The sequence below is a fragment of the Macrosteles quadrilineatus genome, unplaced genomic scaffold, assembly GCF_028750875.1.
Source record: "Macrosteles quadrilineatus isolate MER2022 unplaced genomic scaffold, UCM_ALF_1.0 Scaffold_36__1_contigs__length_1205136, whole genome shotgun sequence".
Classification (NCBI taxonomy): Eukaryota; Metazoa; Arthropoda; class Insecta; order Hemiptera; family Cicadellidae; genus Macrosteles; species Macrosteles quadrilineatus.
The window spans coordinates 290,625-423,874 of record NW_026542629.1 but is presented as its reverse complement, the minus strand read 5'-3'; the positions used below and the strand labels follow the sequence as shown (position 1 = coordinate 423,874).

Below are 133,250 nucleotides of genomic sequence, written 5' to 3'. Positions count from 1 at the left end.
TTTTTTATTTTTTAAGAGGCTGGCGGCCTCTTTTAACCTTGCATTTGCCCGTCCACATAGACTACAGATCTGTGCGTGGAACGTATCCAGCAAAGCAAGGGGTGAACCGGTACAGTACAAAGGTGAACTGTACTGATAAAAGTTTGTGGCAGTGACCAGGATCCGAACCCACGACACTGCTGCCTTGGGCCCAACTCACCAAATTATTACATGTATAATATAATACAGCTCCCGGTGTTTTTGAATCGTATATTTTGTTAAAGTTCTCATTGTTAAATGTGCTATACTTGTCTTTTAATGTGTTATGTCATTATTACGGTGAGACAAGCCCTCAAGATGAGATTCTGTAAACATTGTATAATTCCTTTTAGTTTTTACTACAAAAGCAATTATTTAAACAGTTGAAATAATTATTAGCTTTAATGGATGACTGCAGCTATACATTCATAAAATGTAATAAAAGCTAAAAAAAACTATACAAATTTTACAAAAGCCACCATATATTATGGTATTAAATTATTGGCTTTACTCCTCTTACCGGTTAAGGCAAAATCTTTCCTTAAAAGTCCCATATTACCTTTAAAACATTAGGTGTGTAGCCTAGGTGTGGAAGGTAAGGGCTAGATACCCGGCATATCCACAAAACGTATGGGTATGGTCCGCTTTACCAAAAACACATTTAAATAAGTCACTCTTTTTCATCTCTTCTGAAAAATTCCACTGGTGCCGCGCGTAGAGATGATGAAAAGTTCCATTCTAATGATTGTATGATGAAGCTGTATTGGTTTATTTAATTAACTGGTCGTAGGTTTAATTTAATGTACATTTTATTGTCCTAAGTATAAATATATGAGGAATGTTGAAGTGTGTTTAAGCTTCAGCTAAATATTAAACTGCTACGTAAAATTTCACAAACTTAACTTGTGCATTATGCTCGTGCATCAGGAAGACGTCTAAATTATTTAATAATTTGTAAACTTTTCCTTGGTCACTATAACCAATGAATACAAAACCTAAACTGTATTTATCTTTACATATTTATGTATAACCTGTTTATTACACACAAAAATAGGTTATTCAGAAAACTAGGATTTCTGATCATGGTTAATTTTCAACTTGAAAAAGTTTCTAAAAGCGTTATTCTTCAGTCATTAAGTGGCAAAAGAGACAAGATACTTACTGTCATTACCATAAAATATTCCAAAGTACAACTATTTACAGTACGTAGAAATAGCGTTCAGGATACAAATTGAAATAGATCACAAACGTGATCCTGTGAGTTTTCCTAACAAACATACATGTTGAGTTATACTTAACAATACATCATATGAGGGTTAACTTTATGTTTGATTGGACAAAAAGCGACTTAAACATTTCGAGGGAATCCGGTAAAACCTTTGCGTGAAACTACTCTGTAAACTTAACGTAACGTGCTCTTGTCGCTAAAGTAATCAAAACCAATGAATCAGCAGAAATTCTACATTTGACTCGTTGATTTATAATTGTTTAAGACTAACACGTAACGACAGATATTTCTGGGTTCTAAATATTTCAAAAGACATGGTATTGGTTTACAGATATGTAATGTATCCTTTAATAATAACATAAATAACTAATAATTTAATATAACAATTTAATAACATAATAAATTAATAAATAAATTTCCTTGATTGATAAATGCTTCAAGAATACTTACTAAAATACTTAAGTTCACAGTGATGCTTCATTAGCTAGCTACCAGAGTGTTGAACCTACCATGCTTACACACCTTCATCGTTTACATATATTATTGGTTTACATATTATAAAAAACTGTATTTATTTTGAACTTGATTGCGGTAATTTCAGGAATATCATCTTAAATTACTTTCCTCAAATGTATATTGTGAAGTCAGAAATGAAATTGAAACATACAAACACCAACATTTTATTATCTGCTTACAAAAAACCGTTAAGTTCTTATTTGTTGTCTTCTTTTATAGATTTGCTGACAAACCAAAGGTCAGGCCTTGCCCTGTTTTTGAACATTGTGCATTATTAAGTAAGACTAAAGGGCTTTTGTCTTTCCACGGATGATGTTTGTACAACTGTTCAAAGGTTTCCAAAACACTCCACTTTGACTCAAATGTTTTCTTCGGTTGTAACAAAGCTCTTACAATATTTACCTTAGCAGTTGTCGTTTTATCATTCATATAGTAAAATAACGAGTTTTCATATAACTTTACTGTAGTTAAAATTTCATGAATTTCCAATCATTCCTTTTATTAATCATGGAATACAATCTAAAACAACAAGAATATTTTTAGAAGGTTCCACGATCTTAAAAGTTTATTTGTCAATCTATAAATATGCCTTATTTAAAACCGTAACGGACGGTCTCCATGAGGCTTCAATATAACCCATACATGTTCCATAATATTGCACAATACTATTGACCGTCTATGGGCTCTCATAATAAGCATTATGATCGTTTGCACAAGTTACTGTCTGGCACCTGAGTTAAAGATTCAGCCGCAATTTCTCCTGCCTGTAACGTTTACTTAGGACAGCTGTTTGTGTTGCAGTTTGGTCCTCCACACACAACGAGCACCTACCAACACAGGCTGCTAGACCAACACAACACTGTTGTTTCATGTTTTTGTTCCAACCTAAATTGTGTCAACATTTTTCCAAAGTGATGCTACAAAAGAGCTGTTACAAAAGAAAATACTCACCGTTATCTATTATCACATAAAACATAGTAGTTTTGAGTTTTATGTTCGTTATTGCCATATTTTAATTCAAATCAATTTATCAATTAAAAATGACTATATAAAAATAAAATCATGGAATAATTTTAACACGAATTTAACAATAGTCATTAGCTGTATTGTTAATAAATTGTTCATTTATAGCTCTGTCTTATTTTACCAGATATTTTACTGTTCGCTTTGCATTTTTGCAGTAGGCCTAAAGTTACAAAAATAAATAGCCACATAAGTAGACCTCAAAGTGTCCACCTACGGCCACCTGCGTCCAAGCCTTCTTTGTGTATTTTTGTTTAGTTCCACTGTAATAAATAAACTTAACGTAGAAAGAAAATATACAATTTCCGATAACTTATTATATTTTGCTCAGGTAATAAAAATGCAATACCCCCACAGCAACAAACCTGCACACTAAGCAACTTTCTCTTGAGGTGACTGGATTTTTACACAATTATCTCCTTTACAATCTATATAATTAATACGCTACACGAAACTTTGTCGGTTGAACTCCTCCGCCATTTCTTAACCGATTTTATCCATTGACGTCTCATTTGAAAGAGCGTGTCGCGTAGATTTGCAAACTGGCCTTACATTTTTGAAAAAGTCCCTTGGGCTCTGCCCCAGTGGCTTTTAAAGTTCCCATGTTATCCTTATGAAGAACATATTTGTTTACATCATGATCAGCTGGATATTTAATTGCTTACGGAAAGTAAATAAAAGAAACGTCTCATAACACTTAAAACATATATTTACGCTTATACTGTCACTCACAAGACGGTAAATATACAAAAAAGATGGTGAGTGGTGATCGATTTCGATTGGACACTCCAATCATCATCAGACCCAATAGGCGAATGTCCCTATTATAGGCGAATTGCTGTTAATATTTAAGGTGAAATTCAAAGAAATGCGTCCTACAAAAATTAAATCATTGAAAGAACCCATTTGCAAATTATGGAAACATAAAAAGGCCACTGAGTAGAAGAAATAGAGATAACATTTTTAAAGAATTTATGATCGTTATTAGCCTATATAATGAAGAACACCTACAAGATGAAGATTCCTACAAACGATGAACGAGGGTATTAGCCGAAGTGCTACAATTATTTATAGTAGGAAACATGGACTTAACTTTTCTAGGAAATGTTGAACATCGTGAGTATCTCCATGAGTTACACACCGGTAATCTTTGAGTTGACTCTTTTAAACTCTTTGTAAATATGGCTGTTTTTCATTTTGAAATAACTTCTGTAATACTTTGCGATTGCTCGAATTCGAGCAACATGTACACTAGTACATATTATTGTATTGTAAATAACATTAGTTGGAAAAGTACTTAACTTAGGTCTGCTGTTAGAGAGATGGTAAGAAAATGGTTTATGCCTAAGTTGTCGAGCTGACGGATATATATACAGGGTGTCCAGCTTTGACTAGGACAAACTTTAGCAGATTATTCGAGAGGTAAAAACATGCAAAAAATGCAATACAACAAGTGTCATATCTCAAACTGTTTATCGTCTGTCTGTCCGTGTGTGCTGTTAACAAAAACATTCATAACTCCTTAACGGTTTGAGCTATAACGTTGAAATTCAGCAAATATGTTTATCGTTTTGTTACCTTTGAGTGAAATATGAGTAAAAAACTTATAGCTGGTTCAAAATAGGGACTGTTTTTTTGTTTGTTTTCAAAGCTAATATATAACAAATTAGCTAATAAATGTATGTAGCTTAATATATATAACAACATATAGCCACCATTATGAAACAGTTATATTTTTGTTATTCATATTTTACACAAAGTAGGTAAAGCGATAAACATATTTGCTGAATTTGAACGCTATAGCTCAAACATTTGTAAAAAGCACATCCAGACAGACAGACGCTAAACGGTTTGAGATAGGACACGTGTTGTATCGAACTTTTTACTTGTTTTGACCTCACGAATACTCTGGTAAAGTTTTTACTAGTCGAAGCTGGACATAGCTGGTATACATAGATCCAAACAATAAGATAAGGCCTCAGGGAATCCCAAACTAAAAAAATAATCGGAGCCGGGCCCAGGTCTCACTATTAGACCTACTGTAATAGCGCTTTGTCCATAATGGAAAATTCGCAAAAAGGGAATTTTTCTACTGAAAATGTAATTTTAAATTGGGATGTTCCTTTTAACATGTAAAGAATTAAATGAAATCAAATTATTACAGCTACATAAAACATTTTTCTGCAATTTGCTTTATATTAAACTAGCAACAGAGCCCGTTGTGGCTAATTAGTCTCTAGGAAAATAACAGCTTTGAAATACATGCACCACTTTGATCACTAATTAATGTACAGATTAAGCACATAACTCTGGAAACAAACACATAACATAAGAAACACACTTTAATTACAAATGCAAATTGTGAACAACATGCAAACAAAGGAAAATTAATGAAATAACAATACAATACAACAATCAGTACAACACATGTTTCAAATATAATATGATGCATACAGGCAAACCCATTACTGCCATAAATCTTTAAACAAATCTAACTTTCATAATTATTTGCAAATCTACATGGATGAAGCTTTCCATTGGCCTATTATTTAATAAAATCTTTCAAGTAGAAGTGTAGATTCAATTCTACAAAGTTTAACAAAAATATCTCTAACTCAGTATTTTCTCCCTACTGTATTAATTCGGAGGTTTGCAAATAACTTTTAAATGGTCGGGAAATCGAGCAAAGTAGAAGGTGATATTCTGAAAGAGAATATAATTTCCTTCAAACTAAGTACTATGTATTTCTTTAAAATACCCAAAAAGGCACACTTAAGTGGCACTAAATAAAAAAAATTTAATAACCTGTATCAATGTATTTGGTATTGAATTGGTATTAGTATTATTGGGTTAGTTGTTTTAAGACTATTTTGGTTGGTACCATTGTAAAGAACAACTCATTAAGTTTCATTTACATAAGTTTGGTTTCATATCAGCTGTTTGTCAAGTCAATTGTTGTAAGTGTTGTGTAATGGCTAAATTTGAAAATAGGAGAGCTTTTTGTGTGTTGGATTGTCACATAAACCAATCTAAAATGGCATTCTTCAGCAATAAGAACAAGATTATGGAAATTTAATTTTGCAATTGGATGGCACACCTCCACATTACCACTTGGATGTTAGGGTTGAACATAACAACGTGCTGCCTGAGAGATGCTAACGAATTAATTGGCCTCTGAGATCTTCGGACATTTCCCTGTGATTTGTTTCTTGTAATTCATCAAAGAGGAGCTTTTTCAACTACACAAGTTGTTTCTATGTTATTCAATAGCTTAAAAGGTTATAAGGTTTGCCAACAGGATGCAGCACTTTTAATTCTTTTTTAATTTATGACAACAGATAATTTGAACCAAGCAGTGACAAAAACTGCAATAAGCATTATATACTTATACGCTTGAAATGATGAATATAATTTTAATAACCCTATTGTAAGTGTATTGATTGATTTCAAAGGTACAATAAAACTTCTATTTGCAATGCATATTCGTGTAATCTGTAAACTCCGTCTGTAGCTAGTAGAGAGGGAGCTTTGCATCTGATCATGGCGAGCCTTTACCAGAATGGAAATTTAACGAACACGAATTCAAGGTTGGATACATACATTGGGTATACATGGTTTCATTTTAATAGAGTAATCTATACATTATTAATCCATACACACACACACACACACACACGCATATATATATATATATAATCCGATGTATGTTAGTTCGTCGTTAGTCGTTTGTCATTTGTGTGTCGTGATGAAACTTTAGGAAGTTGTTCTATTTACTTCCGGGAAGGTTTCTGTCCCATTCTTGAACTCCCTTGGAGCTCTGCACCAGTGGCTCTGGAATTTCCCATGTTTACCTCATGTGAATTCATGTAGAGAATAAATGCATTTTTACAGCCGTTTCATATAATAAACTAATAAATTGGGTTATATGATGTTAAATAACATTAAAAGTTACAAGTTTTAACAACAGAGTGCAGCACTTTATTTTTGTTCTCGTTGCAAATCACGGAAACAGCAGCTAGAAAGAATAAAACCCTTAATTTAATCAAAAACATTGCATATTTCATACTCTAAACCTTTATTTTTCTAGCTGTTACCACTAGCCAACCTTACGTAAAATAGTGATAGTTTTCGCTAAACAAACTAATACAGCGTTAACATAAAGCAAACCTGCTACTCACCCAATTCCCAACAGATTTAGATCAAGAAAGAGATAACATCATGACAGGTAACAGGATGTCATGTTTAAATGTTTCCCACTGTCAAAACAAACTTTTCTAACTACTTATCATTGTAACATCAAGTCGAATTTGATCATATATCAGAGAAAATTATGTCACAAAATTTAAGTTTTTATGTTACTTAATCCTACTTTAAGATACAATCTAACAATGTTCAATAAAGTTATGAGAAAACTAATCTTTACTGAATTTGGTTTAAGGGTACAACTATAAGTAAAAGGAGATAGAATGGGAATAGCATTTGGTAAAAAAACATAATGATTTTGTTCCAAAGAGAGCAGTTCGAAGCTCTTGGTATAAAGGCAGTTAAATTTTAAAATGAAGAATCTCTCACTTTGTGTTGTCCAAAAAGTCCTATATGTCTAATTAGCTTAGTAGATTAGGCTATAATAATAGATTTAACCCTAAATAACTGTTACTATAAGTAAAAATAATGTGAAAGGTCATGTTATCCCGGAGTAAAGTAACAACTTCAGCCGGTTCATAATACAACTGAAAGGCAAGTCGGGCAAAGCCGACGGGTATATTTAATAAAGCGTATATTGTAAGTAGATATTTTTTTATATTTATATTGATGAAGTGTTATACCTATCATCAATAACAACTCTCTATATTGTATAGAGAACTGATACAGGAACTTCCTCAATGTGTTCCTCAAACAGTTTTAATTCGAATTAAAATTTATGCTTGGGTATGAATTCATTAATAATATATTAACTAAATATTAAACTCACAATCTTAGTGGAATTTTTTGTTACAATATATAATAAGCTAAAATCACAGACACTAGATTCGTCATCTTTAAAACCTTTATTCCACTCGTTTTAAAATTAAATTCCACAGACTATATTCATAGATTTAATATGGATAAATACGTCTTTATATAATTGTTACGTATATTCTAACTTGAAAAAAATAAGTTATCAAACATCTAATTTAGTTTACAATCGAATACATTTCAGTTTATGTTCATTAGTATTACAGTTGAACCTCGTTTGTACGAACCTCGATAAACCGAATTCCTCGATAAGACGAATTTTTCTTAATCCCCTTGACACTTTCATATAGGTCAATGCTAAAAACGCCTCTATACAACGTAGTAATTAAGTTAAAAACCTCCATAAGACGAATTTGTTTGTGACATGGACTAGGACTGATTAACCTCTATACAACGAATATTCTTAGCACAAAACCTCTACAAGACGAACGTGACCTCTATAAGACGAATTTATCATAATCTTAACCTCCATAGTACGTAGTTTGTACTCCAAACAGAAGCTTGTCTCAACATGAAACCCCCACCCATCCCTCCTCCTTCCTCAGTCATTGTTTTTGGAGAAACCTTGGAGCGAGGAGAAACCTCTATAAGAAGAATAACAGCAGCATTAAACCTCGATAAAATGACCCTCTTTATTAAGAATACCTCTATAGTACGAATTTTTCCCGTACCCCTTGAAATTCGTCTTATAGAGGTTCAACTGTAATAACCAATTATTCTCCAAAGACCAGCTGTGCCAATGCAAGGAGGTATTAGTTATGAAGTGATTTGTAAACACATTAGTTCCGTAATAAATGTGTGTTTCTGCAGAGCCAAGCTTAAACAGTAATTTCTTGTGTGAATCCAAGCTTAACATATTCTACCTCTGACGTGCACTTTGCCTTGGGTAAGTAAGCAAAATAACGGGAATGGAATAATAATAATAACTAGGTGTACAATGCAGTGGTCTGCTTGCAATATTGAGCGGAGCTAGCATATTAATCCAATACTTTTCTAAAGTCAATGCTTCATTCTATTCCTCTTAAATGAGATTAAATACTCTTAGTATCCAATATCAATGGTATATTTGGTTCACATAAATGTAATGTCACATTACATTTATAATGTCTATTTGCAGTATCCAAAGTCAATGGTAGGGTTTCTTCTGGTTCACTTAAATAAATGGAATGTCTATTTGCAGTATTAAAAGTCAATGATACGTCGGGTTCACATGAACGAATTATTTACTTGCAGTATCCAAACTCAATGGTACATTATTTGCTTCACAAAAATTATGGAATTGTCTACTTTTGCAGGATCCAAAGCAATGGTTCATTTGATTCACATAATGGAGTGCCTATTTGCAGTATCCAAAGTCAATGGTACAACTGGTTCATGTCAATGGAATGTCTACTTTGCAGTATCCAAACTCAATTGTAGGTATATATTGATAATCTGAATAATTTGGTTCACATATATGGAATGGCTAATTGAATTAGTTAAAGTCAATTTTGCATCAGCCTTAATTTAGTTTTTTTTTACCTTACCTGTAAACCAAGTGGTTGTGATTTCATTTCGTAAAATGATTTTGTATTATTAGCTACAGTCTACAGTACATTATTTACAAATTTACTTGCAATCAAGGGTGGTGTGATTTTTGTTGGTATAATTAAGTTTTTAATGACCTCGTTTTATCTTCTCCTTCTCCACACAACATAGGCTTAGGCCTAATTAGTTGACTATTCATTGTTGTTAAAAGGAACAGAACGATTATAAAATTAAATATAAACGGCATGAATTTATTCACTCAATATAGAACTGATTGTTAATCAATTCGTATTACATGCAATAGCCTAAATGCTAATATGCTCTTTAGTATTCATCCGATTTTTTCTTTTGTACTGTATTTATAATGTGGTAGATTTGTTTACTAACATATGTCGAGGCTCTTGTTTACTTTTTAGTGTTGACTCGCAAATAATGTCATGGCGACCAATTAACCCATAAGGCCCATGTTGAATTTCTAAAAGTTTGCATTCATGTAGGGAAAAGTCATATGGTCCGATTTGTACCATTTCAGATTTATACCTTGCCATGGTTGGTTACTATGACTGTGTTTAATTTCGTGCAGATCGCTTCAGCCGTTTAGGAGGAGTATTTGTAAAACAAAAGCAGGAGTGTAGTATAAGAGCTTCGCTCGCTACGCTGGCTCCGCTCAAGTTTTCAACTTATTTTTCAGATAAGTGGGTCTGCTAATGTTGGTGACCCTGTGAACAATAGCCACAGTCTCCAACAAACATTCTGTCTGCACAGGCAACATCCCACTTTGCTTTCTGAAGGAAGATATGTATAGTCAAATTGTCTCAAATCATACACAAATCTTAAAGCATTGTTTTGCAAACGATTGATCAAATTAGTATGTTCAATTGACAGGCTGAAACCAAAGGCAGGCAAAGCATAATTAATGACAGCATAATTAATGACAGGCATTACCAAAGACTTCACTATTTGTAGTTTTACATCTTCTGTCAGTATTTTCCTAAATCTATTGACCAACCTGAGCAAATCCATGACCTTTTGGACGATTGATTTTACATGTTTTGAAAACTTTAACTCCATGTCAATTGTGACACCAAGAACTTAAATTGTCTCAGTAGACTTCGATATCATGTTCTCTATAATTACATTGAAATCGCGTTTGTTACTTAAAGAATGCAGGCTGCGAGAATTAGTGAAATGTAATATAGAGCACTTTTCAACATTCAAAGCCAGCCCATGGTTCTTAGACCACTGAGAACCTTTAATCAAATAATGATTTATCAACTGTTGTGCTTGCAAACTATCTGTGGGCTTGAAAGAGAAGAGAAGTTGCGAATCATCTGCATACGAAAACAGTGAGCAGTGAGATAGTTCTTTATCCATGTCAGCAGTGTAAATAATGAACAACATAGGAGGCCCCTGTACACTTCCTTGAGGCACTCCACATTTCTTTGGGAGTGGTTTCGAAGAGACACCATCCACCTTAGTTATCTGCTTCCCATTTACAAGGTAAGATTGAGACCAGCTTTGAGCTATTTCACCAAACCTATAAAATTTTAACTTGGCCATCAGCAACTCAAAGTCGAACGAATCAAATGCCTGGGAAAAGTCCAAAGCCACCAAAGCACTATCAAGCCTTTCATCCTTTGCTCTGTAAAGTTAGTCCATTATATTTAACAAAGCTGAAGTGGTGCTAAAACCTAGCCTAAAACCGGATTGGTTTTCAGGTACATCATTATCTATAAAAAAATCAATCTGGCTGTCCACTACGTTCTCAAGTTGTTTGGATACAGCCGGAAGAATAGAAATTGGTCTGATTGAGACATAAATTGGGGTTGATTTGTTTTTGGCAGAGGAAAAACCAATGCACTTTTCCAACTCTTTGGAAAGCGCCCAGTCATAATTGACAAGTTAACTAGCTTAGTAATAATCCCCAAACAATGGTTTTGATGTGACGGTTAATAAATTAAATACCCCCACCGCAGCATGTCTGCAGACTAAGCGAATATCCATTTACCTGGCTAGATTTTCACAGCATAATTACTCAGATTTATTCCCAAAATAAAAAAATAGGGATAAAGGGTACTTAGGTTTGCTGCTACTGGGAAGGTCAGGTTGTTATTAATGAAATAATAGTATAGCATGAAATAATAAATTTGCCAAATTCGATCAGTATACAGTATTAATAAACAAGCAAACTACAAGGGCTTAATCCTGTAAACCCATAAGAATTATGGGTAATAAGAATTGTTATTACCAATAAGAACAACATGGTAATTTTTAATGGTTTAGTTTTAAATTTTATTTATGGAATTTTCTCTACAACCGTTTAACGTAAAACAACGCTTTAGTACATTAAATTGTTTGTCGTTTTAAGCTCTACAAAACGATACGGAAAAAATTACAAAATTAAATATTTTTCTGGTAAAAATTTGAGACTTCCAACTTTTACCCCATAACACCTCCCTCCCCACCACAAAAAATCCAATCACAGTCCGATAATGCTTCATTCAATTTAATCAAAATCGGATTTTAAAAGACCAAAACGAAGGTAAATTTCTTGTAAATCCTGTGGAATTGGTGTTAATGTAACGTTAAATGACAGTGGGAGAACGAATATCTACGTTTATATTAAATACAAAGTTTTATCCTTTAAACCTTCAGTTGTTGTTAAAATATCACACACTTAAAGTGACTCATTTTACACTCTATGATGATCTCTTAAGCAAGCTATACAACTCTATTTTTATATGCAAATGACATTTAAATTTGACACACATTGAACTACAAAGCCTCGATGTACCCTATGTTCCTTGTCATGTACCTTGTGTTAGATTATCTCCTCAACCAACGAGGTTTATTCAAATAAGACCAAACGAATTTATTTGAGTTTTGTTTTAGAATTTGTAGAATATTTTAGATTCGAATTATGATAAAGAAATTGATTTTATTAGGTGACACACAGTTCAATTAAATGAGTTTGTGGCGTCGACTTAGCCAGAGCTGTGATGCCTTTGGTGTTTACTTTATTTTTTTATATTTATTATGTAACAACTGTTGCTAGATTGCTAAAATGTTATGTTTTGACAATATTATGATTTAGCACACTTCTTCATTCATTTTTAAATAAAACGTTATCAAAATATTCGTTCATATAGTGGTGCAATTATTTCATACAGATTAAACATCACTATAAGTTCTTAGTAACTTAGCTATTATCGACTCTCGCAGTTTATAATGCAATAGTAGTTTACGCAACGATTGCGTTAAGTGAGTCTTTACGACACGAGTAGAAAATTTAAGGCACGAGCCTTGGCGAGTGCCTTAAAAACTTCTACGAGTGTCGTAAAGACTATTAACGCGAGTTGCGTACACTACTTTACCTACGACCGTTTTTTAATTACTATCAATCTGGATTTAATTACTAACAATCACTACTGATAACTTTTAGAGAGGTTATGTTTTTGTGTATTGTCATTGCCACTGAAAGTGATGCAACGACTTGTTGTATAATCAGCTGATTTCCTGTAATTACGTGTTTGTTAAACTTCGTTAAATATTACATTTCTAGCAGCATTCTTACCATAAATAATATTGTATCAGGTACAATTCGGCAAATATTTCATTTATTTTTGGACTTCCACCAACTTAATTAAGAATACGCGAGTATCAACATGAACAAGTCGGATCAACAATTAAATTGGTCAACTGATCAGCTGATCAGCTGAGTTGACGTTCGAAGCATTACAATTTTAATTCTTTTCTCTCAATACTTGAACCTCATTGGTCCGTTACCTGTGTGGATATGAGAAAACTATGCGGATATGAAATGAAACTATGCGGATATGAAAGTAAACAGCTGTAAAGTGAAACTTTTCAATTCTAAGAACTGGACTGAAATGGCTACTTTAAAAAACGGTCGTAGGTAAAATATATTTCAACATTTAAATTCTTATATTTTACATAAAAAACATACTTATGCCATAGAATGCCGAACTTATCCTATTTATTTACTCTATGCCTATGCTGACGTGTTTAATATTAAATGATTCCTCTACATTCATCTTTAATTGAGAAATTTATAATATACAATTTTCTTGATTGAATTAATTGTCATTACAATTAATTAAAACATGGATTATTTCATCTCGTAATTTTTACTTATAATATTTTGTTTATATTACATCCATATACTTTCTTATATTTTAGGCTTTTAGACATTTTGTATTTCAATAGCACCATTATCAACATGTTATTATATTTATATTATTATACTGTGTACACAGAACCAAGAATGCCTAGTTTATTGTTTTTATTAATCCTTTATTTGTCCATCAACGTTTGTAGCAATTGTTTTATCTTAATTTCTGTTATCAGTATATTGTTGCTGGTTTATATAATTTATTCTTTGTTAAATTATCATATTATTTATTTATAAAATATATTGATTGTTAAATCACATTTCATACTGTTAGGTAATCCGCAGTGATTACACCTCATAAATGAACATATTAGACATGTTATCTGTAATGTCTAGCCTGACTGTAGCCATGCTATGTGCATGTCAATTGTTAATGTATTTTTGTAATTTCCAATGACAAATAAATGATTCTGATTCTGAATTTGACGCATTGTCAAATAATATTAATAATATGTCACTGTGATAAATATTGCAAGAATATAAACCAGAGCAGGATCATAATATTCATGGGCGACCTAGATACACAGACTTGATTATCTGCTGAAGGGTTTCACGTTTTCTGAGTTATAATGCTGATTAATGAATTTAATAAATTCAAAATATTTTAATATAATCGTCATACGAATAAAGATAAACGTACTTGAATAAAATAACTATACTTGACTGTGACCTCTTGGCTTATATATTTAAACCTTACCTTGTGATTGCCAACACGACTTGTCTACTTTATGTCTAGTTGATCTTTCTATTTGTTATACCTCTGTTCAATATTAGCTCTGTACGTAAACGTCATAAGCATTATATACATTGTGCGCAATAGTTTAGACACCCCTTATTAAGGGCTATATCAGGATAATCAAACTCTGCACACATGTTACAAAAGTACACCTTTTTGTTAGTATTTTAATTTTGTCAGGAACACCAAAATGGGGGTATTTTGGGGGTAGCTCAAAAATATTGAATTTACAGCACCATCAAGTGATAGGCCTACCACAATTTAAAGACTACTAGCCCGATAAGTGGTGTTTTACCATGCGAGTACGTTACAGCTTGCCGGGCGAGTAACGTACGATACTTTACATCATAATACACAGAATAATTAGTACATTTTAAACGAATATCACAATTTATTTAGGACATGACATAAATTATAATATTTTTATATTACAGAAAATAAAATAGGCTTTTGTAGTTAGCTGTTTATTTCGTCCGCTGACTAAGCGCACGATAAAAAGTCTTTAACCGTTCAGTGCACGGTAAAAATACATAACGTTACATTTTTGTGTTTAGGCTCGGTAAAGGACAACATTTCCAGCCTATCAATACTACTTATATTGTTAAATATAAGTATATATTTAAATATATAATATACTTATATAGTAAAAATAAGAAAGGTACCTATTTCTGTGTATTATGATATAAAATATTTTATTCAATTTTTTTTTATCAGTTGTCTGAAATTGTGAAATAAGCAATTAGCAGTTGTGACTGTTTACATTAAAATGTCAACGCAAAGGTAAACAAATATTGTAAATTTTCCATCCTACCATGGAAACCATTTAATGTTTACTTTAGAAAACCTCGCCTTAAAACTTTAGAAATCCAAGGGGCGTAGCCCGAGAGGAACTCGGGGAAGTGAATAGGCCTATGAGATTCCTAGATATGTGGACCAACTTTGTGCTTAATTTGAGCTGTATCGGTTTAGTATTTTAGTCGTGGCAGCCGAACAGACAAACAGACGGACAGACGCCACCTCAATTTTATAATATTATGGATTAGTCAAAAAGAATATTGGCGTGAACAACGTCTCTTCTCAACTCAATACAAAAAGACAGGCATTTTTGTTTTCCATCAGCCTGAATAAAAATAAACTTCAAAATCGCCTATTAACTTTTAAATTACTTGTACCAAGAAAAATAATGTCAGTATTACCATGAAACTAAAAAGTTCATTTTTGTTAGCATAACACCATTGTCCGGGACCCCAAAATGTTTTTTAGAAGCTCAAAATTTGTAAACATAATGCCACATCAATTGGTATCTAATTTAAAAGGCCTTAAGATAAAAAGATTATAATCAAAAACTAGAGGTACCTATTACGGCAGTTTTTAGTTTTCATTTGTTTGAAATAAAAAATAACTGCCTCCAAAATGCCCCATTTATGGTTTTCATGTGAAATTGTGATACCAACTAACCTGTACAACACGATAAAATTTTATTAGTGGATATTGATCTCTATTTTTAAGTGAGGCTTCATAGGCTGATGAGAAATAAAAAATGGATGTCATTGGTTGAGACCTCTAGTTTTTTACGATATTATTTTTAACTGATGGTTTTTCAAATGAGGTGTCACTTTATGGGGCTTTGCACATATAACTTTTGGACTACTCCTCAGATATCACATTTTGCGTGGAGCCATGCAGTGCCTGTGTGCAGAGTTTGGTTTCCCTGGATTACGCATTAAAAGTTGATAGGGTGAGCATAAAGTGAGGGGGTTTCCATACTTTTGTCCAACCCTGTATGGGCCTTATTCATTGTAGGTAAGTGCTATTATTATTCTAGCTATTAAATTATTTTCGTGGTTGGGTCTGTTTATGTACGTGCGTGAACTGTTTATTTTGTCCCAACAGGCAACCTAACAAAATTTTATGATTCAAAATACTGATGGGTCAGAAGGTTTTATGAACTTTATTTCAATTAACTTCGTATAAAACCCTAAAGTCAGCGTCTAATAGTAAAAGAGTCAATTAGCCCATTCATCCATGAGAAAAGGCGTTTTTAAAGAATTTTTACCCATATATTTTTGTTAATGGTGTTTAATACAAGATCTTTCTTCTTGAAAGATCTATATATTTTTACTACTCATCTAATTTACTTTATCCACACAGTTTTGTGAATTATAATACTTTTCTCACCTAAAAGTTACCAAAATATATTAAGTACTAAATTCAACACTTATATTGTCTTTACGGAGAGTAAACAGGTGATTGTAAAATGCTTCGTTATAAAAACGTATTCATAAAATTTAGCTAAGTTATTAGGGTAGGGTGCTAAATACAACCAACAAATACATTCAAGTTTTGCTCGTTGAGTCGAACATCAGTATATTGGGTATAATGTTATTTAAGATACAGGGATTAAGACATAAATTCTAGTAGTTTTCAGTTGTTTACTATGAAAATCAGTTATTTCTTTTTGCATTGAGAGAATTTTAACTATAACTTTAACTATTCTATACATTTGAAAGCTTTTTAAAACATATGATTTTAGTGCAGCTTTAATTACAACGCTTTTGGTAGATTTTAAAGTTTATGAATTTATAAAAACCCAACATGAAAGAGTTATTTGAGACGCGACCACAGCTCTGACCAATGCTACATCTGGGATCAACAAAAGACGGAGCAAATCCCACAAATGCAATAACTTTTCAGCTGTTTCATGTACTGTTGTTTATTACTATTGACAAACCAATCCTCTGCACATTCTGTGGAAATAAGTTAAAAGATTATATTAGACGATTGAGAATCTCAGAATGGTCCAGACTTTCAAATTGTAGCTTTATAAGAGTTTAAACTTTGTATACATTTTAACCAGACTTTGCAAAGCTCTAGTACAGTAATTTCTCTGAAAACTGTTGTTTAGATACAGCAGAGTGGCAATAAATTAATGGTCTACATATTGAGGTACTTTAAACTACAGCTGTCCTGTTTATCGTTTTAATTTACTTTTATAAAGAAAATTTATACTAGGTGGCGTTCGCAGAGGCATCCACAAAATTGAGCGGAGTCACCAAGGGTTAATATTATATTGTTTTTGTCATACTGCAGTAAAAACAGTCGTTTTTAATGCATGCGTTGTGGATCTAAAGTAGCATTTTTACTCTTTAGGGAGCAAAAGTCGTTTTTAGCCTCTATGGAGTAAAAATCAGCTGTTGTCAACTCAGTTGTAAATTTCTATTGTAAACAATTGCATTTATCGAAATATGTATCGATTCGTGCTTCGTAATCATTTTAACCTACAGTCTACAGTCTCTTCCCATAGCGTTTTAGCATTGCAGATAATCTATTCCCAAACTCAACACTGCTCACCTTTACTACTTCCTTCACCACCCCCTACGTCGTGGACCTGTTTCCCTCTCTTCTCATAGCATTTTAGGATTCCAAATCCCTTAATCTAATCGTCATAAACAGTTCCCACACTCCGGACTGCTCGCCTTGACTATTTCCTTCACCACTTCCTACGTCGCGGACTCGTTTTCCTCCCTTCCCATAAAATTTTAGGAATGCATATACCTAAATCTAACCGCCATAAACAGTTTCCACACTCCAGACTGCTGAACTTTAGTACTTCCTTCACCACTTCCTACGTCACGGACCTCAAGCTATTGTCGTCCTTTGATTATATTTATGATCCATTCCGTTTCTGTTCTAATATTTGTGGAATAATGCTATCAGCTATTTCTATATCTACTGCATTTAAAAGTCAACAGCTGATCATATGTCTTTGTTTATGTGTCAAATACTGCTTCCATAAGGTTTACATTGAAACTTTGAGACCCAGTGGGGCGGATTCCTGAGAGACATTTTTAACGCCTTATAGATGTTAGCACTCACAGATATGGTCTTTATCACCATGCAAAATTTGAAAACGATTGATTCAGCCGTCTAGGAGGAGTTTGCGTATTACGAAATGCACAAGAGTCAACGTATAAGAGCTTCGCTCGCTTCGCTCGCTCCGCTCAATAATATCGGTTATTTTGTTATATTTTGGAATGTTATTTTTTTTTATTTTCTCAGTTGAGATCTGTTGTTTAATTTCAATAAATCATTATCGTATTTTTACCAATAAGAAATAAACATAATTGATTATTATTCATGTATTTACTATTTTGTCTATGCAGGTAGATTATGAAAATATACTTGTTCGTATACATACATAATGTTACAGTTAATATACATAAAATTAATAAAAACTGCAAATTGAGTATCAATGATTCAATTCGTGATCACATCGCCTGTAATTCAGTTTGGGCTAAGAGTTATTACAACAGTCGGGCGAGGGGATGTTGTGGAACGAACCGATGACCCAGAGTAGACTGATGGGAATACGTTAGTCTTCAAATAGGGCTACTTTAGACCTAGATCTCTGTTCCGTATGCTTTCAACGTGCTGATGCGAGAGTTTTGAAAGTTAGTATCGATTGGTCTCCATGGTAACTTTGGGATAACTCACAAGGTTTACGTTTGCTTCGATATTTAAATGTAAACAAGCAGAGCTGCCTGATTCACTTTAGCTTTATTTCACAACTCCACACAGCTGATTCAAACTACTTAAGTATAATCTTTTGTTCGAGTTTTTTTTAGGCTTATCCTAAGATTGTGTAATTGATTTTAGAAATAAGTAAGATCCTATAACCGTTGCTGTGTCAACCTAGGCTCTGACCCCAATTAAGATCATCAAGTCATGAGTATCCTACTAATATTATAAATGAGAAAGTTTGGATGTATGGATGTATGTATGGATGTATGTTTGTGACAAGTGAACGCATTAACCACTGGACGGATTTTGCTGAAATTTGGCATGATGATAGCTCACATTCCCGATTAACATATAGAAATATTCTTATCTCAAAAACCCTTTCGGGCTCCGCCCCAGTGGCTCTATAGTTCCTCATGTTAACCTTATGAGTATTCATATTAGAAGGGAATTAAATAATTTAGTCAGCTTTTTCAACTAAAAAGTTGATTCTATGATATGCAAAAGCATTAAAAACTTACAAGGATTATTAACAGGGTGCAGCACTATCATTTTTTTTTTATCTATGACAACAGCTATTTTGCAACCAAAAGGTGAGTGAGCGTAGCGAACGAACTTCATCCTGGAGGAGAGTTAGCGTAGCGAACGAGCTAACCTGAAGGCAAGTGAGCGCAGCGAACGAGCTCCAACCTAAAGGTGAGTGAGCGTAGCGAACGAACTTCAACCAGGACGTGATTGAGCCATGCGAACGAGCTCACTTATGAAGTAAAACGGGGCAAAGCCCACGGGTACAGCTGAGTGAGCGTAGCGAACAAACTTCAACCTGGAGGCGAGTTAGCGTAGCGAACGAGCTAACCTGAAGGCAAGTGAGTGCAGCGAACGAGCTCCATCCTAAAGGTGAGTGAGCGTAGCGAACGAACTTCAACCAGGACGTGTTTGAGCCATGCGAACGAGCTCACTTATGAAGTAAAACGGGGCAAAGCCCGCGGGTACAGCTAGTAATTATATAATATGAGTATAATATAATAGTTACTAATACATTACTTATCAATTTAAGTAATGGTTTTGTGAAAATCTAATGCTACAGAACCTAAGACGCTATGGGATCTACAGCAACACTAATTGACACACTTATTTTTCAGTTATTGTGGGTCATTTATAATTTATAACTTCCTTGATTTATTACACTCCAAAAACTAATACACTAAGGTTTTTAATATGTGCATTGCGTTATAAAATTACCAGGAGATATACTGTATCATGCAATGAAAAGAAAACAATAAGATAATCCTTGTTACAGATAAATAATGTTTACACAACTTAAAAGGTGGGGATTTCACATTGGTGATTTAACGTTCTAACTGAACCATTAAACATAAACTAAGTATACCCACTATGATATTTCATGGCCGAAACTAGTATGGAATTCTTTTTAACGAAAGAGGTGATCGTCACCAGAACGATGGTTTGTTGGTCTTATCAACAACAGCTCAACTTGGCTGGTTGTCCACGAACTATTGTTGTCTCCACCACAAACTTCTAACCCCATTGACAAACCGTCGCACCTATTCATAAACGATAACTCTTTACAAACTATGTATAAGTATAACTTAACATATTGACTCTAAACAGGCTATTGTATATCCCATTTCTTATTTGCACGTAACCTAGTCAGGTAATCATATTTTGTAACAAGGTTTTCATCGCAGTTGTTTTGTTTTTTTAGACTAGTTATTTTCAATTTTTATATGGAATTGTTATACTGTCATAATTTTAAAGTACCATATACAGAGACTCAACCAATTAATTGTTTTCAGTTGTTTAGGAAATGACTGAAAATATACTTACCAAAATATAATAAAATAAATCTTGAGATATTATACAGTTTGTGACACTGAGATTGTCAGCTATGAGATGTTCAGACAGTAATATTAGAATGTTTGGATTTTGTTTTGATTGGATCCATATTTTTTATTCTGCTTAGAATATACAACAGAGAGCTATATACACTCTGTGTGGCATATTATGTAAAGTGTAACGAAGTATGGTTTAATCATTATACAAATCTATAAGAAGTATAAAAAAATAAGTTGTGTTTCGAGGTATTAATAAAGGCAATCTAGTAGTGGTTATGTAAACAAATATGCTTTATGGAGAACACTTAATTTTTTAGATTACATAGATTATTATAACATTCTACACACTCGTTAGTTATCAATTCTTAACCGGGAGGGGGGGGGGGGGGGGGTAAAAATATCTTTAAATATTTAACTAACTCAGGACTCTCTCTTCTTGTAGAAGTAAACATTTGTAGGTGACGGCTCGTTTTAGCTTGATTATTGTGTAATTTCAAAATTTGTCTCTTTCAACTGTAAATAGTTTGATATATTTTGTAATAAGAACTGTATGTTTGTGAATGTAGAATGTAGTTCATTATTAATCTGTTAAACAAATAAACTTTTTTTTTTATATTTAAGGACACATTAATAAAAATTAAATTTCATACTTCAAGACATTATATGCCGATTTATAAACACCAATAAATAAAATATTTATTTCTCTAGCATAATTGTAATAGTTTTTTATGTATATTCTTGGTTTATACTGTACTTTTAAACTCAATGTAAATAAATTGATCCTGTCCTGGTAAAGTCAGTTGCCTTTTTATAGTTTTAAACTAGACTTTTCCATCCTTGATCATTGGGTTTTAAAGCATTTTATTAAATTTCTACAAAACATGACTTTGTTTTTCGGTTTCAAAACTGGGTTCTGGTTGACATTTCCCTACCTTGTACAGCTCCAAGCGTATTGTACATTTAAACAGGACCTTTGTCATGTCCTCTTTAAAGCGTTTACGTTGAATCAGTAACATTTCACAGACAATTCTTTACAAAGGGTTTAAGCGCATCATTGCTATCATAACTTTGCCCATTTTAGTAAGAAAAAAGAACACTTAATTATTTTGTTTCTTTTTGTAAATTATCTCTGATAATTTCACTGGTTTACATTCATATGGCAATTGAATTAAATTATTTTAACAGTTTTTTGCCATAATTTCCTAAACTATAAACACTCTCCAATTGAATTGTTAGTATCAAATGATCAATTTAATTTGATCAATAATTTATATCACGTTCAGTAAACTTATTAAATTTAACATTTTATTTTGATAATTATAATATCTCTATGTGGCCGCAATGTAGCAGACGATAATATGAATAAATAATTATAAAAACTAATGCATTATAGTATTAAAACAATGTTCTCGGGTACAGTAACAAATTAATAAAACCAAATTTGAGCCACATATAAAGCAAATTTACATAAATGTAATATAACACACGTACTGGTCCAAATTAAATGTAACTTTTATAAAGATTTCCTTAAAACGTTTTCGAGCAGGTTTACTTGTTTCTGTACCTGACGTAAGTTTTAATTTATTCGTACCCAAAGAAAGAAAAATCCTTGTTGATCTCATGATTGATCTCCTCTATCCTAATGTAAAAAAAGAAAAGCAGGTCCTGCGTGCTATCCCTACCATATGCGCTCACTAGCGGATTTATAAACATTAGGACTTCATAGCTCAAATTAAATAAAATCTATATACTTATTTAATACGCAAGCAGGATTTTTGTGACAATTACTCCTCCAAAACTACTGAACCAATTGACATGTTTTTGGTGTCATTGGAAAGAGCGTAACGTGAAGTTGTGCAGGAAACTTTCTTTTTAGGTAAATAATTAGAGAGTGAGGCCCTGGGGCCCTTTAAAGTTTCGTATTTCTCCATAAGAATAACATGGGAAACAAACATAGTTTTGAAACTCCAGCTGTTGTCAGAAATTAAAGTGATAATTGGTCTCCATGGAAGAATGAAAAAATTCACAATGTTTACATTAGCTTTGACATTTAAATGTAAACAACCAGAACTGCCAAATGCCTATTTCACAATTTCAGACAGCTGGTCCAAAAAAAATTTAACTTTTCATCTTAAACTTTATGGTAGATTATTTTATTATAAATCTATTTCAATGATTATGAAACAGATTTTTACCGCTGCGAAGCAAAAATTGAAAGTGAGAAGAAGAACATATATGCTAATTGCAAGCATGCAATGTGTTAATAATCTCTGTTGTATTAAAAATGTGTATAGTTATGGATGTTGGTTTGTGTTTAATGATATAAGTTATTAATTATAGAATTTTTATTTTAAGGATTTGGCATATGAGTAAGCCATAAATAACACCATTTCAGAGTTCTGCCAGTTTTTGCCTAACCACTGTAGAGTTTAAAGTAGCCTACACCTTATTGTCTACTAAATTGGCTAAATAACTTAGGTACGGTACATTATAAAAGCTGGCAGCCTTTTTACGTTGACTTAAATTGTAAACTTACCTTTTCCCGTCCATGGGCAGTTTGATAGTTAAAAATACCCCCGCCGCAGCAAACCTGCCGACTAAGCGAATTTCCATTTGTCTGAATTGATTTTCAGTCAAATATATTTTAATAACATTAGGTTTAACGATTACCTAGGTTTGCTGCTACAAGGAAACTAATAAAGTGTGTTTTTGAGTAAAATATTGATAGCTTAGTACAAAATAAATAAATTTGCCAAGTTTGATCAAAATATATCCATAATTAAGCAAACTACAACATTTAACAATATTCTCCATAAGAATAACATTGGAATTTAAATTTTCAATTTTTTAAATTTTCTCCGTTACTAATAACTGAACAAAAATACTTTTATATACTAAATTATTTGTTTTTTAAGCTCTTTAAAAAGGTCTAAGAGAAATTGGGAAATTTTGTGTTTTGAGGGTCAAAAGTGAGAAAAACCAATTTTTACCCCATAAAACCCCCCGTAAAGCCCCGTTCCCATGGTCCGATCATGCTGGTTCGCGAACTCATTCAAGTTTATCCCGCTTTACACCTTTAAACCAAATTTCATCAAAATCGGACAAAAATTACTCAAGTTATCGCGTTCACGGACGTATATATATATATATATATATATATATATATATACATATATAAAAATTTGAACGAATGGTGTTTTTGGCCTCTGGGGACATCAAAATGAAAAAGTAAATCGGTCCCGGGTCTAGGTCTTACCGTGCCACCTACGGTAATAGCTACTTCCCTATATAGTCCCTATATATTCCCTACATATCCAGCTTCCGTGGGATTTTTTGTGAAGGGAATGTGTGACTATGTGGAATCTCTTTATTATATGTCACATAATGGTGTAGTACCGGGTGTTTACCCTCAAATTGCGGGGTTTGGTTTTTATGACGTCGTAAATCCAAGATGGCCGCCATGTGTGACATCTATTCATTAAATTAATAATAACTCTTTTCAGAGTAAAATAATCGAATTTTAATTTACACCATTGAATTCAGCTCAAAAAATCAAACAATTTGGTGTTTTGAATCATTGCTCTATGACCATTGGTTACCGAGATATTGAAGGCGGAAAACACAGAACATTGTCCCCATGTTATCCTTATGGGGAAAAAATAAAATTGTATATCTAGCTTATTACTCAGCATATCTTAATAATAATTGGTATGTGGCTTCATTTAGTAGATATCTACTTGATTATGGCCTAAAATCCCCCATTTTTACATTTCCGTGGCAGCAAACCTGCATACTAACTGCCAATGTTATTCTTATGGACAATTTTTTGCATGCTTGTTCATGAACATACTTTGAGAAATGATGATGTGTGGCTCCATTTTAATTATTTATTGAATCATTTGCAATTCGTTGAGTATACAGGTCAGCTGCTACGGGGGTATTGTAGCTATAAAAAATATCACAAATTATTGGTATAAAATAAAATAAAATAGACTATAGTTCTGGGTCATATGTAATTTCGTGTGATTGTATGATTGGTGGTGATAGATAGGTAGTGCCATATAGAATCGTGTACTACCGGGTGTTTTGTCTGAAAGTGTGGCCAAGCTGGTGTTTTTGGCCCGCCGTCTTGGATCCACCATATTTGATATTAATATAATTTTTTAAATGTAATCCTGGTGTTGTGACTCATCATTATAAACTATAAATGTTTACGCTAATTTCAATTCCGAAAACCGTTTGTAAATATCGTCTTTCGTTTCGAAGATATATTGAAATGAAAACTCCCCCCCCCATATATCTTTTACGGACGTTTCGTACTTTGATTATTTTTCTCATATATCCAGTTCTTATTATCGCTTGCAATTCGTTATAGTCTTAAAGTATTCAGTGATGTAAGGGCTTTTATTTAAGCTATCGATCATTAAAATCGGACGAGTTAGAGTTGAGCTATGAACCACAACACAATATTAAATTTAACTTTTTCCAAATCAGTTTTATTAAAAGATTTATATCTCGGTTTGTTAATACGGCAAAGGTTCATTCTAGTCTTAAATTACTCAGTAAATGTCTGGTTTAAAATGTTATTAATCACTAAATGAAATCTGACTAATTGAAAATGAGTCATGGGCCTTTATTTAACATTAATAATTATTTTTATTTAGAAATTTTTCTTTGGTTAAAGCAATTAAAGACATACAGGGCTGGTCATCAGGTTTACAACATTTGTTTGGTGTAAGTACAAAGTAAATGATGTGTGATGAGGCATATAAGACTAAAAGGTTCCACGTCTGAAAATTGTAACACTGATGACTAGCCCTGTATGTCTTTAACCAAAGAAAGTTTTGGACATAAAAAAAATTAATGTTGAATGATGGTTCATGACTCATTTTAAAATAACTTAGTCAGATTTCATTTAGTGATTAATAAAATGGAAAATCAAACATTAACCAAGTAATTTGAGACCAGGAAGAACTTAGTGACGTACTAATAAACCGAGATATACATATTTTAATAACAACAGAACTTTTTTTTTTGCTGAACTCCTGCATCAATCTTTGCATATTTCCAAACTTTCTATTTATTGCATTGTTATTTATTTTTGTTAATATAGTCTATCCTGTTGTTATTGCATTGTTATATCTTGTTCTTGTACAGAGTTTATCATATTGTTATTTTTCTAAATGCTTTATCTGTTTTTCGTTTGTTCTGCCTCTTTACTGAAGTTTCACTCGGCTACTGCATTGCATCATTGTTATTGTTCCTATACTGGTTTTGTTTTTCGAATATCTCGTTTTGTCAACTTGTTCAGATAGTTTGTTATTTATAGTTGTTACTTATAGTTTGTTATTCATAGTTTGTTAATTATAGTTTGTTATTTATTGTTGTTATTTATCTTTTTATGTCTTGTATTGAAGTCTTGTTTTCCAGTTTTTTTTTCACTACTTTTGTACTGGCCTGTGATTTTTTTCTGCTTCTTCCGTATGTAAGATTATTGTATTATTCATGTAAAAATGGTGCAACCGTTAACAAATAAATAAATAAAATAAACAGATTTGTAATAAGTTAAGTTTAATATTGTGTTAGGGTTCGTAGCTCGACTCTAACGCTCTAACTCAACCGAATTTAAAGATCAATAGCTCAAATGAAAGCTCATCACTGAATATCTTTAGACTAGAACGAACTGCAAGCGTTAATAGGAACTGGAGATATAAGAAAAATAATCTTAAAAATGTTCAAAGTACGAAACGTCCGTAAGAAATGTATGGGGGAGAGTTTTTATTTGAATATATCTTCCAAACGAAAAAAATATATTTAAAAACATATTTCAGCATTGAAATCAGCGTGAAAATTTAGTTCATAATGATGGGTCACAACACTAGCATTGTATAAAAAAGTTATTAACATCCAATATGGCGGATCCAAGATGGCGGCCAAAAACACCAGCTTGGCCACACTTTCAGACAAAATACTCGGTAGTACACGGTTCTACATGTCATCACCTATCAATCGCCAACAATCATACAATTGCTTAATTGAAAATCCTACAAAATTACATATGCCTCACAGCTATAGTCTAATTTATTTTATTTTCTAATACCTGTAATTTGTTTACTCGTAGCAGCAGACCTGTATACTCAACGAATTACAAATGCTTCAATAAATAATTAAAATGGAGCCACACATCATCATTTCTCAAAGTATGTTCATGAAAAGCTTGCAAAAAATTGTCCATAAGAATAACATTGGCAGTTAGTATGCAGGTTTGCTGCCACGGAAATGTAAAAATGGGGGACTTTAGGCCATAATCAAGTAGATATCTACTAAATGAAGCCACATACCAATTATTATTAAGATATGCTGAGTAATAAGCTAGATATACAATTTTATTTTTTCCCCATAAGGATAACATGGGGACAATGTTCTGTGTTTTCCGCCTTCAATATCTCGGTAACCAATGGTCATAGAGCAATGATTCAAAACACCAAATTGTTTGATTTTTTGAGCTGAATTCAATGGTGTAAATTAAAATTCGATTATTTTACTCTGAAAAGAGTTATTATTAATTTAATGAATAGATGTCACACATGGCGGCCATCTTGGATTTACGACGTCATAAAAACCAAACCCCGCAATTTGAGGGTAAACACCCTGTACTACACCATTATGTGACATATAATAAAGAGATTCCACATAGTCACACATTCCCTTCACAAAAAATCCCACGGAATACAGTTTGCCCCCCGACTAATAGGGAAATTCGCTAAAATTAACCTTTTTAACTGGAATAGCAATGTTATGTAAATTGTGAGTATTTCCATTAGTTAATAATCTTTCAGTCGACTTTTTTAAAATCATCGGAAATTATGACTGTTGTTAGTTTTAAACAAGTTATTTGTTTATAAATAACTCCTGTACTTCTTTGCTATTGCTCGATTTCGAGCAACATGTACACTAGTCTTATATAAAGATTCCTGTTGAACTTACTTGAGCAGGTTTACTTCTTTATATATACCTGAAGTTTTTGTATATATTCACAAATAAACTAAAAGTAGCAAACGCGTTAGTGAATTAACAAATAGCTAAATCAATCTTGTATGTATTTACATACTAACTGTTATAATATGAAATACCTTTTAATACTAAAATTCCTACGTTTTAGGTATATATTGAAATATATCGAATTTAATACCTTTTCCTATAAAACTAGATTCGTTTTTAAACAAGTCACAGGTTTACCGTTTAACCATCGATGCTCAAGTATGAGCTACATAATATTTTAGAAAAAAAAAGATTGTTTACTTCTCAGCAGCTCCGTAATGCTTTTATTTAGCTCATTTAATATTGAGAAAGTGAAATTGTATCCACAAATAAACCCAGCGATGACATTAAAGAAAGTTCCATTAAATAAGAAGGAAAAAAATGGAAAAAATAAAAATGTTATTGAGTAACAAAGAAAACGAATTTAAATAATCATTCATTATTCACGAGTTTGAATACATTCACAAAATTAAGAATATGTAATTTAGCATTAACTACATCAATGATAAGATTCCTGATCAAAATACAACTTAAAAATTAATATGAAATAGAAACCTCAGTTTTTGAAGCATTGTTTGTAAAGGTGCCATAAATTAATTTGCATTTTATAAATGTTTTCAACCGCGTCATATTAAGGAAACAATAATACCTTGTTTTCGGACATAATGTTTTCACTTGCAAATTGGTCATTGTTTTTGTGAATGCTAAACCTGGAGGTACACAGAGTTCGTTTCAAACGTTTACCATCATAGTTGATTTCCATTTTATTCGTGTTTTATTTTTTTTTTTATTGCTCATGACTTAACTCGGAGTTTTCACTTCAATTTTTGGAAAACGTTAAAACATATATGAATATAGAGTCCAAATTATAATATAATGAATATTAATAGCGATAAGAAATTATTATGTTTTCATTGTGAACGAAGACCAGTTGCATTTAATATGCCTAATTAGTGTTACATCACGACCGACTGTAGATAACCGTCATCTAATGCCAAGTTATGAAAAGTTGAACCGCTGATGGAGTAAGTTAGGATTATACGTCATATTGTTTGAAGACAAATTACTCAACTTTTAAATGCGATATCACTCGTATTGTTCCTGGTTTGTCATTAATACTTAACACATTACCAAACTAAACTTCAGAGATATGGCTGAAAAGGCAGACTAAAACAACGAAAACTTACAAACGTTTATTTGCAAATCACACTTATACTAACCATAACAATGTTTACTCGTCACAACTAGAAATAATTTATACAACGTTTCGTAGTACATATAAAAATCAATGAAAAATATTACTTTTGTACACTTAATAATAAATAGAATATTAAATACAGGTTCCACATATGGATAAATAAAGGTCTAATACGTAGTATTAGCTTTAAATTAAACACTAGATTGGTAATTTTGATTTGTCCACATCACAGATTCAACGAAATAGATAGAGTCTCAGTGTAGCACCCTAGCTAGTAAAGCAGCTCCTAGAGTGACCGTGCTGACGAAGTGAAAAGATGCTGAAGAAGCACCTTGGAACCAAGGATCTGACGGGTGTCTGTAGACAGGTAAACAATATGTTAACATAAACATATGATACATAGAGTATAGAGTCTCCTCTAGCAAGCACCCTAGCTAGTAGAGCAGCTCCTAGAGTGACCGTGCTGACGAAGTGAAAAGATGCCGAAGAAGCGCCTTGGAACCAAGGATCTGACGGGTGTCTGTAGACGGAACAACAATACGTTAACATAAACATATGATACATAGAGTATAGAGTCTCCCCTAGCAAGCACCCTAGCTAGTAGAGCAGCTCCTAGAGTGACCGTGCTGACGAAGTGAAAAGATGCTGAAGAAGCGCCTTGGAACCAAGGATCTGACGGGTGTCTGTAGACAGAACAACAATACGTTAACATAAACATATGATACATAGAGTATATAGTCTCCCCTAGCAAGCACACTCGCTAGTAGAGCAGCTCCTAGAGTGACCGTGCTGACGAAGTGAAAAGATGCTGAAGAAGCGCCTTGGAACCAAGGATCTGACGGGTGTCTGTAGACAGAACAACAATACGTTAACATGAACATATGATATGTGCAGCTGATGAAGTGAAGGTATAGTGAAGAGTACGAATGGAACCAATCATGAATGACTGTAGGCATAAAGATACTATGTTAACATACAATATGATATGTAAACTATAGACAGTATGAGTGTAGGGTCTCAGCTATTGTAGTACCTTGTGTACTTAGTGTTATCGTTCTCACAGAATAACGTGTTGTAAAATATATCAACTACAAACCATTTTCAGGGTACCAAAGTAATCCAACTAGTAACGATTTGTTTCTAATCTAAAGTAAAAATATGTAATAGTTATTTAGAAAACTACGTCTTTAGTTTTTCATTTTTGATTGCCCTATGCTTTATCCAGTTAAGTGTTCGTATATTAGAATTTCAACATTTTGTGAAGGACACAAGATATGAGATCGTATTAAATATTACGATACAAAGCTAATCCGTCTATCGAAAGGTTCAATACGGTCTCTGTGTTACAACAGAGGAACGAAGTTTATTCAAATCAAAATACTGTGGGTGAAAAACTTTGTATGTTCCTATTTCCAAATTGTTTTCAAATTTCAATTCAATGTCCCAATTTTACAGTATTTAAAACTGAGTTACACATGTAGTTTGTATTACAAATTTGTAATACAAATTTTGTAAAATACGTTGTACAAACGTATTTATAAGTTGATATTCTTCTTATGTGAACAATGAAATATACGTTACGACAATTGAATTTTAATATACCTTTAAATGGAATTATTCCTGCAAACTGTAGATAATTATGTTCAATATTTTGATTGTCGTTGATTTATTAAATTTTATTTCTGGTGAGCGTATTATGATGTTGAACTTTAGATTTGTAAGCAAAAAATACATGTAAAGAGGCTTCATTTCAACAAATAGTATGCAAAAGTAATAGAAATGAGGTAAAATAGTACATAATCTGCAGCTTGGTAACAACCAAAACTGTACTTTTTCTGAATCGAGATAACATATTATTTACTTGAAGTTTTCTTTGTCGATTCATTGTCATAGTATTTTCCAATTTCTTTGTGGTCTTACCTTTAGGCATGTTTTGCCTCAATATGAAGATCATAGTGATATACGGATTTACAATTTACATGTGCAAATTTCTTGTAGCACGTTGTAATTTGTACCTTGTCTTGCAATATAAATTACCCGATTAGACTGTATACTGTAGCAAATATAATGAATAATGAAAACAGTCAAATACTCTAATGAAAAGTATTTGAGGAAAATGTTGGAAGATTTCATGATTAAAGAAAGTACTTCTTTGGGTTGAATAACAATGAATAGTTATCAAAAAATATTAACGGTTGGATGAACAATGAATATGAAATAATAAACTGTAATAATGGACTGTATGGTGATTTTTTTTTGTGTTTTGGTGTGAGTGATGTTTGTAATGTCCAGTGAAAATATCACACTATACTTTTTAACTCACGTTTACACCATAACATCGTCATCTGAAGAAGTTTCTTTCAGTATTATTACAATAAACTCGTAAACTTAGTTGCCCGATTCGAAGTCTAAAAATATTAATTAGCAAGGTGATCCCAAAAGCCACAAAACAAAAATACAATACAAACAAACACACAACAACAAGGTCAGGGTATGGGAGATAACTATGTAATATTTGAGGAGCGTTTATTTTTTACAAAACACATTCTTTGAAAATAACAGCAATAACAAAGAAAGCTAGACATACATCAAACAAACAGAATAACACTAAAATGCAAAACAAATGACTAAGACAAGTAACAAACAACACATTACATAATTGATTACATGATGATATGAAAATGAGTGTTATACATAAAATGATGTTTGGAGTGTTATGATGCAGGTATGTATATCTTACACATTGGTCTTTACTATAGGCTCAGAAACAGTTTTGTAATGAAATAGCTTTGTATAGCTTGAAATAGCTCATGTATACGTTTTTAGGATGGTGAAATCAATACAAAATGAAAAGTCCTAATTTACATGAACTTGTGTTAAATAAAACATGAAATTTTTGATCTCGTGCAATAGTGTAAAGAGCATTACTGGATGCCGATGACCCCGCAGGCAACTCTAGTGCCGGCATGTCCAGTGGTCAGACTGTCACTGAAGCCCCCACGGCCCAGATCGTCGGCGTCGCTGTGGACGACCACGGCACGGCCCAGGATGCTGTATTTGCCCACCAGAGAGATGATCTTGTCTGTGATCACCACGTCGGCCACACCGTTGTCCTCAGCGAAGATGTTACCCAGGTCTCCGGCATGACGTACCTCATCGTTCGGGCCTCCGTGGTTTTTCTACAAAAGTGCATATTTATTAGGAAAGGTTCAACGGATTGGTGACAAAAAAGCAGCTAAAATATTTGTCTTATACGAGTTAGGTAGTTTGTGATTCATTTCAGTATTAGGTATGGCGTTTAAACTCTTCTTCTTTATAAGCTCGTAGGAAGTTGGGTAAACGTTTTTTTAGTACTAGTAAAATGTATGTTAGCAATTTTAAAGGTTGTAGTGGGAAACGGGTGGACATTACCAACGATTTATTATATCATACTGGACCCTTGTGTCTTGAATTTTCCTCTAATGAAACATATAGCAGTTTTTTTTTTTTTTTTTTTTTAAATAATGTACTAGGCACGCTATTGAAAATGCTAATATTTTTACTGTACGATGAAAGTTTAGATATTTTCTAATTACTCAACACAATTGGTCATGTGTACCCTTCTACTCACTAATGATAGACGTGGCCAAAGTAATTAAGGTAATGACATACAGATTAATTAAGGTAATGAGATGAGATGCTGACAGGAATGGTACTGTTATATCCAATGATGATTATACTACTGATATTGACTGTTGAGTTAAGACGCTTGGGAGGAGGCAATAGTATTATTGCATTGATCCATGTTTAAAATAAATTAATAGTAAGCAATTCTAATTAGATATATTTTCCACCAAACAGAATAGTGCTTAAATTGCCAGTTCTAACATTTAACATCATCTAACAGTAAATAATAAACAGGTTTAGCTTTTCTCTTCAGAGATAGGTTTACAAGGACAGTATACCTTACCCAAGGCGAGGCTTGGAACACCAGTTGGTAAACGGAACGGGCAGGGATCGTTATCTAAGGGATAAGTGCTCTCCTGTCACCTGTTTCATTTTAATCTAGACCCATCCAGTCAAGTAGTAATGGCTATGGACATTTAACCTCGACATGTGCTGTAGACTTAATACAACATACGCATTCGGACGTTGTGCTCATTCTGTTCATTTTAAGATTCAAATGCGTTGATTTGGAATTTCACGATATACTAAAACATTTTTACCCGTCTAGAACCTACCTATGCATTATTTGTAACGCAGTTCGAATGCATTTTTAAATGGAAAGTTAGGCCTAAGTGTTTGATTAATTTGTCCCGGAAAAGATTCTGGTAAAAAGGCATTCAAATATCTGGTATAGAAATAGTACTTTAAACACAAAATAAACGATAAATGTCATTAATATGCACAATATCTTATGAGATTAGGGCAACAACCTATGTGTTAAAGATAAAAACTTCTGAAATTAGTTAATATGACGCCATTTTGTAGTTTGTCTTGAGGTGATATTAATAGTTCTTGAGACCATAATTAACTTTAAAAACCGGACAATCCACAGTGAATGGCTAGACCATCTAATGGTTTTACTTTCATCGTCAAAGAAACTACGCAGAAAACAATTCTTCCCTTGTTTTGCTCCAGGAATATTAAGTTTATTTGGGTTACTAATAATTGGATTCTATGCACGGATTGACAACAATAAATGAGATAGATGATTTCCCTTTCCAAAGAACACTTTAAACACGATGAATAATTTCAATCAATAAAAGTAAGAGGAAACGCCTAATTGAAAATTGCAACAAATATGGATTGAAAGAAGATGGATGCTATAAACGAAACGGGGTCATCACAGAGATGGTTTATTGGTTTAATCAACAAGAGCACAGTGGTGTCCCCAACACAACTCTCCACCCCTCCATCGAGACAAACCATCGCTTGGTAGACGAAATGTTGGGATACTATGTTTTGTCTCAAGGCAGTTAATTGTTCAAGGTGACGATAATAGGTACTGTAAGTGGATAAAGCACAGTAGCTAGGCCAGTGCATGATTTACTTTTAAAACCTCAATATTGAATTTAAATAAAGTAGGTAGTTTTTAACGTTTATTGCTATCTTGGTCAAGGAGTAGTACAAAGCTCACCCCAACGAAAATAAATGTAATGCGCAGTAGTTAGTTTTGTTAGATTCTGTTCATTTAACAAAAAATTTTAATATTGGTGTACATAAAAGGAATGAGAGATCATTTGTTGACTTAGTAAGCTTATGAATTTAAAATTTTATTTAGAGGCATGCAGTGGAATGTACATGAAGGATTAAATACAACTAATCGTGAACGTATTCATTATTTGTTTTGTCCCACATTTAAGCTTTAGCCGGCTATATTTTTTACTTCTAGTCAGCTCAATCGTTTTCACAAAAATCCTCATTTTAACATATGGTAATCAACCATAATTGGGCCCCTTTGAAGCTCAAAGTAAACCACCAAACTGGCTCAAGACGGGTAGAAGGTCAGTCCAAACCAGTCCGGTCGAAGGTGGACCACAGTTACTACCACATGGTGACTTGTCCACTGGGGTTGTAGATATTTACCTTGTCGGGGTTGAAGTGACCTTCGGTGCTCTTGCACCCTGATGTCAGATCCCCCTTCTCGTGGATGTGGAAGCCATGCTTGCCCTTTGACAGGCCACTGATGGTGCCTCTGATGGTGACAGGACCGTCGTCCTCCATCTGTGAGAAGGTGACATTGCCAGACACACCGGGGTCTCCCTTGAGGATCACGATAGCTCTCCTCTCCTGCACAGTAAATTACAAAATGGACTAATACATGATGTGTAGCTGAGGGCAAATGGTGCATTCAAGGGTGGGTTGCTAGTATAGTGGATAGCGTCTCAGACAATAATTAACATAAAATCCAGTATATGTATTTTTTAAACCTATGTTATGAAAACAGAAGGAAATAATTAACTCTCTATTAGTGAAATGGAATATATCATATTGAAGAAAGAACCACAACCATTTCTCTTTGAAAGAAAAAACATGAGTATGAGGATTAAATAGCTTTTAAAATCTATTTAACTTAAAAACTACAGTAATTAATCAACTACAGTATAACTTTAGGCTTATTATTTTATTAATTAGTAAAGTACGGTGGATGATAAAGTAGTATTGCATTTTCGTTTTTACATTACCATACCCCTTATACAATGGTCTGAAGTGGTCCATCTTTACGTTTAGGTATGCTGATTATAACTTTTGTATCTCTATCGCATCAGAACTAGCTCTATATTTTGATTCTGTAATGTCTATAGTCTGAAGGAAGACTAAAGGGCTTTTGTCTTCCCACGGATGTTGTTTGTACAACTGTTCAAAGGTTTCTAAAACACTCCACTTTGTCGAAAACCTTTTATTTGTCTTTGTCTCGCAATATTTACTTTGCTCGAGGGTTGTCTTTTTAACGGTATGCAGCAAAAGGTCAAACGTAGCAAGGGGTTTTAAAATTAAAACTATGATATTTGTATGGATATAAAGTTCATCGTCTGCAACCTGTCTAATATTCCTATTAATATTATAACAATAACAATTAAACAGCGTGATGAAATTGAATCATCAAACTATAAGACTTATTTATTTGTGGTTGTTAATAAATGTATGTTTTCAGGTGGAGAATTTATTGTTTAATAATCCAGCAAGAGAGTTTGCAATTTTCACAAACACTTCTACCGTAATTTCTATTATAAAAAAGTATATTCGAGTCTTTAATTATGTACAATCAATGCTTGGCCAGGTCAGCAGTGAAAGGAGGATAACTGATAATTATTATCGATTGGTTTTGAATTTAATTTCGATGATTAGTGAACTGGAGTAGATCGCAAATCTTGGCAGGTGTTGCTCTACTAAAACCTGACTTACAAGGAAACTTTGTACATAAATTTTGAACAAGCTTATTCCCTAAATGTATTGCACAACACTGACAGTTCTAATGAATGGAATTTTTGAATACGTCAAATCAATAAATTTACTAATTGGAAAAATTATACAGGTAGTTTGTATAATATGTAATATTACCTTAGAAATTGTGTACGTCTCTGTAAGGAATCGTAATATTTTAGTTAATTGCATGTGGTAGTTGGAAACTCAATGTCCATGAGAGCAAAAAATATTCGTTTTCAATTAACAGATTAAAAACTAGTATTCTAATACAAATGACATAACAAAAGGACAATTGTAATTAATTGTAATTAGAGAAAATATTAGTTTACGAATGCAAATGTGGTGAAGCCTGCCGTAATGTAGGTATACACTGTAGCCTATAGTGTACAATAGTTATGTTATGCTTGTCCGTTGTTTGTTGACGAATGTTATATAAGCTTGCTAGTGGCTAGAGGTGGTGGAAGATGATGCGCTCGCCGGTCGCCGGCACCAAGTCCTATTACGTAACACACAAGGCTTGCATAGCGATGCACTGGCTGTAGTCTACTGTTGTAAATCCAAACAAAATATTTTTTTTAATAGACCACAACAAGCGCATAGTTGTTTTTATTTGCAGTATTGATAATGTGATGTTTTAATAATTCAAGGTTACATTTCCATTGTTAAAACTCTGTTTTACAAAGAAATATTGTTATATAGCCTATTATTAGGAAATATGAATGTAAATTGAGACTGTATTTTCTTTTACACATAAATATAATTTGAACTCACTAGCATTTAATTGATTATATCTAGTTGATGTGTTTTCTGAGTGTTACATGAATACTCTTCAATCATTATTATATGAACTGTTCTTTCACAAAATCTGTCTAAGGATCATCATCGATTTTAAAACTATTGTACCCTAAAATAAGCTACGGGGATTGTAAAGTATTGTTTTGGCCGGAACAAAACTTATCATATCTCTAATTCTTGTTAATAAATATTGACAAATGGATAAAATGTCTTTTACACATAAATAATTGATTAAAAAAGGATTGTGGTATAAGTGTACAGTAGTTGTTTACCTCGGCGCAGACGAGGGAGAGAAGCGCAGGCGCGAGCAGCACGACGACGCAGAACCTGTAGACCATGTTGACTGATCTGCAACAGAGAGACGAATGAAGACAAAGTTGTGAGTGTGTAGTGTGCAGTGTGCAGGTTGGTAGGACTGGTCGTGACGTAGTGGCCTCGGCCTACAGCCACCGGCAAGGTACAAGTACAAGTACAACGACAACGACAAGGTAGTCTTCAGTCACTGAGGACTTCAGTCTGCACACGTACACGCAATGGCCGCAAATTTTCCACCTGATTTTGATCGGATTAAAACAGGTTCAAATGAGACTGAAGACTGGCAAACAATATTGTGAAATGACCGAGTTATATAATTCAATTCATGTTGTCCTGTCTATAATGATGACTGATAGGAAATACAGGATTCCCAAAAACTGTTATAAAGTAAAAGATTTTATATTGTAGTTTACATAATACACTTAAATCATTGAGTACACAACTCATGCAAGACAAATGTATAGACGGACGTGAAGTATACGCGGCGAATAGGAGAAGATGATTGGGTCGACCTGGAAACTATACCAACTATAGTATAATCCACATTTGGCTTATTGCTTCTTAAAATTCCTTATAGTGGATCGTAACAATTTCAACTGTATCGTTGTGATTGACTAAGTTGGTCAACGCTAATTTGTTTTGACATGATATTGTGTGTAGCTTAAATTCGTCTCTAGTAGTTAAAATATACTCTTGCCGCAGCAAACCTACAGACTCCATATCCAAGATTAGATTTTCACTTAAATACTTCCATAGCTATCAGCTTTCTTCCCTATTAAAATAGCATTAAGTTAAACGAGTAGATAGTTTTGGTAGATAGTTTACTGGGAGTCTAGAAAAGTAAGTTTTTTATGATAATAGCTTAGTATAAAATAAATAAATTTGCCGAGCTTAAACAAAATATATCCAATGATATGAGAAAACTACAACAGTTGACTTATTCCTCATTAGAATAACGTAGGAGTTTTTTGTTTAAAACTTTTTGAAATTTCTCCGTAACTAAAGACCATACAAAATCTCTTCAGGATACTTAACTCATTGTTTTTCAAGCTCTACCCAATGGTCTAAAGAGTAATTGGAAAATTCCATGTTATGAGGTTCACATTTCAAGAAAAAACATTTTTAACCTGAAACCCCGTACCCATAGTCCACATGAAAAGTTTACTAATAAAGGTTTTGAGCTTTTAAAAACTATTTTCAACTTTCCTGCCTGTATAATCTTCGCAGAATTTACCCCTATAGTCTACTTGCAACAATCAAATTTCGACAGTTTCAGCTAAAAATAACCATCGATTAAATAAAATTATGATAAAAAAATTTTACCATTGGTACATTTCATGCTTGAAATACAAAGCAGTATTTGTTAGAAAAACAAGAAGATTAATATTGTTCTATGTTACTCAGATAGCTTATGACTGTTATGTTAAATGGTATGTGAACGCTGTTTTGAAAAAAGTTTTACTTTCTTAAAAACGTTAAAACTAATTAATGTTAAGACTTAGACCTATGCTATTTACGACACTGACATTATCTATATCGTTTACACGTTCGTGACAACCTCAGCAGTGAAAGGGTGGCTAACTGCTTGTTGACCTTATATTCAGGTCTGGAAGCCCCACAAAGGTAAACAGATTATTCCCTCCACAAAATCTCTGAAGAGATATGACCAATGAGCATGGCTTCTCAACTGCGGTTATTTATTGCTGATTTGCGTAAACTATTATTTTTATTTTACTCGTAAAATATTTTGCGATAGTTTGAACCATATAATAAACAATAGTGTTTCTTCAACAAGATCATGTGTGTCGGTACTGAATAGAATTGAACAACTGAAAGCTACCTTTATAAAAGGAAGTCAATATTCGTTAAAGATATCTATAAAGTACACACACTTTTAAAAGTTTGTTAAGAAATCCTCAAGTGAAGTTTCTCAGATCAGAATGCGACGAGGGGATACACGCTCGCTTTCTTCATTACTGCTGATCCTGAGAGCAACACGTCCTTTCATTAGCCTCAGGTATAAAAGTACCCCTTAGTGTACTTGATCCCCTACATGAGACAATAGTCGAGGGAGAGCGACTCTGCTATTACACACGAACTGCATACAACTGCCTCTTGAGAGTGAGTAGACAGCCTGCACCACCGTCCTCTAGTACATCAACGTGACGAGCGTCATACATCTAATGTACGTAGAGTGACGCAAATACTACACACGAACTGCATACAACTACCTCTTGAGAGTAAGTAGACAGCCTGCACCTCTAGTACATCAACGTGACGAGCGTCATACATCTAATGTACGTGGAGTGACGCAACTACTACACACGAACTGCATACAACTGCCTCTTGAGAGTGAGTAGACAGCCTGCGACCGTCCTCTAGTACATCAACGTGACGAGCGTCATACATCTAATGTACGGAGAGTGACGCAACTACTACACACGAACTGCATACAACTGCCTCTTGAGAGTGAGTAGACAGGCTGCACCACCGTCCTCTAGTACATCAACGTGACAAGCGTCATACATCTAATGTACGGAGAGTGACGCAACTACTACACACGAACTGCATACAACTGCCTCTTGAGAGTGAGTAGACAGCCTGCACCGTTCTCTAGTATATCAACGTGACGAGCGTCATACATCTAATGTACGGAGAGTGACGCAACTACTACACACGAACTGCATACAACTGCCTCTTGAGAGTGAGTAGACAGCCTGCACCGTTCTCTAGTACATCAACGTGACGAGCGTCATACATCTAATGTACGGAGAGTGACGCAACTACTACACACGAACTGCATACAACTGCCTCTTGAGAGTGAGTAGACAGCCTGCACCGTTCTCTAGTACATCAACATGACGAGCGTCATACATGTAATGTACGGAGAGTGACGTAACTACTACACACGAATTGCATACAACTGCCTCTTGAGAGTAAGTAGACAGCCTGCACCTCTAGTACATCAACGTGACGAGCGTCATACATCTAATCTACGGAGAGTGACGCAACTACTACACACGAACTGTATGCAACTGCCTCTTGAAGTGAGTAGACAGCCTGCACCACCGTCCTCTAGTACAACAACGTGACGAGCGTCATATACATGTAATGTACGGAGAGTGACGCAACTACTACACACGAACTGCCTACAACTGCCTCTTGAGAGTGAGTAGACAGCCTGCACCGTCCTCTAGTACATCAACGTGACGAGCGTCATTCATCTAATGTACGTAGAGTGACGCAACTACTACACACGAACTGCATACAACTACCTCTTGAGAGTGAGTAGACAGCCTGCACCTTAAGTACATCAACGTGACGAGCGTCATACATCTAATATACGTAGAGTGACGCAACTACTACACACGAACTGCATACAACTACCTCTTGAGAGTGAGTAGACAGCCTGCACCTCTAGTACATCAACGTGACGAGCGTCATACATCTAATGTACGGAGAGTGACGCAACTACTACACACGAAATGAATACAACTGCCTCTTGAGAGTGAGTAGACAGCCTGCACCTCTTGTATATTAACGTAACGAGCGTCATACATCTAATGTACGGAGAATGACGCAACTACTACACACGAACTGTATACCACTGCCTCTTGAGAGTGAGTAGACAGCCTGCCCCGTTCTCTAGTACATCAACGTGACAAGCGTCATACATCTAATGTACGGAGAGTGACGCAACTACTACACACGAACTGCATACAACTGCCTCTTGAGAGTAAGTAGACAGCCTGCACCTCTAGTACATCAACGTGACGAGTGTCATACATCTAATCTACGGAGAGTGACGCAACTACTACACACGAACTGTATACAACTGCCTCTTGAAGTGAGTAGACAGCCTGCACCACCGTCCTCTAGTACATCAACGTGACGAGCGTCATACATGTAATGTACAGAGAGTGACGCAACTACTACACACGAACTGTATACAACTGCCTCTTGAAGTGAGTAGACAGCCTGCACCACCGTCCTCTAGTACATCAACGTGACGAGCGTCATATACATGTAATGTACGGAGAGTGACGCAACTACTACACACGAACTGTATTGCCTCTCTCTCTTTGAGAGGGAGTATAAATAATTTAATAACAATTAAATATGAGTAAACAGAGTACAGCTTTAAAATTATGACATTTTTTCTAATGTGTCAAAGTTGTTTGTGTAGGAGTATACTAAAGTCAAGGATGTCTGGCAATAAAATAGAAAGCGCTTATCACACTTTTATAGGATGTGTACATTAGGAATTCTGTTCCATAGTAAAGTAGAATAACTGTCGTTACATAACCAAATGTGTACGTTAATTAATTATGCTTCGATCAACTTATTCATTTTCTTTATTGGATGTAATTTAATTAAACTTATAGATACTTTAAATATTTTACACTTATTAATTTTTTTTAAGAGTCAAAAATGAGAAAAAAACAACTATTTTTAGCCCTATAAAATCCCGTTTTATGGTCCGATCACGCTGGCTCGCAAACTCGTACGAATAAACGTAGGTTTACACGTTTGTTTCTAATTGCATTGTCAACGGCTGTTTAAATTAAAATTATTGACTGTCTCCAAGGTAACTTGTCTAGTATAGTACCTGACTTTACACATGTAGTACTGAGTAATGCCACTTGAATACTAGTGATCTTTTTTAAGACCTAACCGTTGGACAGTAATGAGACAGTAATGCGTTGAACTGAAGCATACATTGTAGGCCTAGTTGTAAAAAATATATTCGGATATTTTAACAAAACCTCAATACCTCGTTATTTTGCAAGTAAAAATGTAGAATACGCATTAGTATTATTTTACGAAATCATGATTAATCATTACTAAATTAGTAGATATTTTCCTAGAACTATTTGAGAAATTATTTTCCTAAAATGTATTTAAAAAGATATAATAAGTACTCGCTATTCAGAAATCATGACACTTGTATTTTCGTGAACATGACATTCAAGTCCCTCGTGTTTTATTCAGTACAATAATAGAGCGAGGTGAACGATAAACTTTTTTTAGAGATGTAGAGACATTTTTTTATTGAATGAAATTGATTCAAAATAAATTTTACTAATCTTCTAAGTAGTATCGAAATCTTATTTCCGTTCTCATAACAGATAAAATTCTAATCAGCTCGTCTCCAAAACCCCTCGACTAAAAGATCGGAAGAGCAATCTGTCCTTCTATCAGCTTCCCCAAGTAACGTCAACGTCAGAGGAAATTGGAACCTGCAATTATCCCAGTGCATGCAATATGTCTGTGTATTTTAAAATGTACAAGATACGAGATATAATTATATGTAATACGCCTGTAATTATCTTATTTTACTGTAATAAGCCAAACTCACACAACATGGCACTATATGCACCTAAGTAAAACTAGAATGAAAAAATACGTTTTTTCTCTTACTCAAGGAAAGCCAATTTTGTGGTACACCTAATGATAATATTAAGGCAATACACATTATGTATACTACTTAAAAAGCTTAAAAGATGATGCCCCAAACATAAAGTGGAAAATCTTTTAATTTTGATTAAGGAACTTTTGTTGTATTGTCGTTTGTTATAACAATGTACAGTTGTTATTATTTTTTTACAGTTTGTGCATTCCTCTCTTCTACACTGTTCCACCGCTTTATATTCAGACCACATAAGATTAATTTATCGTGTGAAATTTGCCTGTTTCGGAAAATGGCATTCATAACGTTTCAACTGCAGAAAGACGTTTTAAAGAGAATAATATTGATGATTAAACTAAGTAAAATATTAATCTTTAACGGTGCGCGATTTATAGGGATTAAAATGCGTTTAAATCACGAGGGAATTCTAAATTGTTTTCTCTCCATTTTACTTTAAATCCTGTTGTAACTTTATTACGCTAATTAACCAACGTTTTCGTTAACAGTATTTTTTTATCTCTAGGTAAGTTAAAATGTACTATACCCGGATTTTTGCACTATAGACTTTGAAATGTTTTGGCCATTTTCCTTTATTAGGTATAATTAAATATAGTTATTAATAAATTAAATATAATTGAGGGTCATTGATGGTTCAAGATAAAAGTCTTCAGTATGTTTCTAAGTCTCGTTTTGAACGCTGCGTTGATCCACCAGAAAGATGATCGTTATCAATATATGTATATAGTTTTATTGCTATTGAAAATTATGAAATACTGATTTTTTGGGATTATACCAGATTTTATACCTCGCCTCAAGTACAGTAATATTGTATCGTGGTCTTTCATACAATACAATCACATATAAAACTAATACTATGCACAATCGGTGGCCGCTACTTGAGAGGAGTTGGAAGAGTTCCAACTATTGACGACTTCCTGAGAGTCTTCACTCGTGACTGTTGCAAATCGCTTCCGTTATTTAATTTTAAAACAAAAATCAAGATAACGATTGTTTTGATACCTCTTGATTAGTGTTAAAATTGTTTATATCACGAAAATTAATAACTTACGAGTTATGTGAGGAAGTTTAACAAACCTATTGATAAGAGTAAACCAAAAGTTTGATAATTATTTCGCTAATAGTCTAGATATGACACGTATAGATTTGTACACAGTTGTTAAAAAAGAATAGAATGATAAATATTTATGTTGTTCACATATAACATTCGCATGTACTTATTACACCACCTATTTGTAATGGTCTTTCATACAAGAACATTTTATACGCAATAATATTTTTAAATAATCTTTTAATACAATTAAAATGGAAAGTCACGGTCAGGAAATAATGCTTGCACTTTTAGATCAAACCAAGCCTTGATGTGCTATCATTACAATTAAAACATTCCTAAGTTTTACAAAGTAGAATTAATTTTGTCCTCTTAGAATACAATAAAATAGTTAAATTTGATAGCTGGAATTCAGCCAAAAAATAGTAATGTTGATCAGTAGCGTGGATCCATAATTATTAATTAAATATAATACTGATGAATGTATCAATAATGCCATTCCTAAACCCTTAATTTACATTTTAGAGCGACAGGGAATTGGGAATATGACTATCGGAACTGACACAGGTTCTCATTAAATATCCATAACAATTAATTAGCAAAACTAAACAAAACAGTTTTGTGTAAAGCTTGACAAGTTTTAGAAATATTGATAAAGTTAGAGGTTATTTTACAAAACAATTCACACGATCATAAAATCTGTGAAATCCCATTATAAGGGAGCATTTTAGTGTCGCATACAATATAAAAATCGATAAGTACTAGTTAAGGAACGTTCATGATCTTTATACAAATCAGTTGTCAGTAACCTTGAATTAAACCACGTAGAACAACAGTTTGATTTTTTTCATTCTCTTAAGTAACTAAAGTGACTATTATATAATTCCATATTTAGAAAATTGCCCCTCTCGAAATAATGTTTAGAAAATGTACAGCATTTCCTCTTTTTACATTTGGAATGTTCCCCTTCGGCTCCACTTATTTATCTGGCCCAGAACGAGCAGCAATAACAATGATAAGGCGGCAGCGGCCCTCGTTATACGGTGCCATTCCTCCCAATATCTTCTGGATCATTCTTGAAACTGAATTAACTGTGTACATTGTTTTATAACGGAAAATATCTGGGGAAACCCACGAAACGGAGTGAAAAACTCGCAGGCTAAAAGCGTAGTATTGTTTCTCAAATGCACTTCTTAAAGTATAGTGCGTAACATACTTTGATGGGGGTTTGGGGATTGGGGAATAATATAAACCTTTGAATGAGCTGAGCAATTCGTTTGTTATGACTGTGTTTTATTTTTTTATTTTACATTAGTTTTTTACTGAAAAGTTACATATTTAAAACACCTGATAAGGAAAGCTATAGGCTAGTAAAGAGGGGAAATGAAGAAAGGTACATGCAACAGTTTTACAATTAATAACATTATCCAATATACGCACTATAATTATAATGCACTATAATGCACTATAATTTCGAATTATAATGCACATTTCCAAAGACTCCTTCGCTGAAATAAGTACAGTAATACCGTTATGTCAAATCATAGGACTAGATACTGAAGTGGACATCCAATGTACATCCAGCTGTAGTCAGTTGTTTATTCAAATAGAAATGCAATCACTGACACAATGCTCAAATTTTGATATTGTCTCTATTTTTATCTCATAATTATTAGACTCACTTATAGAATATTTATTTTTGGGACAAATTGATGTTGTGGTTTAGGTTAAGTGCTTTGCTTGCTTAAAAAGTTGAGGATTTGACATAAATCAATAATTAGCATGATCTCACTCTGACGGTGGCCCAACCCTACTTCACCAATTTACTCCAAGCTGGCCACCTCTGAAATATGGACATCAAATGTCTTGTAATATATCAATAGGTAGTCATTTAAGTAGCATAGTTCAGGATACACAAAGAAGTCGTAAGAAAATAGCTGCTTTGCTCTGTATGAAACATCAGATAGCTACAAGTGGCTACAAGAACATGCCACGCAGCTGACTACATGGGCGAGGCTTACAGTAGTTTTTTGCACTAAACTCCCACCAGATAGAAACCATGATACGAAGGTTTGTACAGTTCGTTAAACATCAATTATCCACAAAAACCACATCGATGGCGAGACGAGACTGACAGACCCGGCGCAGACAGAGAAGCCCCACACTAGCGCTGCAGGTGGCGAGTGGCTGAACAAAGGCAACCTGATCCTGATCCTGTTTCCTGCGTCCAGTGAGCTCATCTCGTGATCTTTCGCCGTTCGTGTTTAATCCTCGTATATCATCGCCGGTCGATGACATGAGTTGTCGTCATAGTTAAATTACGTTAGCTTCAGACACGTCAAAACATGTCTGCGTTGTTGTTTTAAAGCGTATAAAAAACTACGCTTTAAACAGCATGTATTTAAAGTAGCTTTTATAATGAAATAAGGTTGAATTTGATTCTTTGTTAAAAACTCATTACTATATTTAATATTTTAATAATCCTCAAATGAAATAGTTCTAGATCTTTCTTTATTTTTAGACCCACAGTTCCACTTTGACGTTTATACAGTATATTTTACGGTCGGGGCCTGTCCCAGTGTTTTTTGGATGGAATAGTTGAACGCATATAAGGGAGGAGGGTCAGATCCCTCAAAATGTTTGGATATGGTGTGGATCGAACCGGTCTCCTCTCACCGAAGATTGAGACGCTTGAATCTACGCTCTAGCCACCCAAAATTGTATTTAGCCAAATTGACAGTCTTATGCCACAAAAAAATAACATTCTAAATAAAATTCGAGATAGGTTATTAAGAAAAAAAAATTAAACCCCTCAAATTCTATAACAAATAGTAAACTGGTGTAATATACGGATTGGGTGGACACAACTTGTGTTACACAACAGAACCGACGCTGCAATCTCAGTAAACTGTGATGAGAAGCTGGAGACCGTTACAACATGAGATAGAGAACCAAAACATTGTATTGTTGCCACGGAACAGAACCCCAGGGAATAACTGGGATCAAGGGATCAAGCAGCGATCGAGATTTGGAAACATCCCCAGAGCCATGCAGCCCTGCTACATGGCCGCTCATCACACATCATTGTATGTAGCTGCGATGTGTCGACAGCGACATTGTTGTACGTGTGTGGGATGTAGCTCATGATGTTTCTAATACTACTGGATTTGTCAGAGCGTCAAAATGTACGCCTATACACGTTCATGTAAATACATTTAAACAATATAATTACGTTACTGTAAATACTTAAACATACGTTCAGCTAAATTTTTTATGTTTCCACATAGGCCCTATACAGCAAAAATGTTGAATTATCGTAGCTTTAATTGGTTTCATCCTAATTTGGTATTTTGTTTGTTTAAGCTTACTTAACCTCAAAATCTCACAGTCACCTCGTCACTCTTAATTAGTCTTAATTTACGATAAAGTTTAACTTTACAACAGCTCCGAGTGATAAAGTGTGACCTCACTGATAACTGTGTATTCTCACTTCCTTAACAAGCCTTACGATTGTTATTATCCGTCGTAAAAGTGACTTTCACTCGAGTACATGACATTTCTTTGTAAATAAAGATTTGATTTTAAAATTCGATCTTGTGTTGTATATACCGTACATAACATACAACACAAGCACTGTAAGTACAGCTTAGGTAAGTAATGTATACATAAAACAAGTATACACTACTTATTACTGCTGTGGCAAGATATATTGAAGTAAAAAAAATATTTAAAATCAAAGAAAATAACGGTGAACTTAAATAAATAGCATAATGTGTAATAACCGTTTATTTTCCCGAATATGAGTTTGCTAAACAGTAATCTCCAGTTCGTACTGTAACTAAACTGCGGTGATTTTGTCTTGCCTAGAGAGACTTTGTGAAGTTTTTTAATCTATACTAAAATAATTATCAACAGGTATTTGTATAAAAAAGTAAATAGTTTTTCTCCTTTCTTTAATCATACGATTGAATTTAACTCAGTCAAAATACAACGATCACATGACAGCTCGTCTGACTATGCATAGAATAGTATTATAGAGTTACATCCTTGATACATATTTAGCCTAGATGCTTTTAAATAGCTTCAAGATTATTTAACTGTTGTACCATTTGTCTGTTGGATAATGTGTAGCGATAAGTGAACAAGATGAAGCCTCGTTCTGAAGCCCTACAGTAGGCCTACGGCTGTAGTCTGGTGACGTCACTGGTAGAGCACTGCACAGTGCACAGTGCACACCCAGTATATCAGTAGCCCTGCTGCACACCGGCGGGCCATAGCCATCACCAGTGACTATGGATACTGAACTACTAGAGTTCGTCTCCATATGAAGTCAGTCTGAAGTATAACGTCACGTGTTATCAGATTTATCCATTAGAACCCGATTTACATCTAATTTCTGATTAACAAATATTTGAAAGACAAATATTCCATAGACAGTAGCACATTCTTTAAATGAAACATCGCTTCAACTAATCAAGTTCCTCTTTATGCGTATATTTTCCTTGTTTTTTAATTGCAAATGCAAAGTCTAAGTTGTACGGGTAATGGTAGAAGTAATTTCCCACTGAGCTGTTGTTATTAATGTTATCATACTAAAGGTCAAAGATGTGATGAAAGGATTATTTTTAACCATGGTTTGTACAGTTTCTCTTATAGAAAACGTGAAAATAAAAAATCTATCTTCTATCTATATATATAAAATCCAATGTATGTTTGTATATTTGTATGTTTGTCCTTTATGGACTCCAAAACCGCTCGACAGATTGTAATGAAACTTTCAGGCATTATTAAGCATTATTCAAGGATGGTTTGTGTTAAGTTTGGTGCAGATCCGTCAATAGGGCTCCGCCCCAGTGGCTCTGGAGTTTCCCATGTTAACCTTATGAGTACTCATATTTAAATGGAATTAAAGAATCTTAACAGCTGGTGCAACTAAACAATTTGATTCTGTGATGTTCAATAGCATTAAAAAGTTAATAGGTTTACCAACAGGGTGCAGCACTATATTTATTTTTAATTTATGAGAACAGTTAATTTGCAACCAAAAGGTGAGTGAGCGTAGCGAACGAACTTCAACCTGGAGGCGAGTTAGCGTAGCGAACGAGCTAACCTGAAGGCAAGTGAGCGCAGCGAACGAGCTCCAACCTAAAGGTGAGTGAGCGTAGCGAACGAACTTCAACCAGGACGTGATTGAGCCATGCGAACGAGCTCATCTTGAAAATGAACGAGCATGTGACATAAAACCACAATAGGACAGGACGACGTCTGTCGGGCCAGCTAGTAAATATATATAATCCAATGTATGTATGTTTGTTTGTTTGTTTGTTTGTCCTTTATGGACTCCGAAACCGCTCGACAGATTGTAATGAAACTTTCAGGCATTATTAATAATGTTTTGTGTGAAATTTGGTGCAGATCCGTCAAAAGGGCTCTGCCCCAGTGGCTCTGGAGTTTCCCATGTTAATCTTATGAGTACTCACATTTAAATTGAGTTAAAGAATCTTAACAGCTGGTTCAACTAAACAATTTGATTCTGTGATGTTCAATAGCATTCAAAAGTTAATAGGTTTACCAACAGGGTGTAGCACAATTTTTTTTTAAATTTATGACAACAGCTAGTTTGCAACCAAAAGGTGATTGAGCGTAGCGAACGAGCTAACCTGAAGGCAAGTGAGCGCAGCTAACTAGCTCCAACCTAAAGGTGAGTGAGCGTAGCGGACGAACTTCTACCAGGACGTGATTGAGCCATGCGAACGAGCTCATCTTGAAAATGAACGAGCATTGACATAAAACCACATTAGGACAGGACGACGTCTGTCGGGCCGGATAGTAACAAATAAAATATCCGGATTTTAATTTTACTTAATTACACGGGTGGGTAAGTAATGAGTTTCAAGCGTTTAATACAGGTCATAGAACACATTCAGACAAAAGGTGCAGAGTATGCAATAGGCTAATGGTGCCAATCTGTGGATGGATCGCAGCTAATTTTTCGCACACACAATACACTCCCACCCCTACAGTCTGTGTGATCCTAGCTAGGGGTGGTGTACAACTTCAAAGACCACCGACAGGGGCGGTTATACAATACATCTCAACGCCTTTGTCTCAGCTAATAAAGAGACGTGAGTACGTCTGGGTTATAGGGTCAAAAAACGTATGGCTCTAAAGAGGTCACGGGTTCTACTTTGGACAATCATGATTTTTATCGAATTGTAAGTCAGTAACCATACACTGGTGGAGGTCTTAGAAAATTCAACATCAAAATATACTCTGTCATAATTTCATCTATAAAAAAAATTCCGAATGAAAGGTAAAAGATTGCACTTAGAGCATTAAATAAATGAACAGAATACGGTATCTATTAGGCTACTTTATCCTACCTAGACTGTTTTGTTGGTTTCAACGCCTTAGGGATTTTTTGCTAGGTTCGGTTTGCAGTTACGTTTACTTTGAGAACCTATAAGTTATGCCCTTGTGGGAATCATAACTATTTAAAACCAATGCCACCTTCAATTATTTTTCAACGAGAAATAAATTGCCAAGATTACTTAATTTCAACTCCTGCATCTCAGTGGATCCCTTTATTGTTAGTCAACATTCGACGTTTATAACTAATCGATACATACTTAAACATAAAGCAACAAACGACTTTTATAGTAATGATTAATATTTTTCTTAGTAAGACTGTTTAGAATTAGATCAGTAACAAATGATGCCAGTGCTTAATAATTATGCCAAGAACTATTTTATAACTAGTTCACAGTTCCACCACGTGAAGAAAAAGTTGAAGTTCATCGTATTATAGTTTTTATACACACAAGCTACTTCAGAATGATAGTCCTGAACTTTATAATAAACACGTAATAAACCAAATGAAGACACATGGAGAAGCTCGGCCTGGGAGAGATGCGACGCTTGTAGAAACTTTGAAAGCGCAAAGCGCCGCGCCGTTTGAATTCATCACCATATTAGAAACTTTTCACTTGGAAAGAGTTAAAGCATATTCTGGCTTGATATTTATACACAAGATTTACTATTCAAAACCAAAACATCAAACAACTTTGCATAACCGACTATATAGAAACTACAGTATTTAATTATTACTGGAGTAACTCGTTATTAAATCAGTTTTGGAATCCATTAAACATGTTGGTAGTAGCTTTGTATTATAAGACTTTTGATTTATGTAAATATAAAAATGATTTTACAAGAGATAATATTACAATATTATAGTGTAAACATTGGGACAGGATGAATGAATGTTATTGACTTGTATGTCACAAAACTAATGTATCACTTGGATAAGTTATGTCCCGGCATTATTTAGCCTTTACCAGCTCACTACTTCTTGTTATTATCTCTGCTCACTTGTAGAGCTAGGATGTTTAGTAGAGATTATACTTAATAAGAATACTTAGTCTTATGAATCACAACAAAAAAGTAGCAATACTACATACAAAGTAGCAATACTACAACAAAAAGGCAATAAGATGGCAAAAAATATTTAAACTACAAAAAATGGTAAAAATGACTCTACTACTGCACTTTATATAAGAACAAAATGCGCTTTCGGAACACTTAAACTTTTGATTTAAAGCTGGCTCTCTTATCCTGTCCCAGAGTAGGTACCACCCACCATATCCGTGCTTCGCAACGGGAGGAGAACGCTAAAGGAGAAAAATTATGTTCCATAGATCAGCTGCATAAAATAGTTATCAGCAAATAATTTTCTTCAGCTTTCATAAAGCGCCAACCAAATGATTCTCAAACACCCGTTTTAAATCAATTAGGCAATTATAATATTAAGTGTATTAATGAGAAAAAAACATAGACACTTTAGAAGCTATCAGGGCAGAGCCCTAGGAGAGTATTAAAATATAAAATGGGTATGTACATTAGGCCTGAGCTATATTGACTCTTGACTCTTTTCAGAGAAAAAAATCTGCTCAATCGGTTAAGTAGTTACAAAGTAAGTAATATTATAAACTTTCACATCTATATATATAAAATCCAATGTATGTTTGTATATTTGTATGTTTGTCCTTTATGGACTCCAAAACCGCTCGACAGATTGTAATGAAACTTTTAGCCATTATTAAGCATTATTCAAGGATGGTTTGTGTGAAGTTTGGTGCAGATCCGTCAATAGGGCTCCGCCCCAGTGGCTCTGGAGTTTCCCATGTTAACCTTATGAGTACTCATATTTAAATGGAATTAAAGAATCTTAACAGCTGGTGCAGCTAAACAATTTGATTCTGTGATGTTCAATAGCATTAAAAAGTTAATAGGTTTACCAACAGGGTGCAGCACTATATTTTTTTTAATTTATGAGAACAGCTAATTTGCAACCAAAAGGTGAGTGAGCGTAGCGAACGAACTTCAACCTGGAGGCGAGTTAGCGTAGCGAACAAGCTAACCTGAAGGCAAGTGAGCGCAGCGAACGAGCTCCAACCTAAAGGTGAGTGAGCGTAGCGAACGAACTTCAACCAGGACGTGATTGAGCCATGCGAACGAGCTCATCTTGAAAATGAACGAGCATGTGACATAAAACCACAATAGGACAGGACGACGTCTGTCGGGCCAGCTAGTTTATAATATTAGTTCCTTCTATAAAGTCATCGACTTGATCAGTAAAGCACTAAAAATAATAACACGCTACTCCGTCACACGGAAATTATTTTAGGAAAAAAATATCTTACAAACACAATACATTTTAAAACATTATGAAAAAGGAAAGTCATTAAGTTGATACTTGGAAATAAAAACGTCATATTCCCACAATATCGCAAATAATTTTTTTTTTTACTTAAACGTGTAACTGTAAACAATCCTAGGTTGACAGTTCTTATTGTGTAACACGTCTTTTTGTTACTTTTTGAATACAAATAGGTGTTATATAAATTTTTTTAACAAAAATAATAGTGCTGCACTCTGTTGTTTCACGTTGTAACTTTGTAATGCTATTAAACATCAAAGAACCAAATTATTGAAACAGCTGTCAAGATTTTTTGATTGTGATTTTGATTTGATTTTTTGATTTTTTGAAGTACGAACACCGACAATACCAATAAGGTAAACATGGGAAACTCCAGAGCCACTGGGGTGGAGCCCGAAAGGAGGTTTGAGATAAGGATAGGTCTATTACGTTAATAGAGAATATGAGCTATCATCATGCTATATTTCAGCCAAATCCGACTAGAAGTAAATGCATGATAGAGTCCCAAATAAACAAACTTACAAGCTAAAAAACACACACACTTTCAGCTTTTTCATATTTTGCCTATTTTTTATACAGGAGTATTTTATCGTTCTATAATTATAACCCTGGGTTAAGAATTGTATCGGTTAAAAAACAACTACTTCTCTAGGGGTTGATTACCAGGTATTGTATTTCATAGAAATCAAATTGTATTTAGATAGGTATGGTTACCCGTTGTTCTAAGGAAAAAATCCAAAATTTGCAAGAACCTTAATTACGAGATTGCAATTTTAATTTATAAAAACAAAACTAATCCCCAAAGCTCCCAAAACGTACACCAATAGACATGATAAATATGAGTTTCAAAATGAATTCAACAAGGTAAAGCGTGAAATTAATTATGCATGAAAATTACTGTGCAAAACACATTTTCTGTGATTCTACACTTCTCTGTAAAAAGATTTTGCGATTCGCGCGTTGATTTGCATTGCTAAAATGATGCTTTATACCTTGAATAAAGCCATTTTCGCCAGGTCTGGCTGTGCATACTTCTGAGTCATATTTGATCCGTCCAAATTTTTAAACTGGAATTTACATTTTGCCAGTAAAACGTCGAGATTATTTTATTTATCATCCATTAACCTGTAATATTTTCACTTATTCAAAAATTACAAAAGGTATCACGAGCAAGTGTATAAAGTAGTTTGTCCAGAATGTCTTTAGGGTTGAAGATATATAAATCGTTAACTTGTTGTTGTTAACTTGTCGTTGTTAAATGATGAAATATACACATTTTTGCTACATTAAAATTTTATTTTCTGAAAAACTAACCTTAATACTATTACTTTTAAACCTAATTATTTTAAATCACACGAATTCTCTTACATATGATTTTACATCCCTTTGATCCACTTGAGATACTGCAATTCTTTTTTAATTCCATTGAGTACCCGTGGATTTTAAGGAAATTAACTAACCTAATTTCATTAATCCCATAATCTGGATTTAACAAAATTTTAACTAGCTGCAAAATGTCTTTCTACAAAGACGAAATACTGTAATTGTCAAATCAGAAGAAAGGCCGCTATTGCCCAGATAAGGGCAGAAGACAAATAAAGGGTTTTACAGGAGTGGCGTAGCTACACAGGGATGGGAGGTTCAGTAAATATTTTGAGAACTTGGGAAACTTTCCCCTCTGAGTGGAAGGTTTCTAAACGTTTCCAAACAAATTAATGGACTGTGCCTATCAGAAAATAACCTATAAAGGCTTTGGTGGGATATTTAGTTAGTTTTCTACTTAGCTAGAAATAACAGTGGAGATACTGTCTCTATGCTTTAAATTTAATTTTCCTGAGAATTAAGTTTAAGGATTTTGTTTCATAAAGCAAATTAAACGTAAACATTTATCAATTTTTTATCCTTCCGTTTCGTAGTGGATAAATGACAGCTAAAATGTAATATTCACTTCAAAGGTTTATACTGATAGCTGTGGTTTAAACTACATTTCCGTCAACAGAATATGTTTCTCATAAACAACAAACTAACTTTGCGTTCAAAGGAAACTGACTTAAATCTGGGGGGGGGGGGGTTAGTAAATGCCCGTTAGTAAATGTTATATGTGATAAATTGACTAACAAAAAAGATATTAGAATGAGCTTAATGTAACTTTTATAAAATATCAATAAGAAACAAAAACTTATCACAAATTAGTACCGCATTCTTTTAACAACATTAGCACATAGGCCCTATTTTTGTCAATACATCTAATTAGGTCTGATAAGTTGGCACAGACCATATTTGAACGTTAGGGCTTGCTTATGGCCAAACAATTACTGTTAAACATATTTTATGTGATCAGTTAACTTTCGGCTGGTTTTAAACTGCAAACCCACATAATTACTCCTACCAGAAGCAAACACTTTATTTTACTATTGTTTGGACGTTAAAAACCAATCAAACAAAACAAATACTGCAGCGTCAATATTACAGTTTCCCTGAAGCAAATGCTATTACATAACACAATACGTAACATTTTGTAAAAACCCATTCAGAGTATTGCAAAAGCTATTTTGTATGGTTGGAAACCATAAATAGAAATAATTAATACAATAGACTTTATTAACTTTTGTAAAAAAATATAATTTATTTGAAAATTTAAATATGCATTGTAGATACTAATAGATAGGAGGCAAAGATACAATTGTTGGGAATAGTGTTAGGCACAAAAGATTACCATTATGCACTCCTTGGGCTACACATTTATATTTCTCTAGACACCAGTCTCGGAGAATCGTGATTTCCTGTGACTGGTCAAAACAAAGACCGCTAAAAACCTTGTCTCCGCGTCGCGCGTCGGCGGTCTTTGATCTTGTGGTTACTCACAAATTTATGAGATTTAAATAAATTATTATAACTGTGACACATTGCTTCATTCGATTACACGTTTGCTGGTTCATTGCAAGGCCATAGGTGAATAAATGGTAATGGAGTTAATCACTGTGATCATTTAAAACTTCACAACATAGGTACGTTAGACGCGTTGTGTCAATGGTACTCACTTCGTGAATTACCTAGATATGCTTGAACAAACAGTCACGGGTAGCGATATTTTACAGTGCAAATAACTATCCTAACAGGTTGGAATGTCTTTCAGTTTTAAAACTACTATTTAATTAATTACAGTAGTTTAAAGCAACTGTTTCCCCTTAGATTCAAGTAAGGAACTTGAGAAACTTAAGGAATTTTAAGTTTTGTCAGTTTGATACGAATGTTAAACCAACATAGAAAAACTCTCGTTCAAAATTGCACCTTAACTTATATTTAAGTAAGAATTTAACCTTCTAATACGAAATATCTGTCAAACTTTGCATTTTGACAAAGCAACTGAAGTACAGCGGAGCCAGATAAGTATTTCAACAATGCTTTAAGATATATGTTGAACATCTCTTACAAATTGAATAAATGTGATTTTATCCACCTTGTTTTTTAAGATGTGAGATTGCTTTAGTTTATATTCCAACTATTGTCAATGTAAATATAAATTTTTAAAACACAATGTGTGTTATACATCTATTGAGTAAATATTTTAAATTTATTGTTCTGTGACAGAAAGTCATAATGATTCAATTAATAAACATAATATTGTTGTAAACTTTATGTTTTGTGGCTCGAATTATTGTTTCTGTTAAATACTCTACTACTATAATGCTTTCCACAAATTAATTTTCAGTGTCATTAGTTAAATAGTTATGTCTAGGATGTACACATCTATAATGATATACCAGTATTATATTCCTACGTTAGTAAAATCACATTCAACATTGTAGTGAAACTAACATACTCCTATATTTTTGTGATAAACTAAGACTTTACTCGGGTGTGTTTTGTCGTACATTTACTCTGACGCCTAAGCTCTATTGTGCTCATCTGTGTGCCACTGTAGCTAATATTGTCCAATACGTCGACATTTACAACGCTCACAATACTCAAGTGTATTTTGTCGTACATTTACTCTGACGCCTAAGCTCTATTGTGCTCAGCTGTGTGCCACTGTAGCTAATATTGTCCAATACGTCGACATTTACAACGCTCACAATACTCAAGTGTATTTTGTCGTACATTTCCTCTGACGCCTAAGCTCTATTGTGCTCAGCTGTGTGCCACTGTAGCTAATGTTGTCCAATACGTCGACATTTACAACGCTCACAATACTCAAGTGTATTTTGTCGTACATTTACTCTGACGCCTAAGCTCTATTGTGCTCATCTGTGTGCCACTGTAGCTAATGTTGTCCAGTACGTCGACATTTACAACGCTCACAATACTCAAGTGTATTTTGTCGTACATTTACTCTGACGCCTAAGCTCTATTGTGCTCATCTGTGTGCCACTGTAGCTAATGTTGTCCAGTACGTCGACATTTACAACGCTCACAATACTCAAGTGTATTTTGTCGTACATTTACTCTGACGCCTAAGCTCTATTGTGCTCATCTGTGTGCCACTGTAGCTAATATTGTCCAATACGTCGACATTTACAACGCTCACAATACTCAAGTGTATTTTGTCGTACATTTACTCTGACGCCTAAGCTCTATTGTGCTCATCTGTGTGCCACTGTAGCTAATATTGTCCAATACGTCGACATTTACAACGCTCACAATACTCAAGTGTATTTTGTCGTACATTTACTCTGACGCCTAAGCTCTATTGTGCTCAGCTGTGTGCCACTGTAGCTAATATTGTCCAATACGTCGACATTTACAACGCTCACAATACTCAAGTGTATTTTGTCGTACATTTCCTCTGACGCCTAAGCTCTATTGTGCTCAGCTGTGTGCCACTGTAGCTAATGTTGTCCAATACGTCGACATTTACAACGCTCACAATACTCAAGTGTATTTTGTCGTACATTTCCTCTGACGCCTAAGCTCTATTGTGCTCAGCTGTGTGCCGCTGTAGCTAATATTGTCCAATACGTCGACATTTACAACGCTCACAATACTCAAGTGTATTTTGTCGTACATTTACTCTGACGCCTAAGCTCTATTGTGCTCATCTGTGTGCCACTGTAGCTAATGTTGTCCAGTACGTCGACATTTACAACGCTCACAATACTCAAGTGTATTTTGTCGTACATTTACTCTGACGCCTAAGCTCTATTGTGCTCATCTGTGTGCCACTGTAGCTAATGTTGTCCAGTACGTCGACATTTACAACGCTCACAATACTCAAGTGTATTTTATCGTACATTTACTCTGACGCCTAAGCTCTATTGTGCCCAGCTGTGTGCCATTTTAAAGGCGTTGCTGTACGCTTGATGGTTATGGGATATTTTATTGAAATTTGAAATTTCTTATGAAATTCCTATTGGAATTAGTAAATTGTGTACCTAAGTTTACTTGTTTATCCCCCCCCTAAACAATATATATTTTATTCTTGATCAATCAAATTTTCTAATTTATTCATTGCACACCTAGTTATTCACACTTCACTAAAAATAATGATTTTAGGTTCGCCGTTGCAGTAAACCTAAGTACTCGTTAAACCTAATGTTATTTTAAAGCGAATGAATTTAAATAGTTTAAGGAAATATTAAAATAAAAATGGAATCAGGCAAATTTAAATTTTCTCTGTCAGCAGGTTTACTGCGGCAGGGGTTTTATTATTCATACTTTAGATATGATTGCTTATTGCTAGCAATATAGCCACACAGGTACCCAGACAACGGATTATTTGAGTCCTTATGTGAAGGCACAGTTTTTTTTTTTTACACCATTTGGTCATATCACAAATCACAAATGATTATTTTGACGTAATTAGTCTAACATATTTTTCTCTGTCTAATAATTTTTTGTGTTCAGTTTTTTTGTGTCTGCAGAAAGGTTGATTGTGAGGTTTAATGACACCAACATACAATGTTAAATAATTTAAGACAACGTGATTAGGCAATGAACCTTACAGTGCTGCCAATCACATAGAATAAAAGTCCATTGAAAAACTACAATGTATACTATAACAAGTCAGCAGGCCAACACATTCCATTTATAAAAATGTTTCTCAGTGCATTAATTTAAGAAATAATTTATTTTTCCACTTTTACCGTCTCAAAATATAAGGTATCATATATCAAAATGTTCAGAAAGAATCCAGCTATCAAATAAAATTTAAATTTAAAAAATTGATTTTAAAAAAAAATTTACCCTATGGGTTTCCTTTGCATTTTAATGAATTAATAACTATTCATATCCAAACAAATTAAATACTAAATATATTTTTCTCTGATATATTTTGATTGTTTTAATGTGTTAATTAATAGTCCAACGATCAAGCTGTGTACTTCGTAATAGTACATAAACAAAAGGCAATTTATTCTGAAGTGCTTTAATAAAACCCCAAAGTCTGATGAAATGGAGATAATTCCTGACAGGGGAGGTAAAGTAAACAGCAGCAAGGCTGAATTCAGCGTGACGTGCTTTACCTGCCACGCCGGCAGCTGGTATTCAAAACTGTTCAGACCCATCAGAAACACTTGTTACTACTGCACATTCGATAAAACAACATTCATAGCCATCGGTTGGATTTGTATACAAGGTTTTAACTCAATACCGACACACTGGAAACTATCTACTACAATAGTTGAAATTTATATCAATTTAAGCATCAGGTCTGTTTTAGTCCGTGTCGCTTCATGGCTATGTAACACCTGTGCTAGCTACCTAGTTCAGTTCAAAGCTGGATGGATAAAATCAAATCCCAGAAAAGTTACATAAATTAAACTTCTAACATAATGCAGTTTGCGATACAATATTGACAGTAAACATGACCAATTTCTATTAAGATCACAAATATATTTAGCTAAGCTACCATCTCAACTTAGCTCCAACCAAAATACAAAAACCGTGGTACTATTTTTTGTGGTTTGAATCGTGTTATACAAAACTATTGATATAGTCATCATTTTTAGGCCTACTAGCTTTTTATGTATGTTTTTCGTTTCATGGACAATGTAAAAAGTAGGAGTGTACCACAAAATTTTAGATAGGCTACGCGCTAAATAAAAAAATATGTTAATCATGATAATTTCAAAAAAAGATATATTATACATTTTACATTGGTCTGCACAGTTTCTTGTAGTTGTGGGGCATATGTAATTTAGTGGTATTTTGCATGAAGCAATTGTATTATACAATTACTTCATTCAATTGTAAACCAAACATTTACTTAGTAATTTGAGACCAGAAAGAACTTATTGACGTATTAAAACCCGATATATAAAACTTTTAATAACAACCGATTTGTTAAAAGTAAAATATAATATTGTGTTGGGGTTCGTAGCACGACTTTAACTCGTCCGATTTTAATTATCAATAGCTCAAATGAAAGCCCTTAAATCACAAAATATTTTAAGGCTAGAACGAATTGCTATCGTTAATAAGAACTGGAGATATAAGAAAAATGATCTTAAAAAATTTGTCAAATCACGAAACGTCCCTAAGAAATGTATGGGGGGAGTTGTCATTTGAATATATCTTCCAAACGGAAAAAGATATTTTAAAACGGTTTGGGCATTGAAATCAGCCTAGAAATCTAGTTTATAATTATGTGTCACAACATTACATAAAAAAAATATATTAATATCCAATATGGAGGATCCCAGATGGCGGCCGAAATCACCAGCTATGCCACACTTTCAGAAAAAAACACCTGGTAGCACACGATTCTACATGTAATTAACTACCTATCACCACCAATCTTACAATAGCTTAATTCAAAATCCCACAAACCTTCCTTTAAAAATGCCCCTACACTATTGGGTAATAAGCCACAATACTGTCGTAATATACACCATATCTAGCAGCTGTAAATCTGTTCGATGTTACGAAGTTCAGTTAGTAATGTTCATTCTATGGTAATATACATGCCCAGTTAAACACACGACTATAGTACCTGTACCAATGGAATAGTACTACGTTTATAACGTGAAAGTAACTAACAAAATAATACGTTAATAATAAGATTGTTTGCTTATTAACAGTGATATTTGTTATTAAATAATAAAAAAGTAATACTTTAATACTTGTAATATTTTTTTCTGAAATGTCACCCATACTTAATAGCTACCGGTAAGTTAACTTTACGAACTTAGGATGCTTACTTAGACCCTTTAAATTAATCTAAGTTAGCCTACTTGGCAATCAACTGTATTCCTAATACAACACATTAAGTTAAAACATAACAAAGATAATTAGTTTTAGATATACAAGAGCATTTATTATTTCCTGATTTATTGACGTTATTTGTGCCTACCTGTTAAAGAAGAACTTGGGAAGACCTGAAACGATAAAAACAGTGATTAGAATGTTTATTAAACAGTTTATAAACTTATCATATAAATCGTTATAAAAAAATTTTAGCGTTTGTCTATGGCTACACCGAAACTGCTGTAATCGCCTTCATATAACCCTATAAAACTACTGTAAAGTCGACACATTATTCGACCTGACAAGTCGTAACATTATTGATAGCTTTAAGGATGTTTCGGTTGTTGAATGTGTGTTCAACGCTATTTTCCTCAGCGAATACTTTAGCTCTGAATTTTCTAAGAATCTTTTTTCTACTCGACCATCCGTCTTGTGGCTATCACCGTTCTAGCCACGGACATCTCGTTATCTCTGCTATCAATCAACGGGATAAACAAGCGAACGTTTTCACACAATTACTCCATTCTTTTTAAATAAATAATTTATGTAGGACGAGTTTACCAAACCTCATAAATAAAACATATAACTTATCCTCGCAACATGCAGTTCAAACATAAATTGTTTAGTATTAAAGTTGTGGTCTAACATATACGTTTGGTAAAGTTTCTCATTAGTGGCAGTAAATTATAAATAAGCTGCAATTTTGTTGTTAATATCTCTGCATTACGAAATCGGTAGCTCACCGTAACATTCGTAAACAATATCTACAGATTTGGAGATAGTAAGTGAATCAAAAAATCTTTAGCGAATGTCCCATATAGGGAATACGTTTTGATGTATACAGGGTTAATCAAGTTAGGTGTCCACTTTTTATTTCATTCAAACTGTTGGTCCCACATTAATGAAATGTACTTCTCCCCACAAAACCAACCCCATAACAGGAAAATTAGTTTAAAAATAGACTAAGCAACACAAGGGAGTATGTTTTATCTATGGTTTATTGTTCACCAAAATTAACTATCCACATATTTAATTGCAATACTCGAACTATGGACGTTCATTCTCCACACCTCATTTTGAGTGGATTATTAATTTCTTTAACTTCAAGTAAATTAAGTTAAGTTTTAAAAAAGTTTAACGTATGATATAAAACAGTATTACGTTACAATAGTAATCACCAAGCATGTTGGTACAATAAGTTGAAGACTCTTTAAAGGACAGACCGGAAATGAGTATGATCAGGAAATTTAGGCCCGGTTTCCCCAAAATGGTGTAAACTACGTTTATAATAAACTAGTTTATTTTTAAACTCCGTTTAAAATGTGTGTTCGGTTTCTCCAACATTTTACTGGCTTCGTTTAAGATAAACGGCAATTCGAGCGGTTGGCAATCCTGAATGTGTATTTGTAAAGAATCTTCCGTGGGCTTTGGGCTAGTGTTTCCTACAACCACCACAACGCTACGCTACAACTAACTCAGTAGAGCATACAGCAATGTGCGAAGCGAATGCAGCTAAAATAACATCACTGTTTAAGGTTATGTTATCAAGTTATTATAAGTTGTTGTCAAATTCAGATTCATTCCATTTATTGAAATGGTCAATTCTGTCCCTTATTTTAGTAGGCCCTCTCTAAGCTAACCCTAAACCAAGCCTATTTTCGTCCAAATGAATTTTGTAGTTGCTTCAATTATTATTGATTTAACACCTACTTTTTATTTTGATTTAAGGTTATGTTACTGTTGTAACTTACTAATTTGAACTCAGTTTATTTTATCCCCAGTAGTTAAACCAAGTCGAGAGGTGGTTTAGTTTGAACTTAGATTAATACCTAGTTTAAATTTGGGGAAACACAAATTAAAGTTAAACTAAGTTTAAATCGCCGTTTAACTTAAAACTAAGTTTAAATGAGTTGGGGAAACCGGGCCTTAAAGGATTTAGTTTTATCTCATAATTAGATAATGTTTACACTAATACAGTTTTTTTTTTTGTATTTTAGGAGGGTATTTGATGAACGTGCGATTATTAGACTGCTTGAGAAAAACCGCTTTGAACGTGTCTTGGTGCGGTGGCTAAAGGACATGGCTTTTTACTCAATTGACGAGTTTTTTGCCGATTCACTCTCCTCCCTGCTCGCCATTTGTACTCTGTAAATATTAATGATAGTTAAATGTTTTCATATTCAATTTTATGTATGAAGTGATGTTTTAATTTTTTATTGACATGAACAATCCAGTCTTCTCTGGTAAAAGTTCACGACAGAAGGTAAAAGGTAAAAGGTACGATGAAAGGGTGATTAACGTACAGCTAAATATGGCAAAAAGTATATTTCACACGATTTGTTTGAATAAACTTTAACTTCAATAATCAGTAATCAACATTACGTTACTTGTAAGTTGAATTGAACTAGAGAAATTTCTTCAAATAATCTTTAAAGGTTTAAAAATGAACTCAGTCAATGGCCAAATTATACAATAATTCAACCATTAGTATTGCAATTATGAAAACTATTGGTTGGAGAGGGGAATGGTGTTATTGGAGCCAGGGCTAAGGGACCGATTAATTATTGCCCAAATAGATGATTTAACCATAATGAACAACCTAAATATTTAATTGAAAAAATAAAATAACGGACTTTGAGTCTCTACTTCTCATAATAAGTAGAAAAATAATTGATTTGTTAACTTTAAGTAAATTACTTTAAATGTCAGAACTGTTAACGCACGAATGTACGTTACGTTTAATTGTAGTTTATTTATTTTAAAGACAGAAATACTCATTTTAACCTTAAATGTAATACTTTATAATTGAAGATTCCCTGAGAAGGCGCAAACATGCTTTTGTGCCCCGCTTACATGGATGATTGTCAAGGCAAAATAATGAAAAGTACACTCATCTAATTTCCAATATCGACGTTGAAACTTGTGTTGCTTATTGTGAACTATCATACACGGATGATTGAATATAGCACGGAGGACCCGTGTTAGTGAAGAAGGAGAAAAACATTTTGCATTACAATTCTCTATGATCCAATAAAAACCATGTTGTTAAGAACAGCCAGACAGTTGTAAAGCAACAGGTACTTATATTTTTGGCTTTATTTAAATATAACCTAAATACAGTTTGCATATAGTTTATACCACGTTAGTGTACATCTTGTTTGTATGCACATCTCTCCTGTGTATTTGTGATAGTGACACAATTACGTAAACAAAATATGCACATGAATACATGTATGCAGTTGTGGCTAGGCAGGAACATAGCTATCCCTTTTTCCTAATTCTTTAAGGATCTGAAAGTTTACTATGTTGTGATTACTGAAAGTAATTTGTTAATTCATTACCATTGCTAATTTTGAAAACTATTATGTTTACTTTATAAACTCCGAAAATAATTAAAATGAACCATTGGGACAAATACATAAAATGTTATTGATTTTTCAATTGAACTACGCAGTTTTAAAAATTAACTCTCCTCAGATAACATGTTATTGCAGTCAGCGTGGTGACTGCTTGTACACGCTGTAACTATATAACTGTATAAAATATACAACAGTTGTACAGTTGCTGCAATGAAAAGCGGCGACGCAGGTATTATTCAATTACTAACGTCGTTTTATCAATTTGCATTATATTATGTTTATCAACCAAAATATAAGTATTTAAATTTATAATTAATATCATTTAACTCTGGTTAAAATATATTAAAAACTGTATTTTTAAATAATCCAAGTTTTATAAAGTTTCCAACCCCGAAAGAACACTTTTCAGTATAAAGGTCTGTCAGTAAATGCAAACAACTCTTTTAAAGTTTGAGTTAAAGTTCGTGCTTATTATACAGTTTGGATGTCTTTGGTGACTTACTTCAATATTCAGCAACAATTTACATTATGTAAAGAGTGTTTTTAAAATTCGCAACTTTGGCCATTAGCTCTCAATATTATGTTCTGAGAGCAAAAACATTTTACATTCTTATTTGCAAACGCTTTTACTTGGCTGCGAAGCATGTTACATAATATATATTTTACAAAAACTATACCGTTCTTAAAAACGTATCGTAACACTTCAAGAAGAATTTACATCACGATAATATCTTTGTCGTAGCTTATCTTTTCTTCTTTTGTATTATATTATTTCAGTTTTTACATAGCTTGCACCCTAAAGTTTAAGTAGAGGAATATCTTAAGAATATATAAAACATATATAATAAAATATATATACAGAGTGACACATAGGAACCTGACTTTTTTATAAATAAGTAGTACACGGTAGTTAAAAGGAATACAATAGTTTTACTACTGTAGTGAGGTAAACATTTGCCATTTATTACCAAACAGTCATTTTTTTAAATGACGTCACGCATATGACGGCCATGTACTTCTTTAGAAATATTCATTCTGGTCTGAAAATCATCTGAAACTCAGTTCAGGAGGTCTTGTTCAATGCCATTGATCTCATATGTGATTGCCAACTTCAAATCCTCTAGAGTGCGTGGTTTGTGAGCATACACACGCTCTTAAGAAACCACCAATGAAAGTAATCATAGCTGGACAAGTTAGGTGACCTTGGTAGCCACGGTATGTCACTAAAGCGAGAAATCGCCTTGTTAGGAAACATTTGCCTCGAATACTCTCATTGATAGGTCTGCAGTGTGGGCTCTGGGCTGTAGCACCGTCCTGTTGAAAAACATCTTTGTTCGATTTATTTGACGTCTGCAAAGTTCTTGACGGAGAAATGTGTTCAACATGTGAACATAGCGTTGAGAGTTTACTGTCACTGTTGCATCATTTTCCTCGAAAAAATACGGCCCAATAACACAGGAATGGGATACCACACACCAAACTGTAACCTTGGGAGAGTGTAAAGGTTTTTTTATGAATGTTACGGGGATTCTGACTAGATCAGTTATGGAAGTTTTGTTTGTTTACCGAGCCAGTAAGGTGGAAGTGGGCTTCGTCACTGATTAACAATTTCATGTTCGGCTTGTTTTAAAGCAATATTTGTATTCGCGATGCAAAGTTTACTAGTTTATTATAGTCAGTCACTTTAAGTTCCTGCACTACCTGTATTTTATAAGGATGAAACTTAAGATCTTTCCGAAGAATGCTCCTTACCGATTCGCGGTTCATGTTCAGCTCTTGGGCATGTTTTCGCGCACACCTGCTTGGACTCCTTATCAATGCTGCTCTCAATCTGGTGATGTTTTCGGGTGTTCTCGAAGTTCTAACAAGGCCTGGTGGTTTCTTTCTTGTTATATTCCTAGTTGTTCGGAACCCTGAAGGTCTGCTTAATAGCGTATTTTGGCTTGGAACCGTTCCAATGCGTTCAATTTTAAAATATCGACGAAATTCCTGCTGGGTTTTTACGACGGATTTACTATTTTGGACAAAGTATCGTATGCAAAAACGCGATAGTCTACGGTCCACTGAGCCATTCCAACAAAGAAAGATGGCAAGCCTCATTGAAGGTAATAACATTACCTCGATCTTCCTACCACGTGCGACAACAATGGAACAGCTGTAAAAAACGTCCGGTTCCTTTGTGCCACCCGTTATATACCTAAAGTAAAACCTTCGACTTAAAACTAAAAACAGCATAGTTGTTAAAATCTTAATGCCTACATTTCGTCATATATTTTTGGAACGTATAAGGTATTTGAATCTATGAAAATGAACCAGTTTCCAAACGTTTTTCTGTCATAAAGTTATGCCTATGTACACTGAAGCACGTACAAGCGTACCATGTTCAAAGAAAGCATATTTGTATTTAAAGCTTAAAATAAAGTTTTTAAGGTCTGTTTAGTAAATGAATGCTAAATAACAGTCAATAATAACAAACAAATGTGATTTTGTTGTGCATTCAAATCCTTTGACTCCGCCCGGACCATGCTGGCCCTCAATAAAAGGTTAATATCTACATCTTAGTTATGAAATTTAAATAATCTAAATATAGACCAATGTGTGTAAATTGTATTCATGAAACTGTGGCTCTAGGTTTCCGGACTTTTGCTTTCCGCTTTAGTAAGAACAAATCTCGGAATCCATCCAAGATGGATGGACATTTAAGTCTATGTCCGACCTGGGACCCCATAAGGCCATTTCCAGTACCTTGAAAAAAAACCTATCCACAATTATCAATTTATTTATTATTGGAAAAACCATCCAAAACATTGCTTGCTTATACCTAATAACATACGTTTCTGATAACAGAAATGTAAAAAAATCAATCAATTGTCCTTAGCTGATAAAAATACTTCCTTTTAAAGACACGAAAACCAAACAATGCGCGATGAAGAGCGAGATAACGCCACGAAAAACAAACAATTCCTCGAGGGTTGATAAGTGCCTCTTACCCAATCACCTTCTGTGTTAAGTGAAAAAGTTTGTTTGCCTCTCCTCTTTAAAACAATCTTCTGAGAAAATTATTATTAGGGGTTTTTACTCTAGTATATACTATTGTATTTGTTTCCGAACATAGCATTATTAAGTTCACGAAGTACATAATGCTATTCGAAAATTAATTAAAAGGGAGTTTTGGATGTACTGGAAACATAATGTATTTTAATTGAGTATATTTCCTAAAAGCATTATTAAAATAAAATTGCGTTGTTATTGTTAAATATTATTTATAATATTGATTAGATTTACTCAATAAGAAAGATAAAATACAAGTATTAATTAACATGGTTCAGAAAGAAGTGATAAAATGTAAACAAGTATTATAAACAGATCATAACAATTAGTGACGAATTATGTTGGTAATGCAATGATTGATAATATTGATTAGATTTTACTCAATAAGAAAGATAAATAATACAAGTGACGGTTTAATTAACATAGTTTATAAAGAACTGTTGAAATGTAAACCAGTAATAAAACAGATCATAACAATTGATAAAACATATGATTTTATCTTCAGATGGCAGGCAGGTGATAGTGATCATAAATTACCATCGATGTATATAAGAGTATTAACACTTATACACATTAGTTTTATCAAAGATTACATATGCTTTACAAATATAAAGATTCTATTATTTGATATTGGGAGTTTTTAGACACGAAACATTTAATCAAAGTTAAACTGCGCATTAAATATATTCAGTTACTGAACAATATCATCAAATCTAACTCTTAGGAATCAAGAGGAATTGTTAAAGTAATTACATATAAAAATAGTTGGTTTAATGTATTTTGCATTCAAAACCATAACAATATAGCACAATCGATTGTATAAATGGTTGTACATAATTGTGTACGATCGATAATAAATATTTATTAATCTAGCAAATATGTAGTACATTTTACTATGAATAGTAACGACCTTCTATTTAAGCAACTTCCTCAAATCTGAAAGGAACTGTGTCATAATATCACTTGATGAAAAAAGAAGACATTTCCATCAACCATAAAACAATATAAAATTTTAAAAGAAAAAAGGTTGTTTTAACAAGAAGGAAGATAACCACCAGTAGTGAGGCCTCGAATATCAAGTGGAATTATCAGAGGCGCATCTTTTATATAAGGGCTAACTTCGTTGCCTACTGCTATACGTTTCCTGGAGACGAAGTAGATACATGTGCATACTTTATGAATAATATACGAACTATTAAATACTTTTGGAAAAAATTAATTTAGTAATTTTGTGTTGAGTATAAATCTAACAAAGGCATTAACATTTTTTTAGTGGCTATAAATGAAGCGGCGATTGTTTGACCTATATTGCAGGAATTTATTGAGTTACAATCTATTTCGGAAAGAGAACCAACGACAAAATATTAGATTACCTGCGCCCGAGTTTACCTTTACAAGTCTGCAATTAATTTTGGCGATTTGAAGCATTTTCATGTTTTGCCAGACATTAGCTGTAAACCATTATGAATGAACTTGTGATAATCAAAGGAATTTATTATTTAATTAGTAATCTATGATCGTTTTGCCAAACAATGTTTTCAAATAAGGTAGTAGAAGTTTCCTAAAATATCGATAGGCATAAAATCGTGATATTAACATTTGCACCTTAACTGGTAGTTTAATATATCCAAGAAGTGAATGTATTTATTGAAGGGATTACAAATGCACATTATGTATGCAACTATTAAAAGACAAACACTTCCATAAGTTTTAGGGTTCTCACCTCTCTGAACACTCACAAACCCGCTCACGACTCATGGGAACCTCATGTGTGTTTAATGAGCTTTTGTGATTAGCTTAAACAAAGACGTTCGAACCCATTGTACAACTTCCCCTCCGTATCGGTGGTCTTTGAACTTCACCAACACCTCTCTTCTGGGTAGAGGGGTTAACGCACCTCTTTTCTACCCATGTACATGTCACAGGGTTTAGAGAAAAAATACGTTTACAAAAAAACTATAAAGAAATGGGGCTATAGGAGAACTTTAGAAGAAACCTAGGAAATAAATTATTAAAGTAAAACCCGTTAAGATTTATTGTGTTCTGTTATTAATTTGGATAATAAATGTGTTAAGGTATATAGGCTTCAACATTTAGCCTACCCCCTTGGGTTTCTTGTAGTAATCAAGATTTGATAGGGGCATTTCTTGTTAAACCCCCCTGCTTGTGTCATAGCGGGCAGCGAAGCCACAACATCGCTGTCGGCGAGACGTTACTTTTATGGGCGGTAAACGGTAAAGTACCCAAACTCATCATGACCGTCGCTCCCTCCCAGACCTCACTTGACCGAGCAAAACTGCAGCCAAAGAAGGATTCATATTACATAACCACCTTCAGTGTAAGCCAGATTAAACAGAACAGCTATGAAACTCTCATTAGTGTGTTGTGTATATGCATCGAATCCATCTCAAATTCGCCTTTCAGATAAATTTAGTCAATCAATCCAACCCAACATATCTATACAAATAGTCAAGATAATAAGGGTAAAAAACAATATTTTATTTTTAAATACGCAAACCCCAACAAAATGCGAAGAGAGTGTAACGTTGATTGATGTTACTAACGTAAATACCATTTTGGTTTATATAACAGGGAATGTTCACGATGTCTTAATCGTGCAATATTACTTGAATGGAAAGGCAAATCTATATATCTAATTCCGTAAGCCCAAAATTTTACAATGAAATTAAGAGCGAACGGGAGGCCGTAGAAAGCTGAGAGAGGTCGCATTTTAAAGGTCTGGGCTTGAAATTTTTGAGGAAATTATTCATTTTTCTTAATCGTGAACCAAAAAGTTGCTACGGATAAAAATAATTCACATTTAAATAGCATGGGAATCTAGGTCATGTATGCTTTGTTTACTTTAAAACAAGTGGTTTAACTTTATTTAAAGCATATGGTAATATGTAGTACGTAATATCATTACTGTAATATGTGTACTGTTTATAAAGCTGAAATAAACTTTTTCCCAAATTTAAGGGTCTGGATTTAATGAAGTACGATTGGTTGTGTAGATATGTCTGAAATAAGTGTAAAGTTAGAAGTATTTACTGGAGTAGGCAAAGGGATAATATTTTTCATGCCAAAAATTAAACTAATATATACAGATCCTAATATGCCGTTTAAGTTTACAAGGATTCAATGCCCATTGCAAATAGCTTTCACAATTATTATACATAAATTGCAAGGCCAAACCTTCACAAAAGTTGGCATTTATTTGAAAAACCCCAGTGTTAACATACACAAATGTTAAGCGATCATTCGAGGTAGGGTAACCCATGAGACTTATACATGTAATTTATACAAAATAGTTACTAGAATATACATATAGGGGCTATTGCCCCTACAAGCCACTAGTAGTGCGCAATCATGTTAATGTCGCTTAATGGAAGTTACATGTAAAATATTTTAAATTGATATTTGTTATACATTCTACACTTACATAATTGGAAAACTGAGAAGGATGATTATTTCAAAACCAATCCTTGTGACTTATTTTAAATTTAATATCAATTTTCTATACGGATAACTTTATTAAACGATAGTACATGGATCTATTAAACTTTATTCGATAGTGTAAATTGAATCAATAGGGATAAATTATCCTAAAAGGTACAAAACAACTGGAAGTGGGTGCCCAGATCCATTGCGACTTCAAACAACTTATCTACTTATAGTAATGATTTCTAAATCAGAGACCTAAAAATATCTAACGAGAGAAATATGTGGCGCCAAAGGAAGATTTGATCAGTCCCACAGGACTCGTAAACTGTCCCGACATAAGGGGAGGAAGTAGGGGGGGGGGGGTTATGTGACGGGCGACGGGGGTTTTCCTTCTCCCTAAAAATCCCACATTGATGAAATATTACCTTAACCTTACTCATAGACTATTATAAGATACATACTCTTAAATCCAGGATACTACCTTTTTTACTATAGAATACCACAGATAAGAACGGTACCTTATTATTCTGTGAGTATACTCTCGTATTTTTAACTTCAACGACGTCCAAGATCTCGAATATTATAAGTAATTGAAATGATACATTTTTAAGGTAACGCTAAAAATTGCATTGGGCGTTATTGCCTTCTTAGTCATCTCTAAACAATTCGTTTGATGTTCTGTAATGTATCACACATTTACTTATTTGTTTCATTAGTAAACAATGATGATTCGAAGTCTTCATCAAGAATGTAAAATTATAATTTTGCAGTTATATTGAACTATTTCCTTAATTTGAGTACAATCAACTGTTTTTCATTTACAATGTGACGTTTATTTTCAACTCTGCGTGTTGCCTCCACATTTGTATGCGTTGAATCTCCACAAGTCTTCTACTTTACTGCGCTACTGAGAAGTCGCACCAAACGCCTCTCTCAGAGATAAACTTTTCTTCTTTCTTTAACAAAAACTCAATTCATGAGATTTCTATGAACTTCTGCCCTCGAGATGTTTCGCTCGCTTTTAAACACGTAACACACGTTTGACGTCACCGTAACAAAACTCTTTACAAATAGTAATTCACCCATCTACCTTATTCAAAATTAATGTTTATCCACCTTGGTCTACCACCTTTGGGTTTTTATCTCTTAGAAAACTTTCTTTGATGTTTTAGTTGGCAATGCTTTACACAAATGGGACAGATAAAACCCCAGAATTATGCCATTTCTTTTAAGGTATTCAGTCAGGAAAGCTTTGTGTTAAAGGACTACATTTAGTTTTATGATTATTTTATAATTAGTTGGTGAACGTATTTGGCTAAGTACAAAGAGTGGCCGTAAACTGATTCAAAATCCGTTGGAAAACGATTTGTTTTCCATGGTGATTTAGATGTCGGCCCTGAGAAAAGTCCGTAGCTTTTTGAAGGTTCGAAACTGTACTCAGCTGTTCTGGTCATCGGGATCAGCAACGGCTGATCTTATTAGTCGGTAACAAATTTACACGGATCATCACATTAAATTCTACAATGATTCTACACACCTCCTTTACTCATTTGGGTTAAAATACGCACCTAGGGGGCGTCCCAATCTCAATAAGTAATAGCGTAATAGTAATAAATAAAGTCAATTGTCACTAATACAATATAATATAATATAATACAAACATTGTCACTAAGCTAATATTGTTCGTTAACCGGTTAACCCACAATGTTTTCTCTGTTTTACGACTAGTTCACGAAGAGCTGAGTATTAAGAGTGCAAAACCAAATATGTAATAGTTATAATTCAAAAAACCTAGGATGTGAATTGAATTTAAATAGTTTATGTTAAGTAGAAGAATATTTCATGAGTTAGCTTTCTGGATTTTTAAGAACATCCATTAATTTTATGTTTGACCCTTGCCAAAATATATTTATTTACGTCAAGTAGCATTTAGCTTGTCTGCAACATATTGATGTTCACATAGTTTTCACAAATACACAAAATGAAAGGAACGTTGTGGTTAAACAAAACATCATCAACCAGGCATAATTGAGGAGAGCACTGAGAATAATTCGTGGCTTGACTGAGGATAAAGGTTAGAGATTATATCAACACAATCAGTGGCGCTTTGTGGAAACCAGCATGACATTGTTCGCATTTTCACACATATTAAAAGTGATGTTTTGTTGATTAAACGAAACATAAAGGGAAGTTCACAGATAATGAAAACGTGGAATTCCATATTACGCAATTCAGCTTAACGTGATGTGACACAGTTGATGATTTTGTGGAATTCTGGAATATATTATAACATTCGTTTAGTCTCGTTTGTAGGAACAAAGTAATTAGAACTGTATAGTTCCAAGAATTATTTAGATGGAATCGATAGAAAAGTAATTGCATGATTAAAAGAACAATTTAATTATGTAAAACAATAACTTTGTTTTACATAGCCTACAAAAGTTAAATGGTTAAATTAAAAGCCTATGATAAAAAAAAACTGGGGATAATTGTAAATATAAATAAACCCCTCGTTTATGATTTACATCAGATTAAGTAATATTGGATAGTAATAATTAATTAAAGGATAGGGAAAAATTATATTAACAAGAATGATAGCTTAGCTAACTGTTCAAAATAAGTAAATTAATTAATACAAACCATTAAATCTCAACCACTACGTTGTTTTCAGCTTCTAGGGGAATGGAAAAATATTGAGATGAGAGACAGAATTTCTTATTTATGTCTTGGGTGTGACTTATGCAATATGTCGCAATGTACAAAATGATCAAGATTGTAAAACGTAAGTCAAGACTAATGCAACTTAGCCATCCAATTACACGGCGATGAGCTCGTCTACGCGTGATATAGTAAAGTTGTCGCGTGTTATGACAACTATGAGCATTTACCTTATCTCTGAACCTTAAATTATTAATTCTTTTTGAACACTTTTCTCAAAATGTGGTTTTGCTATGAACAATATTTTAATTGTAGGTATTTATATTTACAATTGAAACCCTGCAATAGTTATAAATACACGACACTAACCTATTTTTAAAATCTCTCCTTTAGTTTTTGCATTTACGATAAATAAACTAGTCAGTAATTTAACAATGCCATATTGCAACAATCAACAAAATACACAGTTGTGATGTTGGTCAATATGTTACAATTAAATTTTACATTCAAACACTTTCAACAGCAAGCGCATGTCTTGTGCACCAAAATAACATAAATAAAATATTATGTGCATGAATAATAGCAATGTGTTCAAATCATAAATACGGTAGTAAGTATATTTACACCATGACACATTTCAGTCCGGCGGAGTGTGTATTGTTATCAAAATTTCTTTATTAAAATATTGTAAAATTAATTTTGTAATAATAGAATTTGAATATTAAAACTCTGCCTAAACACACGTTATTTCCATAAAAAATAACAAGGTTGGATACGATCAAGCTAAACATTTAATTTAAAGAAAAATTACCTTGGTTTACGAGAGTAAAGTTCGCTAAAGGTAAAACGGCAGTGCACAAGCTATCGACGGCGGCGCGGCTAGGCAGCGACTGAAACGAGGAGAGGTGCAACGCGAAGCGAGCAGACGACACTTACTTGCAATAATACTGTGGGCGGGAGACACTAGCGCTACACCACGGCCAGCGGCCGAGGACCAAACTACCTCTAACTAGGTACAGTACAAACTTATTGAATTTTAACTAAGAAATGGGGAAATTATGGCTATTTTAAGCTATTTTTTAAAATTGCTAAAATTACAGAATTTGCTGAATTAATAAACGGATAGGCCTACTAAGATTTTTTCGTCAAATGTCTAGTAAAAAACTGATACATATTATTTTTGGAATGTACATGTTCCATCATCATCTATAAGAAGATCACCGTGACACTTTAATGCCTTTAGTTTTAAACAATAAAAACTTGTGAACTCGAGTTTACTTGTACATGTTTAGAAACCACTCTCTAGTTTTTTTTTTCGAACAGTTCGTTCTGTGTGTGTATCAAAAGAAGAATTATGACTGAGGACCCATTAGGAAAACTGCTTGTAATGTATGTTTACTTGTTTGATTCACAAGTTTATGACTGGCAACTTTTCAGTTTGCTACCCAAGTATGAGATACATCCTTATATTCAAAAACTATAATCTATTGTTCATTTTTTTTCGTAATGCAGACAATAATAATATTTGCAATGCTCAAGATTGAAAGAACCATTATTTCTTTGAAGAAAAGTTTAAAATTTCAATACGCTTGATACAGTTGATATAAATTAGTCAACATAAGGTTCTAAACCGTGCAACATGAGTATTCAATACAATACATACTGTATATATTATAAGTGTACACATGAGACTCCCAGCAGGTGGAGATGAGTTACAAGTGGTTACACCTTCCCACCAAAGCATCACCCGACCCCTGCGATCAATCATACAGATTTACATTTGTAAACGCATTCCCTCCAAATTTCCTTTCTCCCCTCGTTCGCCCTTTTACCGGAAGTGTTTTGACTATCACATCTGCAATGCTTGGAAACATCACTTCAGTTGGATGAAAGTGACATTCTTGTCGTTTAGTCTACCAAACGATGTATTGAAAACTACTATCATAAAGTGTTTGATGTATAATTAAATTACATTTACAGTATTTATTAATTTAGAGTGTTTAAAGTAATCGGTTTTACGTTTTTGTTGTGGTAATGAAATGATCCAATAAATAAATAAAATATAAATATGTAGTAAACTAATCTAAAATGACTCTTTGCGATACAGGACGGTCTATGAACTATCTAATTGACAACGGAGGACTTAGTTAGTGTTTTACTAAATGCATTTTAGAATTATTGCGACTTACAAGCAATACAAGTAGTTCGGATGTCTGATTGAACAATAAATGATCCATGGACAATGTTCAAATGAGCGAACAGAAATGAGTTGCAATATTGAGGAGGAGGTACGATCCGACAGATAAATGTGTGATACAGTTGTGATCACACCATTTGCTGCCAATATAAAAACACTTTGTAAAAATGAACTCGTTTAAAATATTAAATATGCTTTTATTGCATGTTTTGGTAGGTGTAAGAGAACTAAATTTGGCAAAAGTTACTCCTATTTTGCCCAAAAGACGAATAAAACTTCCAAAATCATGCATTTGTATTTTATTTCATATTATTTAGCTATTTATTTTCTAAACAATTGCTAAAGTTGTTTCACACGAAGCTAAGACTTCCTACTGAGTAGTTTTTCTATTACCAAAGTGCAGAACACAACACAACACTTAGTCGCATACTAACTGCATCAAGTAGTTACACTTTTAATTTGGGTCAATAGAAACAAATAATTTAATCAAAGACTACTGCAAGACGTCTCGGTACGTGATATCTAGGAATCTGTCCGCGTCACTTCACTGTACACTTTACGGATGGGGTTTATTGATTTCTTACAAACAAACTCAACAATTGACATTTTTTACAAAGCACAAAAATCGAATAATTCTCTTTGAATGAGAATAGGAAAATTTGTTGTCATTATTTAAAGTAAAGACATATCTCAGCGTGTTGATTATAAATCAACGATTCACTGATAACAAAAGTTTTCATTTCTTAAAACAAATAAAGAATTATTCAAATAGTAGCTTTGTTAATAATTTTTACTAAACTTAATTTAATGAGATGCATTACTATTTCGCTACTAACTTAGTATACGAACCATTGTAGCAATTTTTATTGTGGTAAAGCAAGACTTAAAGTTTTGGTATCTAGGTATTATCAATGTTTTGATCACAGTGTGTGTGTTTAGCAACATAAATTATTCGTTCAGTAATGTACAAACATAATAACTGAGTGATTGTATTGGTAAAAAAGACATTTGTAAATAAATTGCAAGAACTGCTTCCACTTCAGTACCTTATATTGTATACCCTAGCTGTTATAGCAATAATTCGTAGCGGGTATGGAACGTGGAGAAGAATAACGTGGTTTTTAGATCTGTCCTGCGAAATACTTGTACATTCATAATTTATTTTAGTAACTTACCAGTTAGTTGTATGAAATCCTTTTCTATTAATTTAGATGAAGGGTTTAAATTCCTTAACACCTAGCATGGTGTTGTTTGGTGTAGCATGGTGTAAGTGGCACTAATGCGTATGTGAAAATACTATTATTGTAAAAAGAAACGCTTCTCTCAAAGTGTATTCACTTTTAAAACCCTATCAATACTTGAAGTAAATACAGTGTATCAAAAATAATGTAACATAACGTAGAGTAGAAATAATTGCTGGTTATTGATGTTGCAAGTGCAAAAAGCATATGTTATTTACGGTTAAGTGGTTTTACGTATCAGTTTTCAATGAATGGAACGAGTGATTAGGTATTAAATCAAATTTTGTCATACGAAAAACGCAAACACAGGTCAGGTTTTCCTACCTGACTATAAATCAACTCCAGCTCGGAATCAATCTGCGCGATATATTTGCAAGCCTTATTTCTTTCCTCTCCTCGCCATATTTACCATATATCCACATGTTCGAGAGAACACTGTTACTTAAAATAAATTTACGTAAAAGGTCAAATTTCTATCGTAATATCCAAATTGAGAACTTACGTAGAACAAACTTACACATTAATTTGACCTCTTATAAGATGATAAACTAAACTTTAAAATGTTGAACGTTTTAAAAAAATGTTGGTTTCCGTTGGTTGACATTGTCATTCCTAGTTAATGTTGAGGTTTTTGTTAAGTGCTTGAATATTAACAGTAGTAATTCTTGAATGCACGTTTAGAGGGGAAATAAGTGTCATTTTATGACCATAGTCTTTACTCAAAGCTAGACAAGGTGTCTCACCTAAAGTAAACAAATAGCTTACCTACTTTTTTATTATAAGTATGACAGCCAACTTCTTACGAAGCACTCCCCTTTATTTTTAAGACATTTTTTGTGATGGTTTGGAGTTTTAAAATGTAGCCACCATTTTCCAAAATGGCCGACAAATGAAATATCTCTTATGGAAGTAGTTAACGATGATATCAAAAAAATTAATTAAAATGGTTTTTCTGAATAACATTTGACTAAGTGGGACGGTAAATAGCTGTATCTACTAATTGTCACAAAAACGATTATGGTTGAGAGCTTTGAAAGCAATTAATACAGCGAAAAAACAGCTAAACAAAAATGTTACGTCGTTTTTTGAGTGAATATTTGTTATTTTTATCATATTAAAATACTATTATTATTATCATACTATGTTTACTATTTTACTTTTTATATTTTTTGATACTCATTGATATTTTTGCTAGTGTTATTGAAAGCTTTTTGCTCCCTTAAATTCAATGCAAGAGAGGACATATTATTAATACACCGTAAGTGCCCCAAACTAGTGTAATTAGAGTACTTCATGCAATGACACGTTTCTTAGTAAACACTGATGGCAATAAGAGCTGTCAATAACACTTAGTATGGATAAAGTAAAACATCTGATGCTATCTGACACCTCTAGGTCCTAGGACTTTTGTGTAAAAATTGTTTTATTATTATTTTTACATCCTCTTTGAGAATGTGGGAATATTTATGGTCATAACATATTCACTCTTACTAAAATATGTAATTATTGAGCTAAACTACAATTTAAGAAGATATTTCCACATTAGAGTTAAGAGCTTAAATTCGATTAGTTTCTATCTTAACAGAATGGGGCTTTGGGAAGAGAATGTGTTATATCAATAGAATATGTTTTGCATGTTCTATCGATCTTTAAGTAAATAAAACAGCGTCCTGAGTTAAACTGAATACAGACAACACGTTTCTGTCATTGGTATACTGTACTTATAGAACATAAACATGAAGGAAATAAAAAATATTAGTATTGTTGAAACATGATTTTTGGTAATCCAATCATTTGCACGTGAAGTACAGAGCGGAAAGAAGGTATAAATCTAGCCTAAATGCTGAAATAATTATATTCAAACAGCAATCACATGTATATAAATACATTCACAATATCAAAATACGATAAAGAAAACAAAATAACCCTCTTGATTATCAAGAACATCATTATATACACTTGTGTATACACTGTGTATAGTAAGTAGCTCTTGAAGCCTTGGGTAAAATGGCATTAGAAAGGGAACTGTACAATGAGGTAATTTGTTTCATCTCAACCCAGAACGCAGCTTGTCTTGATAGACTTGCAGGTGTTCATTTGCTAATGGACCACGCCTATGTTGTCATCTATAGGTTCAACTGACGAGACATGCAAAACAGACATCAATACTGATTACTATTGACAACCTCCTCAGTTGTCAACTTACAGTCAGTAAAGGAACAAGATTGAATGCAGCTTGTCTTGATAGACTTGCAGGTGTTCATTTGCTAATGGACCACGCCTACGTTGTCATCTATAGGTTCAACTGACAAGGCATGCAAAACAGACATCATTACTGATTACTATTGACAACCACCTCAGTTGTCATCTTACAGTCAGTAAAGGAACAAGATTGAATGCAGCTTGTTTTAATAGACTTGCAGGTGTTCATTTGATAATGGACCACGCCTACGTTGTCATCTATAGGTTCAACTGACAAGGCATGCAAAACAGCCATCAATACTGATTACTATTGACAACCTCTCAGTTGTCATCTTACGGTCAGTAAAGGAACAAGATTGAATGCAGCTTGTCTTGATAGACTTGCAGGTGTTCATTTGCTAATGGACCTGCCTACGTTGTCATCTATAGGTTCAACTGATAAGACATGCAAAACAGACATCAATACTGATTACTATTGACAACCTCCTCAGTTGTCATCTTACAGTCAGTAAAGGAACAAGATTGAATGCAGCTTGTCTTGATAGACTTGCAGGTGTTCATTTGCTAATGGACCACGCCTATGTTGTCATCTATAGGTTCAACTGACAAGACATGCAAAACAGCCATCAATATTGATTACTATTGACAACCTCCTCAGTTGTCATCTTACAGTCAGTAAAGGAACAAGATTGAATGCAGCTTGTCTTGATAGACTTGCAGGTTATCATTTGCTAATGGACCACGCCTACGTTGTCATCTATAGGTTCAACTGATAAGACATGCAAAACAGCCATCAATACTGATTACTATTGACAACCTCCTCAGTTGTCATCTTACAGTCAGTAAAGGAACAAGATTGAATGCAGCTTGTCTTGATAGACTTGCAGGTGTTCATTTGCTAATGGACCACGCCTACGTTGTCATCTATAGGTTCAACTGATAAGGCATGCAAAACAGCCATCAATATTGATTACTATTGACAACCTCCTCAGTTGTCATCTTACAGTCAGTAAAGGAACAAGATTGAATGCAGCTTGTCTTGATAGACTTGCAGGTTTTCATTTGCTAATGGACCACGCCTACGTTGTCATCTATAGGTTCAACTGATAAGACATGCAAAACAGACATCAATACTGATTACTATTGACAACCTCCTCAGTTGTCATCTTACAGTCAGTAAAGGAACAAGATTGAATGCAGCTTGTCTTGATAGACTTGCAGGTTTTCATTTGCTAATGGACCACGCCTACGTTGTCATCTATAGGTTCAACTGATAAGACATGCAAAACAGCCATCAATACTGATTACTATTGACAACCTCCTCAGTTGTCATCTTACAGTCAGTAAAGGAACAAGATTGAATGCAGCTTGTCTTGATAGACTTGCAGGTGTTCATTTGCTAATGGACCACGCCTACGTTGTCATCTATATGTTCAACTGACAAGACATGCAAAACAGCCATCAATACTGATTACTATTGACAACCTCCTCAGTTGTCATCTTACAGTCAGTAAAGGAACAAGATTGAATGCAGCTTGTCTTGATAGACTTGCAGGTGTTCATTTGCTAATGGACCACGCCTACGTTGTCATCTATAGGTTCAACTGATAAGACATGCAAAACAGCCATCAATACTGATTACTATTGACAACCTCCTCAGTTGTCATCTTACAGTCAGTAAAGGAACAAGATTGAATGCAGCTTGTCTTGATAGACTTGCAGGTGTTCATTTGCTAATGGACCACGCCTACGTTGTCATCTATATGTTCAACTGACAAGACATGCAAAACAGCCATCAATACTGATTACTATTGACAACCTCCTCAGTTGTCATCTTACAGTCAGTAAAGGAACAAGATTGAATGCAGCTGGGAACTATAACTTGAAATAGTAATATTTACAAAGACCTTAACATTATTTCATTCTACGATTTAGATGTTACATTATATGTATTTATTTCATCTGTTGTGACCTAAACATTAATATAATGATTGGTTAGTGTTTAAATAATGTAAATCAAATGTCTTAAAGAAATATATTTTACTTATACTTAGTTTTATAGACAATGTAGTGTATAACTAATCCTAGTTCGATTCACTATCAGGAATACTTATATATTAGATGTCAATAAAGCGATTTCGATTAATAAATTATTGCTCTCTATGTATTTTCATAGTTTCAAAGTATAACGTTGGTGAAAACAAATTTAGAAAGAAAAAGTCAAATTTAATTACGAATAGGTAATGGAAACATGTAAAATTTAATTGAGATACTTTTTTTCACGGCTATAACTATTTGTAAAGCTGATCATTTTAGCACACAAAATTTGTTCTAGTCTTTCGTTGTCTGTACAGAGGATGGTATTATATTATTTTCTTTTTCAATTGAATAGGTTTCATCCCTAGGACATTTTCAGATCACTTCAGGTCTAGCCTAAAGGTTGCGACATTATCTAATAATACATTACCTAATACATTAGCTAAAATTCATTGTCGAGTTGGTGAGATTTAAACCTGAGACTTCAGGACCGGAGTTATGCCCTCTACTACTTGACCAGATCAGCTCCCAATAGAATGGTAAAATTTAGTATTATTAGATAAAGTAATTACACAATGGTCTTTGTCAAAGTCGGATCATAGTCTTTATTCTTTTTTTGATATTGGCTGTCTCTTTCAAACTTGCATTTGCCCTTTCATACAGGCCTCGGGCCAGGTATCCAGCAAAGCAAGGGGTGAGCCGGCACAGTACGGTACAAAGTTGAATAACTGTACTGATAGTAGTAGTGTAGTAGGTACCAGGTTCCGAACCCACGACATCGCTACGACTCAAAGCCCGTTTCGCTATCGACTCGCTAGTAAGGCTACAATACGCATTTTGACAAAAGTAGTGGGTACAAAAATAATAGTTATAATTTATTTTGTAATTTAAATTAATAATTAAATTAAATACGAAAATGAATATCGTATTATTCGTTCTGTCAAAACCTTCAATTATAATGCATTCGGATCAACTGTAATTGACATTGGCTTTATAATTGATCGCTTTTATAGGATTAATTTAATCTGATTACTCTTCGCTCATTCTAGATTCACCTCGTTGAAAACCTCATATTGATTATAAATTCTACTTCGTCAAAATTCATGAATTAAAAATACACGTTGTAGATAAGAAAGTGATTTTATAAATTTAGGCAAACTTTTGTGTAAATAATGTTGAATCATTTTACTAGTTTTTAAATTAATTATCAATTAATTTATAAAAATTAATTGGTATCAGCTAAAAATATGTAAACGTCAAAAAACAACAGTTGAAAATGTTAAAAGAGGGAGTAAACTGTAGAGAGTTATAGTGAAAGTCAAATAACACTCTTACCTCGTCATTACATTACCAGAATGGACGGACGGAAGTAAGATAAAATCTGCACCTAGAAACTGGGTGAGCGACAAGACGAGACGTCAAGGAATTATACTTAAGCCTAATAAAATGAAAACGATAACAATATAATAGAGGGTGAAATGTTTGTTAACTTAAAGTGTTAATAAATGTCTAGGCTAAAAGATCTTACATAAGGTTTACATCAGGTCATATAGTTATTATAATCTCGTCACTTATTTTGAAAAAAAATAAAAAAAATATGGAAAATCTGTTTGCTTTGACATAAATACTTCTTCTGTTTATTAATTACTTTGTCTATCGTTGGATTGAGCAATCAAGAGGCTGAAACATGACCGTGTATGCAAATTGTACATAAAGCCTAGCCTAAAAACTGTGAGTTGTAATACGACTGAATAAAGAGAAATTACTTTTACCTAACCCGCCATGTTAAACTTCCCTATCCTAAGCGTGATGTATACAACTTCCTTACTTCTTGAGTGATGTAAAGTATCAAAAAACTCACTCGGTGATGTAATGAAACCCATTTAAATAACATTGAGTGGATAACTTAAAAAATATAACTCTATGGAGCCAACGACGTTTAACGCTAGATATCAGCTGTGTGCTTGAATTTTATTGTTATTGTTATGTTTTGGAGAATTTTCCTAACCTAGCTTTTGTTTGTAAATGAACCTTACTGTTATAAGATGAGTGAAATGGGTAATGAAAAATATTGTTCGTAACCTCCTGTATATTGTCGGGTCAGGTAAAATCTTGTACGTTACACGTTACGCAAGAGCGTGTTTACATCACTTAGGTAAATTATGCAACTCGCTTCGCTCGTTGCACAACTTTCACCTGCGTGATGTAAAAACGCTCTTACTACACTTGTAATGTAAATAGCTATAAAAGCTTTCTTCATGGCATAGAGTAAAGTGCACAGAAGAAAATATGCAAGAGGGAGATTGAAAGACATGGAAATAAGGCAAGAACACATATATGAGATGCGACTACTGTACTCCCTCATATTGTCACAACTGATCACTTAGTGTCTGAGGTTGATACAAGGGTTCTGTGATACAGGTACAACTGAAATGCATTTGTCTATCAATACTATTATAAAATTGATGTGGTGGTGTCTGTCTATTTGTCTGAGCAGCAGTCACGACTAAAATACTAAACCGATACAGCCAAAACTAAGCACAAAGATAGTCCGCATATCTAGGAATGTCTTAAGCCTATTAATTTACCTCCCTGAGTTCCTCTCAGGCTTCACCTCTTGGATGTCTAAAGGTTTAAGGTGATGTTTTCAAACGTAAATATTGATTGATTGGTTTCCATAGAAGCATGAGGAAACTCACAATGTTTACCTTGGCGTTGACATTTCAATGTAAACAAGCAGAACTGCCAAATTCTTACTTAACAATTTCAGACAACTGATTAAAACAAATTAAATATAATAGTTTACACAGCTATGTGGTAAATTTATTTACCCAAAAACTTTTTCATAGATTTTTTATTCTAAAAATATTTCATTGACTAGGGAAATAAAAAAAGATTCTGTTTCCATTGCTATCTCAACCCAGGTTCGGTCTTATTTATTAAAGTGTCAAAGCTATGAAAATAATGTTATTGATATATTTTCATATTTGATATATTTGATATTTTTTTTTATATTTGATATATTTTTTTGTTTTGATATATATATGTAAACAGCAGTACAATTCAAATGTAGGTAGGTTATAATTTTTGTATAAATTTATGGCTGTTTGTCTATTAATTTTAACAACTTAACAAGTATTTGGATTAGGTGGTATAGTACATCTTCCCGTTGCGAAGCACGGGTACAGCAGCTAGCTGTAAATAAATGATGATTGTATTTAAATTTACAAAGTTTCAATTCATTATTCCGTGCTATTGTAGTGTTATTTTAACTCTTTGCAAAAATATGTTAATTATTTATACGAACAACGAAGATATTAATGAATATACAATATCTCAACTATGGAAAGCTTCAACAGCAAAACAAATATTCACAAGCTGTATATTCCGATGTACATGTACAAGGGATTGTGTTACCCGTGGTTCTAGTACCTTCTGTTATGATGACAATAGACCGCTGCAGCAACGCATATTATATCGTGCGCTCCAAATCCAGATAACAGTTGTTCAATTATAACCAGATATCAGAAATATATTACATCTCTTTTTGCATTACCTTTTCATCCACAATGTAGCCATATTTACCTCGAGATATTTTTTTAGATAAAGTGAAGGACTCGCAACTGGTTTTTAATATTTTTTAAAGCCCTAACAAATCAAAAAATGCAATGATTTTAGAAAAAAAAAATACATTAGACGTATACCGTAATAATAACATGTTTACTATAAGCCAGTTTCAAATGATAAAATGTTGAATGTTTAATATCATACTAATATTTCTTTTATAACTCGGAACATGCTATACATTCAACATTGGACTATGTTGAAACTGTGCATCATAAATATATCGAAACGTGGAAAAGTTAATTTATCTGTCAATAAAACTATATAAATCTCTATTTTATTTTATTATTATGTTTTTTTTTTTAGAATTTGTTTTATGTTTAACCGTTTTTGCTTTAGAATGTAGCCCATAGCCTAGGTACTTTCAAAACGAAAACATGTTTTACAAACATCACAAATGAAATGTGCATAATCAATCACTTAAAAAGCTTAGTAATATTGTCTAATGGATAAGAGGATTGCTTCAATGATTAGCTTTGTTTTGACTTGCAATACATTATCTAATTGACCACGCCTAAGAGTACAGTCAGAGGTAACATTTATAGAACATGCAAAGTAGCAACATTTAGCCTCTCGTTATTGTATTCAGCGATGGATATTTATTTCCAGTAAACGTATTTTCTACGATAAAATATAACAGGAATAAATATGTATTGTTGCAGCTTCTTAAAAAAAGTTATGATGATAAAAATAATAAATACAAAAAAATATGATGATGATTTTATTAAGGGATCAAAAGAATATTTGAATTATAGTTTTAACAAGTAAAAAATGTGTGGTGTTATTAATTAACCATATGTTTTATGTTTAAAAGACCAGATGAACTGATTATTTATTGTTATTATTTACCTTTTGTTTTGAGATGAGTTGTTGAAATTACTAGATAAAATACTGTTCCTAAAATGTTCATTTTGATTAATTAGATAGTTTCTTCACATGGTGTCAGGTTGAAAGAAATATGGGAAGCCGAAATAAAAGAACATCTAAAAGAAATTTGAAGAAGAGAGATTACTTACAAAAGGAATTTGATCTTGAATCAAGTGAAGATGAGTCCAAGCCTAGGAATCAGGTTTGTTCAAAGAACGGTGTAAGAGATAAAACCTCAACTGAAGCTTTGAGGGTTACTACAGTTTCAGGTATGCAGACTCAAATTTCTCCACCAGAAGCTTTTGATTTTCAAAATCCTGCCTTATGGCCTCGTTGGATGAAAAGGTTTGAGAGGTACAGGATTGCTTCAGAGCTTTGCTTCAAACCTGATAGTCAACAAATTAGTATGCTCTTGTATACTCTAGGCGACAAAGGTGAGGATCTTTTCCGTACTTTTGGTATTTTTGATGAGAATAATCTTCACTATGAAGAAGTTGTTAAAAGTTTCAGTGATTTCTTAAAAGTCAAATGTAACATTGTATATGAACGTGCCAAGTTTCTTAAGTGAAGACAAGGGGTTATGAAACAGTAGATTCTTTTATAAATGACCTTCATAAATTAGCTGAAACGTGTGAATTCGGAAATTTAAAGGAAGAGCTGATACGTGATTTTATTGTAATTGGAGTCAATAATCCAAAACTATTAGAGACTCTACAAATGGACGATTCACTAACTTTAAGGAAGGCTATCAACAAAGTTCGGCAATCCGAGTCTATTTTGAAACAGCAAAAAGTAGTAAGAGATCGAGTAGGCGACATATCAAATTCAATTAGTCAAGATGAGGTAGTAGGAGCCGTTAACAGTAAAGTAGGCTCTTTCAGAAACAAGTTGAGATGTAACAAATGTAACCTATATCATAAGTATAGAGAGTGCCCAGCATATAAAGTTGAGTGTTTTAGATGTGGTGAGGAGGGACATTTTGCTAAGTGTTGTATAAAACAAGGACAGAAAACAATACGGGAAGTTGAGGACAACAACCGAAATGACACTTCAAATTTTTGTTTGGGTGAAATTCAGGTAATGAAGTACGGTAAAGAATGCCCTGTAGTTGAAATAGAAATCAATGAACATAAAGTTTGGTTTAAAATGGATACAGGGGCCGATGTATCAGTCATTGGAGAACATCAGGCTCGATCCCTCGGTCTCCAATTACAAGGTTGTGATCGTGTATTGTATGGACCTAGTGAACTAAAACCTCTGGAAGAAAGGGATAAGGTCTGGATTAGAGACCTGAAATGTAAAGGAGAAATCTTATCAAAATCAGATATTTATCCCCGATCATATTGGGTAACACTAAATAATGGAAGACGGCTTAGAAGAAATCGATGGCATCTAACACTATTGCCATTAGAAGAAAGAGTACATATTGATCAGCCTAATACAATCCCTCGTGTACCTGATCAACTAAATTACGACTCTTATCGAAGAAGTCAGAGAATCATAAGAAGACCAAAACGATATGATTAAAAGAAGATGTGTGACAGAGAGATGTGGTGTTATTAATTAGGCTAACCATATGTTTTATGTTTAAAAGACCAGATGAACTGATTATTTATTGTTATTATTTACCTTTTGTTTTGAGATGAGTTGTTGAAATTACTAGATAAAATACTGTTCCAAAAATGTTCATTTTTATTAATTAGATAGTTTCTTCACAAAATGAAAAGTATTCAACCCTTTACGAATTTTCCTCAGACGTACGCCATTGAAGAATGTTGTACTAAATGAACAAAGTGAAGAATATCCAATCAGTTAAAAACGTTCGGTACCTTCAAATATTTCTTTTAAAAACCTTTGAATATTAAAACATGTTTTGCTATATAGAACACTTTTAAGATGCCAACATTTAGTACGATACATTTTAATTTCAGACTTACTGGTTACTGGTTTCAAAACATATTGGCTTAGAAGTTCTCAACACTGTACATTGTAAAATGCTTGTCAATGGACAGATCTTTATTAAATATGTTAAAGTCATAGCTTAACTGTAGGAAATGTTATATTTTCCTTTTAATCCTAACATCCGTAATATACTCTAAAGCTCTTTGCTGAGATTTAACACAAACGAAGTGCCTCAGGTCCAGCTTTACAACCAGTCTTGGTAATGATGACAACTTAACAATGCACGGTTTTACGTTGAAACAAAATGAAAATATTATTTCATTGGTAAACCATCTATGTTTAACTTTCTTATAAGTATGTTACTACTGTATGGACATTAATCAAATTATTATCATAAAAATAAACATGTAATAACACTATCTTTATGAGTTGTTGCATTGAATCTATTATTTTTAAGTTTTTTTTTTTATTATTGAAGAGAATATAAGGAGATGACGCTTCCTTTATACGTCAACTCCCCTCCCATGACACAGCAAATTTCTCCCTCTTCCACCAATACTGCCATTAGAAACGTTAATATAGCTTAGCAATAGCTTGTGCATGGGGCTATGGTAAACACAATATATTAAACAAATAAAGAAGAAAGCGATATGTTTTAATTTTATACTGTACTTCAAGTCTACCAAATTTAGAAAGAAAACAATACTGTACACATGTCTAAACCTTTTGTAGTGAGTGTTTGTATCAAAAATTAATATTAAATAGCATTAAATAATTAGTTCACTCTTATACAATTAAGACATTAACTGACGATGTGACTCTCATAGCTATCACACTATATACATTATACAATATCATTATACACTCTATAAAAAGTAATTAATTTTAGTAGCTTACACAAGCTTCAAACATTCCATAATTACCAATACCATAAATAAACTATTCCTCATATAAATGTTATTTGGAGGAGAAACAAAAAAATCATACGAATTGTTAGGATTCAGCTACTTATTCTAATCAATGATTTATTATTGGACAAGTATATCCTGTCCTACACATTCATGCCAAATTTTAATCAAAATCTGACCAAAACCCAAATTACCGTGTTCACGGACATACAAATATTATATATATATATATATATATATATATATATACTTATAACAATTTTAACAAAAATAGTGCATTGACCTCTTGGAGCATAATAAGGAAAAATTAAACCCGTCTCAGGTCTACTACCATGCCTCTATCGGTAGTAGTTACTCCCCTGTAGGTAGTAGTTGAAGTTACATTTACACGCTCGCCCACAATAAAAATGGGTGTTTTCATACAGACCACAAAAATATCTACTTTCCTCCACGTAAATTCACAAAATTTGTTTAAATTAACGTGTAAACCATGGCCATCATCCCTAACACTTACTCGAATCACTATTCTGCTACCTTTATAAAGTGTTATGCACGTATTTATGCATGAAGCTTTCACCTTCCCTTGGCGTAAACAGCCGCGTCCCCATGATGAGAACACATCCCCATAGACCCATTACAGTGGGTGGGGGGAAGTATGATAGGTAGGGGGTGGTGACAATCACTTAGATTGTAAATATCCCTTTTCCATGACACAGCAAAATGTCCTACTTTCCAGTTTTGCTCATAACAAAATATATTTGCAGAAAGGTTAAGTGTAACATTGTTAATTGTTTCTGTAAACCAAAAGTAAGAATAAAAAAAACTTTACATACAATTAATCGTTGTCATTTTATTTTATGAAAAAGTGCTGTGCGAATGACAAGTACATAAGATACATTTAGTTTTACACTTTAATATGCTGTAAGTTTCATTGAGGTCAGGAATTATAATTATGAACTGTGACTTATTTCTTCATTAATCTTTAGGGTCTACAGTAAATTATCAAACCAATTTCCCATATTGGAAAAAAGGTATTTGTAGGCCCTATAGCCCGGGACTAATTTACTTTTTTGTTATGAGGTCCTCAAACACACCATCCAATAACACCATCTATCTATACTGTATATTAATAGGCAAGCATGTTTCTTTAAAACCTTTTTTTATTAGCTCTTGTGCATCGTATGTAAAATCTACGCATACTGTTAGCAAGATATTTTACTGTATATGTGCAGAATCCTTTTATAAATTAAAATAGGCTCAAAAATAAGCACATAATGAATTTAAAATAAAAAATAACATGGTCCTAATAGGTTGCCATGCTGGTGACGAAATAACAACGATAAATAAACAGAAAATGAAAACAAATCGAAGACTGCGACGAAATCATCACATGTTTCATTTATAGCGTGGGAGAATAGAGAAATTTCCACAATACATACTTTTGTTCAAGTTTTTGACCATGGGGTGACCTCTAGTTCAAATTAATATCTACAGTGTCTATATATGTGTCAGTTTACACAACAACTCGAGTAATAATTTCTTTTTGTAAAAAAATACAACCGACTTCAAACGCTCTAAAAAGAATGAAATAATTTCAATAAAGTAAACTTTTGTATTAGGCAAGCTCACGTATTTTAAGTCGGCGCGGCTCTATGATGATTTTTGATACAAAATTGAAAGAGGGTGTCCATATTGCAGGTGACTATCTATAACTAAAGGTGTTAATCTGCATGTGTTTTTCATAGTTATGCGTTAAGTGTTATTTTATTACCGTAATCAGAGATTGGCATTATAGTGGTATTAACGAGTATCTTTAAAAAGATTATAACGCATTTAAATGTTTCTAACTTTGAAAAGTAACGTTTTAATACTAAACTAGCTTCTTTTCCCTATCATAATATCAAACTAAATTATTTTCCCATTCATATAGAACATTTGTGTGTGTTATTTTCATAATGCATTTATTCTGAAGTAAACATAAAATACAAGAAAATATTTCCTTTAATATAAAACAAAACAGTTCAGTATGTTTTTTATATATTTATGTTATCCAGCTACAATTTATTGATTTTCAAAATACACACACAATATTTAATTTCAATCATATTTGCAGTTTGAGCCGCGCCGACTTGAAATACGTGAGCTTGCCTAATACAAAAGTTTACTTGATTGAAATTATTTCATTCTTTTTAGAGCGTTTGAAGTCGGTTGTATTTTTTTACAAAAAGAAATTATTTCATGATTTTTAGTGACTGTATAATTTTTTATATATCAATCACTTGAGGTTTTTTGATAAGCAAAACTGTTTGAAACAATCAAAAGTTCCACAGAACAATAATTATTTTAAAACTGCTTGAGTCACCTGTTGAGGTTACATAATCATTGGTTATGAAAATAAACGGTAATTATTTGGACGTATTGACTACTCGCAAAAGTAAAATTTTTTTTTCATAATGACCTAAATTTCACGCTGAATCCGAAAATGACGTTTTTATTTTTCGGAAAATACCGGAAATTCCCTAAAAAAGGGAAAAACGGGAAAGATTTTGGGGGATGTGGATACTCAAAATACGCGGAATATTGTGTAGATTAAGAATATGCAAGAATTTTTTTGATCCGATGAAAAACACCGGAGATAGGGCGAAAAAACTGAATAATCGGTTAGGTTAGGCTTGGTTAGGTTAGGTTTGGTTAGGTTAGGTTTGGTTAGGTTAGGTTAGGTTTGGTTAGGTTAGGTTAGGTTTGGTTAGGTTAGGTTAGGTTAGGTTAGGTTAGGTAAGATTAGGTTTGGTTAGGTTAGGTTTGGTTAGGTTAGGTTAGTTTAGTTTAGGTTAGGTTAGTTTAGGTTAAGTTTGGTTAGGTTAGTTTATCAATATCATGAGTATTGTAAGTAAACTAACCAAACTTAACCTAACCAATCCTAACCTAACCTAACCTAACTTACCTAACCAAACCTTAGTTAGGTTTGGTTAGGTTAGGTTAGTTTAGGTTAAGTTTGGTTAGGTTAGTTTATCAATAACATGAGTATTGTAAGTAACCTAACCAAACCTAACCTAATCTAACCTAACCTAACCTAACCAAACCTTAGTTAGGTTAGGTTAGGTTTGGTTAGTTTACTTACAACACTCATGTTATTGATAAACTAACCTAACCAAACTTAACCTAAACTAACCTAACCTAACTAAGGTTTGGTTAGGTTAGGTTAGGTTTGGTTTGGTTAGGTTAGGATTGGTTAGGTTTGGTTAGGTTAGTTTAGGTTAGGTTAGGTTAGTTTACTTACAATACTCATGATATTGATAAACTAACCTAACCAAACTTAACCTAAACTAACCTAACCTAACATAAACTAAACTAAACTAACCTAACCAAACCTAACCTAACCAAACCTAATCTTACCTAACCTAACCTAACCAAACCTAACCTAACCTAACCAAACCTAACCTAACCAAGCCTAACCTAACCGATTATTCAGTTTTTTCGCCCTATCTCCGGTGTTTTTCATCGGATCAACAAAACCCTTGCATATTCTTAATCTACACAATATTCCGCGTATTTTGAGTAGGTACCCACATGACGTATTTTGAGTAAAAAATTTTTTCCCGTTTTTCCCTTTTTTAGGGAATTTCCGGTATTTTCCGAAAAATAAAAACGTCATTTTCGGATTCAGCGTGAAATTTAGGTCATTATGAAAAAAAAATTTACTTTTGCGAGTAGTCACTACGTCCAAATAATTACCAAATAAACATTTTTAGATATTCCTTAAGAAAGAAAGAGTTGTCCATTACATTAGGCCTGATGAAAAACTAATTGTCTTTTCTAGATACATTGAAATGTCAGAGATCATCGTTTCCTGCAATCGGTGTACTTCTACATTATAAAAAGAAATACAGTAACGTCTCAAGCCTTTTGGAACAATATGAAAGTTATTCCTCAGCTACCAGCACTAAACAATCTCTCAAAAGTGGAAAAATTGGTCGTTAACACGTATAGTACCTTTGGAAAATATTATATGAAAGATTGGTTCAGCTAAAAGTGGTGTAAGTCATGTAGGGGGTTTTGTTTGATCAAGATATAGCCTAGTCGAAATTGCAAATCATCTTCCCCTAGGACTTTCCGAAGCAGGCATAATAGTACTGATATGATAATAGTAACTGGGTAGAGAATATTAATAAACATTCCACATCTGCAAATGCACGTTTAGTAATTAAAATATTTAACACTTTTAAGACAATTGACGATTATGCACTGTCACACTTCTTAGGTCGTGTAAGGAATAATTGCATTTAATTTATATTTAGACCTGTTTTACGAATGCTTTGGTTTTCACAATACACCTTTATTTGTCGACATCATACAGCTAATCACTGAAACATATATGTTTTTGTAAGTCAGAATATTCAATACTAAAAACAGAATTACTGTACTGTATACACAAATCAGGTCAAACGTTAAAATACATTTTCTATAGTAACTGTTCTATTTCTAATCCAAGAATATTAAACACACATCTTGTTTCAACAAACTCTATTTCAAAACTAAACCAATGTTTACAAAAACATGTTTACAAAAATCATCTGTCAACAAAAGATATTTAAACACAAATAAATCATATGACTAGAAGAACAGACTTAATACAACAGTAACCAAAACAAAAAGCATTTTTCTCAATGTAATTAATTTAGGCTTCATGGCAAGAAATAGTTTATTGATCAATATGAAGCAACTGTTTCATGAAGAATTGTCGGTAGCTTCATTTAAATGGTTTCAACTAACAGCTGTAGGAATGTTATTATTATTTATTGCCTTCTCTGCACAAATGTAAACAATCTGCACAAATGTAAACAAAATAAATGTTGAATATTTAAGGTTTTCAGAATTTTTCACCGAAACTAATATTATACTTAAACATAATATAATAGGTACCAAATAGAAGCTCTCCTGGTTATTTTGGTGGTGAAACCACACTGATCGGTAAAAGAATCACAGAGAAATTGGTGAACATACATAGAAAAAAAAAACATCGCCACAGACAAATTGAGAACCTCCTCCTTTTGTTGGTAGTGGGGAAGTCGGTTAAAAATGATCTGATCCGTATGACATTCGGTATAAACGTGAAAACATAAGGAAATTTAAACCAGTTCGCTAACTATCATAATCGGAATATGGGAACGGGGTTTATAGTGTCAAAACTGGGTTTTTCCATTATGACCTTCAAAACATAAAGCCTTTCAATTTCTTTACTAAACATTTAGTAGAGCTTAAAAACAAATAGTTTAGTATATTGGAGTTGTGAAATACGCTAAATGGTTACGGACGAAAGTTAAACATCTTTAAATTTAAAATACCATGTTTTTCTTAAAGAAAATAAGTAATCTTTTGCAGATCACTTGTTTATGGATATTAAAAAAAAATTGGCTTTGATAATATTTTTTACTTTGAAAGAGTCATTTCATAAGAAAACCTTTATTTATTCCTGTAGCAGCAAACCTTAGAACTCACAAAACCTAAGGGATTGTATGATTTAAGTTTAAACTCTAAATTATAAATTTTTTCATTGGATATATTAATGTTAATTTTGGTTTCTGAATAACCCAAATTATGTATGTTTATTAATTATGTAAATTTATGTATGTTGACTTATTTAAGGCCGACGAGTATTCATTAGAAGAATGTAAGTCAAAACTAAGTTCTGGTTTTGAATGGCTTTCTGTAACTGTTCCAAGGTACCATCGAGTTTTACAACCAACAGGTAGTAAAAAAGTCGCATAATGTTTTATAATGACTGTAATGATCAACCCTAACAAATTATTTTATACTGTATTTCTATTACTATTGCATCACAAAACTGATATATTTTTATTCCCTACACAAATTTAAAGGGGAATTATTAACTATTGAAAAAGCTGTCAAAAGTTTACTGAAAGAAAACCAAATTTGTCATAATATTTTATTAAAAAGGTACAAATTAAATTTTACGTTAAAACTGTAACTTTGCACAATTATATGATATAAAATATTATCGGTAACAAATGTTAAAAAAAATTATAAGATTAATGTTTTATTAAATAGTAATTATAAGCAACAAAAATATAACTTAAAATACGTATATCTAGTATATTGCCGAATACATGTAATATTTGGCAATTTATAATTCTCTTCTATACATCAAACTTGTCTTTAATAGGGAACTTCCCAATGCTTCACTGAGATTTGAAACTGACAAAGCACCAGATTTCCAAGACTTTGGTAATGACACAAAACTTGAAAAGTCATAAGTTTGAGCTGAAAGAAAACAAAATTGTAATCGGGATTAAAAATTGATTTCAAGATTTCGAATTGATTTGAAGAAACAATGCATTTAAAATCAAAACTATTTAATATAAATTGCAATAAGTGGTCCAGTTGCCAAATTCTAAAGGCATTAGCTTTAAGTCCTACTATCCAGGAAATAGAAATAGCGAAGTAAATATGATTTCAAAAATAATTTTGATAATTGCTTCACTATTTTTAATACCACTTTTTATTCTATATAATAATGTTCTACATTTTACTCTATCACTATACTCAGTTGAGCTAGTAGGCCTAACCTCTGAAACGTTGGTTGATTATTTACAAAGCGGAGTCAGCACCGTACTTTATTTTTGTACTGTATTTCCCAAAATGGATAAGAATGTTGAGTACGGTAGTTATACAGGGTGAATAAAAAGTCAAGACACCCCCCTTCTAATATTTTTCCAAGTAAATATACAGAGATATCCTTTTGGTGGTCGTGCAATTTTAGCAGGAAGTTTCATTTTATGATTTTGAAATTGTTGAGTGTCCCCCCAAAAGGGGGGATTTGGGGGGCAACTCAAATATTTTAAATGTAAACCCCCTACAAGTGACACCTCATTTTGAAGTGTTTACGAAAACATAAAGAATGGTGAAAACTAAAGGTCGCTATCTCTTCTCTATCCAAAATGGTAGCCCGTCAAATGTTGTGGAGAATCAATGGTAAAATTGGCTCGTAATGGTAATATTAGCCACCATTTTGGATAGAGAAGAGATAGCGAACTCTGGTTTACACAATTCTTTAAGTTTTTGTAAACACTTCAAAATGAGGTGTCACTTGATGAGGGTTCAATTTAGAAATTTTTAGTTCCCCCCCCCCAAATCCCCCCTTTTAGGGGAACACTCAAATGTTTTAAATGTAAACCCCCATCACTTCGTCATTACACTTCGTTTTGAAGTGTTTACAAAAACTTAAAGAATGGTGAAAACCAGAGTTCGCTATCTCTTCTCTATCCAAAATGGTGGCCAATACATGTTTGCCTTTTTATTTGTCTAGTTTTTAGTTGCAAGACTAGACGTTTAAATAACTTTGTCCTAGTGCTTTGTTAGTTTAACATAATCTACAATGTAAAGGATCAGACATTTCTATTCCAAACAAAGGATGGGTCACAGGGACGATGTCAAAGGCTGCAAACGAACCATCGTCCGATAATTGGAAATCTGATGACGCAACTTACGTATCGATGCGGATAAATTATACAATGGTACTTCCTTCTTCTGTATCTAGCAAAGTATATAAAACCTAAGATTTAATGTTTAAATAATGTCTCAGCCTACCTATAAAAAAAAATGGAGAATCACAAATAAACTAATTTTTGCTATTTATTGAATGCATAATTACCGGCCATAGAGCCTTTTTGCGAGGCTAAATCACAAATTATTAGTTTCCTTGGATGTTATTCCAAATTTTCCCTTGTGAAATTTATGATACTAGTGTTCCTGTTGCTCGAATTCGAGCAATTGCTAAGTATTACAGGCGTTATTTTAAAACGAATAACAGTCTCTGATGACTTTAAAAGTTTCTACTCAAAGATTATGGAAATACTCAAGATGTACATAGAAGATCGATATAGGCTAATCAAAATTTCTTGTAATTATCTTATCATTTTTCAAATGCTGGTCTTGTGTTTTAGTGTTTTTTTTGAAAATAGCCTTACTCATAGCCACATTAGGTTGTCCATAATAACGATTACCTATAGATTCTAAAAAAAAAAACAACATTATTTCTATTTCTTCTCCTTGGTGGTGTTCTATGACTTTCCTATGTTTCCATAGTTAGCAAATCGGCTCTTTCAATGATTACTAAGAAATGCAGCACGTAAATATTTTATTTCAACAAAGTCAGTTAATGTTTGTAGCAAACTGTTAAATTAGCAAACTCATTGACTGTTTACAATTAACATATGTTCTTCTCACTTTTAATTTCTGACAACATATGGGGTTTCATAACAATTTTTGTTTCCCATGTAAATCTTATGAAGAAATACGAAACTTTAAAGGGCCCCAGGGCCTCACTCTCTAATTATTTCCCTAAAAAGAAAGTTTCCTGCACAACTTCACGTTACGCTCTTTCAATGACACCAAAAACATGTCAATCGGTTCAGTAGTTTCGGAGGAGTAATTGTCACAAAAAACCTGCTTGCGCATTAAATAAGTATAGATTTTCCAGTTTAGTCCAGGAGCTGATGGGGGTTGAGCATGCATGAAAGTAGTACGCAATGTTATTGCTGATTATTGTAATATGGACTGTGGTGATCAAAATTACGTATGTCGCCTATTTCAAAAGTGGTCGATAAGGTGGGGGGGAGGGGGAAAACATGGCGGTTTGCGCTATGCGTTAAAACGCTGATAGTTCGAAAACGGTAAAAGATAGAACATCGGTTAAAACGTCGTTGTAATCCTAAAAATGTGGACAACAATAATGGTTATTGGGTCCGAGGTCGTATCTCTATAAATAAACAAGTTATTGTATAAAATATGTAAAAATGGACTTTTCGTGTAGATTTTTTACCGAAAGTAGAATTAATTTGTGAGTGTCGCAAAGAAGTAATATCAAATATCTTTGCTGATAGTTGTAATATGGACTGTGGTGATACAAAATACGCATATCGCCTACTTTTCAGGTGGTCGAGAACTTGGGGGGAGGGGGGCAAAGATGGCGGAACGCGCTATACATCGAAATGACTGTAGCTCGAGAACGGTACGAGATAGGACATCGGTTAAAACGTAGTTTTAATCCAAAAAATATTACCAATAGAAAAGATCATTGGGTAAAAAGTCGTATCTTAACTAATAAAAAAGTTATAACAATAATAAGTTTAACAAAATCTACATCGTACAGCTATTTTTTTCGAAAATCGTATGGATTGTTGATAAATAATAGTGTAATTACTTAATTACTCAGCTAAATATTAACTAGATGCATTTTCTTATAAGAAAAAAATATATTATTACGAGTACATATGGTTTAAAATGTTAAACACGGCCTCCAAACGCCTTGGGGTTCGTCCGTTAGGTTGCGTTATAATTGCTGCTGTTTAATAATGATTGCTTGTATTTTGCATTTCATTATACACTGAGTATATAAATGAAATAATGATAAATAAATAATCAAACAAATAAGATAATAATTAAATATGAAATATAATATATAGTAGTTTAATTCCATTGTAAATATAAACACCATAAACTTTAAATTTCTTGACCGCTCTCATGCATTAATTATATATAGATGTATATACATTTATATCAAAGAAAATATTTACAATTTTTTATTTGTATTACAGGTGCTAAGAGAAATTAAAGAGGTACCTATTTAAATTCAACAAATAATATGAACAACCAGTGTAATTGTTATGGATAGAATGGAGAGATTTGCCGTATTTTTTATTATAAGGTATTTACTTTTGTAGTAATGTTTTTTATTTCATATAGGCTAACTGTATTAAATAAGAATCTGTTACATAATTATATTGTAATAACCTACAACATTATAATAATTAAAATTGGATTTGTAGTGGTAGTCTGTATTATGCATTTGATTGCGGCCAAACCCCAAGTATTATATGTAGTTTGGAGGCCGTGTTTTACATTTTAAACCAAATGTATTCGTAATAATATTTTTTTTCTTATAAGAAAATGCATCTAGTTAATATTTAGCCGAGTAATTAAGTAATTACACTATTATTTATCAACAATCCATACGATTTTCGAAATAATAGCTGTACGATGTAGATTTTGTTAAACTTATTATTGTTATAACTTTTTTATTAGTTAAGATACGACTTTTTACCCAATGATCTTTTCTATTGGTAATATTTTTTTGATTAAAACTACGTTTTAACCGATGTCCTATCTCGTACCGTTCTCGAGCTACAGTCATTTCGATGTATAGCGCGTTCCGCCATCTTTGCCCCCCTCCCCCCAAGTTCTCGACCACCTGAAAAGTAGGCGATATGCGTATTTTGTATCACCACAGTCCATATTACAACTATCAGCAAAGATATTTGATATTACTTCTTTGCGACACTCACAAATTAATTCTACTTTCGGTAAAAAATCTACACGAAAAGTCCATTTTTACATATTTTATACAATAACTTGTTTATTTATAGAGATACGACCTCGGACCCAATAACCATTATTGTTGTCCACATTTTTAGGATTACAACGACGTTTTAACCGATGTTCTATCTTTTACCGTTTTCGAACTATCAGCGTTTTAACGCATAGCGCAAACCGCCATGTTTGCCCCCTCCCCCCCACCTTATCGACCACTTTTGAAATAGGCGACATACGTAATTTTGATCACCACAGTCCATATTACAATAATCAGCAATAACATTGCGTACTACTTTCATGCATGCTCAACCCCCCTCAGCTCCTGGACTAGTTCGTAATATCAATAAAAAAAATACATTAAGAAGGGTGTAAGCCTAACAGGACTATGACCCCTTATTAACACCCCCTTTCCATGACAAAGCATATTTCCCCCTTCTCACACGTCACTCTCAGTAAAAAGAAAAATTAAAAATTAGTTTGATTAAGTTGAGAGATATCCTGGCAGACATTTTTGGAGGCAATGCAATTAAGCATGTGCTATATGTAATTAAATTACTTCATTGCCGATATGCTATAATGCATTCTCGTATAGATCTGGAAGGTATAGTGTTATTGATCATTTCTTGTAATTAAAACTCAACATGGTTATTACGCAAGTTCAAGTATAGAGAACATTGAATGTCTAAATTTTTATGTTTTATACAGATCCGGCTTCGTTGAATTTTAACAGTTGGACTTGAGGTACTGGAATCACACTTAGAAATTGAATTGCAACCATTTTTTTTTTTTGTATTGCATAATATGGTACAATACATTATCCTTTAGCTTGCAAAAACACCATGTTGAGTCTTATTCACAATAAATTCCCAATAACCCTAAAATAACCAAAAAAATCATAGATAACTACGCAACAATGTATACCAGCTGACTGACAATGGAGTAAGAAAACAGCGATACCAACATGTCTGCTTGTTTTGTCATTAAAAAGAGTCTTGCGTAACTTGTAATTTGGGTTGCGTTTAAAAAACACCCTGTAGTTGTCAATGTCAAGGATTACGTTTTGGGTTGAATAAAGTTATGAATTGGCATGCCACTTACCTTAAACAGCTTACTTTTTGTCTTATATGTAATCGCTTCTCAGCCTTTTGAATTACATTTCGTAAACTTAAGGTTTTTTGTTTGATGTGAGCTAACACTAACTCCACAAGTTTTCAGTATTTTATGACATGTTTAAATAAATAGATAAGCTTAAATAATTGTTCACTTGTATATTTAATTTGTCTCCACCTACGGCTAGGTCCCTACTACCATAGAATAAGAATCTTGTTAATCTTGTTCACAGGTAAACATTTATGGTATATATTGCATAAACAATATTATTTTTTGGATTATCAAAATCATACCATGTCGGTAGTATAGACTAAGGAAATAAAAGGACTTTTGTTTTCTCATTCTATGGTTGTAGGGACCTAGCCGTAGGTGGAGACAAATTAAATATACAAGTAAACAATTATTAACGAATATAATGAATGATGTTTACAAAATAGTAAACGATTTCTGTTAGCCTGCCTTTGGACATATATGATAGTTAATACTCTAGTAGATAAAAAACAATACGACCAAAAAACTATAAATCCAAAATAAATACAGTTTAAATGTAATTGTTAGTATCGTCAAAAAGATAAACAACAGAATTAAGTTCATACAACTGTTGCGATCCCTGAGCAGACAGATACAACGACTGGTTGACACACAAATGCAATATCGTATAACCTAGAATATCCCTATTGAGCTGTATAATTAATAACACTACATGTTGAACTGTAGTATCACATGTGTTTCATGTGTGCAGAAATATACGAACCAATGTAATACCAACTTTTTTTTACTGTTATCTATTTACAATATCAGTGGAATGACTTTTCATAGCACGTTTGGGTGTTATAGCACAGATAAAGTATGAGTTGAATGTCAATGATGTCGTAAGGGATTGTCTATTTACGTAGCAAGCTCCACTTACAACTATTGTACGTATGGAAGGGAGGAACGTGTAGACTACCAGTGCGAGGTACAATGTACAGCGTGACCAATCTGTGAGATGGGCGTCCGAGGCTCACACGGGTACAACGACTTGTATGTCACAGCAATAACTGAATTAGCAACACTTCTTATAAAAAGTGACTTCTTTTGAACACGATCACTACCAATATAGAGGTCGTTAACACTCGTTGCCGTTGTATAAGGAGGTAGTTAACACGCTCTAGCAGTATAGGGCCCTCGACGTTTTGGAAACGGTTTGAACCCATTGCAGATAATGCAACAAAGCTCGTCACAAATACCATACATCAAAATATATATTTTATTTTACAAATATCTATCCAAGACTCTCTTTCATTATACCTTAGGACGTCAACTCTACGATTGTTTTAAATTAATTATTAATAACGTTTTAATATCGTCGACTTCCCTCAGTGACCCCTTCCCTCAGTTTTACCATGAAGATGTTAGGAAAGTTCTCACACTACCTACGTATCATGTTTTGTATAGGCTACATCGGATTAATTCAATAAACCACACTACAAATGAAAGTTTCAAGGTTCTAACAATAAAATTCAAACAACAAGGATGGCCTAGGAGTTTGCCTATATTAATTCACTTGATTGTGCACAGTGAGGGCCTCCACCATATGGGACGTGTGAGACTGCAGGGGTTGACCTCTGACCTCGACTCTAGCCATCAGTCACCACCAGCTGAGACGAGAGACACTCCCCCCTCCCCCACAACGGCACTCTCAGGGGGTCGAGGAAATCAATTACAAGCGTTCTTGTCTGATTAGTAAACAATGACATGATCTTATGGTTAGAAATAATTAACACGACGAGAGTAAAGAATAGACAGCCATGTAGTCTTCAGTGACTCCGTCACTAAAGTTAGAATTTTGAAATGAAATATCAACGTTATTCATGCTGTATTCCATTCAGAGTTTTATTACACACCAACAATATAACTGGCTTATAAACTGCATCACATATCGAACAAATGTTAAAGGCTACTAAGCAACATCGGTATTTTTTTCTTCCCTAGAACCTACATTTTCTATCTGGTGCCAATGTCAACCAATTACATTGTGGCACAATTTAAATATAGGTTATGGATACCATAACTTAAAACCATACAAAATGTGTTCAGCAATGTAGTCCAGGCGCTGAGGGGGTTTGAGCATGCATAAAAGTGTAACGAAATTTGACTTTTGATTGTTGCTATGGGTACCTAGTAGATGAAGAAAATCGATGTTGTCGCATTTCTAGGTGGTTAATAACATGGGGGGAGGGGGTGAAGTTGGGGGGCCGCCGCGCACAAAATAGCTTATATCTCGAGAACCAAAAGTCATATGAATACGTTAGACATGTCAAACTGTGCAGAAAAATGCATTCTACAAATAGATTATGTAGTAGTTTCACGGAAATTGACAAGAAGTTACTAAAAATTATATTTTTTTAATTTACGATAAGTATAATAAGGAGTATAATGGTTTTTGTTGTTGTTTAGAACCATTAATTTTTTAATTGACAACTTTTGAGGGTAGTACACAATAGGTATATAGTACTTCTTTATAATGAAACTATTGCGTTACATAACTTAACAGCTATACAATCCTCAGATCCAATAAACATAACACAAACAAAGGCGCAAAACGCGTCTCGGTCATTGTTCCTGCTGCCGTAACTATTAATGGCGAGTACAGTTCAAGCTGAGACTTAAATTAGAAAGATGGAGATTCTGAGGATTCATTTTCATATATATAAAATAGTATTGAGCGACTATTATGTAGCGGGAAATATAGTTTGTAAAAGAAGAGAGTTCAAAATATATTTTGGTGGTGGATCGTTTCCATCACCATCTGAAACTGCAATAAATTCCCTACAATTTATATATCTACAAATCTGAGGTTGGCTATAACAATTTTATGTAGTTTTTAAAAGGTCATAAAAATTATGTTTTCGTAAAAAAATGTTAACATTTCACATTCTGACGTAAATTACTCAGGAAATTTCGATTTCAACTACATTTAACTATACATTTTTAGAAAGAGCTTTTACTCTTAAATTATGCAGTGTAACAAGGCTACAAATACAAGCTAGGAAAACAATGGAAACTCCATGTACAGTATCTAAACTTAAATTTATTTCATTACAATACAAAATTGACGGTAAAAGAAAAAAACTAAGGGTTCCTAATACAAGTTTACAAAGGGTGGCAAATGGTAAATGAATTTACTAATTTACGCTTTAGGCTAGGCCTATTACAATAGTTCTAATTTAGGTTGAGGGGTTATATTGTATGGATTTTTATCTCAGGTGGGGTGATCGAGCGGCATTTTAATTTAATCTTGTGATTATATATAGCCTAATTAAATTTTGTTTTGAAATATAAATTATGTTCGAATTATTTTCTGAAAGGTTGAATTAATTTATGTTCTGAATAAGCTTCTATTAGTTTCTTGACTTTTAAATTCTGGTACAAAAGTTCAAAAGTTAGGCTTAAAAATGTTGTAATGGCTTCGATCCAAGGAAATAAAATGTCTACTGGAGTGATCTCACCAAAATTGATGTCTTCTTCACAGTTAAATTTCTTGATGTTGTGTAGTTATTAATGTTTGTAACAAGGACGGATCTTCTTTAATCAAATTTCACTAATTTATTCCAAATAAATGGACTTTTTTTATAAATTTTTATATTAAAATATACAGTTTACAATCTATATCTTCATACTAGTTCAGCACTCTTAGAAGTGAGGAAGGTTTGATACATTGTTACATTCACATATGTCAATGCTGACTTTATCACGGAAAATTGTAGGTCACTGTTCACACATATATTATAACAATTTTCATTTGCCATAGAGCTAAATTTGAATTTTGACAAGTTATTTAAGTAAAATTGTATTGAATTTGAAGCAACTTTGTTACGTAAAGTTATAGGTTATTATACCGGGTGTCCAGCCTAAAGTTTTCCAATAGCTAACTTTTTAATTTTAAATCTGACAAACAACTTCTTATGGGGGACTTCCCTTTATTTTTTATTCTGCATTTGGGGTCATTTCGAAATTTTTCTAAATGGCCGCCATTTTCCAATATGGCGGACAACTTTGTTTTTTCTTATGGAACACCCTGTATTTTATGGTGTTTTTGGATACTACAGGTTATTTTAAGACATTTTTGTTCTTAGGTATTTTTTCATAAAACCAATGGTTAAGGAGATATGAACGGTTAAAGTTTATTTTCCGCCATAAGAAATGCCTTAAGTTTTCCAATAGCAAACTCTTCTTGGAAAACTTAAGGCATTCCTCATATATGAATTTGAACGGATGGTGTTTTTGACCTCTAGGGACCTCAAAAACGAAAGAAAATCGGTCCCGCGTCCGGGTCTTACCATGACTACTACGGTAATAGCTTATTCCCTATATGGGAAATTCGCAAAAAATGAATCCTCAGAATCTACATCTTTCTAAAAGTAGAATTAAGTCTCAGCTTGAACTGTACTCGCCATTAATAGTTACGGCAGCAGGAACAATGACCGCGACGCGTTTTGCGCCTTTGTTTGTGTTATGTTTATTGGATCTGAGGATTGTATATCTGTTACGTTATGTACCGCAATAGTTTCATTATACAGAAGTACTATTTACCTATAGTGTACTACTCTCAAAAGTTGTCAATTAAAAAATTAATGGTTCTAAACAACAACAAAAACCATTATACTCCTGATTATACTTATCGTAAATTAAAAAAATAAAATTTTTTGTAACTTCTTGTGAACTTCCGTGAAACTACTACATAATCTATTTGTAGAATACATTTTTCTGCACAGTTTGACATGTCTAACGTATTCATATGACTTTTGGTTCTCAAGATATAAGCTATTTTGTGCGCGGCGGCCCCCCAACTTCACCCCCTCCCCCCCCCATGTTATTAACCACCTAGAAATGCGACAACATCGATTTTCTTCATCTACTAGGTACCCATAGCAACAATCAAAAGTCAAATTTCGTTACACTTTTATGCATGCTCAAACCCTCTCAGCGCCTCGACTAATGCTATTGATAGTTTCGAAATCAGCTAACCTGTGTTTAACTTTACTCGATACTCTTAACCAATAGTTTCCAGCACCTGTCCGAGTGCGAGCGTGCTCGTGTATGCGCGTGCGTGTACGAGGTCACCGTCCCTAATGACCCCAGATGCACCTCTCTCTCAGTCTCGTCGGGTCAGTTCAGTTCCCTTGTAATTTGCAATCACTTTCCTCGCCTCGTCGTGGCCGCAGCGATAAATCTCCACCGCTGGACGCCGCGCGCCGCTCGACGGTTTGCATCGCATTAGCCCGCGTCACGTTCTGGGCTCGTTTTGATGAGGGTAGTTAACTTCGATGGCATTCGCCATTACAATTCCTGCCGATCGGAATCAGCTGTGTAAAAACGACAAACCCAGACGACGCAGTACGCTTGTTGCCGCATTTGTCGCCGGAACTTAAAAACCCCTAAGTACGTACGTAGCAAAGTATTATGGAGCTTGACGCAATGAGCATAGGATCAAAGCTAACACTGAACTCTATCACATAACTGTAATTTTTGTTCTTATTTAAGTTTTGTTATTTACAGATCAACAAATCCAGCTAACCCTAACGTCTGGTATTCCCCAATTAGCCAATTTTCTTAAAGAGCTAAATAAGTTATCGAAATAGCACAGCTAAATAGCCAAGTGATTGTATGGCAATCAGAAGGCCGTCGGTTCGATCCCACGAAGAGGCTGTAGCTTATTGATAGATCGAAACTGGACTCAGATGTCCTTGACTTTTTATAGATTTACCTGGCTCAATCAACAGCTGTTCGTCAGTAAAAAGGCTACAAAATGCATCTTGCTCCAAACAAGACATTTCATTCCAATGTTAAAATTATATAGACGGGATATCTGCTTCGGTATCCAATAGTCAATGATTCAACACACAACCCTTGTTCATATTCGGATTAAAATAAGCCTAAAATCTTAATAGGTCATGGTTATTGTCATACTCTAAGGATAAATGTGTATTTATAAAAATAAATGTATTAATTATATTAAGATAAAATATTATTTTGGTTAAATTAAATCATAAAATTAAAGCAGAATGCATAAAGAAGGAGTCCATTAGTTGTCTGCAACGATCGTTGGTTCTCTCTTGAAAGTGATTCAAAGGTTTCTATTCATTCAGGTAACGAAATATATTCCAATGTAATAAATCACTTGCTGCAAGATCTACATTTTCTCCCCTTCAATATTTGAATAACAATCAATCACACTCCAACCATCGACTCTATTGCTGGAATTTTTATTGAAATGTAATACAGTATTTGGTTGTTTAAGCGCAAAAACTAATATATCCATGAAAATATTAATGTGTATTGCTACTTTAACCTTCGTAATTATGTGCTAACGTAATTCTTCAAAAGCGAATTAAACAGAAACTAAGGAAAAAATTGGTTCTCAAAGAAAGAATATAAAATTCAGAGTACTGCTAAAATTAAATTCAATAAATAATACGGTATATTGTTTGAATCCTATATATTGAACATTATTAGGACAACTTTATTGTCATAACCCATGAGTATTACAAGTTTCTGTTTTAGTGATTCTGTAAAGATCTGCTTTAATTGGTATTCAGTAGGCCTAGCTTAAAATCTATTTACATAGATATTAAGATTTACATTACCATTAGTTGGTAGTGTACCTTAGAATGGAGTAATAGGAGCCCTAGGAAATACCTGTAACAAAACATAAAGATATATTTATCAAAATTGCAATCAAATAAGGAGTGGGTTTTATAACATAAGAAAGCCACTCTTAAAACCACTATAAACAACTTGCTGAAATATATATAAATTTTAGAAGCATTTGATAACGCATTCTTTAATGCAATGTATAGTTCATGATAATAAATCTTCCGTTTAAAGTTCAAATGAATTAATATGTTATAAGCAAAACTGCGTAAGCATCTACTCATATAAATACACTGTAATCTTTACATAGCCTAATGTAATAATGATAGTGTTTTATTGCAAGTAGCCATGAAATTTATTGAAGCAAACTATGGCAAACTACTTACTTATAATAGAATGGTAATGTTAATAATGCATTGACCCAGATAAATCATTGATTTATATAAATAAAACATTTACCCCCCAAAAAATTGATAAGCAGTTAAAATGTGATTGTAACTTATTAAACGTGGTTTTAAAGTAATTGTATAACAATGAGTAATTATATTTTGTTTTGTAGCTTGGCTATGTTATGAGACTGTCCTAAGATCGGAATGTTGTTTTTCTGTGATTTTGAAATGAATCAGCTGGATTATACTTCATACATGTATTCCAAAGTAATAAATCACAGACCGAGGATTTTATTCCCCTTCAATATTTGAATAACAATCAATCTCACTCAAACCATTGAGTCCATCTTGAAAGCTTGAAAGCTTTTCTCTACGGTATCCCTACACAAATGCTACACACCCACATTTTATTGTTATACATTCAAAAACATACATCCTTTCCAGCAGTCCATAGTTTCCTAGTTCCACAACTTTAATAATAAGGTAATTTCAGAAGTACACAATTTAACTGATATTCAAATTCAAATATATTTATTTGTGATAATACAAAATCTTGGCCTCGCCAAGTTTGCAAAACTTGTCGGCGAGGTCCAATTGATTCACAAAAATTTAACAAACAAAATTTACATTTTTTTCCCCTTTTTTCTTTTTAACAAATATAAATATTTCTAGCGCTACTTCGCTGATATAAACCCTTCATTATCAAATGATGATGCTATCTACTACTCGTTTGTTAATACTTGTTTAGCTTTGTTTTATTTGACTTAGCTTCCATTATTTTTGGGGTTGGTATTGATTTAAGTCAACTCAACTATAAAAAAATTGGTAAATAAAGAGCTATTTTAAAATGGTGGTAATACCAAGACTTTATTAAAACATAAATAGCAATTGACTACCTAATATTTACTACCACAGCAATTGACTACCACGGTTATTTCGTTGCGTATTATTTTCTTGAATAAACAGTTTTCAAGATACTAAAGGTTCAATTTATATGATGTAAACAGGGAACAAAGTCCTTCTTTTGTCATTTTAAAAGACAATGCCATTATGACTGTGGTGTAGTGATTTATGGTGAGATATCTAGGTTTTTCTAAATAGCTTAGTTAATCTAACAACATCATACTATATGTAACATTATAACAAGATATTTGATTAAAAACAAACAGATGTTGTAACAATTAATAATGCTTTTACAAATAACCATTATTTTATGATAAATGTTGAAGGAGACCAAGTCCTTTAAATACAAACACTGAAATTGTAATTACATGAAAATTGAATGTCCAGTTCAAACATTTGCTCGTTATTTCTCTGATACGGCGACACCATTATCCCTTTTGCATTTAATCCCTTGTTTCAACTGTATTAAACTACACACAAATACCCCCGCCACAGCAAACCTGCAGGCTAAGCGAATCTCCGTCGTCGCTTGTCACTAAAATTTTATAATTTCCTTATACTTGTAAAATTTTCTTTATATAAAATAATTGGTTATAACAAGTACCTAGGATTGCTACTCCAAGGAAGGTAGTAAAGTGCGATATATTAATTTAATTAAAACTTAGTGGGAAATAAATAAATTTGCCGCATTCGAACTTGATAAAAAAGATTTCCCCAAATAACTATTGGAATTTATTCAGTGGCCATAAGGTGCACAACGACGCATCAATATTTAATATTATTGGCTTTCTAAGCTCTACACTTTAGTTTCATAGAATTCGTAAAATTTTATGTTTTGAGGGGGGAAATGTAGAAAGATCATTTCACCCCCATGAACCCGTAGTCTGATCATGCTGGTTCACGAACTCGTCCGTATAAAAGTAGGTATACACGTTTGTACAAAATTGTATCAAAATCGGATGATATATTATCATATGTCATCAGATTTTATAGATTTATAAATCTTATTCTGGTGGTCTAGACGGTTTTTTTTTACTTTAGGAAGAGTGTCATGAATTTGAATGCATAGAAGATTTAGCATCTAGGGACAGGGGACATTAAAAAAGTACATCAATCCTGAGACCAGGTTTTACCCCGAGACATTATAGTAATATGGGAAATTCGCTAAAATGTACGTCAATTGGGATTTTCAAACCTTTATATCTGGTTAAGGTTTACTAGATATATTTAGATGATATTTTAATAGGCCCTTTCGTATTATACGGAGGCCACTTATTTTACAGCTATGTTACAGTTATGCTAGGTTGGGTTATCATAAATATGTTTGTAGGACTTTTCTAGTTTCGTTATGAATCATACGACACCAGATGAGACATAAAAAATGTATGATAACACAACATAACATAACCAACAAAATGCGCTGCATAAGAGTGTCCTCCGTATAATACAAAAGTACCTTTTAGTAATTATCATTAATCTTAATTTTATTTTACTAATTTCCAGCTTTTTCACATAATATAACATAATACCCCCGCCGCAGCCAACCTGCAGACTAAGCGAATTTCAACTTGTCTGATTACATTTTTACTAAAATATTTCCATAAACATATTTATTCCCAACTTAAATAGCATTAGATTTATCAAGTGCTTAGGTTTGCTGCTACGAGGAAGGTAAAAAGTGTTTTTTGACCATATGTCAATAGTATAGGATGAAAAAAATAAATTTGCCAAATTTTATCAATATATATCCATAAACAAGTAAACTACAACAGTTTTCATTTTCTCCATAAGAATAACATGGGAGTTTTAAATTACACTTCTTTTTTTTCTCCGTGACCGTTAGGCATACAACAGCGCTTTAGTATGGGTACTAAATTATTTCTTTTTTTAAGCTCTACAAAATGGTTGAGAAAGAAATTCCAAAATTTTTTGTTTTAAGGGTAAAAAAATGGGAAAAACCCATTTTTACCCCATAAAACCCCCCATAAACCCCTGTTGTCATGGTCCGATTATGCTGGTTCGCGAACTCGTTCGAATAAATGTAGGTTCACACGTTTGTACCAAATTTCATCAAAATCGGATCATTTTTGCTTGAGTTATTGCGCTAACGGACACATATATAAATATATATATATACCCCCATCGCAGCAAACCTGCATACTAAGCGAATTTCCATTTACCCGGCTTGATTTCTACTACAATATTCCCTAAAAATTTTCAGATTTATTTCCTATTTAAATAACATTAATTTTAGTGAGTTGTTAGGTTTGCTGCTACGGGGAAGATGTTGAGGTGTGTTTTTTCAATTGAAATATTGATAGCTTAGTATGAAATAAACCAAATTGCCAAATTTGATTAAAATATATCCATAAACAAGCAAACTAGAAAAGTTTATTTATTCTCCATAAGAATAACATGGGAATTTTAAATTTAACATTTTTTAAATTTTCTCCGTAGTCAATGAACATTCAAAAACACTTCAAATATACTAAACTATTTGTTTTTTTAAGCTCTTCAAAATGGTCTAGAGAGAAATTTAGAAATTTAAAGTTTTTAGGGTCAAAAATGAGAAAAACCCATTTTTACCCCATAAAACCCCCCATAAACCCCTGATCCCATGGTCCGATTATGCTGGTTCACGAACTCGTTCGAATAAATGTAGGTTTACACATTTGTACCAAATTTCATCAAAATCGGATCAATTTTGCTCGAGTTATCGCGCTAACGGACACACACACATATATATATATATATATATATATATATATATATATATATATATATATATGAATTTGAACGGATGGTGTTTTTGGCCTCTAGGGACCTCAGAACGAAAAAAAAATCGGTCCCGGGTCCAGGTCTTACCATGAGTACTACGGTAATAGCTTATTCCCTATATGGGAAATTCGCTAAAAAAACCATTTCCATATCATTAAAATGTATTATATTCATAATGTTTACACCTTCAAAAGCTAGATCCACATTCATTAATTCATGTATAATGATACGATATTAGTTACTTAACATAGGGAAAAATATAAGAAAAAAACATTGCAGTCTTATAATGATTATGTCGTGGGTTTTTTCTTGTTTGTATCTGCTCTCAGTAACAGGATATAAAGGGGTTTGAGTAATCAAAAACAGCTGTTTAATAAGTGTCTGTCAGTATTTGGTGGGTAATATATCATTTGACACAGCGAGAGCGAGTGCGATACTAGGGGTGCAGTGCTATTCCCAGGGTTTGGAGCGATGATAGACAAATTATCTTCACACCCTCCTAAATAACTCGACACAACATAAGGGGTTCACGTATCTTTGGAAACTGAATAAGAGAGATTTTTTTAATTACAGAGTAGAAAAAATAACACATTGTATAAGCCAATTTTGGGATAATACGTTAAAATAACACATTAATGTTGGGAGGCAAACAGGTTTTCCTGACTAAGCTGCATCAATAAACAAACACAACTTGTTTACATATGCTATGTATTACCATTGACTATATAACCACAACTTTTAGTTGTGGTTATATAGTCAATGGTATTACTCACGTTTTTCTTCGTTAAATTCTAGTAAAAATATCGGTTTATTACCATTGATTTACAATGGAAGTTTTACATTATTTACAGATTATTCTTTACTTTTGTTTTAAAACCAGAGACGGATACAAAAATGACTACTTGATAGTGTAATTGTTGATATTTGGGTTTAATTATTTACATGTTTATCATATATATATGTTACACTCAATCTCCGAATTCGGACAATGTCCGAAATTTCTACCCACTCCGCGATGTGGATAGTGTAAAATACCCACGTCGCGGAGTGAGCATTTAATTTCGGACATTGGCCGAAACGAAATGCCCAGACCGCGTTGTGGCTAAACTGATTTACTCAAACGCCGAACTCGAAACCTTCTTCGGCGATTGAACAAATTCAAAATACCCACAACGCGATGTGAGCAAAAGTGATTGCCCACGTCGGGTAGTGGGTATTTCTAGTTTGCGCAAACGCCGACTAGTAGTTTATAAACTACCGTATACCCATAAATCTACATGAAATCCACAATCACTAGGTAAAATAAATAAAATTTATGTTTGTGATTCTAATTATATAATGTACTAGCTGTAACCCGCGGGCTTTGCCCCGTTTAACTTCTTAATTTTCAAGATTATCTCGTTCGCATGGCTCAATCACGTCCTGGTTCAAGTTTGTTCGCTACGCTCACTCACCTTTAGGTTGGAGCTCGTTCGCTACGCTCACTCACCTTTAGGTTGGAGCTCGTTCGCTGCGCTCACTTGCCTTCAGGTTAGCTCGTTCGCTACGCTAACTCGCCTCCAGGTTGAAGTTCGTTCGCTACGCTCACTCACCTTTTGGTTGCAAATTAGCTGTTGTCATAAATGTAAAAGAAATAATAGTGCTGCACCCTGTTGGTAATCCTTGTAACTTTAATGCTATTGAACATCATAGAACAGAACCAACTTGTTTAATTGAAACAGCTGTTAAGATTCAATAATTCCATTTCTCATAAGGTTAACATGGGAAACTCCAGAGCCACTGGGGCGGAGCCCGAAAGGATTTTTGAATGCCTATATGTTAATCGGGAATGTGAGCTATCATCATGCCAAATTTCAGCCCAATCCGACCAGTATTTTTCGAGTTTACTTTTCCCATACACACATACACACATACAGCAACCACCTCTTTTTTATAATAGTATAGAAGATAGATAAGTAGCATTTTAGAAAATTCAAGAAAACAGCAAATTACCGAATAGGAACAAATATAAAAAGGTCCATTAGATATTGAAATTATGTATTTCAGCTTTACAAAAATAGGAGTAGCCTTAAAACGCCGATTATCACAAAGTTCTTGTTACATCTTTCTTTTACTTATTGGCACAAGAGGTGTTGCCATGTCATTTAGAATTGTATTTTACGTTTGACTTAATATATTTACATGATTTACTCAAACAGTTGTTCTTGCAACCACATCTTATAAAACCTTTTTTTTTTTTTTAGAGGTTGGCGACCCTTTTACCCTTAGATTTGCCCGTCCACATTGGCCTCAATATCCCACAAGAGGTAATCACTGAGCATATATTAACTTTATCACGTGCGTATCACTACAGGACAGCAACAGTAAAGGAAACACAATGCAGGTGCAGGTCTGTCCATCCTAATTGCATATAGTGCAAATGTTGGGGATGCCATGTCTAAACGTAAATTCGGCGTTTGCACAAACTAGAAATACCCACAACCCGACGTGGGCAATCCCTCTTGCTCACATCGCGATGTGGATATTTTAGATTTGCTTAATCACCGAAGAACGTTATGACTTCGGCATTTGAGTAAATCAATATACCCACAACGCGGTCTGGGCATTTCACTTCGGCCAATGTCCGAATAAAATGCTCACTCCGCGACGTGGGTATTTCACACTATCCACATCGCGGAGTGGGTAGAAATTTCGGACATTGTCCGAATTCGGAGATTGAGTGTAACATATATATATGTATATTAGTACAATTAGTAGGCCTATCATTGTCACTTCGATCTCGGGGGTTGCGTTGCACTATGTTGTTAAGAATTATAAGGACCATTGACCTAGATCCCGACTGAAGATGAACCTTCGGGTTCGAAAATGATATCGGATCGACAATACTAGGATTGCTAAGGTAAGACCTTACAATATCAACTATATATAAGCAATCCAGAGGCTAAAATGACTAATAGGACTGGAAATTTAAATTTAGTTGCATCTTATGATTTTACTTGAGGACATCTACTTCTTTACTAACAATATGTCTAGTTTATCATTATAAATAAAACTATTTAAACTATATCTTTGACCTAAAACCTCCAGTTCAATGTTTTCTAAAAAAAAAACACAGAACAAAATAGGCGCCGCACCGTGAGGTATTTTAAATGTAGGCCTAAGTAAGCAAGTCTAAACTTGAAATCAAGTTTGCTCTAGTCAGTGACGAGACTCAAGTCTGTAACGTTGTTTTGAACTCAGTTGTCATGAATTGTTTGATGAAGGTTCACTTACAATTGTACAACTTCATACAAGTAAACAACAAAGTTACTTACACTAGCTTTCCTAAGTTACTTGTTAGTTCACGCATATCTGTTAACGCTTATTTGCATTAACTTGCTTTAACTTAGTTTCCTTGGGTAAAATAAATATTTAAAAAACATTAAATAGTAACTCTTTATAGATGTATATAGGTATATTATTACAATAAAGGTACAATCAATTAAGAAATTCAGTGTACAGTTTGTACAGTTGTCACTTGTATTTTTCGTACGTTATTCGTAAAATTTCCTTGCTTTAAAATGAAATAATTTAGAAAACTTGTCAAGCCACAAAAAAGCCTAACAAACGAAATACATTATATATATTTATCTCTTAATTGTATTGTAAAATTTGCGAATTTATGATTTAAACAGGCGGTTCAAACAAAATATCTTGCCACGACGAAGCTTGAGATAAAATTTTTAAACGGGTTAGTAGAACTTTCAAAAACTATATAACATGTATAAATACACAATGCACAGGGCACATACAGTAACAATATAAAAATACCCTCGCCGCAGCAAACCTGTGAACTAAGTAAACTTGAATTTTTGTGATTGGATTTTAGCTACAATATTTTCACAAACAATTAGTCGTACGTATTCCCTAAAAACGCATTACCTTTGACGAGAATAAGGTTTGCTGCTAATAAGGTGCGAATAAGGTTTGTTGGGGAAGAGGAACCGTGTTTTTTAATACACGTTAGTTCCGTAGTATAAGATGAAATAAACAAATTTGGCGAATTGCATCGAAATATATCAGTAGACTAGCAAACTACAACACTTTTCTTTTCCTCTTTATAAAATGACATCGAAATTGTAAATGCACAGTATTATTAGAATTTTCTCCGTTACCTTTAAACTTACATGGTTCAATATGCAAACTTGTTTATCATCACAACAGCTGTAATAGCTGTAATGGAAATGGGAGATTTTCATGTTTTAGGGGTTAGCATTTAAGAACCCTAATTACTTTCAAAAACCCCAAAAACACCCTTTCCCATTACCTGATCTTGCTGTTTCTTGAACTCAATCACGTTTAGTTCAGCTCTACACATTCATGCTGAATTTCATTAAAATCGGACCCAAATTACTTCAGTTGTCGTGTTCACTGACACACACATATTTATATATTTAAAGGGTGTCCAAGTGTTTAATAAAATTATCTTTCATACTACACGATAAATATATGATGGTGATTAAATAATGACTATTTTAGGTTTCCAACTCACACAGTAAGAGGGTAAAATAAAACGTAAGATGTATGTTTAACAATTGTAGTTTTATGAAAAGGTATATTACTATATAAGAATGACATTTATTGTTAAAATAAAGGTAATTATTTCAATCTTCACAACATTTACATTAAGAATTATATAGAGTGCAAATGACTAATAATTAAGCTTTCTTCTGAACTAAAGAAAGTTATTTTTAAGATCCTCCCTCTGGTCTTTGTTTTTCTAAATTTGGTTTGATTTTTATTAGTTTATTTATATACAAGTATAAACGTTTGAAAGGATTAAAGTGTTTTAGCCTCTGGGACCCGTGTCTTGGTCTTTACGTGTGAACTACGGTAATAGCTTCTTCACTTTAGAGAAACAGTCGGTACAGGAAGACCGCATGCGAAAGTTAATGAAGGACAGTGTTTTACATTCTACCCAAGTAGTCTTACAACAGTTACAACTAAACATGGGACTGTACGAAATATTATAAATATTATTTAAAAGTCGATTCTAATTTTAAAATATGCAAAGCAGAGACATCGCTGTAATCAGGGTCGGCTGAAATAGAGCAGGGCCGCACAAATCTCATATTTCTCACCGGCGCGACGCCTTATCAACAAATCAAGCTGTACGTTCACCAGGCTTTTCTACTTGTATGAATTTCGTAAGCCTTCTCAAAATGAAAGTGTGAAAATGAGAATAATGCATTCAATAATATTTTTACCATGTCATTCTTCTACTTTTCAAACAGATTTAACTTAGCGTTGCTTATCAGTTAACCACTACGGTATTTATTATTTTTTTACTGTACTGACTTTTCTATAGATGAAAAATTGTGTAAGAGGTATAAAATTAAACCCATACATAACATATAGCCTATTCATAGTAGCATACAATATTTGACCAAACCTAACATGTAGTTGTGGAATGATGAATGATTTACAAAACTGTATAAATTAGACGTTTAATATGCCTAATCGTGATTATTTGGATAGTAATGGAAAGGTTTGGAATCATTTTTAGAATTTAATGGAGGTAAACAAAAATTGAGCAAAATCATTTTTCCTAAAGTCAGATGGGGCTGGTTTTGAGCGCAATGTTTGTTTACATATTTTTAAACCCTAATTGAACAAAAACTACATGTTATCCACACTTTCTTACGAGGACATTTTTTTCAAGGAATGCACCGTTATTTTAGAGAAAGAATTTGAGATAGAATAAGACGAAAGAATTTAGAATAAGTAAGCTATAATATGCTATCTAGTGTTTAGGCACTATCCCTGGGTATTTTCTAAAATTCACTTCCTATTGTTGAATCTAAGGCATAATTACATTATCTTTTAGTACGTTTCTAATAATTAAAATGGTCGTGTATTGCTACCCAATGGTTATGAAATTTGTTTCTAAAATCAATGGTAAATGTTTTGCTGTGTATTTTACTTTTGTGTTTTTTCTAATAACAAATGGTAAGAGTGTAAAGGTCTTGAACTATGGAATCGGTGAAGTGGTAATTATTATAAAAGCTACCATATTAAACCTGCTGGTTGTATGTTATTTGTCGGTGAAATATTTACGTTGATGAAATGATTGTAGTAATTAACAATAGGGCTATATTTTATAACCGATGGGTGGTAGAAATTGGAATAATGCTGCAGGTTTAAGAGGATAAAATCTAATAATTTATGTATTATAGAGGTCATATTTAGGTAATATGACATTGATTAATAATTGATTTTATTGATATTGTTAAGTACAAGATTTAACTAAGTGGAGAGCACGCAACACGTCCATCCCTGGAGATCAGCCCAAGGCCTCGTGCTCATGTTATAGTTGCTTTATGTTAATTAGGTCTGGTAATAAATAATGATTGTGTAACAATATCGCCCCACGGGGAGTAACGCTATGTAAAATGCAGGATTGTGTTCATATTAAAATCAGGGTTGAACTAGCCAAGTTTGAAAGTGTAAATACTATTGATTCGTCTATATTTGCAAATAAAAATTTAAATCTTCATAGTTTTTGTTAAAGTTGTTAACCACGCACTAATAACATTGGTGTCCGTATGTGACACATAATTTCCCCCTTTAGTCGAAGCCCATAAATGATATTCTCTCAATGGTGAGTATACATTGTTACGGTGTTTAGTGGACTCGCAAGCAGGCTGCTGTTTTGTGACACAATCGCAAAATTAACTTATAATATTAAAATATAATAAAACAAATGGGTATTGCATTATTCGTGTTGTTTCGGAATCATGCGCACTAATCCCCTTATATAGCTCAATTAAGCTAGATCAAAAGTTAAGACTAAACCTAGAATACTATAATCAAATCAAGTATAATACTCTACAAGGTTATATATCTTAAAATCAAACTTGAGTCCAATTAACTGAACTTAACGAATTGTTCTGTGCTCCTAAGATCATCCCTTTGGTTGTGCCAAATGAATAAAACTGTATAAATATCCAGAAAATAATAATTATAAATAGAGTAAACATAAAATCGAGTAAGTAGATTTAAATAAATTCCATGTGTAGTGGCTTGTCAAACATAACTCTACTTTGTGGCGAAAGTATTAATTTATTGTTAGAAAGCGTAGTAGGTCTATGTGATATATTGACTTTATAGTCAGTGATTATTTTAATGTTCGTCTGCCACCACCACTCATTCGTAACTACGTTGTGGTTGGTTACAAGACCGATCATTCCGTGGTCGTGGTCGTGGTGGTCTAGTCCCTCATTCATACCTCCGGTTCATACTTTCATAATGACGTTTAAAACCAAACGAGTGATTGGTAAACAGCATTTAAAACTAGGAATATCAAAAGTAAAGCAAAATTTAGTGAAACTCTTTCAATAAAAGTACTGATATTGTTACAACTATCACTAACTCGGTTTTTGTTACCAAAAGTGGTTGTTGAATGGAAAGCGATGCGGTGCAGTGAACACTCTGATTGACCTTACGTTCTTTAGATTTTGGTTGTATATGGCACCTTCGTGATACAGAAATAGAACGAATCGATCTTAGCATTGAAACACGAATGATTAATAATAATTATAAAATATAATTATAGAATAATAAATATAAACATTTGAGGTTTGGGTGAATATGAATTACGATTAACGTTAATACTTGAGCCCTAAGATTTTAAATGACTTACTTTAATAATACTGTAGCTATTTTTGTGGTCCAATTACTAAATATTCTACTTTTTAGGCTTACTACACATTATAACTTTAAATGAGTACAGCTATACTACTAAGTCAAACGCTTTTTTTACCATGCACTATGATTGATGTCAGTACAAATATTCAATTTGATTTCGATACACATATCCTATAATTGTAAACTCATTCCAAAACTCTGATAAAACAATATGTTTTACTCCCAGGGGCGCTGTTCATTTACTTCCACCAGTCGCTTTTACAATCATCCCCAAATACTCAGGTCGGCCACAATAACAGTAATGACTATTGCAGCATTCACACGCAGATTCCCGTTATTGTTTGCTTTCAAAAAGCTCCCAAAAATTACAATAATGGCTCGGCATTTACACATTAAATTAGGCTTTGTTGTTTTAGTTTAAAAGGGCAATGAAGCTAACCACTTCATGATTACAAGGATTCTGAGATTGTTATTTAACTAAATATTGTTCAATACCCTCGTTTAAGCAAATTTGAACTATACAATGTGAGTTTTAAATGAGTTCCCCCCCCCCTACTTTTTTCTACATTTCTTAAGATATAAACTCCGGACCACGTCAGATCATTGTAGAGTAGTATCATTTTGACTGGGTATAAATTTTTGGCCGCCATCTTGGATCCGCCATATTGGATACAAAGTTTTTATTCAAATGTAAAGGTAGGGTTGTGACCCATTATTCCAAACTAGAATTTTGCGCTGATTACAATGCCGCAAATAGTTTTTAAAAATCTTGATCCGTTCTAAGGTTATAAGGACTTTTTGTAACATTATTTTTAGCCCATTTTAACATTGTGCATTTACAAACTAAGACCATAATCTCAAAAGAGTGCTAGATAAAGATAAGTATACACCACCATTCATTGTCGACCTATTTTCACTTGGTTATGACGGATGTAATTTTTTCGGCTGCCATCTTGGATCCACCACTTTGAAATGTGACAAATTAATTTAAATATGAAGGTGATGTTGTGACCCACAATTTTCAACTACTTTTTTATGCTGAACTCAATGCCGCAATCCGTTTTTTGTTATCAAACTTTCTTGATGAAATATTAAAATTATCTTATTTAAAATTTCAATAATTCAAAAACCAAACATGCAAATTAAAAACTTGTAAACTTGTAAACTTGTAAACATGTCAATGAAGTACTTACTACTCTACAATGATCTGACGTGGTCCGGAGTTGATATCTTAAGAAATGTAGAAAAAAGTAGGGGGGGGGGAACTCATTTAAAAATCATTCTGTATATGTTATACAAGATAGAAGTATGTATATCTATAAGATAATGACAGCCGTTTTTGACATCTTATTGTAGGTTTAACATTGTTTTTATTTTCACTTTACGTAGGGAATAATATTGTATAATATCACTTACTTCGGATTAAAAATAATTATACTTAAATATATAAACACCACTCTTACAAGTGGAGTGTATTCTATTTGTTAAAAGCTTTTCGTGATAGTAGAACGATTATACGTACTGAGTGTGAAAAAAATATACTAAGTTTCGTTGTATTTTATCAAAAACATTACAATAAATTACATAACACCAAAACCCTCACCGTTCATTTAGCTTATACTTCTTCTCTTTCGATTTATTATTTTGATCTATTGTTCAATTCTTTATTCAACTTAAACTAACTATTTATTTGAACTAAGATACTTCAAGTTCAAAACTGGAAAAACCTCAAGTTATGTTATCACAATAAAAATATGTTTTTTATAAATAATTTTCCAAACGCTAGTATCAAAACTATATACAGTACTAATAAATAAAGTGCTTCTGTTGATCCCTTTAGACCTTCTGAAGTTAGAAACAAGGCGCGGTCCTAAGGCGGACATTGCTCTTCTCCTTTCACAACTTCGTAGAAATATGGCTGTGTTTACATGGTTCTCGGCTTTATCAAAATTAGTCCTAAACTTGGATTGAGATAAACTCGAGGATCAAGGAAATCATAACTAGGTGTATTCTATGCATTGTATTCCATTTCTATGCATGGACGATTTTTTGCTAGGGTCATTTTATTTTATTTCTCCGATAAATAGAATGAATACCAAATAGTTTTTGGACCTTTATTTCACGTATGTAATGGTCCGCAATTAAGCAACAGGGTCTCGGGAGTTATCCTCTCTTGTAAAAACACAGTTTTTCCAAACACTGGAGTAAAACTGCTCAAACAGACGAGCATCGGGTTTATTCTTGGAAATAAAATGGCGCAGTATAGCTTTCATACTGAATAAGTTAAAATATTAAATTAAGTTAATTTTGATTTAAAACAGATAAACATTACAAAAGTTATAAATTTGGCTTTTTGTTGTATTATTTATTTGCATAAAAACACCTTGTGGGAACTGGGAAGTACACCTTTATTTTAGGACTCCAACAGACTTACTAAGTACAGTGATATCATTACATAAGTAAAGCATTTTCTATGTTTAAATATTAGCTGGTCACGAAACTAAGTGTTAGTTAGGCCTAAGATCTATAACCGTTATAATTTGATGTAAGAAATTTTTGAAAAACAATTTTTCATATTTGCAAGTATTGTTGACATTGTTACAAGCGGTAACGTTTAGTAATTGTACCAGTTACATTTCTTCAGTGAAAAATGTATCGGAAGAAAGGTTGCATTTTCCCTATAATGTTACTGAACAGTTGCTATATTTAAAAAAAAGCAATTACAACGTTACTTAATTTAAAAGCTTGTATGAAATTGCTATCTATTAATAATGCTAACCACTCACTCACCACTCTTGAATGACAATTAGTAGAGTAATACAATTATGTTAATTAGTAATCACGACTTAATCCAATCAGCCGATATCCGCGTGGTGTGAGTTATAATCAATCATAAGCTCGTATATTAGACGGCTCGTAGCATCACAAAGTGGTATACTTGATCGGTGTTAGAGATCATTCTTTGCGAAGTATGTACTGGATTGGAATTTCTCACTAAAACGTTCTCTACACTGCTTCATAGTTTAGTGTACCAAATTATCTAAACAAATTCATTCCCTGAAATGTTCAATATTCGTCACTATTGTGTCAATTTATTGAGTTTGCATAAAAACTTAAGTATTAGTAGATTGATGATGATTATTATGTCACTTAATGAAAGGCATCGTATTTTACAATAGGATGCAAAGTGTACTTGCAATATCAACGCAGATTGATTTAGAAGTAGATACCTCTGAAAACATTATTGCTTGTAGTTGTAATTGAAAATTGTGATTGGTAAATTGGATAGTCAAGCGTAATTAGCAGAGTTTGTAGTTATTATCTCATGTGAAATTTTAAAAAATGTGCGTGAATATCTTGGTTGAAAAAAACGTGTACTTGAAAATCTTGGTTTTGAAAAACGTCTATATCTTAATAAAGCCTATAAAAATTATAGATCAAAGTTACCAAAATAAATTAACTTTCAAAAGTCAGGGGATGAGCCTAGGTTGATACAGCAACGGTGATCGAATCTCCATCATTTACTATAATTAAAGACACAATTGCAGAATAAACTAGAGAACCCTATGTGTGCTGCTCCGCAGAGCTGAAATTTGTTTTTTCTTATGTCGTAAAGTATCTTGAACTTAACTGATTCAAATTACCAATATCCCAAATAAGAACCTTTATTTCTAGGAGTATTTAAAAACCAAGACATATAAAATAACTAAAATAGAAATTGAGTTGCGTATCATTGATTGCAGATAAGTCCTAAAACAATTATAATTATTGTTGATTCGTGATTCAGCAGCGTGCTTCATGTACGTTCGATCTTAATAATCAATAATTCAAATAAAAGCTGGTATTTCACTGAAGGTTCTTATATAAATAGAAATGGTTTATTAATTGAAGTTAGAATTTGTAAAAATCTTATTTATGTTTTTTGGTCGAGTAATACCTTAAATTTAAGACAAAAATTATGAAAATCGGTCTTGTAGAATAAAAGAGCCTTTACTTGGAAAAGAAAACCCAACTTATGCCAAATGTTTGCTGCTGTTACTTGAACTAAATAGTAAATCAAATTTTAAATGTAAGCAGCGAATGCTAGACTAAAAAAAATATAAAGTTAATATCTAACTTGCTGAAAACCACAATACCAATTATGGTTCTGACATTCCCTTTCTCTTAAAAATAACTTTCTTTCAACAGAAGAAACTAAACAGAATCGTTGAATAAATCCCCGCACGTTTTAATACATGCGATTGAATTTAATAACAATAAAGGTACCGTTTGAATTGTCTTAAACATTACGAAAGTAAAAAATTCTGCTAGAATTGCGGTTTCCTTACTTTTAGTACTATGACACTTGCTAAGTCTAAAGTGAAGTCAAAACTATGTCGTTGTTTTAATATAGTTGCGGTTACATGTCTTAATACCAAAACAAGGATGTATAGAAAATAACAAAACTATCGTTCACATTCTATTAATGTACTGTAGTATGAATAATTGACAAAGCATAAATATTTTAATAAGTGTTACAATTAAAGTATATTTTAAAATTTGATTAATAATGAAACGTTATAATCTACTTTAGCGTAGAAACAGCTTTATTCTACTTATGTGGATACAGGGTTAGTATAAAAGGTACTGTGTACGCTTTATAGCTTAGTGTGTCTGTTTACTTATATTTTCTTAAGGGAACAAAAATACAAACACATAAATCCTGTATTGTTTTCTCAGAGTGAGATCTATCCATGGTCTGTTGGTCCCTTATTATACATCAAACTGGTTAAACTTCAAAGGCATGTGGAAATTGGTATAACGAGAAATAGTATCTTTAACATGTAAACTGTATATTATAATTATACCTGCGTCAGTATTGGTGAAAACCCTTTACTCCGGCTGTGACAAACTGTTTATTGTTACGTCTATTTTGAATATTCTCATAGGGTTAATTAATATTGTTCAATTGAACCACATGCACATTGCTGTCAAAGATGGATTTGTACGGATAATGCAGGGTTATGACAATGCTTTTGTCCAAATGATGCGTTTGAACTCCCATTATACAGTGTGAATATATGCATCTATAATGATTCTATTTTAATCCTCTTGGTTCTAGCCTGGAAATGTTTTCCATATTACTTCAGGCTAGGTTAAAGGGGTCGCAGCTTTATTACTTAGATAAAATCTCTACCACTAGACCAGCTTGCTCCTCTCCTTGTGATTCATTTGTCAAGAGTTATTTTGTGAGCCAACAAATGAACTATGGATTAATTAGCTTACAAAATAACATAACTTATTAACAGTATTTTCCTTGATAAATTAAATACACCTTGGTTTAAAACAAAAATTTTAATAACATGAAAAAAAACTATATTTAAGAGATTTACTAATAGTTATAAAGAGTTATTAAGAGTTAACTAGTCTGAGTGAGTAGTATAATAATCTTTCAATACATACATACACTGATGAAAGGTGATATTTAAATTGTTTCATATTTCTCAATATACAATGTTATGCTAATTCCCCAAGAATATTGTAAATGACAATTTACCGCATATCAATTGGTACAGAAGTTTATCCTTTTCTACCTAAAACTATTATAGCTACGTGCATAAAAAGCTAGTTTTCCTCTCTCTTCTTTTCGTTTCAATAAAACAATAGACGTAATTTATATGCGAAACCGATCAATAAAAACTATACTCACTGGCTTTTACTTTGTTTCATTTTGTTGTTGACATTAAAGTAAGAAAGTTTGCAAAATGAAATTACTATGCAAATCTGTGAAGATGGAATAACAAGAGAGACTTGAGCTCTGACTGAGAGACGTAGTACCAGAGAGCTCATATCTCACCTGCTACTTATCAAGTTAGGATATCTCCAGACTTTTATACTTGCATTACTTCTGATAACCTACTTCCAGCTTAAAAGCGTAAAATGCTGTCATCATTTTATCTAATGGCTGTTATTTTTTTATTGTGCTAGATTAATAATGGGTAATGGTTAATGGGAACTTTTTCAGTACATAGTTCACGGATGCTTCAAAAAATTCAGAGTAAATCTCAACCTTATAAATAAAAATAAAAATACGAACGGCTACATACAATAGACATTAAATAGGGTTTTCCGTTTGTTGTAGATTTGTGCTATTTATTCGATAAAGAGAGATTTATTAACTTTTTAGCCCGGAATCAGAATAACATAACACTGTTCAATTGAGGCAAGCTATGACAAAATGCATTTTAGTTTGTTACATATTGAAGTTTTGGAAACAATCATGGAAGAATGACGTTTCGGCTATGAGTTCTGTTTAAAATGATACAAATAATCATAAGATAGGATTCAGACTAGGTTGACGAGTCGCGGACGACACCCAGTGTCGGAAGCGAAGGCTGTTTAACATCAAATTACAGCACCTGAACTGGAAACACCGCCTCTGTTTATGTTTATACTATGCAAACTGCCGACAAGAGGCAAAGATAAGTGTTGGATCTGAGATGCATTTGAATAAAGACTGTTCGAAGCGGCTTGGAAAAGTGATTGCGAATTACAAAGTATAGAGGCTATCTGACGAGTATAGGTGGGCGTTAGTATAGTGACCTACACACACACAGACACACCGGGCCTGTCCAAAGCTTATAGAATATCATCGATTATCCATCCGTTCATTATTTTACGCTTAATTAAAGCTCGCCCCTCAAACTACACGCGTCGTTTGATCTGAGGCCTGATGATCTGAATCCACTTATCCACCGGGACACTTTTATAGATAAGGTGAATACCATTTAAAACAATTTCACTCTAGAGATCTCGTATATTTTTACTGGACCTGACGAGTTGGATCAGTGAAGTGAGAGATGGGATTTTTCTTGTATAGGCCTATACCAGGTTCAAAAACTTAAATTATATTAAATTGCCGGTACCTTTGTTGTTGTTGACACAAGCATCTTACTCAAGAGCACGGGCAACCGCAACAGCGAGAAGAGAGGTGTATTGTTGTTAGAATAGTTCTAAACTTGGCATGACATTCAATCGCCGTCCTTTCGTTTCGATGATAAAATTATTTTATTCTAATCCAACAGAAAAATCATACAAAGCTTAATATCAAGAACTACGAGCTTAGAAATATCTCATTGTTTAGAAAAAACAGACGTAAACCCTGTGCTTCTGCAGACCTATCTTTTAGTTTTTTTTTTTTTTTTTTTTTTTTTTTTTTTAATAGCTATTATAATCAGGAGAATGAGTAGGGTAAAAATTACTCCAAAATAGTTTTTAAATAACGTCAGTAAATTACTGTTTTTATAATTCAACCAAAGACGCATCTCAGTTTGTAGTTGATATTGTTTTATTGCAAAAAAAAAACATAGACGAAACCCTATGTACAGCGACGTGGATAAAATATTGGAGTGTTTCAAAGTAATATTAAATTCAACACTTCGTTTCAGTGACAGTTAGTTTTGCTACCTTTTTTTACCATTGTACGAGTTAAAATTGTAAAACTAACTGTATAAGACAATCAACTTTACAGCTCTGAGTTAAAGAAGGATTAAGTGATACGTCATCGTATAAATTTGTCAGCGAGCGTGAGAACACAACAAGAGCAGGTAAAATACTGATTCCAACGACCGCCAAAATGAGAGTCGTCTCGTGTTTTAGCGGTGTTTGGACGTGGACGTCCTGCGATAAGCAAGTCACCGACTGTAAACATTTTATGGCCTCTCAGTGGACCGTTCTACGTGGTGAGGAACATTTAATATGAAACTGCCCTTAACAATAATAAAAATCTATTAATAGTATAACGTCGAATCATTAAAAATAATTAGTGCTCTACAAAAGCTAACAAAAGCATGAAAAACGCTGATGCAATCTATGTAAACACAAAGAAAATTAGTAGGTTGATTATTAGCTCGATATAATGGGGTGTAATTGAATAAGAATAATTAACAACGCCACATTAACGCGGATAATTGTGCTGTTGAGGCAAAGATTGTTTTGCCTAATGCACGCCATTAATTAGCCTAGCACCCCTATAAGCAATGTGTATTGATTATGTCAATTAGAGTAAGCAGCTTTTGTGAAATAGATTACACCGTACCTTCAACTAACTGTCAACCGCCATTGCCTATACATGAACATAATTAGAGCTTAGGGGTGCAAGAGTATAATGCGCGTGGTTAACTAATTTAATGGAAGAAATGAAGTTTTAAAATCTCTAGGAATTAATTCAAAATGTATGAGTACCTGCGCTGAACAAACAATAATTATTCTATTTTCAATTTTATCAGAAGAACTGTTTAAAACATTGTAGCTCAGAATGTTTATGATGATGTTTTGCTCTTTTGACATATTTACAATTAATTGTTGCATTCTCAGATTGGGGCTTCATTATCCAGGCCTACAAAATCAAAGTATGTAGCTAAGTAACAGAAAAACCTTTTGAACGTTCTCATCTCTCCTATAGTTTATAACTAACGTGATATTATCTTGGCGAGGGATGAAAAGTAACTTATATTGTATTGAAGTACTCCCGGAAATGTATGTAATAAATGACATTTTATCCTTTCTATTCAGCTAGATAATCTTGTATTTGGATAGTTTAAAATTCTTTAGCAACAAATTATTTTATAACAAATGTTTGTAAAATGAATGTTAGGTCCATGTGGAATTTACTGTTTAAATAATGTAACAGTGCACGTTTTATTGCTTATTGACGAATATGCTACCTCATGGGCCTTACTATAAAATGCAGCATTATGTGGATTGCCATCGAATGGGTAAACAACAAATCGCGATTCGAGGTGAGCCAAACTGCGGTTTTGGCTGTGGTTTCAGTGTGGAACCAATGTTACTGATACAATACAATTTCCAATACAGATTCCGATGTAGTTCTAATGCGACTAAGGTAAAGCTCCGCTATTAATGTAATTTGGTTGAATACAATAAACACTCATCAGGTTGAGTTTTACTAACTGTCTTGATTAGATCATGTGAACTGGCTTTTATGGGGCGAAAATTATTTCTTTCAAAATTAACTTGAAGACAACAACAAAAAATTAGATATTTTCTGATCTCCATTTTAATTAATGACATAAAGAGAGTTGTCAAAACCCCTTTTATTTAGTTTGCTGATAATGATGTTCTCAGCAAAGTTTTGTCCCAAGTACAAAGGTAATATGATGTCAATCCCACCAAAAATAAGTTGATGAACTTTAGCATAAAACAAAATTCTCTGGATACTGAATATTTCCTATATGACAGCCTGTTCTGGACGTCTAACCAACAAAGGCCATAATGTTTTGTTGACTTGTCATTAAAGTTATGACCATACACATTCACCACATCTGCACCAAGGCCTCAGGCATGCTTGAAATGATCTGCTCTGCAAGACACTGTTTGAGCATTGAGCATGCATGCCTGCTCGATCCAGTGTAGTCCTTTGTGCGCCGACCTAGAGTACTACGGTGGAGTCTGGTCGCCTTACTAACCAGCTCAGCCTTATTAACTAGGCTACCTTCGTTTCGTCCACACACGGGAAGAATGAGCGTGCACCTAGTAATCCTGTTTGTGAAGATATTCATTGTTGTTACAATGTACTATGCTGTTGCTTTCAATGGTACATATTAGCTTTTGTTACAACGTAGTCTTCAAGCTAGTTCCAATACTCTGGTTATTGTCATTGTATTTTGATTCCTCCAAATGTTCATCGGAGCGCTACAATCATCAGTTCTAAACGGAATATGGAAATCAAACAATATTGTTATGAACATTCGATATTGTTCCATGTTCCATGTTTTCACTCCCACGTCATCAATGTAAATGAATGTTTCTAGCGTAATGCATATTAATATGAGCACAATTGTTTGGGTACCTACATTTAAATAACTGAAATCTGTTTTTTTACCTTTTTCCAAAAAGTTAGATTTTAAAAAAGATATTAAGTAAACATTTTCTTGGGTTTGTTTCATATAAAAAAGTTAGGCTACTAAGAATCATTTAACTTATCCCCGTGTGACATTAAAGTAAGTGAGTAGACAGAGCAGGTAGACATGCTGAATCGGCACAACACTATCGTAACGATACATTAACTGTCGAGGTCGTTAGTAATATCAGACTAACTAGTTTCAGTTTAACATAGATTACTTAATCTATCGTGCACCTTACTTTTATTTCGCTAGGTTTGCATTTTGCAAGTATGCAGTGGAAGGAAAAAGAATAGTATTAAAGCGTCGTTTTACCAGAAACATTGTTCTCAAATAAATTAGAACATAAAACGAGTTGGTGTACGATTGCAGTATCACAGATAAATTTGACCAGAAACAGAATTAGTCAATACATAATACAGTCTATGAATGCTGTAGTTTATTATAATTTCAAGATTTATCAGTATTACGTGATGGAGTTATCAAGGACCCAATATAGGCACATACTAAGTTATAACAAAACCCAAATTTTGTAGATAAAAATATATTTTAAAAAGCACATAACGGAATATATTTTAATAAACGAATTTTAGATTTTTTTACAGATCTCAACAAACTTTTAAACGTTTCATTGGGCACACTGTGTATTAGGTTTTGTACAGAATATGCTTGGCTAGTGATTGTTAGATTGATTAATGAACAGTCCTTTTCCATTGTTGGATCATTGTTGGTGAGCGAGTTCACCACAAAGCGGTGGTTAGCAGTGTGAATGTAATGGAACAGCCAGGTTTTGTGGTTCTGTTTGTGGTTGTGGTAGTGACTGTGGTTACACTTACACTATGACCAGCACCACATCTCTCTCACTCTGATTCCGATACGATGTTGTGTTCATAACAGATTTACTTCAAATAATTATATCTAGAATTTTTTTATTAAGTACCAGTAGTTTACAAATAGCCATTCAATGAACCCGGGGCTCCCCCACAATGTACCCGGGGCTCCCCCACAATGAACCCAGGGCTCCCCCACAATGAACCCGGGGCTCTCCCACAATGTACCCGGGGCTACCCCACAATGAACCCGGGGCTCCCCCACAATGAACCCGGGGCTCTCCCACAATGAACCCGGGGCTCTCCCACAATGAACCCGGGGCTCTCCCACAATGAACCCAGGGCTCCCCCACAATGAACCCGGGGCTCCCCCACAATGAACCCGGGGCTCCCCCACAATGTACCCGGGGCTCTCCCACAATGAACCCGGGGCTCCCCCACAATGAACCCGGGGCTCTCCCACAATGAACCCAGGGCTCCCCCACAATGAACCCGGGGCTCTCCCACAATGTACCCGGGGCTACCCCACAATGAACCCGGGGCTCCCCCACAATGAACCCGGGGCTCTCCCACAATGAACCCGGGGCTTGAATGAACCTCGCAATGAACCCTGTTACGTTTTACTATGAAAGAAGCATATTAAAATCCGCGTTGGAAAACTATTATAAGTAAAAAAAAGTAATTTTTTAACAATGTAGTTTATCGAAGTGGTGATACATACATTAAATAAAATTGATTCATATGAAACTACAATTCATACGGAGTTACTAAAATGTTGTGAAAACATATGTGAGAGAAGGTTTGTCGTAGGTTTCGTTTTTAATTTGAGGGGGTTACTAATCACTGAATGATGGTGGTTGGATTTGTCTATGATCAATTAATTATCATAATTAATTTGGTACAAAAATATGCTATTAGTAGCTATGTTAGCTTAAAGATTTTCACTTTTTGGCTGTAAAATATTTTTTAACGTTTAGGTTTTAGGTTACTTATTTATAAAAATATGTATTTCCGATGAGAGTTATACATATACAGTATTTACATATAATTTTCAATTATCCAAAAACAGCCAATCAAAGACCGACTCGTCAGCTGTCCCTTGTCCCTTGTCCCTTGTCCCTTACAAGACAGATGAGGGTCCAGGTCTGCCTCCCCCGGGCACAATATGGGGTTTATTCCCAGATTAAACCAAGTTTGAGCCCCTCCACTTCCGTCCCTGTAGCCATACATCTTACACCCTTGCTGTCACTTAGACAAGGTTTTTTCAACCACCTCAACAGTTTTAAATATTAAAGAAATGTGTATCAGCAGTTGCATTTGTACAGTTGGTTGGGTCATTAATGGTTATATTTATTCTCATAGATGGGTTTTCGTTACAACGTTGAAGCACTTTGATAAACAACCAATCTTGCTAAAAACTGATGAATCAAGGACCAAAAAAGAAATTTAATAGTAAAAATAATGTTCAGTGTAATTGGTAAGAAGTCTTGAAATACAGTAACCGTCCAAAAAGTACCACTGTCTATGCGTTCCGTGGCATAACTTGGATTACGTTTTACCAATGAAGTGTAGAAATATATTTTTATTTAGAAAGAGTTTTACAATCTCGTTTTGCACATTCCCGTCATGTATTATATACCATGCACACATTTTCACAATATTTGATTTAAATACATAGTTACAAATAGAATTTGCAAGCTAACCATAAATAATTCTTGTTAAAATCATTAGTTTAATTTAAAAACAAAAACACAGAAAAATTAACCTTACCTGTTTGTTAGGTGACGTTTTGGGGTCTGGAGGATCCACACAAGTAGGTACGAACAGAACCAGCGCGAATACACGACTGAGGACTGAGTGGCTTGGTGAGTGGTTAGTGGAGAGAGGAGAGTGGCGCTCTCGGACACCCGCGGGCTGCACCAGCTAACGACACCAGGATCAAATAATTTATCAGCTGTACATTAGCATACGCTGCTCTCAGTGCAGCCAGGACGTAGGACACTGGCTGGTCGTGAGGACTCATAACACGGCGATGATGAGGGCAGGACCAACAAATACCACCAGTACCAGATGATCTGACATTGCTCGGTAACTGATTCTGGAGTTGTACATTAGCATACGCTGCTCTCAGTGCAGCCAGGACGTAGGACACTGGCTGGTCGTGAGGACTCATAACACGGCGATGATGAGGGCAGGACCACCAAATACCACCAGTACCAGATGATCTGACATTGCTCGGTAACTGATTCTGGAGTTGTACATTAGCATACGCTGCTCTCAGTGCAGCCAGGACGTAGGACACTGGCTGGTCGTGAGGACTCATGACACGGCGATGATGAGGGCAGGACCACCAAATACCACCAGTACCAGATGATCTGACATTGCTCGGTAACTGATTCTGGAGTTGTACATTAGCATACGCTGCTCTCAGTGCAGCCAGGACGTAGGACACTGGCTGGTCGTGAGGACTCATGACACGGCGATGATGAGGGCAGGACCACCAAATACCACCAGTACCAGATGATCTGACATTGCTCGGTAACTGATTCTGGAGTTGTACATTAGCATACGCTGCTCTCGGTGCAGCCAGGACGTAGGACACTGGCTGGTCGTGAGGACTCATGACACGGCGATGATGAGGGCAGGACCACCAAATACCACCAGTACCAGATGATCTGACATTGCCCGGTAACTGATCCTGGAGTTGTACATTAGCATACGCTGCTCTCAGTGCAGCCAGGACGTAGGACACTGGCTGGTCGTGAGGACTCATGACACGGCGATGATGAGGGCAGGACCACCAAATACCACCAGTACCAGATGATCTGACATTGCTCGGTAACTGATCCTGGAGTTGTACATTAGCATACGCTGCTCTCAGTGCAGCCAGGACGTAGGACACTGGCTGGTCGTGAGGACTCATGACACGGCGATGATGAGGGCAGGACCACCAAATACCACCAGTACCAGATGATCTGACATTGCTCGGTAACTGATTCTGGAGTTGTACATTAGCATACGCTGCTCTCAGTGCAGCCAGGACGTAGGACACTGGCTGGTCGTGAGGACTCATGACACGGCGATGATGAGGGCAGGACCACCAAATACCACCAGTACCAGATGATCTGACATTGCTCGGTAACTGATCCTGGAGTTGTACATTAGCATACGCTGCTCTCAGTGCAGCCAGGACGTAGGACACTGGCTGGTCGTGAGGACTCATGACACGGCGATGATGAGGGCAGGACCACCAAATACCACCAGTACCAGATGATCTGACATTGCTCGGTAACTGATCCTGGAGTTGTACATTAGCATACGCTGCTCTCGGTGCAGCCAGGACGTAGGACACTGGCTGGTCGTGAGGACTCATGACACGGCGATGATGAGGGCAGGACCACCAAATACCACCAGTACCAGATGATCTGACATTGCTCGGTAACTGATTCTGGAGTTGTACATTAGCATACGCTGCTCTCAGTGCAGCCAGGACGTAGGACACTGGCTGGTCGTGAGGACTCATGACACGGCGATGATGAGGGCAGGACCACCAAATACCACCAGTACCAGATGATCTGACATTGCTCGGTAACTGATTCTGGAGTTGTACATTAGCATACGCTGCTCTCGGTGCAGCCAGGACGTAGGACACTGGCTGGTCGTGAGGACTCATGACACGGCGATGATGAGGGCAGGACCACCAAATACCACCAGTACCAGATGATCTGACATTGCTCGGTAACTGATTCTGGAGTTGTACATTAGCATACGCTGCTCTCGGTGCAGCCAGGACGTAGGACACAGGCTGGTCGTGAGGACTCATGACACGGCGATGATGAGGGCAGGACCAACAAATACCACCAGTACCAGATGATCTGACATTGCTCGGTAACTGATCCTGGAATTGCAAGGTTCGCCGTTATTTGTAGCAAGTTCAAGAATATTTTATGGAGTTTTATTGTGTATTGGCTATATAGTGAAAAGAACCTCATTTAAATAGGAGAAATACCTTAAATAAAAGTCTAGTGGTTTCCACTAAATATTTTTTTTTTAATTTATCACACTTTTTAAGTAATTAACAATTAATTGTTTAGAGCACATAAAAATGAACCACTTTGGTTGAAAAGCCTAAAAGAATGTCTCTTTGTTTATTTTTCTCTTCTTAGCAACCAAAATTCAGTAATAGCTATTTACATTACAAGTGTAGTAAGAGCGTTTTTACATCACACAGGTGAATGTTGTGCATAATTCACCAAAGTGATGTAAACACGCTCTTGCGTAACGTGTAACGTACACGATTTTACCTGACCCGACAATATCCATGGGTTTACGTACAATATTTTTCATTATCCATTTCACTCATCTTCTAACAGTAACGTTCTTTTACAAACAAAAGCTAGGTTAGGAAAATACAGCATAACATTACAATAACATTCAAGCGCACAGCTGATTTCTAGCGTTGAACGACGTTGGTATATAGAGGTATATTTTTTAAATTAGGCACTCAATGTTATTTAAATGGGTTTCTTTACATCACCGAGTGAGTTTTTGATACTTTACATCACTCGAGAAGTAAGGGAGTTGTATACATCACGCTTGGGATAGGGAAGTTTAACATGGCGGCTTAGGTAATAGCTATTTACATTACAAGTGTAGTAAGAGCGTTTTTACATCACGCAGGTGAATGTTGTGCAACGAGCGAAGGCGAGTTGCATAATTCACCGAAGTGATGTAAACACGCTCTTGCGTAACGTGTAACGTACAAGATTTTACCTGACCCGACAATATTCAGGAGGTCACGAGCAATATTCTTCATTATCAATTTCACTCATCTTCTAACAGTAACGTTCATTTACAAACAAAA

At 33.7% G+C, this 133,250-nt stretch overlaps 1 protein-coding gene across 4 annotated transcripts; it reads right to left on the bottom strand.

Moving 5' to 3' along the window:
• Nucleotides 1–28,849: 28,849 nt before the first annotated feature.
• LOC129005842 (superoxide dismutase [Cu-Zn]-like) lies at nt 28,850–130,311 on the bottom strand. 4 transcript variants are annotated; one of them, XM_054434863.1, is made up of 6 exons: nt 130,157–130,245; nt 60,377–60,401; nt 36,846–36,921; nt 34,438–34,641; nt 31,798–32,048; nt 28,850–29,226 (listed from the first exon to the last, which is right to left on the bottom strand). In XM_054434863.1, exons 3-6 carry the CDS (start codon nt 36,909–36,911, stop codon nt 29,124–29,126), a joined length of 624 nt encoding a protein of 207 aa, XP_054290838.1. In that variant the 5' UTR covers nt 36,912–36,921; nt 60,377–60,401; nt 130,157–130,245; the 3' UTR covers nt 28,850–29,123. The 4 variants fall into 4 exon arrangements, with proteins under 4 accessions (XP_054290838.1, XP_054290836.1, XP_054290837.1 ...); XM_054434861.1 differs by lacking the exon at nt 28,850–29,226 and adding an exon at nt 29,448–29,715 and having other exon boundaries at nt 130,157–130,246; XM_054434862.1 differs by lacking the exons at nt 28,850–29,226; nt 130,157–130,245 and adding exons at nt 29,448–29,715; nt 73,594–73,682.
• Nucleotides 130,312–133,250: the final 2,939 nt, after the last annotated feature.

What these genes read in the sequence shown, in the direction of transcription:
- LOC129005842 (XM_054434864.1), bottom strand. Translation starts at nt 36,911, where the DNA reads ATGGTCTACAGGTTCTGCGTCGTCGTGCTGCTCGCGCCTGCGCTTCTC. An exon ending in GTCACTTCAACCCCGACAAG is followed by an intron (nt 32,049 to 34,437) that starts GTAAATATCTAC and finishes GCACTTTTGTAG; the next exon opens with AAAAACCACGGAGGCCCGAA. An exon ending in TGCGGGGTCATCGGCATCCA is followed by an intron (nt 29,716 to 31,797) that starts GTAATGCTCTTT and finishes TTCTGTCTACAG; the next exon opens with ACACCCGTCAGATCCTTGGT.